The following is a 141,124-nucleotide window of genomic DNA, read 5'->3' as shown; positions in this document are numbered from 1 at the left end:
GATGGGGCGACTGGGGGATGGGCATGTGGTGGAGTGAGCAGCTGGATCTTACATGCAGTTGATGAGTCACCGACCTCTACCCCTGAAACTAATAATACACTGTGTGTTAATTAACTGAATTTAAATAAAAAGAAAAAAATAAAATGAAATTTGAGGTGACACGGAGGTCCAGCTTCTTAGGTGGCAGTGGCTAACCTGCCTGGGCAGCGGGGGCCTAGGGCACCCGGGTCAGGGAGCGGGATCCTGCTGGCCCCCGAGGGTTAGCCTGGTGGCCTCTGCGCTGGATACCACGGATACCACCAGGGTGGAGCCTCCTGGGCTTGGGGACCGAGGACCTTCCCCATGGGGGTTTGTCAGGAGTAAAGTCCCCCAACGTGGCTGCAGCAGTCTTGTCCCCGGGGGGGGGGGGGGGTGCTCAGGGAATGCCGGCTCTAAGTATGACGAGATTTGAGTTCCTTCCCATCCTGCCCCTCTCCAGTCCCATCTGAATGTGCTCCTGGTTGTCATTGTCCCTCCTGTAGTCCAGCACTGATTAGGAGGCGATGGGTGGGACCCCAAGTCCTAGGCTGTCATCGCAGCCTGCGGCCCACAGGGCTGGGTGGGAATGTGAGCCTTTGGCCATCAGGGACAGAGTATGTGGCTGTCTGTGGCCCAACCCTGTGGGCTAGAAGGTCAGCACTCAGGCCTGGGAGGGGAACCTGGGATGGGGCTGCGGGCAGTGGGGTGGGGCAGAATGAGGCCCCCCCATCACGCAGGCCGACTTGGAGCCTATCCGGTGTTATTCCAGCTGCCACTTCCTCCCTCTTAACCCTGATCTCCTCTTCTGTAAAATGGGCGACTTGCTTCTGATGTGGTGAGCACGGATGGGCCGTCCCCGAGGGGCTGCGTGTGCTTTGTGGCAGAGAGGCTCTAAGCACCCCCGCCATCGGAACATTTCCTTCAACCCCCCAAGCATCCTGTGAATCAGTCTCAGTGAGCAGATACGGGGACAGAATGAATTAAATGTAGGCCTGGGCTCCCACCCAGCCCGACCCCGTACAGGAATAAAAAATGTTGACCAAACGTCTCTTGCAGCTGTCCAGGTTTTCAGACTGCTGAGCTGGACATTTGGTTTCTAACCCGTATCAAAAATCCCACAGCAAACACACCAGCCTCGTACCCAGGGAGCTGGGTGTCAGGGAAGTGTTCTGCTCTGGAAAGTCCAATTTGGAGGCAAGAAAACTGGGACAAAGGTGACAGGGCTAGGAGTGAGGCTCAGCCTGGCCAGGGCTGCCGGGACCGCACGCACCCCGAGATGATGGAGGGGAGCGAGGCCCCCTCGAGCCAGCTCCCTTCGATTCCACTGGCCGCTTTATCCTGGATCCCAGAGCAGGAGCAGCAGCCACACTGGGTTTGGGGATCCCTCTTGAAATTAAACCTCAGGATGAGGGAAAAAGGAGAGAGAGGGAAAGCAGCAGACGCCGGGCGTCTGCGGGCTCTGCATTCCACACGCGCTGCGGCTCTGCGGCTACCTTTCCTGGAAGCAGCCTGGCCGGCGACTCTGGCACAGGTCCTGTGGGTGTCCCCCGCTGGAGTGGTGGCCTTGGCACAGGCCCTCCCTGGGAGGGTCTCCCTCTGTGGCTCTGGGAGAAGGAGTCTGCCACTGTCGAGGTGGTGAGTGTGCATGGAAGTGTGTGTATCCGTGTGAGTGTTCATGTCATGATGCACGTGTGTGAGTGCGTGTATGAGTGTGTGCGTGTGAGTATGTGCATTTGAGTGTATGTATGAGTGTGTGGCGTGAGTGTGAGTGTGTGAAGACTTCCCACAGCACGGATCCGGCTCTCCAACCCTTCAGTTCCCCTGCTCAACTGCATTCCAGTCCTCCTGCCTTCTGGTCCTTCCTGGGGTCCCCACCTCTCCTTTCCTGCGTTGGGCACACTGAGGGCCACCTGTTCTGTGCTGGGAAGGGGGTGGTAGAGAGAAGGTGCCTTTGGAGTGGAATCCTGGTGCTGCCACGTTCCAGCTGGGTGACCCCGGGCAGATTACTCCGATGCCTTGAGCACCGGGTGGAGACGTAATTCTGCCCTCAGGCTGTGGGAGGATTAGGGGAGAGAAGGCCCACAGCACAGGGAAGAGGAGGGCACTTAATGCTTGCTCCCTGCTCCTTCTGACCTGGAGAGCAGGAGCCGAGATGCTCATCTCCGGGCCCGGCTCCTGGCCCTCTGTGGCCGCTGGGAAACACATGAACAAATGAACTTAATTCATGGTCTGGAGGGGGTCTCTCTGGTGTCAGGGGTTCGGGGCAGGGAGCAGAGCAGGGCCGGGACTGGGCTTGAGTGTGGCTTCACCTCTGATTAGCAGGGGACCTTGAGGCCCATCTGTGGGGGTAACAGAGCTGGCCTCGCTATGACCAGGTAATGTGCTGTGCCCGGACTCACGCGAGGTAGACTGAGTGGATTCCCACCTAAGCCTCCTTTTCTGCCTTCGCCCCATTTCCTTTGTGTTTCCTCTACTTTCGGCAAAGCGGCCCAGGCTGAGAGGCCTTGGGAGGGACCCTCTGGGTCTTCCTGAAGTGCGACAAGTAGAGGTGGCACTTTGGCAAAGGCGGTGACCTGGTTTATGGTTCCACTGGCGAGGCCTCAGGGTGCTTCTCGAGGTCAGTCAGGCTTCCTCCACTGTTAGCAACGGATATTCCGACTGGCGTAAGCAGAGAAGGAATGTTCTGGAAGGATACCAGATAGCTTGCAGATGGGTGGCATAGCGGGAATGCTGCCTAGGCTCCCAAATCCAGGAAGAAAGCTCAGAGTGTCCCGGCTCGGGCCACCGGACCACCCTTGACTGGCAGCTGCACCGAGGCAGGAGCTCACCCGGAGGGCCGTTCCCCAAGTCAGAGCCTGCCAGGATCCTCACAAGCAAGGGCAGGTGAGTCACAGCGCCTGGTGCAGGACACTCCCTGACCCCTGGAAGGCAGGGCTGAGCCCTGGCCCTCCTTCCCGGCTGACATCTGGTTTCCTCAGGTCTGGGACCCATCATGGGAGAGAAGTCCAGTGTGCGCCCACAAGGCTGTCTTGGGTGTCACAACATGGCAAGTGTGTCATCTCCTGGGGACGCTGGCCTGTCAGGAGATGGAACCTCCTGGGCGTTGGGGGCTGAGGACAGCTCTGGCATCCTGGGGTCTGGCATCCTGAGGGAGTCTGTCCATCTGGCTGTGAGGCCTCCTCCAGGCACCTGAGCTCACCTTTCCAGGGCCAGACCCAGGAAGCCACCTGTCCTCCTCCCTCTGACTCGTTCTCCTCTTTTCTGGGCTGGGGGCCTGGGCTGCCATCTGTCCTGGCCTTTTCTATGTGTGCCCTCCGGCCGGGAGGCCAGCAGGGCCATCCCCAGTCATGTCCTTGTTTCACAGCTGCTCTCACAGGGCTGGTTTAGCGACAACGGCATTTATCTTGCAGCCGATACACTCTGCTCGCCTCCGTCCCAGCGGCTCCGTGGCCGTCCGGGGCTCTGGCAGGACAGTGGCGGCCCATTTCCTAACCCCGTGGAGCTGTGGTGTCGCTGACGTTATTTCGCAGGCATGCTGGGAGGGTGTGAGGGGAAACATCCGTGTGACTCCCATGCAGCTGGACCCCCATGAGCCCCAGGCCACCACTCGGGCCCACGGACAGCATGCCAGCACGCGTGAGACCCCACGAGTGTTAAGAAAGATGTTTACAAGGTTATATTGGGGTCACACACGGTCACGCAAGGGGAAGTCGGTCTGGCAGCACGGAGCTTCCTCAAATTCCTGCTCGAGCTGTTCTCTCTATAAACCCCCAACCTTCCCTCTGCAGGCACCTGCCCCTCAAGCTAAGCAATCTTTTTTTTTTTTCTTTTTTAGAGATTTTATTTATGTATTTGAGAGACAGAGCGTGAGTGGGGGGGCGGGCAGGCAGAGGGAGAGGGAGAAGCAGGCTCCCCGCTGAGCAGGGAGCGCAGCAGCGGGGCTCGATCCCAGGACCCCGGGATCATGACCTGAGCCAAAGGAGCGCTCCAGGCCCCCTGAAGCGAAGCAGTGTTACCTCCTTTTCTCTTCTCCCATTTGCATTTCCTCCAAAAGCGTCTGACCTGTACAAAGGATTCCTTTTCCTTGTTGGATGAGGATGGGGTTCTTGGGAGCATTCATGATTTCATTTGATTTCTTCTTTGTCACCCGGGTGAAGTTCCCCAGCGGTCCTTGGTCTCCTGTGGTGGCCGTGGAATCACCAGCATGTCCTGGTCCCCAGGTCAGGGGGCCCCTTCTTCCCCTGGAGGGCCTGCTGCAGAGACAGAAATTCGGGACTGCCCAGAAGGTGCTGGCTTTCAGAGCCCAGCGGTCCTCTGCGGTGAGATTCCCTTCTGGGGTCTCTGCCCAGACCCAGGGATTCATTACGGGGCTGGATCTTCTTGAGCCTGTACAGCCCAGTGGGAATCAGGGCTCATGATGTTGGAATTACAAGTTTCCAGCCCAGTTCATTTTGGAGAGTACCTTGATACCAAGTGGGACTGCGATCTCGTCATGTGTCTGTCTAGGGCCTTCACTGGCTCCCCAGCACTGTGAAGGCAAAGGCCTGGCTCTTTGGGACAGAATCCAGTGCCCTGGTGGTCTGGGCTGTGCTCACCTCTTGGCTGCTCCTGGCGGATTCTTGTCACGGGCTGCTTTCTGTCTGCACCAATCTTACAGTGCCTCCCTTCTCTCCTTGGGCTGGCTCTGACCCACACCCCTGGCTCGGCTTACCCTCCTCAGCCTCCTCTCTCTCTGCTCAGGAACAGGGGACAGGGGGTCCTCTTAGTGTCAAGGACACTTGTCCTTACTGGCCTGGCTCAGAATCACCTGCTTTCTTCCCTAGATTCCTCCTAGCAGAGTCTGAGCTCTATGAGGGCAGGGAGTGCTCTTGTCTTGTTACCCTGTGACCCCAGTACTTGGTATGTGGTGGGGACTCTTTTCAGCAAAGAGAGTCTCCGTCCCGGTTCACATAGCTTCACTAGATGTTCATCTTTTACACGATGCCCTCATTGGCTGTAAGTCAATTAAAAAAAAAAATAAACATTTTGTTTTCTTGGTTCAACACAAAATAGGCTTCGTTGAGTTTTTGAAATCCTGGTTTTGTCCGGTTTCTGTAAAAGTAAAGCTTCTCAGTCAAATTAATGATTTGTTCCTGAAAAAAGAATTCATAGCCAGTGATTAAATTAAATTCCCCCACCGAGTCCCCTAGCCCTGCCCCAGTCCCAGATGGGAATCCCTGCCCGACAGCAGTGCAGCCTGGAGAGCAGGGGGAGGAGCTCCTCATGCCTCTGCCTTTTCTGTTTTCACTTTCAGATGATTTAATGCTTTGATGGAGAGTGCTTTGAAAAGAACTCCTGCCCACCCCCCCCCAGCCCTTCAGCAGGTTAGTTTAGCTTAGTAATTAGCAATCACAATATGAGCTGGGATAATTATCCCCAAAAGTCAAAAGAAAAACACAGATGTTTTTAAAGCTGCACAGTTGAGATTTTGCTTTTCGATTGTAATAATTTAGCATGTGAAATGAATCAGATGCCGGCTTTTCCTGAGACTTAATTTCTAAGGTAAGTTAAGGAAAGCCCTGCTGTTTTTGAAAAGAATGGTCTTGGTTGGGGGGGGTGGGAGGTGGGCAGCTGGGGTTGGCGGGGGGACGCATATAAGCATGATAATTTTCAAAATTGAGAAGGAAGCAAGAGAAGCCAGATTGAATACATTAATGAGTTTTCTCCTCCTGGGATTTGAGTTAAAGCTTTCTCATAATTGAAAACTTGTGAGATGCTCCTCTGGGCCAGAATACAAAACTGTAGGTGTGCACCCGTGGCCTGGCATGGCGGCGATGTGCCCGCACGGAGGTCAAGAGTGAAATGGGTCTGGACAAAGGAATCCGTAGCCTCGGTCAGCTCTGAATGGGCCTGGGAGCTGCTCTCTCCGGGCTCTGGACCTTTCCCTTGATGGCCTCTCCCAAGTGCTCATCAGGATTTCTCCGTACTGGTGGGAAGGTATTTCCCAGAAGCATCCTCAGCAAAACAAGCCAACTCTGTTTTTGGAAACGGATAAATGGATTGGATCTTTGGGAAAATAGAGACGACACGGCCAAAGAGGGTGCCTGGTCTGGTGTTACACCAGGCCCTCCCTGTGGGCTCCATCCGTGCCGCTTTGTGGGGCCCTCAGGAAGTTTTACTCCCCCGAGGAAGCAGAACCAGGCACCAGCCTTGGGTCAAGGGCCTTGGGTTTGGGTTCCAGAGTTGTTACGGGCTCCGCTGTTTTTGGCAGGGTAGACCTTGTCCCCTTTCAGGGCCTTAGTTTCTTCAACTCTGAAATGGAGGTTTTTTCGATTGAGCAGTATTTTCTAAATTCTGTTCTGCAGAATTGTAGTTCTAAGATATGTTTAGAAAACAAAACAAAGCCAAAAGCAGAACAGAAGGGAAAAAAACCAAAACGAGCTGTGGAAGATGACGTCTCCTAGGCCAACGGTTCTCAACACCAACCCCTGCCCCAGGGTAGGGGGCATCTGGCAATGTCTGAGGCATTGTTTGGTTGCCATAAATTGGCCTGGGGATTGAGTAGGTGGAAGCCAGGGGTGCTGGGACATCCTGTATGCTCAGGACAGCCCCCACACCAGCTCCGGCAGCAAAGACTTCTCCAGCCCCAAAGCCCACAGTGCTAGAGGTGGAAAATGGCTGCCTCTTGGTCCCACAACCTATTTGAATATGAAAGACAAAGAGCAGCACTGAGATCCTTTTAACTTTTAAGCTGGAATTTCTGAAATTTATGTGCTGGCAGAATCCCTTAGGCTTGCCCACCTAGCAATGAGACGGATATGCCTCCGGACCCACCCTGGGAACTACTGACGTCGGTTTCCCTGGGCTCTGGCCATGTCGGACAGTACATCCAAGGAGCAGAACCCCCAAGAAGGAGGCAGGGGCTTCTTGTTACCCGTATCTGGGGTGGAGCATCGTTCAGAGGGTGTGCTCAGGAATTGCCTGGGACTTAAAGCTGGTCTCAGCGTAGGTTCTCTGAAGCAGAGCCTGAAATAGAGATGCTCGTTCAAGTGGGTTATTGGAAAAGAGCTCTCAGGAGAAGAATGAAGGAAACGGACGGGGCAGGGGAAGGAGCGAAGGCAGGGTGTGGTCTGTGCAGGAGACTTGCTTCCACCCGATCCCGCAGCTGTGGAGGGGAGCTCTGGCTCGGGAACCGCATCCCATGTTGGGGTCTGGAGTCAGGAGGCCGTTCTAGTGTTCACTCTGTGGAGTGCCTCCAACACTGGCCCTGGTCTAGGGGAGGGCATCGTCCCACAGGCAAAGGTCAGTTCTCTGGAGAAGCAGGGAGGCTGGGTGCCGTGACCAGCTACCCCTCGCCCCTTCCAAGGCTGACTGCACATGTGGGTGGAGTGAGGCCCAAACAGCACAGAGCCTGATGCGGGGTCGCCCAGACGTGCCAGGACCCTCAAAGCAGGGAGCCCTTCAGGCTGGAGGAAAAATAAGATCTGTGCTTAAACAGCCTGCCTCTGCCACTCGCCTCAAATTGGGGAGGGATAGGGAAGTTAATCACACTGGCACGCCACTAAGTCAAAATTCTCTTCCAAAACTCACAGTGATGGAGAGGGGTGTGTGGGTGGGGGGGGGGAATAGGGGGTGGGGGTCAGTGTTTTTCCTTCTTCTGTGAGTCAATATTGAGCTTTTGAAATTTCTCTTCCCTGGCATTCCAGCCGTCTCCAGGTTGCTGCTGTCCACGGGAGTGGGATGCTGGTGAGGAAGACAGCAGGAGAACCACCACCAGCCAGGCAGCCGCCTGGGAGCGGCTGCCTAGGCCAGGCCTGGAGCTAGAGGTGGTCTGAAAGGAGGAGCGTAGTGTTCCGAGTGGTCCGAGGCCAGACAGCTGCGAGGTGCCCAGGAACGGGGACTTCTGGCCTTCTCTTGGCGCGGCTGTTCACCCGGGCCATGTGCCCTCTGCAGAGTGGCAGGGACAGCGCTGGGGATGGAGCAAACAAGGGGCAAATATGCAAGATGCAATTTTATTTCATTAGCTTCCTATTTGAAAACACGTGGCTTCAAACCGATGCTAGTAGAAGACTCTGGCCCATATCCCCTATTCTTCCGAGGCATCATTTCCTGGGTGTTGGCTGCTGCCACCTCTCTCGGGAATCACAGCCTTAGGAAGGAAGAGGCTCCAGGGCCGGCCTGAGAAGCAGCCGCCCCTCGTGGGAGGACATCAAACTTGGCCTTACAGATCCCGTGGAATCTCGAACAGTGGTATCATAGCTCTTCATATGGGGTTACTTTCATTTTCGGAGCACTGATTTATTGTCGGGCACTTGGCCTGTTTTTTCCAGACTTTTCAATATTATACGTAACAACTCAATGACTACCTTTGTATATTCAGTTCTGCTGCTGTCTTGACTAATTCCCTTGGGAGACCATCTTAAAATATTTACTGGGCCAAATTTACCCACATCCTAAAGTCCCCTTGCACACGTGGCCAGACCGCCCTTCAGAAAAGCAGTGCCAATTTAAACGCCCGATGTCACTTTCGCCCAATGCCAAGGGCACGTTTCTTTGCTTCTTCACCAGGACCAGGTATTATCATTGTTAATCTAATAGAAAAATGACATCCTAGGGTTTTAATTTGCTTTTGTTTGTCTACAGGTGAGACCTACCCTTCTTTCCCTATGCTGCTTGATGGTTTCTGTCTCTTCCGTGAATTGCCGACTCCTGGTGCTGCCCACTTTTCTCCTGGTTGTCCTTCTCGTGAGCCTGTTTCTTGAGGATATCAGGCCTTTGTGGTGAATGTCCTACCTACTTTTCCTAGTTTGTGTTTGCCTTGTTTTCATTCTGCTGGACTCTCCCTTTGGATGTCTCTGGAAACCTTGACCCTCTAGGTAGAGATGGTTTGCCAGGAAGAAGCAACTGTTGAATGCTTAGGTTAAGGGATTATCTGCCTCACCCAACCCCCATCCAAAAAAAACCCCCCAAAACAAAAAGCCATGACAAAAATCCCTGAAGCTCAACTAAGGCCAGAGAGTTCAGTGGGGAAGAAGTTCAAGGGGTCAGAGCATATCCTGTTGTTCATTTCACAAATCATGCAATTGCCCAACTTAGAGCCACGTGGGGGCAACCCGTGGCAGCAAGATGCGTGTTTCCTCACACACATGGACAGCCCAGGATGTTTTCATTTTGGTGGGTGGCGTGTCAGGAAGTCCCACGGAGGCCTCTGGGGCTGAGTGACGAGGGTCCTATTCACGGAGTTGGCAAGATCTGGGACAGACCTGACTCGATGTGACTGTGAAGAGTCATTTGAAACGACCCCTCTGAGGTTTCTGGGTCTAAAGGACAGGCTCTAACACAGCCTGCAGGGTTTGGGGGACCATCCAGGGGGTGGCCAATGTGAAAATGATTCTCTGCATGGCGAGTGGATTGGAAAGGGCTCCCTTTCACCCCCTGAGTTATGACCCTGCAGTATGAGAAATGTTGATTCACGCCTACCCTCTGTGGGCGGTGGTTCCATTTCCTCTCCCCAGCTACACAGCACGACTGTTTTTTTTTTTTTTTTTTTTTTAAAGATTTTATTTATTTATTTGACAGAGAGAGATCACAAGTAGGCAGAGAGGCAGGCAGAGAGAGAGGAAGGGAAGCAGGCTTCCTGCTGAGCAGCGAGCCCGATGCGGGACTCGATCCCAGGACTCTGGGATCATGACCTGAGCCGAAGGCAGCGGCCCAACCCACTGAGCCACCCAGGCGCCCGACAGCACGACTGTTTTTCATGGCGCTGAACAGACTGTGGCTCCCACGTGCCCTGGGCTGATGGGGTTCTCTGAACAGAACTGTGGGTCGTGCACTTCACGGGGATCCCTGCCGGCTGCAAAGTCCCTTCGTCCACGGGGCCGCTGTGTAGCAGAACACCGCCCACCGGGAGCGTACACCCAGCAGAACCTGACTCTTCGCTGTTCTGGGGGTTGGGAGTCAGAGGACAGGGTGTCCTGGAGGTTGGTGAGAGCTGCCTTCCCGGCTCCTAGGTGCACCTTGTTGTTGTGTCTTTGCAGGGCCGAAGGGGAGCAGGAACGCCGTGGGGTCTCCTTCACAAGGGGGCTGTCCTGTCCCGGGGACTCCTCCCCCAGGACCTAATCAGCTCCTAAAGGCGCAGCTACTAGGATCATCCTTTGGAGCTAGAATTTCTACACGTGAATTTGGGGGGACCCAAATTTAGCCCACAGGGGGGACCCACCGAGTCCCCAGGTCGCTATCTCCCCTCCTAAGGAAATGGATAATCTAACAGGGGACCTTTGTCACGAGGCGGGGCCGGGTCACACGCTGGTCTGTGACAACAGCGGTGGCTGAGTCTGCTGAGCATTTTCTGGGGGCCAGGCCCTGTGCTCGGGGCTTCCCAGACAAAGACCCCACTTGCATGTGACTGTCTCAGAGACCCCTACTCAGACACCTGTGTACACACACACACACACACACACATTCTCATGCACACTCTCTCACACAAACACAACACACACAGACACACTCAGACAACCCACACAGTACATACCCACTCTTGCACAGACACAGACAACACTCACATACACTCATAGTCATTCACACACACACACACACACACACACACACACAGTGGCATCAGAGCCTGTTCTATGCCTGTGGACATGACCTGGAGAGCTGGGCTGGTTCTTGACCGTCCCGCATGAAGAAGAACAAACACAGGGGGTGAGCGGTGCAGCCCCCATGTCCGTGGGAGAGCCAGGAGCACGCTAGAGGTGTTGGTCTGGGAGAAGGGAAAACTCAGAGGGGTCGGTGGGGGCTCTTCAAATAGTCCATGATCTTCCCTGTGTAAAAGGGTTCTTGGTGAGGCCCAAAGATCCACAGAATGAGGATGGGGGTGGGGAGGGCGTCTTACAGGGGCGGATTCTGGCCTTAAAAGGAGCAGAATTATTTGTCACTTCAGTCTGGGGGAGCACCTATCCTGGGCCAGGCGGGGAGACAAAGTGGTGAAGAGGCAGATCGGGGACTACCTTCCTCAACTTCATGCTCTTCTGAAGAGGGCAGACTGAGCGGAGGAGTTATGGGGTATCTGTGAGGCCCGAGGGAGACGTGCAGGGCTCCAGAGGTGTGCTGTGGGCAGAGCTCCGCCAGCAGGAGTGAGCTCCCCGTCACAGGCTGTGGCCAAGCGCAAGCTGGGCAACCTGTTGTCAAGGATGCTGCTGGGGGCCATTGAGACCCAGACGAGGGTTTGAACTTGACGCTCTGCCAGATCGCACTTATCCAGGACTCCGAAACTGCCAGGGTTGTCTGTTTCACACTGGGGAGGTCTCACAGAAAAGAGATCAGGAAGAGGAAGTCGGCATAATTTTGTCACCTCCCCCACCCCTTGTCCCCTGTTCTCTTCAGGTGGCCAGCCCAGGTGACCATTGCCCGGCCGGAAGGAAGGAAGGAAGGACAGGGAGGAAAGAAGGAAGGAAGGAAAAGAGGGAGGGAGGTAAGGAAGGAAGAAAGAAAAAAGGGTGGCAGAAGGTCCAACATGCTTCAGCAGGTGACAGTTTCCCTCTGGAAGGGCCTAAGCTGCAGAGTAGAGAACGAAGGAATGTGGACCCTGGACTGGGAGGCAGGAAGACGGCTTTCAGGCTTCTGCTTTGTAACATATCGCTGTGTGCCTTTAGGCAAAGTCACTTGGCCTTTCTGGGCCTCTGCTATGATCTGAGAAAGTGGCACTGGCTGATTTTATGACCACACCAGCCCCGAAGGCCTGCAAGTAACCCTGTACTTACTGAGCCCAGGAGAGGCCCCTACAGAGGGGGGGTGGGCCGGCCCGCCCCACAGCAGCTGCGGGGCTGAGATCAAACATCCTAACAGGGGTGTTTCAGGAGTGATGCTATTTATTCCTTTCTGGGTTTCAGAACAAAACCCCAGAAGCAGAAACCACTTCTCGGCTCCCAGAGGTTTCTTTCCAAGGATGATTATTTGCTAACCAAAGACAGACGCATGAGAACTGGAGTTTTCTTTAAACTCTGCTCTGAAAAAGCCAGTGCCCAGCACACCATTTTTCTGCTGCAAATGTTGGACGGCAGTTTTAAATAGCTATCCTTAGGGCCTCACATTTCAATTGAGGGAAAATCCACTAACAGTCAAAAGCAAATGGGAAAATTAAGAGTTTCAGAAACTGTATTTCAAAATTGACCATGAACTTGCAACAAGTATTATGAAATGCCTCCGTGGTTCTCAGACCTCCCAATCCTTGGATTTAATGGATGCTGGTAACTCGCCAGCCAGTCAGCATGACCTTCGCAGAATTTCTCTAAAACTCGTGAGGAAGGTGGACTTCCGCCCTCTCAACCAGCCTTCCTCCCGGGGAATCCATGCAGGGCCCGTTTCATGGGGGTCAAAGGGCCCCGCCGTGCTTGGTTTAATGCCTGGCTGTACTGTTTTAAAAGTCTTAGTAATTTTATTTATTTATTTATTTATTTATTTATTTATTTATTTTTAAAATTTTATTTTTTATAAACATATATTTTTATCCCCAGGGGTACAGGTCTGTGAATCACCAAGTTTACACACTTCACAGCACTCACCATAGCACATACCCTCCCCATTGTCCATAACCCCACCCCCCCTCCCCCAAGCCCCCTCCCCCCATCAACCCTCAGTTTGTTTTGTGAGATTAAGAGTCACTTATGGTTTGTCTCCCTCCCAATCCCATCTTGTTTCATTTACTCTTCTCCTACCCCCTTAACCCCCCATGTTGCATCTCCTCTCCCTATCAGGGAGATCATATGATAGTTGTCTTTCTCCGATTGAAAAGTCTTAGTAATCTTTGAACAAGGGGCTCTGCATTTTCATTTTGAACTAGGCCCTGCAAATGCTTGAGAAAACTCAACCCTTTCCCTGGGCCATTACCGAACTGTGCTAATTTGTGGCCCGCATCCATTTAGCTTTCAGAACTAAATGTGCAACTTTTCTCTTATTAGCTCATGACGTAGCCAACTGACCTGTCCAGAATGTGTCAAACACAATGGAAGGATGGGTCCTTTGGTTTTGTGAAATAAAATCGGTCTGTTTCACATATAACTGTTCTCATACGTAATTCCAAATCCAATTGCCCAAACTTACACAGACTTGGTGGGGAACCTGTAAGACCGTAAGAAAGTGCTGATCTCCCAACCCTTGACTTAGATCATCTTGATCGGCGTGAGCAAACTACGGCTTGTGAGCCAAACCTGGCTTGCCGCCTGTTTTTGTCAATAAAGTTTTATTGAAACACAGCCACACACACAGCCACTTACATACTGCCTATGGCTGTTTTCATGCTACAATGGCAGAGTTGAGAATTTGCAAGTGTTGGTAGGTCCAGCAAAGTCTAAAATGTTTAACATCTGGCTCTTTACAGAAAAAGTTTGCCAACACCTCTCTAGCTATTAGAATTGCTAAGTTTCTAGAAGACACTCGCAAACTTTGAAAACATGGCTTTTAAGAATAATGTTGTACTCTTGGGATAGGAAATGATTACTTAGACATAAGCCATAAGTGAAAAAGATTTATCAGGTTGGTTACGTTAAAATAAAAACTTTGGCGTGACCAAAGCCACCATCAACAAAGTTAAAAACAATCAGCTAGCTGGGGAGAAAATGTTTCCAAAACTTTAAACAAATGCAATTCTGATTATTTGAAGAAATCCCGAAAAGCCAAGAAAAATAGAAAAAAAGCAGGCAAAAGATATGTATAGAAAATTCTAAGAGAACTAAAAATGACCAAGAAACATATTAAAAGATACTCTCATTTAGGGGCACCTGTGTGGCTCAGTGGGTTATGCATCCACCTCTGGATTTTGGCTCAGGTCATGATCTCAGGATCGTGAGATCAAGCCCTGTGTTGGGATCTGTGCTGAGCGTGGAGCCTGCTTAAGATTCTCTCTTTCCCTTTCCCCTCTCCACTGCTTGCATGCTCTCTGTCTCTTTAAAATAAATAAATAAAATAGAATAAAATAATAAAATTCACTACCTTGGGTAGTACAGTTAAAAAACAAGAGATACCCTGATTTAATAACTGAGAATATGCAAATTAAAACATGACTGTTTTTCACCCATAAGATAGGCAAACAGTGTTGAAATCTGACAGATTCACATAAACAAGAATGCTGGAAAATTGTGGCTCTGCACCCCACTGATTGAAGAATAAGTTGGTTCATCGGCTTCGGCATCCCTAAACCCTAGAGAAACTCGCAGTGACATGCCCAGAAAGGATGTGTGAGGGTGTTCGCTGCAGCATCATTTATACTGGGGGAAAATGAGCCAAAAGTAACATCTATGAAGAATGGACAAATTCTACTACTTTGTTTCCTCTCTTTGGCAATTCTTAGCCAGTTTTGTAGCGAAAGAGGCAACGTTTGCAGGACATGCCCCCTTCTCCTGTGATCCTTGCCTCTCAGTGGCTTCTTTACCAGAGCTGATCCACAGGTCATCCTGGACCTGGGTCTGTGGACAAGTGCCCTCCAGCTCTGCACATGTGGATGAACACAGAGGCCCTTCCACTAAGTGGCCAGAACGATCTGTCACTGAGTCTTTGTGGATGGTAGAGACCCAGAGTGCCCTCACCAGGCTCCTAGGTAAATTTGGCCTTATGTGATCAGAGCAACACAGTAGAATAGGAACGCATGGATGTTGTTACCCACAGCCTTGAGTTTAAATTCCTACTGCATCACTTACGGCCCATGTGGGCCTGAGCTCCAGAACTTACCCATCCTGATCTTTTATCACTCTTCTCTGAGAGGACATATGTCCTTGGTGGTTAAATGAGATGGCACCTGAGTGACTCATTTTGTTAAGTGTCTGCCTTTGGCTCAGATCGTGATCCTGGTGTTCTATATTTAAACTTCAAAACAGAAGTCAGCTCAAGATGAATTTTCTAGAAGCTCCTTTGCAAGACTGGGATCTTATAGCTGGTCTTTGTAGCCCCATTTGTCTTTTCACACTCAGAGAAACTCTAGGTTGGAGTCTGCAAAAGGGAAGACTCATAACAGAAAAGGTGCATCTGTTTGTGGGCGATGTCTCTAGAGGGACATAGGACACTCTTGATGGGCATGACCTCTGCAGAAGGGGACTGGCGACCCAGGGTGAGAGGGAGCCTCACCTTGTTGGCAAACACTTTCATGCTATGGAGTGACCCTCCTCATTTACAGGAGTTTATTGCTATTATTATTATTATTATTATTATATGTTGTATGCTGAACAAAAGAAAAGAACTTTGGGCCAAGATGGTGCAGTAAGATTCTGCTTCTAATACCCTGACAGCTTCACTTCTGCATGTTTGGAACTGAACAAAAATAGGGGTGCCTGGGTGGCTCAGTCAATTAAGCCTCTGTCTTCAGCTTAGGTCACGATCCCAGGGTCCTGGGATCGAGCCCTGTGGTAGGTTCCCTGCTCAGTGGGGAATCTGTTTCTCCTTCTCCCTCTGCCTCTCCCCAGGCTTGTGCTCTCTCTCTCACTCACTGTCTCTCTCTCTGTTTCAAATAAAGAAATACAATCTTTTTTTAAAGAAGAACTGAACAAAAATAAAAGAATAATATATCACAGCTTGTGGGGTGTAGCAAAGGCAGCAAGCGGAGGAAAACTTATAGCCTTAGCTACAAATTAGTTCAGTGTTCAACTCAAGTATCTAGAAAGAACTTTGGAGTAAACCTTTTTAAGGAAGAAGAGGATCACACACATAAGAACAGAGTTAACAAAATAGTTAACAAAATATTTAATTGTTATGCTTGAGAAATACATGAATAGGGTTTTGAACTTCATTACAATTTTTTACTGCCATAAATAATTTCTTCACTAAATGTGTCATACATGCTTTGTTAATAATTGTGTGGTTATTTGTTTAATATCTGTCTTCCCTGAGACACTATGTATTCCATGCTTGTCTATCCCCATAGTCTGACCCTGGATAGGTGTTCATTAAATATTTGCGACTTGGATTAGCAAGAGGAATTCCAACCCTGCCATTGATGGTGTCCCTGAGCAAGTTATTTTGATGACCCGAACTTCCTCTTCATGATCTGTCAAATGGGGAGAACAAAGCCCCCCTCACAGAGCTGTGGGAAGAAACAAATTATGTAATGTACTTGAACTTCCGGCGCCTTTGCCAGCACAAGGTGAATAGCCAATAAATGGAGGGAGGTATAATTATGAGTCAGAGAACTGGCTCAGTCATAGGAGTGTAATCAGCCTGCCCTACAGCCCCCAGCTCTCCGAAGGGCGTACTCTGCATTGCTGGAAAGGACCAAAGAGGCCGGCTTGAGTGGGAAGGGAAAATCTGGCAAAAGGGAATCCTGAGAAGGGGTCAACAAGATGACCAGTGCCTGGGACAGGCCTGGACCATGATGAGGAGGATGGTACACCCATCCCTGCCTGGCTCACTCTGAACTCTTTTTGCTAGAATTCTCTTCCCCCAGACTTTAGCATGGTTCTATTCTTCCAACATATGGGTCCTGACTTGATGTTGCCTCCTGCTCTGGCCATTTGCCTGTTTGCACTGAGATCCAGCCCCTTCCTTCCCCTGCCCTGCTATATATCACAGAGCCCTGGGGAAAATGAGTTTTCCATGCTTGCTTGCCCACTGGCTCATGGTTAGGTTCAGCTACTGGGAGGTGGTGGCAAGAGATTGGAAGGCAGGAGAAAAGGAGAAGCCAGAATGGTTCTAGCCTTTGTTCCTTGGTTCTGCTTCATGGACGATCTCCAGGGGCTGTTTTAGCTCCCTGCAGTCCAGCCCTTCCCAGCCTGGTGTCCACTCCCAGGCTCTGGGACATCCCTTCTCTTTGTCTCCACTGAGGTTGGTAGTAGCCGAGTTTTACTGCTCGTCTCTGGTTAGGCTCATCATCGTGTCTGTCCTTGCTGCCTACCCAACACCTTTGTAACTAGTTGTCCATAGTAAAATCCTTCTCTTGGGCTCTCTGATGGGGAATCTGCTTTCTCAATGGGCTTGCTGTTAAATATCTAGTGTTAAATACCTGGGATTCTGTGACTTTGCTTTGCAATTACTATTGTAATTCAGCCAACTTGGAAATAACCCAAAATTTTGAATTTCCTTGTCCAGAGTCATCAGACAGGTTAATAAAGGTCAGAAATCACTAATCCCTTAGAGTGCTCTGTTCTGCTCAAAGGCGGTCAGTCCTGGTAGGCCACTGCTCTCTATTAAGTGTTCAAGTGTGTGTATGTGTACTCATCAGGAAGAAATGGAACAGAGAGGCCATCTCCCAGATTCAACAATGGCCAGACAACACTGGCAGTGCACAATCCAACCCAAATACCAATAAACACATAATTACAGTGTCAGAGGTGAGCAGAACTCAGCTAAGTTGGTGGGAACCTACAGTTCTAGGCTGTCTCTAGGAAGATGGGGGAGGGCTCAAACCTCTGTGTTTTCAACTTCAAGGCTGCCTCATACTGAGCAGTCATTTCCATGTGGATGGGCCACAAACATTAGAGTTGTTTTGAAATATGCATCGGATACTTAATATGTAGACAGCTTCTCTCCAGGGCCACTCCCTCTGTCTCAGGGCCCCTCACTTCTGGTCTGGACCACGCCCAGCTTCCTGTAGGATCTCCTGGTGCCAAAATACCCCTCCTCTCACCCAACCGCCCTCCAAACCACCCTCCCCAATGTCATGAGAATGGCCTGTCCAAAAAGCTTAGAGGACTGAATCACTCACCACCTAATGCCCTTAGATAAGTCCCCATGGCTCGCAGGATAATTTCCTGGCTCCTTAGCCTTGGGCTCAAGGTGACTGACTGCTCTGCCCCCTCATGACGTCCTCAGTCAATCTTGTCGAACCCTCTTGCCATGGGCTCAAAGCATAACACTTCTCGTGGTCCCGCCCCTCCGTCTGCTCAGTTCCCCCTTGGTATCTTTGCTCAGGATCTTGCTCCCTCCTAGATGACCCTTTCCTTCCTTTTTCTTTGGATGCTAACTCATGCTTTGCCTCCCTCAATTTTAAAATAAAATATTTGGCGCCTAAAAGATATGAGGAATATCCTGCCAAGCTTAAGAAGCAAAGTATCCCCACACAGTCAAACCTCTGGACTTCCTGATCTCCACGTCTCTTCCTCCGGAACTTCCCCAGGTGACCACCATTTTGAACTCGGCGTTTTATTATTTTTTTAAAGATCCGTATACGTTTATGTACATAATGCGTCCCTAAGCCATACGTGCTGCTTAGAATGTTTTAAAACCTTACACAAAGGGTTATCATACTCTAGGTATTCTCCTACAACTGGCCATGTTTGCCTAATATCATGTTTTTGAGACGTTCCATGTTGTAGCCTTAGTTCATTAATTTTCAGTATTGTACGACACGTAGGGGTGTGTGTATGTATGTATGTATGTGTGTGTGTGTGTGTTTACATTGGCTCTCTTGTTGAGGGCATTTCGGTTGCTTTGATTGCTCTTTTTCCTCCCCTCCCTTCCCTTCCCCTTCCTTCTTTCCTTCCTTCCTTCACAAACCTGACTGCTGTGAACACTATCAACACATCTTCTTGTGAACATGGGCAAGAGGTTTTCAAGGGTATCATACAGAAATGGAATTACAAATCATAGGGCAAGTAAAATTTTTCAGTTTTACTAGGTATTGCCAAATAATTTGCCAAAATGATTGGAGTAGTTTATATGGCCCCCCAGAAGCACATAAAGAAAATCCCCTTCAGGGACGCTTGGGTGGCTCCGTCAGTTAAGCAGCTGCCTTCAGCTCAGGTCACGATCCCAGAGTCCTAGGATCGAGTCCCACATCAGGCTCCCTGCTCAGCAGGGAGTCTGCTTCTCTTTCTGCCTGCTGCTCCCCTTCTGTGCTTGCTTGCTCTCTCTCACTATCTGTCAAATAAATAAAATCTAAAAAAAAAAAAAAAGAAGAAGAAGAAAAGAAAATTCCCTTCAGTCTACACGGTTGCCTCAACTTCCTAATAACATATTTAAAAGATTTGGGGCAACAATTCTGCGTGAAATGGCATCCTGTTGTACTTTTGATTTGGTGCTCCTTGATTGTAGGTGGACCGTCTCGTTTCCCATTCTGTGAAATGCCCATTGGTAACTTCTGCTGGTATTTCCTTCATTCTTCTAATGATTTTTAAAACGACTTGAAAAAATTCCCCAATATATTTTGGATAATAATCTGGTTTTGGTTATATATGTAGCTAATATCTTTTCCGTACTTGCACTCTGTCTCTGTTTATGGGATCTTTGATTAACAGGAGTCTTTTCAGTTTTGTCAAATTATTACATGTTTCTTCTCTCAGTGTTTGTGCTTATGTCTTTCTCCCTCCGTATCAGCTGAGGCGAGGATCAGACTCCGTCCTGTGCGGCTAACCCAGGTCCCCAGTGTCGTTTATCTATCAATTGACCCTTCACTTTATGTCAACTCTTCCAGTTGAATAAGAGCAGTGATCTTAGACATCCTTGCGTCATTCATCATTTTAAAAGAAATGCTTTTCAATGCTATCAAGTATGATGCTTGTATAGATTTTTAATTTATTCTTAGTTAAATAAATTGCTATCTTTTTTGAGATTGTTAAGATTTTATCATAAATGTTCAATTTTGTTTGTTTGATGCCTTTTTCTGCTATTAATGGATGTCAATACAGTTCCTCTTTAATCTCTTCTTGTAATGAAATTATCAATAATTTGCTAATAATAAATGATCTTCACCTTCCTAGAATAAACCCAACTTGATGATGATACATGGTTATTTTATAGTCATGGATAGATTTGGATACCGCATGAAACTTGTGAACGATGTTAGCCAGGGGTTTTCTTTCTCATACTGTCCTTCCCTGGTTTTATTATCAAGGTTGTAGTCACCTCACAAAATGGTTCTCTTCTTCTATTTTCTGGAAGAGTTCACATAAGATCAGAAATAGAGGGGCGCCTGGGTGGCTCAGTCGGTTAAGCATCTGCCTTCGGCTCAGGTTATGATCCCAAGGTGCTGGGATGGAGTCCCTCCACGTTGGGCTCTCCATTCAGCGCAGAGCCTGCTTCTCCCTCTGACCCTCACCCCAGCTTGTTCTCTCCCTCTCAAATAAATAAATAAAATCTTAAAGGAAAAACCCACGGGGTGTTGTACATAAACAATGAATATTGGAACACTGCCTCAAAAACTGATGATGTATTTTATGGTGACTAACATAACACAATAAAAAAATAATAAAGAAAAAAAGAGATTGGAAACAGAACTTTGCCAGAATTTTCCTGTAAAGCAATCTGGGCCCAGCAAATAGGTTTTAAGTGAGTATTAATCTACTTTATTTAGTGGTCATAGAACTACTCAGATTTATGTAGATTGTCTATTTCTTTCAGATCACTTTTGGTGAGTTAATTCATGAAGACTTATGACAAATCTCAGGGGTCGTATTCTGTAGGAAGCCTTCTGTGATCACCCCTTGCCCATAGGGATTAAATTATTTTCTTGTTAGCTCCGACATAACACTGACATTCATTCATCCAAAAAATATTTATTGAGCACGTACTATATGTCTTCTTCTATATGCTGGGGAAACCACAGTGAACCAAGCAGGCAAAAATCCTTGTTTGCACAAAATTTACATCCTCGTAGAGGCAGACAAGCAATAAACACAACAAATGAATGAATTACGTGATATCCTGGAGAGAAAAACCCAAAACAAAAGGGCACCAAGGCAGGAAGGGCCACAAGTTGTAACACGATGTCAGAAATGCCATTGTGTGCACTTCCTTCATGTAAGAGACCTTTATTCATGGGTGCTGGTACTGGGATTACAGTAGAGGACTAAAACGACAAATTTAGTTCTTGCTTCTATATTTCTATTTTAGTGGGAGACAGGCAGTAAATAAGTAAAAAACAACTCAACATTATAGCTATTGATGGAAATCAGCAGGTGCGTTGATAGAGTAGGGGAAGCCTTTCTTGAATGGGGTGTTTAGGGAGGACCCTTTGAGGGGGTGGCCTTGAAGCTGGCATCTGATGGAGAGTGACAGGCAGTGGTGCCCAGAGCCCTCCTCAGATGGTCTGGTCACGTCCAGTCTCTTCCACTGGACTATGAGCTCCCCGAGGGACGATAGGAATTATTCGTGTGGGTATCCCCGACCTAGCATAGGGCTTGGCACGTGGTAGCTGCCCAACAAATGTGAGCTGAACTGTTAGGTATAGGAGATCTAAGGTAAACATTTGAAAACTTCTATAAACTGGCTAGAAGAATCCCTTTATAAAGGAAATAGCTATCCTCTATTCCACAAAGGCTAATAGTGCCTGCACTGGGTTACCATCCTAAGAGCACTTGCTTCCTTGTCTCAGGAAGCTTGGCAGGACCCATGGGCTGATTTGCACTCCGAGAAGAAGAATGCCCTTCTCTGAGATGCACCATCAAAACTGTGACAGCGGCTGGAATCAGCGGGACAGCTCCGTGTTTATTGGTTTGGTAGCAATGTCCCAGTGGCATTTTCCGCCAGTTGGCTTCGTGTGGCTGTCCTCAGATGGGTCAGAAGTGTGTTTACGTGCCTGGGCAATTCCATCATTTGGCTAATGCCTCGCGAGGGAAGTGGACATTTGGAGGAGTCAGGAAAACAAGCTTTTAAAATACGCAAATAATAACAATGCGTTGTTTCCATATTTACTTACGCTTTGTCAGCATGGGTTTCCGAGAATTTAGAACCTGCTCATTTCTCCCATGTGTTCTTCAGGAGGTCTTATCTCCACTGGGCATAACAGAACTCTCTTCTGCTAAAGCAAAAACTAAAAAGAAATCTCCAGCTGCTGTTAGTAAAGAAAGTCATAGACAGTTTAGGACAGAATATAAAGAAGTACAAATGTGCAGGATCAAACAGGTCCCTTCTCAAAACATGCCAGTTATCAACCGGCACTGTTTGGTCAAACCCAATCTTTGCACACCAGCCATTTCCTGATTCCTACAGCCCCTGGTGGCCACGCGGGTGCCCCGGTGCTGGGGTGAGAGCCCTGGTCAGCAGCACGTGGCCCATCTGGGATCCTCCTGCAGGAGGGACCGTTGCTGCCCACCTCGTGGTGGGCGACCATAGCCGTCTGCACTGGCCCCCCAGCATCTAGCACTCTCCTGGCTTGTCCGCTAGAGCAGCAAGTGAACCTATGACCTTGTTAGGTCATAGAAGAGGCCGTCTTCGTAAAAACTAAAAAGAGAGAATCTGGGACAGTTGCTTTTCTTACTTTTCCCCAGTTCCCTCTTTTTTACCTTGTAACCACCACCAACCAATCTCATGGCGAGACTTGCAACCCGCCTTTTCTTGTCCCTAAACTTAGCTGGAGTTTTTCTCCTTCAAGAGCTTTATAAACTAGGCCCTACGCATGAAAGTTAAGCAAAATCTGTCCTTCTAGGCAGAGTCAGGAAGTCCTCTTCACTTCCACACTGAGCCTGGCCATTGCTGTGTGCTCGGTATTTTACAAAACCGTCTTTGCTTCTCGGTCTTCTTCAGCAGGTGTTCTGGTTAGGGCTTGCCAGCTACTGTGACCCAGAAACTGAGGCCCAGCGAGTCTGATTCCTCATCCAGTCCTGCTCCCCCCTTCTTCATCTCCTACGGCCGTAGATACATGTCACCGTGTTGTTACTGCACTTGAAGTCCCCAATGAGCCCAGCGCTCTGGGCTTCCTGTCCCCGCTCCTCTGTGGCCCAGGACAGCTGCGGAGCTGCTGGCACGGTAGCAGATGGGACTGTGTGCTGTCATCACCCAGGACCACGGGAGGCCAGGGACCGGGTGTCCATTGTCTGTTACCAGCTGACATGGAGTAATCGGCGCTATGAATGGCTTTGAGCTCCTGTGTAAGAAAATGAAGGAGGAAAAAAATCTAAAATTGGAATGAGGGTCTCAAGTTTCTGTGGTTAGTTGGGAACAGAGCTGAGGGGAGAGGCCAGGCCCCCAACTCCGGGTTTAGGGTCCCTCCCGTGCGTCAGGACACCTCTTGGAGTTCCCTTCAAGCTGCCTTCTGCCATCTTGCTTTACTTTGCACGAAAAAGCAAAACCAAAAAGCGTTGGTCACATATATGCTTTCTTCATTTTGCTTTTGAAACTCAAAGGTAGAATTATTTAAAAAAATTTTTTTTACAGCCATCGATTTACAGAAGAGTGTTTAAAAAGTAATCACTGGTGAGATCATGACGTTCAGGGTGAAGAGAAAAACCCAGTGCCCCCTCAGAATTTGCTTTTACCTGCTGCTGGGAGACACCCCGGTGTGTGTGTTTGGGGGTGCGGGCTTTCTTCTTGCAGGAAAGCTCTCCACGCAGCCTCTGGAGGGTAACCCACTGGGCGCCCACCTGCCATAGAAGCCAGGCCCTCCCTGGGACATCCCGGACCCAAGCCCCAGTCTCTGGATGGTTTTCCCGCCACGCAGCCCCCGTCCCACGGCCCTGGGATCCGACATCCGTAACTGCAGGCGACCACGCCCCTCCTTCTCCTTTCCAGGCAACACTTTGTTTCGTTTTCTGAGATGGCAAATTGTGGGATTAAGCGGACTGCTGGTTTGGGAAGCAAAGGAAGGTTAAGAATATGTCAGAAACACTGAACCAAGTTTAAATGGTGCCGCCAACTTCAAAACCAAGCCATGGGTGCAGTGGGCGCTTCATAAACGTTTGTGCAGCGTATGAATGAAAATACCCAGTCCTTGAACCACGGGCAGGAAAAATGATCACACGACGGCTGAATTCAGAATTCTCTATTTGAGCTTGTTCTTGCTCTAAGAAAAGTGCATGTGCCAATGTTAATGTTTAATATCTAGGAACCTCCAAGTTTCAGCCCGAGGCTAACTAGAAATATCAGTGACTCTGGAGAGATTTGTTGAAGTGACAGCAGAAAAAGGATAGGAAGGGCTTCTGCCAGCCGGTTTGCAAGGAAATCTCAAGACGCTTCGTGAAATGCTATTAGTGATGTTATTTCAAAAGACTTTTTTCCTTATTTAATTTTTGGTGCCATTTTGTTTCCTTCTTTATCCTGTCGGGCCGCTGCTCGTGACTTCCTGCTCCCGTCACCCCTCGTTCCTGCCTATATTCTGGGTCTGCTTCAGTCCTCCAGGAGCTAAACCACACAGTGCGTCTCCGGCTGGGACCTGAAACCTGGGGGTGGGGTGAGGGTGCACCAGGGAGGTTGAAAGAGTCGAGAGCAAGAGAGACCAGAAAGCCACAGAGGGAAGGAGAATAGGAAGAGGCTCTTCCTACCCGCTCCACTCGCTCTCCCGCCCCACCACTTGGGTCACGGGGTCTCCCCCCCAGCAGCTTCAGTCCCGCTGGCGACGGGGCAGTAGCTGGGAGATCCGTCCTCGCCTGGCATCCGACGTGCTGGCCGTAGCCACGCACAGAGTCACACGACCTTTCCACACCCTAAGGCACTGGTGCACACTGCATTCCTGGGTGGCTGCCTCAGTTTCCCTGCTCAGCACTCCAGGTCTTAGCTCAGTCCTGAAACGTGTCCGGAGCTGCTGGAACCCTGACGGGTGACTTGGTATCACTTAGGTCCTTCCCACTGCCCCTGGCCAGCCTGGACAGAGCAGCCTCCTGCATCTCAGAGTTCTTTCCCAAAGTCCCTTTAACTGCCTTTCCGACCCCAGCAGGCTAGCCTCGAGTTCTGAGGTCCTGTGCATCTCAAAGCCTGGCCTGTTGTGTGTGCGTGTGTGTGTGTGCACGTGCGCACGTGTGCACGGTTCCCAACCAGTCTGGGGCTCGCATGGCACACCTGTAAAACCACAGCACCGCTCATAACCGGCTTCTCAGAGCTTCTGGGAGCTGTGAACAGCACTGGGTCAGTGTCTGCCTTGGAGGCCAAGCTCAGACCCCCAAAACCAGCCTGCCGCTCCTCTGCCCTCTGGCTCAGGCGATCTAGCTCTCAGCGGGCTCTCCTTGGGAGAGTGAGAATAGCCGTTCATGAACAGGGTTGGTGGCCGGTCCTCTGAGACGGAGGCTACAGCAGGTGTATCCCACATTTTATGCCCTGGCACAAGGCCTGGAACCCAGCGATGGGGCCTCTTCCTTTAATGACAAAAGGACCAGGTGCAAGTGGATGGAACTCCTTTGAGTGGACGGATACTAGAGGCCTAGGTGCTTCTGGAAACGTCTAGGGAGGAATTGTAGGGAGTCCAAGCCAGAATCCGAATTGGAAAGGGCTGTGCTACATTAATTACCCCACTTGGAGATGAGAGCTGTGCTTCCCAGGAAGCTTTTAACATCATGGTCCCAGCCGACTCGGGGCTGCACAGAGGGGAGCGGAGCTCGTCAATTATACATGGCCCAGACCTGCGGGGCGGAGGGATCAGCTCGGCCCTGAGTGGTCGGGAGTAGAGGCTGAGCCTCGGACCACGATCCACTGGGAGAGGGAATGGGAAGTGGCTCATCTCCAGGCTGCCTCTCCCCGCTTCGCCCCACCTTGGCTGTGCCTCCCCTCCCCTCGGGAGTGACTCAGAGTGAAGAAGAAATCATTTGAGTGGTTGAAGGTTAAAAGGGAAAATAACTGTTGGGAGATCTGTGCATAATAGGGCTGGTTAACGTGAGAGATTGGAGCGGGGAGAGCTGGTTTCTCCGGGTTTGCTGGGCCCCCCACCTGCATGGGCTGGACCCTGGGCTTGGATGTGCACAAGGCTTGTGCTGGAAAAGCCACAGAGTGTCTCCTCCATGCTGTCAGTTTGTGGACGAGGTTGCAGGGAAGGGGAATGTGACACCCCCCACCGCCACAGGTCACACGACGGGAGCGTGGAAGGGCAAAACATGTGGAAGAGAGAGGGTGCCCAGAGGGGCTGCTTGGGGAGAGCTGGGGGGGTTGGGTGGAGAGAGAAAACACTTGCTCCTCCACATTTCGTGGCATCGCAAACCTGGGGGCCTGAGCGGCTGCTGTTTGCTCCCTGCCAGCCAGACAGTTAAGAGCAGTGGAGCCCCCCAGACCTTGCCTCCCGTTCCCTTGACACCTCCCAGTCTGCCTTGAGGGTTTGGAGAAGGAAAGAGGCAGCAGAGAAGTGAGCAAGGAAGCAGACAGGTTGAGGGCAGCAGGGAGTGGAGTTGGGCAAGGGGATGGGATGGGACAGGCCTCAGCAGAGGGGGACAGGCAGCCTCAGCAAGGGGCAGACTCTGACTTGGCTGAACGATTTTCCCTCCCTGGGCTGTGCTGCCCCATCCAGACAATGAAGGGTGTCGGGCCCCCTGGCATCTCAGACTTGCCCTGGGCAGATATTCACGGACTCTGTCTTCTCTGGTGAGTTCCACGTGGTTCTTAGTCACCAATGCCAACCCACCCCTGCCCCTGGGAACTGGGGAGCTCAGTCCTGACCCTATTCCCAACCTTAAGTCCCCCACCCCCAAGAGGAGAAAAAGGGGCCCCACATCAGCTCTCTAGACCAGCGTCGGAAGGGTGATGTGTTTTCTGTCCACTCTGGGGATTGGTCTCAATTTTATGTATTTTTATTATTTTTAAAAGATTTTGTTTATTTGACAGGGATTGAGAGAGAGAGAACAAGCAGGGGAGTGACAGGCAGAGGGAGAAGCAGGTTCCCCACTGAACAGGGAGCACAACCAGGGCTCCATCCTAGGATCCCAGGATCATGACCTGAGCCAAAGGAGATGCTTAACCCACTGGGCCTCTCCTCTCCTCTCTGGCCCAGCCCTCTGCGCCTTGTTTGGGGGAGGGACAGAGCCCAGCAAAGAATCACTCAGCTCCCGAGACTGAGGACCCCCAGGACCCGCCCGGCCACCGTGGTCCTGAGGCGGCCTCTGCAGGGGTTTCCTCTTGGTCCTGCATGAGGCCAGGGTCCATGCCCTTGAGTGCCCCAACCATATCCCGCCAAGGCCACAGCCAAATCCCAGACACAGGAGCCCTGCCAGGTGAGGGGACAAGAAAGGCGGCTAGGGGCAGGTAGGTAAGAGGACTAGAGGAGGGTGCAGGCTGATGGCTGGTCAGCGCTAGAAGGAGCAGAGGCTTGGGGGCTGACCGTCGGGGAATATCCAGGGGTCACACAGGGACGGGGAACACTGGGGCAGCTGATCATTCCAGAGCCGGAGCAGCTCCGGCGGGCTGCTGAACACGCACGGTGAAGGTGGCGCCGCATGGGTGAAAAGGAGATGGGGAAAGAGCTCCGAAGCCCAGTGTGGGCTTTGCATCCAGTTCACCCTCCGAGGCTGCCTCTGGGGCTCCAAATCCTCATGCTCCGCGAGCTGAACAAGGAGTTTTCTCAGGCTCCTTCTGGAGGTTCTAACTGGGGCTGGCCAGCATCCACTGCCCTCCTCCAGCACGTGCTGACGGAGGAGGCTCCCTCTTGGACGCTGGCACGAGGGCTGGGAGGGCATGCCTCGCCCCACGAGCTCACTCCAGGGAAGAGGGAAGACCGTGCTCAGCTCAGGGGTGGGAGAAAGCCAGGCCCTCTAGCTAGGAGATCACACAGCCAAGCTCAAAATGAGGATAGATTTGGTGTCTGGCAAAAATACTGTCTTAAGGGGTAATTTTTTTCCTGTTATAAATCCATTAGGAAATTAAAAGTCTGGGCTGTGACTTTAAAATATGGAATGGAATTTTCTTTGGAGCCCCCAGGTATATATATATTTTTCTGTAAATGCAGAAATCGAATGACTCTAAATCTCCTCACTGGGGTGACGTTCCCAGAGCTGGCCACCATGCCGTCCCCATCCATGGACTTGCAGCCGGATCACGTTCTCAGAAACGTTGACGGAAAATCTGACAGCATTTGCCCTGGGCCGGAACTGATACCCGGGCTCATGAGTGTTACAGAAAACCTACTGTGTGCCAGGATCCACCACCTGCGGAGCCAGGGCCAGGGAGGAGGGGAGGGAAGGGTGGGCGGCCAGCAGATGGCTGAGGTGGGCTCACATCCCACAGCTCACAGTTGGTCTGGGAGATGGAGACCCTTTGACAAAGGTGCATGTCCAACATTCAAAGTTAGGTTCAACCAGGTCTAGTTAGTCTCTGATGAGGAGAGTTAATGTGCAACCAGGTTGAGTTAGTGTCTAACCAGGGAAGAGGGTGTATAATCAGGTCAAGCTAGTATAGGAAAAGGGCGAGTTAAGGTGTCATATGATGTAAATGTCACAATATTCCACCATCGAGGGACTGGACTTGTAGCAAAGCTGGGTCTTGGACAAACGTGAGGCCGGAGCTCCTAAGTGAAGTGGGATCTGCCCAGCCAAGCACCTTGCTCTGTGGTTTTTCCCTTGATGTCCGCACCCCTCCGGAGGCCCTGGGTGACAAGTGGGAGCACATGTGCCATCAGACAGTGGCCGGAAGAGTCAGAGAAAGCGCCCCGGAGGGGCCCGCGGACAGGGAGCTGAGAGCCCCCCAGAGCAGCTCAGACACCAGATGGAGCAGACATGGCCGTGTGGACAGGGGCTCATAATGATGATCTTAAATCAAGAAAACTATAGTTGTCACATTGGAAGACTCCAAGAAGCACGTAAAAGATGTATCACGGCTTTTGACCAAAGTGGTTGAAATTCTAAAAACTTATGTCCTGAGGATGAATATTGTTGACCTGGAAATTTTTTATTCAATTTCACACACATTTTCTAAGAATGCTGGGTGGGTGTGACTGTGTGGTATGTGTGGTGCATGTGAAGTTTGTGTCTGGTGTGCATGTAGTGTGTGTGATATGTGTGTGTGGTATGTGTGCACAGTGTGTGTATATGTTACATGTGTAGTACATATGAGATACGTGTGGTGTGTGTGATTTGTGAGGTGTGTGTGTGGTGTGTGTGTGGCATGCATGAAACGTGTGGGTGTGTGTGATATGTGTGTGGTGTAGTGTTGTGTGATATATGCATATGGTATGTGTGTGGTACGTATGAGATGTGTGTGGTATGTGAGGTGTGTGTGCTATGTGTGAGCTATGTATAGTGTATGATGTGTGCCTATGGTATGAGTGTGGTATATCATGTGTTTGTGTGGTGTGTGAGATGTGTGCAAAGTGTGTATATGGTATGTGTAGTATGTGTGGTGTGTGAGGTATGCACAGGGTGTGTGTGGTATGTGTGGTATATGTGTGATATGTGAGATGTGCATATGGTGTGTGTGTGGTGTCTGAGGTTTGTGGTATGTGTGTGATGTGTGAGGTGTTCATATGGTATGTGTGGTGTGTTTGTGGTGTGTGAGGTGTGTGTGGTGTGTGAGGTGTGCGTATGGTTTGTGTGGTGCGTGTGGTATGTGGTATGTATGTGGTATCTGAGGTGAATGGGGGTGTGTGAAGTGTGTGTTCTGTGTGTAGTGTTGGTGTGGCATCTGAGGTATGTGAGATGTGTGTGGGGGTATGAAGTGTTTGTGCTGTGTGAGGTGTGTATGTGGTGTGAGTGTGGTGTGTGTGTGGTTGCTGACCTCAGAGAAGGGACAAGGGCCCTGGAAACGGGAAAGGCAGAAGCAATTGAACCTGCTGTTTTGACTCTCCTCAGATCAGATAACAGTTTCCTCAAAATATTTTCACACAACTTGGTTGCATTTAAACCCTATCAACAAAGAGACAGCTCCTTGGCAAAGATCCCAACATGGCATTGGAGGTTTAAGAGCGTTAGAAGGAGCTTGTAGATGTGGTTCCCGAACAGAAAGATCTGTCATATAATCAATGAGGCATTAGGAGACTGAATTCTTGGTCCCAACTCTGCCCCTGACTAGCTGTGTGACCTTGTACAACAACCTCACTGGTTTTCATTTTCTGCAAAATCTGCAAGGTTTGGGGCTCTGAAGCCAAGTCCTCAACAGAATCGTCCAGAATGCTTTCTCCTAACATGCAGGGCGAAGTCACCAGGCAGATCTATGGATTCGGAGCCCTTGGGAACCAGATGCTTAGATTTTTCTAGCTCCTGAAACAAACAAGCCCCCAGGTCCCACTGGGTCAGCGCGATCATGTCTGTTCTTGGTCATGTCACCGTCTGCACACGTGCCCCACCAGCAACCCTCCAGCGGTGAGTCGGCCACTCTAACTCCTGTCTAGTGCCTCTGCCATTGTCACTGTCATCTTCAGGCTCACTGGGGCATCGTCTCCATCACGGTGAGCGGGAAGGGGGAGAGCCTGGAGGATCCGTGGAGTGTGGATCCCTCTCACAGGGCCTCAGTTCCAGCAGACGCGCGGCCCCCCTTCTGCGGGGAGCTGAGGAGCCAGGTCCGGTCATGAGCTGCAGGGGCCGACACAGCGGGTAGCACCCTAACATTCCTTCAGCATTCCTGACAGCAGCCGAGCTCCTGAGCGGTGGTCCCTTTGGCTCCCGCAGTCATCGGGACAGACCTCTCTGCAGCACGGGTCCAGTCCGCCTCCTGTCTCCTTTGCATCAGTGTCCCCCCGCCCCTCCCATCCCCAATGCCACATGCTCCCTGAAGCAATGCTACTGTATGCATCATTCTTGCTGTCCCCCAAAGCACCCCACTCACTGTTTTGCGAAGATTAGGTGCTCAAATGCTAACTGACTACATGACTTATAGACGTGATTTTTAACAAACCCGTTAGCCCTGGGCAGGGAAAGTGGGAGCCCTGGGATCTGCAGACCAGAATTCCATCCCATTCTCTCACTTATGAAATGGCAGTCCCTCCCCAAGCCCCGGTTTCAGTAAAATCGGCCCACAGCAGGACCAAGCTCGTAAAGCCGTGGCAAGGACACACGAGGGACTGCTCGTGACATGCTGAGCGCACTGTCTGGGTGAACAATGCCATTCGTCTTGGGTTCGTGCCATCTTGAGACGTGCTCAGCAGAGGTCACAGCCATAGGCAGCCGGGACCTGGACAGATTGGCTCCATTTGCAACGGCCTGGGAGTTTGCAAAAGGCCTGGAAGTTTGGCACCATGGAAAATAATACCTAGAATGTTCGATACTTTATCCGGGCAGTCCTGCTGACTCTTGAAGTCCAGGCGGTGTAATGTCACTATGTAATTCCTTACATTTATACAGTACTTTGTGGCACTCATCAGCTTTGACTTCTGTGGTCCTGATTCAGGGCTCTGCTAACTTCTCTGCAAAAGGCCAGATAATATGTAAAGAAATGAATGCGCCCACACTCCAGGAAAACCTTATTTCCAAGACAGGTAGCAGGCCAGATTGGGCTGCTCGGGGCTCCATGGCAGGTTCAAGCCCAGGCATCATTCTGGTATCATGGGACTCTTCTTGCTGGAGCTGACTGGACTGGAGGACCGTCATCCAAGACCAGGGACCAGTCCGATTATTTCCCTGGAGAGATGGGATGACACGGTGGACCCCCGAGGCTCAATCTCCTTGTTCGCCCATGTCCCAGCGCCTCACGGTGCCTGGCAGACAAACGGTGGGCACTTTAGAGAAATTTATGAAACAAAGTGATAGACCAAGCGACCTAGAGGCTAGTCCATGTGTGGTGGAAATTGCAAGATCACATATACTTACAGCAGATCCAAAAAAATAAAAAATAAAAAGAGAGAGAGAGAGAATGGGAGAGAGAGAAGAGAGAAGGGGAGGGCAGAGAGACTGCATGGTCCAGGGAAGTGAGGAAGAGAGAGAGAGAGAGAACATGATTCCTAACGACTTCCCAGCCTCACCTGAGTTCTGCTCACCCTTACGTCCACTCTCCCTCTGAGCTCTGTGTGGGTTTGTGCTCCAGACAAGGCACTGGTATGGCGAGGATTAGGACTCAGGCCTCTCGAGCTGTCCCGGGACATGGTCTACTAATCAACAGTTCCCAACCCCTTTTATCCACCAAAAGCTGTACTGAAAACCCGGGCTCCCCCAGGAGAGAAAAAGAAGCCGGGCTTCCTGAGAGAGCGTTGCTGAGTCCTGGGCGTCCGCATGCTCTGCTGGGCTCCTCGCCCCATGTCTCCCCTGCATTCACTTTCCCGTCCTTGGGGGTTGCCCCTTCTGCCTGGAGAACTCCTGGGGGTCAGAAAGCACCCCAGGCTGCCATGGGCTTGGTTTCCTCTGCATCTGTGAATGGAGTGCCTTGCACAGGCAGTACGTTAGCACACACGTGTGCCCGCACACACATACACACACGCACATGCACACATACCCCACCACCATCGTTTCCTGTTTTTCTCACTCTCGAGCCTATGCACTCCCGGGTCTCCTCTTCACACCCCTAACATCTTCAATGCAAGTCTTCTGGATAATTCCGCCATAGTCAGGCAACATTCCCAGTTCCCCTCATTTCCTCCTATTGTTTGAAGGGAAGGCGTTTGATGCTCTGTGTGTGTGTGTGTGTGTGTGTGTGCGCGCGCGTGTGTCTGAGGAAACGGCTGCAAGTTTCTCCGTTTGCAGGGTTATCGGTGACAGGAAGGCAATTTTAAATTCTAATTCCTGGGGAAGAAACAGGGACGGGAGGCAATCCTGTGTCTTCTCCTGCTGGTCATTTGTAACACACAGAGCACGTATTTGCCAAATGCCCACCGTACTCAGCCCTTTACTGGGCACCGAGAAATCCTCAAGAGACAAAGGAAACGAGACCTGGACCCACGTCCAGGGGGCAGCTGCCCGTTTGCAGGTGTCAGGGGAGAGGAAGGAAAAACAAGCAACATTTGTGAAGTCCTTGCAGTGTGTGTGGGACTGCCCCAGTGAGCCCCTTCCTCCACGCCGCCTGGACGGTGGGTTCCATCTTACAGATGAGGCCGTCAGAACGTGACGTAGTGGGGAAGCTCAGATCCGAGTCCAGGTCCGCCATGACTGGGTCACCCGACCAGGCTGACTTTGGAAATAAACAAAACCAGCAAAGGAAATAATCCCGCGCACTGGACAGGAGCTGGGAGAGAGGCAGCAGTGGGACCTGCGGGCACATGGAAGGAGTTAGCGTCGCCGAGAGAAAGGACAGCGCTTCCGGGCAGAGGAAGCCCCTGGGCGAGAAGTGTCTGGGTGGGAGCCACTCATCCCCACCCAGTGGCTTCCAAAAAGAGGTCCCAGCACAGGGGTGAGGGAGGCTGAGCAGATCCCAACTTGAATTGGGGGCCTTCTCTATGGCCTGAAGGGGTCCTTGACCCAATACACACGGCTCCCTCTCCCCAGCCCTCCCTACCCCGAGCCTCACCCTCCCTCCTTCCCCCTTCAGGCAAAGCTGGTAGAGTCTGTGTGATGCTGGGTCTCCCAGTGTCTGGAATGACCTTGTAGGTGAATCTGTCTCCCCAGGAGCAGAAAATTATGTCTTTTACAATGTGACAAAGGGAGAATTATCTCTCTCAAATATGTGGGGCCCTGAATAATATATCCCAATGGGAAAGGGCTGTTAAAAGGTCTCAGGTGGCTGGAATCCCAGCTTGGGCCACACACACTCAGATAGCGGGAGGCAGGGGGTAGCTCGTCTCCGTGGGCACCGCGCCCTGGTTCCACCAGCCCTGCATCAGGGCCTGCCTGGCCCAGGAATTTGGGGACCTGGGGTCCAGCTCAGGCTCCAACATGAACTGTGTGTGCAGGACCAGCTACCCTCTCCTGCCCTCTGTTTCCCTCTGGTTTAGCTGGGCCACGGGCGGGACAGTGGCTGCCCGTTAGAGTCACTGATGCTCCAGGCCCCGAGACTCGGACTCAGTTTGCTGGAGGTGGGGCCTGGTGTCGGCGCGTCTAAAAATCTCTGCCAGTAGATTCTAACACCCAGCCTGGGACTACAGGACCCTAGGAGTGTCCTCGGGTCTTACATGGGGTCATGGGTCTTAGCCTCTGAAAAGAGAAACCAACGTCTCTGAAAATCAGGATTGTTTTCATGTCTGACTGTCTGTTTCTTTATCTTGATGATAAAGATAATCAGATAATGGCTAATGTTTTCCTATAATTACAGAGTACCTGAGATAGAAGTGCAGGACAGAGAGTTATGCTGTCCCATGCAGTAGCCACTAGCCATGGGGGCCAATTTAAATTCAAACTGATAAAAATGAACTAAAATTAAAATTAAAAATTCTATTCCTCAAGTGTCCAATACCCCTATGTGACTGGTGACTGCTGCTTTGAACAGGGTGGGTTACGGATGTGTCTGTCATCACAGAAAGTTCTACTGGCCAGTGCCGATCGACAGACAAGACTGTGGTCCCACCTTGTCACTTTATTGATGGGGAAACTGAGGCCCACTGAGGCTCAGAGCTTCCTCATGGTCGCAGAGTTGAGTGAGGCGGGGGCCCTGGGATCCTGACGTTCAGGGCGGCCTCCTCCCCTTGAAGAGAATTGGGGAAAGCCTCAAGGCTTTTGAGACTGAATGTTTCCAGACCCACATCTTTTCTTTCTGACTCCCTGCCTCACCCACTACAATATAATGCTCAATGTCTGGTCCCCTCTGCCGACGCCTAGCACACACTGAGAGCTCACATGTTTGTTGACTGACTACATGAAGACCAGGAAGGTGGCCGGAACTGGGCAGGGAGCAGGCAGAGAAGGCGCTGCAGGTGGAGGATGAGCAGGAGGAAAGGAACGGCGGGAGCTGTAGGAGGCGAACCAGGACGGGAACCTCAAGTGCTTGATGCCACCAAGAGTCCCAGATAAGTGACCAAAGTGTAAGGGGACGCTGTGGGACAGTCCGTGGCAGGGAGCCTGAGGGCTGTGAGGCCAAATCTCTCGGCTTGGCTCGGGTGGGCCGTGTTTGCTCAGACAACCAGACAGTGCTGGGCTGCATTCTGGCCTTCAGGACCTGCTATGCCAGGGTGTGTCCCAGAGGACATCTGTGCCCTTGTCCTGAGCCCTGGCGGCCGGCAGCCCGCCCAGCAGCTGAATGACGCCCACTGGGCCGGGTGTGGGAAACCGCGCTCCCCTGCGGTTTCTTTCTCTGCAGAGCCGGGGGTCTCAGACAGCAGAGAGCACCGGCTCCTTCCGGAGCCCGGGCCCCTCGGTCAGCAGATTGGCATCCCTGGGGCAGCAGACTGGTGTCTGGGGCTACTTTGGAAGCTGCTGCCTTCGGGAGACTAGGAAGATAATTCTTCCTCTGTGGCTCCCAGCTCTTGGCCACAGGACGCCAGTGCTCTGAAGCGTCTTTTCAGGAGGGTGTTGATTTTATGAAATATGGATCAGAGCCGGGTCTGTTATCTGAAGAGACGCCTGGGCTGGGTTGCTCAGAAGTGACAGGCCCCTGGGGTACATGCTCTTCCTCAAGGCCCGGCCAGTCCTCCTCCCGGGACCCTATGTCTTCAGCCCTGTCCATCTTCAGGTGGAGATTAAAGTTCAAATAGAAGGCATTTAGAGGTCAATGCTGAAAGGTTCCTAAGAAACATTAGTTTTCTTTTTTACAAATTCTGCGTGGAACGTGTGACTATTAGGGTTTTGTAACTGGGGGCTGTGGTAGGGACAATTAGAACAGTCACTTAAAACATTCCGGTTGTCCCCCAGAGCCCTGACAGTGGCGTGCTGATGCCATTAGTGGAGAAGGCAGGGTTTCCGCTGGAAGGAGAGAGAAGGGACAACTTTGTGTGCTGAGCTCTGGTCTGCAAGGTGGCTCAGAAGATCTCGTGGTGGCAGGAAGTCGCCCTCACCCCTGTGACACTGTTGCGATGTTACAAAATGTGTCCACTCCCCTTCTGTCCCTAGAGGTAGGTGGGAAGGGGGGATCATGTTGCTCTCTGAGAAGCAAGCCCTCTCTGTCCTTAGGAACATAGCCCCAAGTGCTGGTGCGTGACAGAGGGACTAGGATTTGGACCCGGACTTCTGGCTCTAAATCCCACGGGGTTCTGCTCCAACATGCCGCGGAAGTCATTCTTTGGGAAGCCTTCCTCCTCTTTGAGACTGTTTTCCTATCTGGCAGCTGGGTTTGTTGGGATAGATGAATAGTGGGTCAACGTGGATTGTTGTCTCAAAGCTGGACGGGGGTCCCCAGGTGTGGAAAGGGGGTTGGGGAGCACCTAAGAGTCTGGTACTGGAGTCACACTGTCTGGCCACAAGGCCGGCTCTGAAAACCCTCTGTACTGGGGATGGTGGTGGTGGAAAATTGCTTAAGCTCCCCAAACCATAGCACCATAGAATCTGCAGAATGGGAATGATGGCATTCTCTTCTCTGGCCCTCCCTCTCTTTCTTTCTTTTCTTTTCTTTTTTTTTTTTTTTAAGATTTTATTTATTTATTTGACAGAGATCACAGGTAGGCAGAGAGGCAGGCAGAGAGAGAGAGGAGGAAGCAGGCTCCCCGCCGAGCAGAGAGCCCGATGCAGGGCTCAATCCCAGGACCCCGAGATCATGATCTGAGCTGAAGGCAGAGGCTTTACCCACTGAGCCACCCAGGCGCCCCCCTCCCTCTCTTTCTGATGGCTAAAATGGAGAAGGAGCATCTGTATATAGGATTTAGACCAGCGCCTGGCATGAGCAAATAGGGGGCATAATCCCCAAGCACTACTTGTCAGAATCTCCAGGAACTGAGTGGATTTGAAAACATGCCCCGAGATTTCTTCTAGAGAGACCGCAGGTATCTGGAGGGTACGGTGGCCCACCACGTTCTGTGTTTTGCCAATTGTACTTGATGAAATCTTAGCTGGAATGGTTGATTTTCAATTCCCCTGGGCCACAGGGTGCCCAGCTACCTGGTTAAACATGATTTCTGGGTGTGTCTGTGCCGTGTTTCTAGAAGAGATTAGCGTGTGAATCCGTAGACTGGGCAGAGCAGGTGACCCGCGCCGGGGCTGGCAGGCATCATCCCATCCACTGAGGAGCTGAATAGAACCAAGATGTGGAGAAAGGCTGCATTTTGTTTCTCTGCCTGACTGCTGAGCTGGGAAATTAATCTCCTGCCCTGGGACGAGGACATACGGCATTGGTATTCCTGGTTCTCGGGCCTTCGGACTTGGACTGGAATTTACGCCACTGGCTTCCCTGGGTCTCCAGAGGGCAGATGACAGATCGTGGGACTTCTCGGCCTCCATCACGAGCCAGATGCTCATAATAAATCACAGTCTCTCTCTTCTTGTATCTGTACCTCTACCTGCACCTGTTCCCAGCCTTTTACTCTGTCCTCCCCTGGTTTGTTTCTTCTTGCAACTGTCCCCAGCGTGCCACACGCTTACATGTTCCTCCACTTGCCGCCTGCAGTTGCCCTAGAATTACTCTCTCTGAGGGCAGGGTTCGGTCTTCTTCACTTACCCAGCTGTCACTTGAGGTCCTCGGTCTGTGCTGGTTTAGAGCAGGGGCTAACGAAGTATTTTTTAAATGAGTGAACGGCTACATTCACAGACGACAGAATGCTTCCTCATCAGTGAGTCCTTCCCCTGGTTTTCACCAGCCTCCCTGAGGCTGCTCTCAGCCAGCCCAATTCTGTAGAAGAGCGAGACAGAAACACAGGAAGTTGATCGGCTTCCCCAAGGTCGCTGGGTCCGGATGCTGGCAGGTGCAGCTAATGGCTGCCTCGTAGTTCAGGGCTCTATGCTTGACCCCACGCCGGTGTCCTGGTGGGAGGGCTTCCTGTCCACCAGCTTTGTAAATGGGCCGGAGCCAGTACTCAAGGAGCCGATGACCTGCTCTAACCCCATAGCCCAGGGTGCTAGCTGTCCCTCCCCCTGTCCAGGGCCGACCTTCCATTGCCTCTCGAATCTCCCTGGTCTAGCACAGCATCGATTGTGCAATGCGTTGGTTAACATATTACATTTGGGGGGTGTAATTATTTCAAAGGCAATTAGGTATTCGATATTTCTTATTCTGCCTGCCAGTAGGAATTAATAGAAAACCTTTCAATCAGGAACAACTGCAAAACAATTTCTGACCCCAAAGATAATCAATATCATCCGGCAGAGCATTCTTCGGTCTTCAGGAGGCTGTTCATGTTTGGTAGTTTTAAAACCAGAGGGGACTGTTCTATCTTTCAAAAGACACAGAAATCTATATGGCTTTTTCTTACTGCCCATCTCCATGTCAGCTCCAGGGTGCTGGGCAGAGTCCTCGAGGACTCTGGGTGGGACAGTGGGTTAATGTTCACGTGGTTGGGATCACTAGTTACCACTTTGCCCTGAGCCTCTGACCAGGTTTTCTGGGGTCTGTGGTGGGAGTATGAGACCTTGAACCTTGCCACTAGGTGGTGTGTCCTGCAAGTCCCCACAGAGCCCGTGGACCTGGTACCCTCTCAGGAGGCGAAGGGAGTTGAGGGAAACTGGAAGGGGAGATGAACCATGAGAGACTATGGACTCTGAAAAACAATCTGAGGGTTTTGAAGGGGCGGGGGGTGGGAGGTTGGGGGGGCCAGGTGGTGGGTATTAGAGAGGGCACGGATTGCATGGAGCACTGGGTGTGGTGCATAAACAATGAATTCTGTTACGCTGAAAAGAAATTAATAAAAAAAAAAAAGGAGTACCTCTGGAGCAGTTGGTGGGATCTTTACTCCCCTTTGCCGCTCAAGTTCAGTTCCAGGGCTGGCCCCTGCCTCGGTTTCCCTGCTGTCACAAGGACTGATGTTCTGCCTGCTTGGTAAGGTCCCTGATGTCCTATCCAGCTCTTGCTAGGCTCCTCTCCTCTCCGGGTGGGAGCTGTAGATAGGGACACTCAGAACAAAGGTTTGTTATTGGCTCCTGTTCTCTCTATCCCCTCACCCCACCATTTTTTCTGTGTTCTGCTCTCATCTGCAGGAATTATGAAGGGGACTCAAATGATGGCAATCAGTAGAACGGGACAATTTTTCATATGCTAATAGGAACAGCTGATCTCAGACCTCAATTTACATACAACAGGGTAAGGAACACTACAGGGCAATGAGGTCATGGGGGAAATGTAGAGAATGTTCTAGAACAAAGACATCCTTTGCATTGGATTCTTGGATATGAAGAGCCCATTTTCACTGGAACCAATGTAATATCTACACTTGGGAGCCTCTACCCTCTGAGAGAGGGTGACTGTCCCATGCCTTGGGTTCATTTGCAATGCTGGCCGCATAGGCTGCTGTCTTGGGGACACTGTGGGAGTTCTGAAAGCTGATGGAAACATTACCACACAAATCCTCTCAGGAAGGGAGAGGAGGGACCTCGGATCTTTGAAGGTTTGATGTCAGGGGCAAATGTCGAGAATGTCTCTATGACCAGCTGAACACGGGGGTGCTGGGAATCCAACCAATCGTTCCCAGTTTCAGTTTGTGAAACTGGGACTTGGGAGGGCTGCAGCTCAGCTGAGCCAGCACAGAAAGCCTTGGAGAAACAACCCAGCTGAGCAGAACCCAAAGGCGTCCTAGTGAATCTTTGGAAGAGAAAAATGTGAGGAAGGTACAAGGGACAGGGAGCGAATGTTCATCTCTAATGACAGACCCGAGTCCCCTCCTCCAGCGCCCCCCATCTGAATGCTCTGCTTCCAATTCCTCTGAAGAACCAGGTTCCTCCTGCCTGCCTGCCGCCATCTCATAGCAAACCCCCCCATCCACCGCCTTGTTACAGTTGGGGAAACTGAGGTTCAGAGCCGTAAGGTGACTCTGCCACGGTCATCCAGTCAGGGAATGGCCACAGCATGAGCTCAGGTACAGGTGATTCCACGGCCTTCCCCCGGCAGAGACGCCAAAGAGATCTTGGCAGGACTCCACCCAAGTCCCCGTGAGGGCCCGGAACATTCGGTGGTCCGTCTGGCAAACATTTAATGAGCATTCAGGGTATGGTACGTGGCCGCCTCAGGCTGCGTGCCTCCTCTGAGTAGCATGCATGGGACCAAATGTCCCAATTTTGTGATCTGTTCTATCCTCAGTAGTCCCCACACTGGTCCTTCCTGGGCTTCGGGCTTCTGAGCTCTCCCCTGTTGATCATTGGTGACGAGGATAAGGAAGGGATGGCTGGGAGGACGTGGTCCTGTTTCCAGTCAAGCGAGCTCTCCAATGACCACGTGTTGACAAATCAGGCGTGGTGCCATCTCCGAGGGCAGAGAGGGGACGGGCACTGTGCTTCTGGTGGGTGCCCTAATGTGTTGGATGTCTGATGTCCTTCCAGCCTGTGACACGCTCTCAGTGGCTGGATGGACAGACTGAACCATGGCGGTTTCCCATACCTAGTGAAGGTTCTTTGAAAGGGTGAGGGGTGGCCTGGATAGGAGGGTCCTCAATTCCTCCCAGACTCTAGTCTTGCCTGCTCCTGACTCCTGAAGACCCCTTCTGGAGAGCCCTTCAGAGTAACCTCACGCTTTTTGACCAGGCCACGTCTCTCTGTCTCACCGTCCATCTGTCCATCCATCCCTCCATCCATCCACCCATCTACCAGCACATTTTCTATCTGTTCTCCACTGGCCCCAGCTCTGGGCAGGCATAGACAAGACACTGTCCCAAAGAAGAAGAGGGGCTCACTCTTCTGTCTCTCTTGACAGCCTTTAGTTGTGGATTTTCCAAACCCGAGATTGGGAGCCACGAACCAATCATGAAAAGTGAATTCAAACCCAACTGGCTGTCTCAGGGGATCTAAAATCAGGCCAGAGACAAATGCTACCTTCAGCTGATTCTTGGAGGCCGTGAGACTGGTCAGCTGAGCAGTCATTACAACACAGTGGACAGCACTGTCCTTCTCTCTTCTTCCTGGAGCCTGGCATCACACAGCCGGCCATTAAAGGATAAAATCCAGACTGTCTGCTCACCTGGCAACTCTCCTCTCTGCATCCGTGCCCCTCCTGGAACTGGCCTCCCCAGTCTTTCACACAGTCTTCCCACTTGTTACTTCGGGTTTGCTTTTCTTTTTGCCCAGGAAGGAAGACAATCAGCATAATGGCTCCCTTGTGCTGAATGTGACACCAGAAAGAGGCCACCAGAGCCGCTTGCAAGCTCCCCTCTTTGCTCTCAGCCCGGTGTTTGGCCCAGCTCACCTCCTCTGCCCCCCAGCACAAACAGGTTTGGGGTGGGGAGACCATGTCTGCTCTGATCCCAGACAACCTGCAGCTTGGCCTCCTGTGGGCTGGCCGAGCAGGGCTCATGGCCCAATATCTCGGGCCCCGGATGCTCTTATTTAGGAGGGGGAGCGCCCCATATCTCAGAATCAAATAAGATAAGGAACTTGAAAAGCGCTTTGTACCCAGAGGAGGGCAGGAAGCTCTTCTAGGCCTGGAGGGGCCAAGCCTTGAAATCTTCGCGTCAGGAGGAAGCATCGGGTGAGGCCTCTGACCATCCCATCCTTCTTTAGTTTTCTTAAAATAAATAAAGGCTCATCACAAAAATCTTCTGCAAAATGAATCAAGAGGAAATATCTAGATCCAACTGCCCTGGAGGGAGAGCGGCCCGAGGGGCATCTTTCTGGGCACAACTTGTCCCTTGTCCCTAGAGCCCCGTGTGCAGTGTGCGGCGGGCCCACCTTTCCCCCTGAGGCTCTCCTGCATAAAAGGAAGGTCAGAAAGCAAGCGTGATTGGTGCAGACGTTCAGCAAACTTCCTCGAGCACCTACTGTGCTATCGCCTGCGCTCGGGGCTGGGGGTGTGACAGTGGATGAGGGGCCAGCGGTGGGCGGGGGGACTGGGCTGCAGGCTGGCACAGACCACCCCTCAGCAGCTGGGCCACCAAACGAGCCTTGTAACCTCTCTGAGCCTCGGTTTCCTGGTCTGCGAAATGGGACCAATGAAGAGTACATATTAAGAGGGTGATTATGAGGGCGAGAGGAGATGTGGAATGTGCGTAGAGCATTTAGACAGCAGTCAAGAAACGACAGATGCTGATGATGGGAATGACAGTGACCATGGTGAAGATGAAAACAAAGGTCCTCCCCTTGAGGAAATCTTAGGACACTCCAGAAGCACAGAGGGGGGCCCTGAATTTCACCAGGGGCCTGGGGAGCAGGCCCCCGGGGGAGGGGGCTCTTGGTTGTGTGACGGGAAGGGGACCGCCAGCCTGTCATTGCTGTAGTTGCCACAAACCTCAGATCTCAGGGGTTTGACACGTATGATTTATTCTTGTTCACACACAGGACTTGGATGTCCAGACTCAACATCTAGCTGTCCTCAGTCCCTGGGGCTGCTGTCACTCGGGGTCCACCAGCCCAGCAGCAAGTACATGGAGCTCCCACCGCTCTTCCAGGCTTCAGCCAGAAATGCTATCCTACTGCCTGTGCCTTGGCCAGAAACTCATCCTGTGCCCAGTCTAACTGCAAGGGGTGCTGGGAGACGCGGGGGAGCACGTGCACACTCAGTTAACAATGAATGTTTGGCGCCCAAAGGGTGGGGGTGGAGAGAGCCTCCCGGACTGGAGAGGCAATATATTCAAAGGCCCAGGGACCAGAGGGAGAGGGTGTCTGGGAAACTGTGAGCCCCTCAGAGGTGCTGCAGTAATGAGAACCAGAAAGGAAGGAGGGGTTGGGGGTGGGGTGGTGGTCAGGGTGGGATCGTGGGTCAGGCTAGAGAGGTCTGGCTGCAGAGATCAGAGGGCTGGAGACCTGAGCAGGAATCTGCACAAGGGGAGTAGAGGCCCGAGTCGGGAGGCAGGGTGACAGGGCGAGAGAGGAGGGGACCCGTCCTGGAGCTGTCAACAAGTGGAATCCAGAGACCAGCTAAAACTTGGGGTGAGGGGCAGGAGTCCGGGCAATTCCCTGGGCACTTGGGTGATTGCCATTCCCCGAGATGGGTATCAGGGAGGCAGCTTTGGGGGGAGATGAGGGGCTCAGTGGTGCATCTGCCCAGGATGCAGTGGGAGACATCATTCTAGGGTTTGGGAGAGAGACCGGGGCTCAAGAGTGGATGATGTACAGAACAGCGCTCCCCAGCAGAGCCCTGCTAGGCACCGCTCGGAGGGGGCTGAGCAGCCAGCCAGTCCTGCGAGAACGAGAACGAGAGAGAGGCTGACAGATGAAAAAGCACCATCTGTTATCTCCGCCGCTGAAGTTCTCATCAATTTCCAGTCTGCAAATTTCCAATGGGGGGGCACTGGCTGGAGGGAGGACAAAAAGTTGAGGTGCTAATTATGGCAAGGGGAAGTACACTCTTAAAGCAGGGGACAACTGGGGGGCGCAAGCCAGGCCCCCACGTCAGTATCCGGCTTTGTCATTGGTGAGGATTTAATTGACACATGATTAACCCCCCTGGCCTCTGGTCCTTGGGATGTGGACTGCAGCGTATGGTGAAGGGCTCCCTCCGCCTGTCCTCCTCCGCAAACAGGAGCTATTCACATAAGCATTATAAAAAGCCTCGTGCATTATTAAGTAGCCGAGGTACTTTCCTGTACCCTGAAGTCCTCTGCCGATTTCTTGCTTGCACTCCAGCATTTCAAAGGCTCCTTTCAAGTCAGCAGACACCCACCCTTTGGCCTCTAGGGCTGAAGTCCTGCAGCCGTGAATGGGGAGGCTGCTTCAGGATGGATCAGAGGTGGGTGTTTTACAACGCAATCAGTGCTTGCATTCGATTCTAGCCATTTTGCAGGTGGGTTAATGGAGGCGGAAAGGGCTTAAGCCATTTGCCTGGTTCACGTAGGAGAGGGAAGCTAGGGACGGAAGTGCTGCTCTGGCTTCTGTAAATCGTGGCTGCAGGTCCTCTGCGGAGGGAAGGAGGGAAGATAGAAGCCTTGCTAGAGGACTCCACCGGAATAATCCCGGCCAGAAGTGGGAAATACAGCCACACTTGTCTGAGCCTCTCTGCCCCGTAGAAAGGCCTGGGTGCCTTTTATGAAACAGAGGACTATTCAACAATAAATATTTCTCACACGGGGCCAGAGAAGTTACCCGGTTGGCTCCTGCCCAGCCTGGCTGAGTCAGCAGGAAATTAGCCAAGGTGTAGAAAGCCTTGTGTTCTGTAGTTTGGGGGTGTTGTTTTTAAAATAGCAGGCTGAAAAGCAGCAACAACTGAAAAACACATGTGAACGCCACCACTTCTGTGGGTCCCAGATCCCGGAGAAAAGGGGTCAGGACCCTGGGATGCCGGAAACGTGCTGTGGGTGGAAGGCTAGGGGCATGAGCGGGGCCAGCTAGGGACTTGGAAAGGTGTCCAAGATAGAGCTTCCTCAACCTCAGTTTCTTATCTGTGGAATGGGTTGAAGAATGTCTACTCCTCGGGGCTGGAGGGAGGCTGAGATTTTCTGCGAAGTAAGGAGGGTTTTAAGGGGCGGGCATTAGCCTGGGATTCACTCCTCCCGGTTCCACTTTTTAGCTGAGTCTAAACAAGGCCTGTCCCCTTTCAGAGGTCATGGCTTCACTTGTAAATGGTGCGTTAGTACTTCCCATAGGGATCTTACTATTTTTTTTTAAAGACGATGTATTCATTTACTAGAGAGAGAGAGAGTCCATGAGGCGGGAGGAGCAAACAGAGAGGGAGAAGCAGGCTTCCCGCTGAGCAGGGAGTCCAACGTGGGGCTCGATCCCAGGACCCCGAGATCATGACCTGAGCCGAGGGAGACGCTTAACACACTGAGCCAGCGAGGGATGGGGGCTCAAAGAGCTGGACCAACATGGAAGCCGGTAAATTGCGAAGCCCTAGGCGTAGTCACGGCAGTGGTTTTTGGTGCTGCCCGGATGGTAAGCTCTTTGCCCGGAGCAGGTCCTGACCAGGTGTGCAGCTGCAGGTGGGACCTTGCCGACCTGTGGGGGACTTTTACCCCAGACTGGGGACAGCTCCTCGGTTGGGGCTTCACAGAAAGGGATTGGTTCTGTCCGTGCCTTCACATAATTAACATTCCAAATGAGAATGATACAGTCATTTCTATAAATATTTGATTCCTCGAATCTTCAAGTTATCAGCTCAGTTCTCAGGCTGAAGTGAAAGAAGGAATAGTTGTTTTTACCGTGTCCCGAGCCAGGGAGGCAGCTCTGGGTCCCAGTCACAGCCTGAAAACGAACACCTCAGTTTGGTCGCCCAGATGTGGGATGTAAACATCCGTGTCAGTGTCCGTGGCTCGCGGGGAGAGGGAGAGCAGCGCCGCTCAGCTCCTTTGGGGGCAGACATTGAAGGCACTGGCTCCTCAGCCCTGCGCCCCTGAGAGACAGGAGGGAAGCCCCGTGCGAAGGCTGCTTCTAGATGAGCTCCCCATCTAGGACTCGTGGAGGCCCAGCCCCCTGGGGTTGGAAGAGGATGAGTCTAGGCTTCATGGCCAGTGCAGCCCCCCTGGTGGTCACCTATGGGGGGCAGGCAAGGACTAGGACTCAGGTGCGTGGCACCCCCTCCTCTTGGTGCAAAGACAGTGGGTCTTTCTGGCTCTGGAATGAGGGATATCAGGCCCGGAGGCCACTTGGCCCAAGAGAGGTTCCTTCTTGCTTCTTGACTTGGGTCCCGAGCTCCTCCCTCCCAGAATTCTCCCTTCCGAAGGGCCAACCGGAGGCCGGGTCCATCACATTTACTGTGGGGCAGCTGGTGGGGAGCAGGTAATAAAAGGAATAAACAAGAGACGGCGAATGGCTCAGAACATTGTAATCGTATCGTCGTCGTCTGAAAAGGCTTGCAGCCCTGGTTGGCTGTGCTGATGGTGTGTAAGTGTGTGAATCAGGAGCAGAGTGACTGGTGGTCCCTCAGGCTCCTGGAAGAGACCCCCGTCTGAGTGCTCCAGCCCTTCCACTGCTTACCTGCTAGGGTAGGACTCTTGGGTGACATCTGGCCCATTTCTGGGTTGGGGGCACCTCAAACAGAGCACTGATTCCAGGAGCAATGGGCCTTACTTTATCTCCTGCTCTGCCACTGGCAAAGCTGTGTCCCTTTGGCCAACTACATGAACCTTAGTGTTCTCACCTGTGAAATGGGGCAATATCCTCTTACCCTCACCCAGACTGTCACAGCTTAGCTAGTGTCTGGAAGTCATTGGCACAGAGCTAGATAGGTGGTGGTCCACGGACATCAAATAAATAAAATCTAAAAAAAAAAAAAAGAGGAAGAAGTAGGTGACAAAGCCACCTGTTGTCTCTTCTTTGATCTGGGAGGGGAGAGGTGGGACAGGAGGAAGAAGGCTTTCATTGGTCATTCAGTGAAGGTAGAGGGCCCCCGGGGCCTTTCCCAGGGCCAGCTTGCAGCTGAGGGGGGAAGTGTGAGCAACACTTGGGGTCTTGAGTCTTGAGGGGGTGGTGGGAGGACAATTTAGAGAAGAAGGTCAGGTGCCCAAGTAAGGGGGTACCATCGAGGTAGACTTAGAACCCAAGCTTTTTAAGGGGCTCTCGCAGCTGCTCTGGGCTGTCTTTCCTTACCCCCTAGCCCCTCCCCACCCCCAGACAGCACACCCACAGTCACAGATGGGGACACTGCGGGGTTGGAAGGTGACTCAGAGCTTCTCTGTCTGACCACAGGGGCTGTTAGGGATGCATGGATCTGGCGTTAAATACAGCTTACTGAGTTGCTTCTGCTTTGTGCTTACTAAGAAATATTTAAAAATTTATGCCAGTGAGGGGCGCATGGGTGGCTCAGCAGGTTAAGCATCTGCCTTGGGCTCAGGTCATGATCTCTGGGTCTGGGATGGAGCCCTGAATTGGGCTTCCTGCTCAGCAGGGAGTCTGCTTCTCCCATTCCCTCTGCCTCCCCTCCCCCCACCCTTGTTTGTGTGCACTTATGCCTCACTCTCTCCCTCCCTCTCAAATAAATAAATAAAATCTTAAAAAACAAAAAACTTACACCAGTAAGAAAGCCCACTGAGCCCTGTCCTTAACTCTGATACTTGCTAACCTCCTTGTTAACAAAGAGAAAAACCCATCAGTACCGGGCTGGGATTGAACCACTTTGTTTTCTTTTAATCATATTTCCCTTTTCCTGGGTGGCTCAGAGGTGAAGCGTCTGCCTTCAGCTCAGGTTATGATCCTAGGGTCCTGGGATGGAGCCCTGCATCGGCTCCCTACTCAGCAGGAAGTTTGCTTCTCTCTCTCCCACTCCCCCTGTTTGTGTTCTCTCTCTCACTCTCTCTGCGTCAAATAAATAAATAAAATCTTTTTAAAAATAAAGAAAAATAATTATATTTACTTTTTGATAATTTTGTATGGCAAATGATAGTGGCTTTTCCATTTATGAGTAAAAGAAATCATCCCTTTAAAAAATGCATTTTAAAAACTCTTTTTATTGTGGACATTTCCAAACTCAGACCAGAAACTGAGATGGGTGCCTGACGTCCCAGCTGCCGGCATCAATCATCGTTGGCCCGTGGCCAATGTCATTTCTCTATTCCCCCGACTCTCCCCTCACTTCATTATCAAAGCAACTCCCAACTTGGTCTGTATATGTTTCAGGATGAAAATTGCTTCTCAGGGAGTGTATTGAAAGAACGCAGTTAAGTAAATCATAGAACAGGGAGATCCAGATAAAGCGGAAGCTGACAGTGGTCGGAATACCCAGGGGTTGGGATCCTTGTTGGGCCAACTTCTTCCTGAGTGCATGAGACACCTGGCCCCCGTGGCCCCCAGACCCAGGCCAGGCCCTTTCTGACTGGGGGCTTCCAGAGTGCAGGGCTTCCCCGGACCCACTCAGGAAGTGTTTGCTGAAGAAATGGTGCCCAGGAGATACCAGATGGGTGGTCGACTGAATTTTAAATAACCCCCATCACCTTTGGCCCCAGTGTCCTGCCTGTGACTATGGAGGTCACATGGCCAAAACGACCTTGCAGATGTAGTCAAAGTTAGCCTTAAGATAGGGAGATTATCCAGCATCACTACCCTCCTGGATTCTCCGTGGATGCAGTGTAACCACAGGCACCCTTAAAAGAAAGCAGAAGAGAAAGGCAGGGGAGTCCAAGAGAGAGTAGTTACTGTTTTGAAGGGCACGGGATGCCCTGTGAGAAGACAAACAGGTGGCCCCAAGAGGAGAGAGAGAAGCCCCGCTGATACCCATCAAGGAAATGGGCACCTCCGTGACCACAAAGAAATGAATCCTGCCAACAACCTGAATGAGCTTGGAGGTGTTTTCTTTCTCAGGGCATGCGCACGAGAGCCCGGCCGCCCTGCGTCTTGGCTTCATTCTCACGAGACCCCTAGCAGGCAGCCCGCTCGACTCTGACCTCTAGAGCTTCGAGGCAATAGACGGATGTTGTCTTAAGCTGTTAAGTGTGGGTAATTTGTTCCACAGCAGAAGACTGATAACAGATAGTGAGCCCTTTCTGTCACTTCTCACGGATGCATCATCAAGATTTGAATGACTCTTTGGTGAGGCCACAGTCCCAAGAGATAATCCGGTTCTATCCTCTGTGCCAGAAGCAGGGATGTGAGGCCCAGAGAGGGGAAGAGGGCCCCCCACCCAGGGTCTCAGAGCAAACCAGGAGGGTCACCCGAAGCACAGGACCTGAGCCTGGGGACTTGCAGCCCATCTACCAAGTACCCTAGCGTACCACGCAAGGTTCGGCCAGGTTGGAGGGGAGGACCACCAACAGACTCACACCCTCCTAGCAACCCAGACCACCATAGCTGCAGCCACACCCTCTCTGGGCTCTGTGCAGGGCTTTGGCTTTGCGAAGACAACAGAAGTTTGTTTTCTCCCAGTGCCGGAGGCTAGAAAGTCGAAGATCAACGGGCCCGTCAGGTGGATTTCACATGGAGGACTCTTCTCGTGGCTTGTGGGTGGTTGCGTTCCCGCTGGGTGCTCACACGACCTCTTCTCTGCACTTGGAGAGGGAGAGCTCTCTCTCCCTTTTCTTATCAAGCCACCAACCCCATAGGATTAAAGCAACAGGAAAAGCAAGTCTAACTGGTCACTCCTGGAGGATGCTGGAGAACCAAGCCATGCTTTTGACAACGGTCACTGAAAGAATTATTGCCTTCTCTTTTATATTTTATATTGCCTTTATATTGCCTTCTCTTTGCTAACTGTTTATATTGCCTTCTCTTTGCTAACTGTACCACAAGCTGAAACAGTTACAGGCAAGGAAAACTTCACTTTTACAGAAGTATTCCATCCAGCCAATGAAGACAGAATCGTGGGTTTTGAATATTATAATTTTGGATTTAGAAGCATTGTTATTATTAACATCACAAGAAGAAAGACAACCACAAGTCATGTGCTCCTGGCCACCACCATCCGGCAAACCTTCTTGCCAAAAATATCTATCCTGAGTCTGACCAAGCCTGTATGATATCTTCTTTTATTTTTTTAAGATTTATTTATTTATTTGAGAGAGAGAGAGTGTGTGTATGTGCACAGGGGTGGGGGTGGGTGGGGAGAGGGAGTCTAGGGGGAGGGGCAGAGGGAGAGGGAGAGAGAGAATCCCCAGCAGGCCTGCCACTGAGCACAGAACCTGATGCAGGGTTTGATCTCATGACACTGAGATCATGAGCTGAGCTGAAATCAAGAGTTGGACGCTTAGGGCACCTGCGTGGCTTAGTCAGTTAAGCATCTACCTTTGGCTCAGGTCATGATCCCAGGGTCCTGGGATTGAGCTCCGTGTTGGGTTCCCTGCTCAGCGAGAAGCCTATTTCTTCCGCTCCCCTTGCTTGCTCTCTCTTTCTCCTTCTCTATCAAAATAAGTAAATAATATCTTTAAAAAACAAACAGTTGACAATCACCCAGGCACCCCTGTATCTTTTCCTCTTTACCCATTCATCCATTAGTGGTCACTTGGCTTGCTCCCATGTCTTGCCTCTTGTAAATACTGTTGCAATGAACATAGGGAGGGACCACACCTTTTCAAATTAGACTTTTCACTGGTTTTCAAATAAATACTCAGAAGTGGAATTGGTGGATTGCAGGGAAGCTCTATTTTTAATTCTTTGAGGAACCTCCATACTGTTTTCCACGGTGGCTACACCAATTTCCATTCCCACCGACAGTGCAAGAGGGTTCCCCCTTCTCCACATCCTCCCCAACCCTTGTTATTTCTGGTCATTTTGATACTAGCCATCCTGACAGGTGTGAGACAATATCTCTTTGTGTTTTCATTTGCCTTTCCCCAGTGATTAGGGATGTTGAGCATCTGGATGTCTTCTTTGAGAAATATATTTATCCAGAACTTTTGCCCATTTTTAAATCATATGGGCTTTTTCCTCTTTGCTATTGAGTTGTATGAGTTCTTCATATGTTTTGAATATGAATCCCTTATCAGATATATGATTTGCAAATATTCTCTTCCATTCAGTAGGTTGCCTTTCATTTTGTTGATGATTTCTCTCATTGTGCAGAAGCTTTTTAGTTTGACGTCGTCCCACTTGCTCATTTCTTATCTTTGGAGTCAGATCCAACAAGTCATCACCAAGACCAATGATCAGGAGCATACCATCTTTATTTTCTTCTGGGAATTCTGTGGTTTCAGGTCTTCCATTCAAGTCTGTAATCCATTTTGAGTTCATTTTTGGGTAGGGTGGAAGGTAGTGGTCTAGTTCCATCCTTTCACATGTGGCTGTGCAGTTTTCCCCACACCATTTACTAAAGTGACACGTTGGGTTCTAATGTAATCAGAGCAACTTCTAAGGAGCTGCCTTCTCTCTAGTTTCCACCCAAGACCATATATGCCCCAAGAAATGGCCACCGGTGTTTTTTGATGCTGGCATGACAGAGCCGCCATGTCTGTAGTCCATGGGAAGCCCCTTTGGGGAGCAGTGTGTGTATGGAGCCCATGGGTGTGCAAGAGCCAGGAGGGAAGGTGGGCCCGGAGAAGAAGCAGGACTACAACTGCATGGCCTTGGACCATGGCCTTGGACCCTGACTGGCCATGAGGACATGAGCCACCTTGCAGGTGGAATGGAGGCATCACAGCTACGTGACCATGGGGCTGGCCTGATCAGATTTGTGTGTTGGAAAGATCCTGGCTGCATATACCGAAAGAACCAGTTATTTGGAGGTCAAGGAGAGGAGGCAGGGAGAGTAGCTAGAGGCTATGGTAGGGGTCCCAAGGGAGAGATGAGATGGGTCCAAACTAGCAGTTCTCAAATTTCAAGGGGTGGAGGTTGGGGAGAGTATGTTAAATATACAGATTCCTAGATACCATGCCAGAAATGCAGATTTCTGGACCCCACTTAGACCGATGGAAATGGAGTATCTGGTATTGAAGCCCAGGAATCTGAATTTTTAAAAATATGTATTTAATTGAGAGGGAGAGACAGAAAGTGTGCGCACACGAGTAGTGGGGAGGGGCAGAGGGAGAGAATCTCAAGCAGACTCCCCACTGAGTGCAGAGCCTGATGCACGGCTTGATCCCACAGCCCATGAGATCATGACCCCCTCAGAAATCACGAGTTGTATTCTTCTTCTTCTTTTTTTTTTTTTTTTAATTTATTTGACAGACAGATCACAAGTAGGCAGAGAGGCAGGCAGAGAGAGAGAGGAGGAGGAGGCAGGCTCCCTGCTGAGCAGAGAGCCCGATGTGAGGCTCGATCCCAGGACCCTGGGATCATGACCTGAGCCGAAGGCAGAGGCTTTAACCACTGAGCCACCCAGGCGCCCCTCACGAGTTGTATTCTTAACTGACTGAGCCACCGATGTGCCCCAGGATTCTGAATTTTTAAAACCTCCCAGGCTTCTAAGGTGAGCCAGGCTCGGGAAGAGGAGGGTAGCTAATCGGAGGTAAAAGAGCTAAGGATGACATTGGGGCTTCTGCATCAGGCATCTGGGCAGGTTGTGGTAGGGACATTCACAGAAATGGCTGTTGCAGAGCTTGAAGCGGGTCTGGGCCGGACCCAGCAGGGAAGCTGGGCAGGGAGGGAGTGCAAATCACGATCAGCCGCTCAGAGCCTCCGCATGTGGGTGTCATTCCCATTATCCTCCCCAGCACTGCTTTGTAACATTTGACTGCATTAAATGCTCAGCCAGGAAAATGAAATTTATTTAGAAGGCTCAGGTATTTCACATCTAGGGCAGGCAATGCTGCTCTAAATTTACCAAGTCAACAGCTCATTTTTGCTGTTGGGTGGATTGTAGATCTTGTGACAGGAACAAGTGAACACGCTGCCAGCTATAAACTTTCACCTTATTGGCAAAATGTCTATTATGCAGCTAAAAACATCTAGCTAATAGGCGCTGCCTTTCAACAATTGGTAGCAACAGAGTCTCAGGCGGTGACAGCAATGACATTATGTCTCTTTCATCATGAGCACGTTCTTTGTATCTCTACTTACTGGCCCTACCTTCACTCCTGGCCCCAGATACTGCCGAATAAAGAGGCTCTTCCCGTGGTGCTATCGTCGTTCAAATCACCTGGGGTCCTCAACTGATTTTCCTTCCCAGGTTTCTGCCTATGCTTTTAGGATTTCCAGTCTTCATTGGTGGGGAAGACATCTGATTCTAGGAAGTAGTGAAAATCAGAGGAAGTTAAGTCTGGGGGGACAAGGCACTAACCAAGCCGGGAGATTCCAGCTGGGTTATTCACCAGACATTTTCTGGGTGTGTCTGCCAGGCCAGGCTCTGAGCGGGGGAGCTGGGAATGTTGACACTCACAAGACCTTGTTCCTGTCCTCCCAGGACTTACAGCCCTTCGGATCAGGCTTCTCAGGTGGGAACTCAGAGACAGAACTGTAATGCCTTCAGGTTGCGGAAGCATCTTAGGAGTAAGGGAGATGCCCCGGGGGGAACAGAGGGGCAGTCGGCAACTCTCAGGTGCATTCACAGGTTCCAATATTTGTTTCAAGCCAACCATGTTCTTCTCTTCATGCAGATTTCAGTGCAGAGCTGAAGTCTGCAGCTTTAAGGAACCACAATTTATTATTACCCTAAATCCGATAGAGGTTTTGGATCGGGTGTAGGAAATTTTCACAAGAACCTAAATTTCACATCGATTTGTGATGGATTAGCATACCAAAATTGGCGTAAAGTGCACTTAATGTCTGCATTACTGCAGAAGGGATCTGTCTAACCAGAGCATTTCTAAATTTATGAAATTGAAATGCACTTCAGGTTACCGAGCAGTCTAAATTTGTCAAAGTCACGGGGCTAGAGGCAGGTCGTGGCTGGTGGCAGAGTTCCGAAGCCAGGTCCACTGAAACACATTCGAAGGGCCTGTGCACTGGTCCCCCTGGGTCCCTCGCACCCAGGTGCAGCCCCTCCCCTCACAGGCAACTCCCAGCAGCCCTCCACGCCCATACAGTCAGTACCCTTGGAAACCACCTCAAATGTGGGAACAAGGTGAAATTGAATTGAAACTTCATCCCCATCTCTGCTCAAGTGCTAATTGAAAATGAAGGCATTAGCTGGTATCTAGGGCTTTAGGCATCTGATATGGGTCTTCTTTCAGGAGCTTTTGTATCCTAGTAGGAGGCACTGGGGAGACCCCACATGTTCCAGTCTCAGTGCTCTGACAGTGGGATGACCAGTGGCCAGCTTGCTGTTGTTGAGCCTAGAATGAGCGGGGCTCAAAGCCCTGCCTTGTCTCCTTTCCTCCTGAGTGGTCCACTGTCCCCACTTTCAAATTACTGGGCCAGTTCCCAGAACTGTGATTCGCATCCCTCCATCCCTGGACAAGGGACTTCCTACAGCAGTTCCTCTTGAATCCATAGTTCTGGAAAATACCAGGCTGCAGCTTTCAAGGTCTTTCCCCCTCCAGCTGGAGACACTGAAGGCCAGAGAAGGGTTCCAGATCTCACGGACAGCTGGTGGCAGGAGCAGAAGCTGGGTCTTCTGAGCCTCAGTATTTCCCAAGTGCTTACTTAGCACATCCCTGGTGCAGAGAGTGACCCAAGCTGTGTTCCCCCCTCTGCTTGGTTCTCACTTCACTTTCCCATCGGACGTGCCTTTCAGTAACTTGAATTCCTCGGCATTACCTCACACTAATGATAGAGGAGGAGACTGTGGTCCTTTTCCCATGTTGTTTGGTTTCTGAGCCTCTGTCTCCTTGCCTGAGAAAAGAGGAGAGGTGATATTAGCTCACGAGGCTGTTGTGAGGGTCACGCTATACAGCCTGGGAGCATGCTGAGCTGAGTGTTTTCACATGGTGGGGCTCCGTAGGTCCCCACCCCGAGGAGGGGATGGAGACTCAGTGGCTCCAACATTCACTCTGGTGTGTGGCACAGAGCAGGTGTTCGCGGGACGGCCACTGAATGAGTGAGGGAATGAACGAATGTGACTTGGTCACCGAGGCAGGTGACCATGGCCTTCCAGTTCCTGATGCCTCTGGGCTGTCTTGTACATACAGAGAGAGTCTTTATTTTAGAAATACCTATTCACCGATTCAGTTTATCAGTTAAAACAATTACTATGTGATTCTTACGCACAAAATTGTGATACAAAACTGTATCACAATAATGTAGATTTCTAATCACAGTGAATATTTTGGAGCTCTTACGACATCCCAAGAATTGTGCTTAGTGTTTTTCAAACATTTTGTCATGAATCTTCCTACATGCCCACCGAGGGAGTGTGTCAGTCAGCTACTGTCGTGGTAAGGCCGCGTAACATCCTCTGGCATTCAGCAGCTTACAATGAGTGTGTCCCTGCCCTTGTTCGTGTGTGTGTAGGTTGGCGGAGGCCATTCGGTGTCTGGCTGTAGGAGGGGTGAGTTCAGGTCTGCTCTATGTGTGTTTGTCTTGGAGCCATACTGGAAGAGACAGCAGCTTCTTGGGACATTTTCTCATTATGAGCCTCCAGAGCACAAGACAGCAAGCCCAGCCCCTTAACATGTTTCAATCTCCTTACTCAGTAACATTCTCTAAAATCTCATTGACTACAGCAAGTCATATGGCCGAGCCCAAAATCAAGGAATGGGGAAATACACTGCATGCTCTTTGAGACTGTGACAAGGGGATAGAAGTGTTAATACCCCCACGGGATCAGTTATGTGACTGACCACTAGTAGGTGCTATCATCAGTCCCAACGCCAGCACTGAAAGGAACATGCACTCAGCTAGTAAGTGTCAAGGTATGGTTTGAACCAGGGCAATTTAACTCCTGAATTATGGAGGGGTGTGCACATGAGGGAGGGGATATTTGTTTTCTAAAATGATCTTCATTTTTCCACCCATTAGCTGCCGGTGTCATGTTGGCACCAACCTCTCTCACACATCCGCTGTCTATCCATCCGCTCATTCACACACTTCTGGCATTTGGGTGCTCTCTCAACCCTCCAGAATAACAGGCAACGTGCAATTCTTGGGTAATTTTGTGAAATGAACGTTAAGGGCGAAAATTGCCCTCCAGTTAATCTCAGGCACGTGTATAAATACCTTTGGAAAGTCCCTGGTGGAATGCGTATCAAAGCGGTACCGTGATTTTATTTAAAAACAATTTGCTCCGTGTCAACCGTGATTTCTGACACCTGAATTTGAAAGTGATCCGGGTGGGCCCAGCGCCATCTCCATAACGGGGTCATGTGTTTAGTTGGAGGGAAGAGAGGAAGGATCAGAGGTATGTGTGGCCATGGAATAATGTTCCACACAGCCTTACAGGAGGGGATTTCCTCCTCCGTGTTTCCATAGAACCTTCCCTGTGTTTGTTTAAACCCATTGCACACTCTGGTCTGACAGCTGCCTGGCCCAGGGCCTCCCTGTACAACTAACCCTCTTTAACAGCACCCTGCACTGTGTCCCCCGATGCAATTACTTGAGTATATAAACTTCACTGAAAGGCACGCTTTTCTTGGGAGCTAATAAATAAGCCCCAAAGCCACAACGTGTATAAGACCTTGAAAAATGGCATCATCATCTATTGGGAATTGTGAACCCTGCAAAAAGCACCTCATTGTATTTTCAGAAAAAGGTTTTTGTTTAAAAAAATAATAACGAGCACAAGTCACCAAGCGGAGTCTATATGGAGAAACCAATGCCCTCGGAAATTCAGAGGCTGGTCTCTTGCATCAATCTTTCTTCGTAGATTTTATGTAAGGGGCATTTATTTTGCAGGAAAACAAGACACAGTTTTGAAGAACTCCCTTCTCATCCAGCTTCGCATCTGCAGTTATAATCCTCTGATTGTGACCTTTGCATTAGTTGCCATGGATGCTGATCGCAAGTTTACAACCTCAGGGCACGCTATGGTTTCTGGGGAGTGAGATGAAGCCTCGGGCAATATAGATCAGATTTTCAGAATCAGAGGAAAGTGGGGAAAGGCAGGCTCAGGAAGCCCCCTCGGCAGAGGGCCACCACTCTGCAGCACTTAGGAAACACTTTCAGCTTCACTTCTGGCTGCTCTAAGCACGAGGATGCTGGACCGTGGCCATGGGGACATGGGCAGGCAAAAGGCTGTGTGATTGAAGACAAAGATTTTTTTTTTTCTGTCCCTTGGACCCGTTTCCTGAGAGGCTGGGCTTGGTGCTCCAAGCGCCCCTTGAGCTGTTTTCCAAAATCCAGTGTCTTTTCTTTAACTGATGGTATCTTTGGTCAAGCGGCAGGGAGTGGACCACTGGTGCCATTTCCTTAGCCCCGGACAGCCCAGGCGGTTTTCTGGAGCGGGGGCCTCCGGGCCACTGCGGCAGGGCTCCGGGTCCCGCGGAAACAACCCCCCCCCCCCCCCCCCCCCGCAGAAGCAAACAGGCTGGGCCAAAGAGCCCGGCAGAGCCTTCGCGGGCTGCAAAAGCACAACAGAGGGCGCAGAACCCACCAGCGCCGTGGCCTTGCATATCAATGTATGGGCTGGCTGCAGACCGCCAAGTTCGCTAAAAATGTCTCTGGCAGAGCGTCACTGGCGGACTTTAGGGGTTTCGGTTTGCTTCCTATTTAGAATCACCGCAACGCGCAAACCTTGTTTACTTGGAAGGGGAGGGGGCGGGGACCAAACCCACCGCGCGGCGCACACGCCTTGATCTCACATTCCAGACTCGAGCTGATGTGTGTCAGCGCGACATGGGGCGGGGGGAGGGTTCTCTTCGGAGGTTTCATTCGCCATCTGCACGTCACTCCCAAACTTTTCCTCCCTGCGCTCGGGGAGTCAGGTTGACGCGCCCTGGATGCTGGGCTCGAGGCGCTGGGCTGGGCGCGCTCCCGCGGAGCCGGAGCCGCAGAGGCTCTGGGGTTGGACCCAGGCTTCTCAGGTACAAGTTGGGTGCCAGGCGCCGGGGTGGGGGCGGCGAGGAGCGGCGGGTGGAGGTCTGGCTCCGGGCTCCCGCGCCCCTCCGCGTTCCGGCCGGGCAGCGCGGGCGGCGGCGGGGCTGGGCGTAGGGAGTCCGGGTCGGCGGAGGCTGCGCGCAGCCTCACTCCCCGCGGCGCTCCCGGCGCGGAGGCGGCGGCGGCGGCCCAGGCAGACAATGAACTTGCGAGCGCGCCGAGCCGAGGCAGGTTTGAGCCCCGCGTCCCTCGGCGCAGCCCCCCGAGGCCCCCCGCGGTCAGCAGCGGGGGCGGCCCCTCGCCGCCGGTCCCGACCACCTCCGGGCGCCCGGTGCGCCGGGGACCCCACAGAAAGGGATGCCCGGCGGCGGCGCCGGGGCTCGAATGCCCCCTCTCTGGCTCGAGAGAATGCAGCCGGAGCGCGGGGACAGGGGACCAGGAGAAGGGGTGGTGGCGCTGCGGACAGCCGGACGCCGGCGGGGGGCGCACGCCGCGGGGCACGCGCGGGCGGGCTGCCCAGGGGAACAGCCCCAGGAGTCGGAATCGGGGCGTCCCCACGCCGCCCGGCTCTGGAAGCTGCAGGCGGAGGACGGACGGACAGACACACCAGTGCTTTCACCGTGTGAGCGCGCGCTGGGGGGGAGGTGAGGTGGGTCGGGAATTCCCCCAGGCAGATGCTTCGCTTCCCCGCGCACTTCGGGGAAGTTTCCAGGCGTAGCCCGGGCAGGTAAGCGGGCATCCGCTTCTGTCTCCCCGACTCCGGCTGGGAGCCGCCTGCCGACCTCCTGCTACAGTCCCGCGACCGCGTTGGGTGGCGGAGCCGGGGTGGGGGCGGCGCGGGCAGGCACCGACGCCTGTGGGACCCGGTTCCGGGAGGGGACACCGCGGGGGCGGGCGGGGGAGGAGACGGGGGCGCGGCCGGGCCCAGAGCGGCCTGAACTTTTGCTCCCCGCCCCCTCCTCCTTCCTCTCGGCCCTCCGCCCCTGCTCCCGCCCAGCTGCGGGCCGTGGCTCCGGAGGCGGCGGGACTCGCGAGTTGCCGGCGCTTCTCGGCGGTGGCGTCCCCCGCCGGCTGGGCGCGACGAGCGGAGCGCGGCAGGTCTGAGCGGCGCGGCGCGGCGGCGGCTGCGGGGAGCCGGGGAGGCAGCGGCCCCGGTGCGGGGGCGACGCTGGCGATCGTGCTGGAGCGCAAGGGGGTCGGGATGTGTGTGCGGGAGGCGAGGACGCGTGGCGCAATTGACCCTCTTGGAGTCCCCGGGGATGGCGGGATGGAGGCATCCGGGTGAAGGAAACCTCGCCTTTGGGTAATGAATGAAGAGCTGTGAAAGCGCCTTCCGACTCCTCCGGGCGAATGGATTGGCCAGCGTGCGCGCGCGTGTGTGCGTGTGTGTTTAGGATTCAGAGCCGCCTGGGTCCTGGGCGCGGCTCTGGGCCGCCCCGTCGCGGCCCTGGTGCCCACGTTGCCCGCCCGCCCCGCGCCCTGGCTCGGCCCTCCCGACTGGAGAGGCCCGCGGAGACACTGAAGGCTGGGCTCGGTTGCAGGCCGTTGGCGGCTGGACGTCTGCGCCTCGCGGAGGGAGGTTCGAGAAGCAGGCAGCAAGGCTGGGGCTGAGGCTGGCTCCTGGAGGGCAGGGGTCATTTTCCCGTTCCCGGCGTACCCTGGGTGAGCTAAGGGCACAGAGTTTGGGGAATGAAGTGGTATTCTCAGGAAGCCCCAGGACGCCCGGCGAAGGCATTTGGCGCGCCGTTCAGTGGAATTGAGCGGGGGGGGGGGGGGGGGGGGGCTGTGGTTCTAGGCTCCTCCGTTAGGCCCCCAGCCCCTCTTTCTTTATCAGCTGCGGTTGCTGTGAGGGCAGCCACCCAGCAACGGAGCAGAAAGCCACCTTGAGGGCATCTGCATCCCCTGCGGGGCCCGGGAGAAAGCTGAGGTCTGGAGATTGGCCCGAAGTTCCTCTAGGACCTTCCAACACGGCTCTCCATCCGAGCTTTCCTGGCCCCCCACCCCTTGCAGAATCAGGAATCCTTCCTTACAGAACATGGTACTTATTAATTTTACAAACTGTATATTGAATCAGGATGTTTTAATTGGTACCTAAATGTGTACCAGTCATAGATGATTTTGCTTAAAATATCATGTGAATAAAAATATCTTTATTAGGTAGTTGTTGTTGTTGTTTTTTATCAAGTAAGTTTTTCTCTACAATACTCGTGGAAGATTGGCAGGAAAATGTTCTTCTTGCTTCTTCCTGGTCTCCTTCTCAGTGTGTATTCGAGCCAGAAGTGGAGCTGCAGGTCTGGCCTTCCCTTCAAGTTCTAGCTCCCCAGGAGAACCTTCTCTAAGGGCCCTGGGAAGGAAATTCAACGCTGTCTGTCTTTTCAGATCATTGCGTGACTGCAGTGAGCTGGTCTGTGGCTGACGCAAGCAGCATTAATTCATCCAGGATGGGGGGTGGTGGGTAAGGGGAGCAGGTCTGTCCAGAGTGGGTTACACCCTAGGCCTTGCTTTTCTTTGATAACTAGAGCTTGTGACACCTGAACCGCGGTCTTGGCCGGGGATCCCAGCACTGTCACTCTGGCGTCTTTCTGGGCTGCTTTCTGTACCCTTCTCGCCTCTGTTGCTGCTGGCCCTGGCCAGGAGAAGAGAGGCTTTTGGTTTTCCAATGCCAGAAAGAGAGAAGATTAATCTCTGCATCTGGAAGAGGCAGTGTTTGCAGGAGAGGTTGGGAAGTGAATTGTGATTATTTGGTGTTGAGAGAAGAGCATTAAAAAAACTCGAAGTTAACCAGCTGGGCCACGGGAACCCCAGACCCTTTGAACCTGTGCTGTCAGAAGCTTTAGATTAGTACTGGGTTGTGATTAGACTGTGGCTGTCCAAGGCCATCTAGGGCCCAGCCAGAAATTGCCCTTGCAAGGGTAGGGGGAGGGAGGGAGGGGAGGGAAATTCTGGAGGTACCCTGAATAGGTGAACCCATGCCCCACATACAAGGGGCAACTTTGACTCAGGCTCAGCCCGTCAGAGAAAAACGGACTTGCAGGTCTTGTAAATTTTCAAGAGAATTCTCAAGCATAGATATTCAAGTGTGGGCTCCAATCCTGGAAGTGGAGTAAAAGGTTTGCGGGGTGCAGTGCCAGGAGGCTTGAAGCTTGACATCTGGCCCTGTGTCTGTATTAATGGGAGGAGTGTCCCGTGGTCAGGGCAATGGGACACATGATAGGACACATGGCTCACACCCCCAAGGGCTCAGGGACTAAGAATTGGCGAGTGCCCACATGCCTGCAGCCACGTGCCAGGCTCCTTCCCGTGCTTGTGGGTCGTGCACTCAGTCAGTAGCTACTTGATGAATTCCCTTCACGTGGAAGGAGACCCTGTGCTCCAACTTCTCTATAATTTCACTGACCAAACAGATCCTATGGTGGAGCATCTGGGGATGGTACAGTGATAAGACAGGCCTAGTCCCAGCCCTTGCAAGAGGGGAGCAGACAGAAATGCCTGTACCAGCTTGTCAGATGCTTGTCAAGTGCTGGAGGGGGTGGGTTGTTGGGGACGAGTCTTCTCTTAACAGATGTGGAAATTGAGGCTTAGAGTAGTTGGGTGACTTGCCCAAGGTCACACAGCCTGCAAGTAGAAAGTCCGCCTGGGTTGCTGATCCGCAGCCTCTGGGGCCTGCCCTCTTATCCCACCTGCTGTGCTGGAGCCTCTCGGAGGCTCCCAGGGGCACGTACAGTCCTTGTAGGCAGCTCTCACTTTTCCTGCCCTCTTGTTTGGACCCGGACCCGTTGCTGCTGGGGCCTCAGTAGGTCCAGGGGCAAAGATGCCGTTTGCAACCATGTGTCGGAGAGAGGAATTTTCTTAAATTCTCTAAGTGGAAACTGTGTTTAAAAGTAGCAGCTGGTACAGGAGTGTCACTTACGTGAGCAGCGGGCGCCTCTTCAGCCATGTGTCATTTAGAAGTGATGCTTTCAGTCATTGTTGAGAATAATGCCACTGGTCCTCCCTTCCGGTCTGTGTGCTGGGAGGCTCAGGAGTGATGTTCGCTGACTTCCATGAGTATTTTGTTCTGTTGTGTGAAGCAGGGGATTGTGTTCTCACTTAGCCGGCCAGGTGTTTGGGAGACGGAATGTTTTGACGTGCACGGTGTATTTCTTTATTGTTCTCAAGTGCTAAGGTCTGATTTCCTTCCTTTACAGTAGGGTCTGGGGAGAAGATGACCTGTGTTTTCACAGCATGAAACAAAGCCTAAAGGTGCCTATTACCTAGTTAGTGTATCCCATCTAGATAGCTGGGAAGAAGAGTAAAGGTTTTGTGTTGATTTGGGCCAATACAGATTTTTTTCTTTTTTTAACCTATGGGGGTTGGGGAGGGAGACATTGGTCACGACAGCTGTCATTTGCTGGGTCCTTACTGGTTCCCAGCTGGCCCTGTGCCAGGCAGGTCAGGCAGGTGTCCCCCTTTGTCTCAGTTAGAGGGCGGGGAGGCTGTCGGAGATCGCACAGACCAAGTTTTCAGGCATCCAGTTGTATGGGAGGAAGGATGAAAAAAATGATAGTGAGGAAGGTGGGAAAGGAGAGGGGGTGGAGACGAACAACTGTGGCTTCCCCAGAAGGGGAAGGCGGGTGTGAATCAGTACGCGGTTGAGTTACGGGGAGGTGGCTGTGGAAAGCAGGTTCTCGGTCTCGGCTTGTTTCAAAGGGGACGCGAGGGAACCTTGAGCCGCGTCGCTTTCATCCGAGACAGCCATGTGCAGCCTGGAGGCATGACCTCAGGTGTGGGCCCCGGGCCAGGTGCACAGGGCAGAGAGGCAGCACTCAGCCCCAAGGCAGCACCCAGTTACGGGGCGAGGCAGTGCTTACACAAGTCGGTTACGTAACGCTGCTGAGAGCGAGGCAGGACCTGGGTAGCGGCTCTGAGCTTGGCCTTCATGCCCTGGCCTGATGGCCGCCGTCCTGTGCGTACGTTGACACCTGCCAGGTGCTTGGAGCAGCGCCCAGCACGCAGGAGGCACTCAGAGACGTCGGCTCCTGGGGCGTTCTCAAGCTCCAGAGCTCAGAACCAGGCACAGAGAGTGTGTCCGTCTCCCTCAAGTTGCACGTACAGCTCTGCATGAGGACGGTAGAGCTGTCTCATTCTGGGGGGCGAGGCATGATTTCTAGCAAATTCTACCTCAGAGGGCTTCTCTGATGCCTCGTAAGGCCAGGCGCCCCGGGACAGCTAGATCCTATTTGGGTTTTCTTTGGCAGGTTGCTTCCCCTCCTGGGGCTGTTTCTTCATGTGTGTGAGGACGGGCCGGATAAACAGCTGCTTTCTGACCCTTTGAGCTCACACCGTGGGCAGGCCGCGGGTCCGTTCGGCTGTGCTCCCACTTGTCACAATGAAGCAGGGGTAGGTCGGGCGGGTGTCGCCAGAAACGTGCTGGGGTAGCTTGCTTTTCAGTGTTAACATCTTGAGCCCCGCTCTAAGCTTAAAAGAGTCCTGAGCAGGCTTGCCGGGGCCCCCTTGCTGGGGCAGGCGCTCTCCCCGACACCCGTATTACATTTCTAGAAGCCGTCCTGGTCCAGGCCTTTTGGGTCTCAGAAGAAACTGAGGTTGGCAGATCCTCAGAAGCAGAAGCAGGGTGTCATTATAATGGAAACTTGGACACTTTCCAGAATTGTGTTTGTGATGAAAATATTGAAGCAGGCAGCCTAGTCACCCAGGTGCCTGGAAAATACCCCAACGTGGGCAAATGATTAGATGCAGACCAGGCGCAATTATTTTCTCCTGCAAATGTGCTGGAACCTGGTTGTTCCACATTTTCTCTTGAAATGAAGTGTGCTCCGACCCATCCACTTGCTCCCTGCGGCAGGAATGTCAGTGGTGATCTGGGTGCAGGTAGGCATAGCCCCCAGGGGTAGTGGTTTGGTCTCTCCCAGGGCAACCCTGGGTCTCCCTTGTAGGGACCAAGAGCCTGGGCCTGTGGCAACTTTGCAGTGAGCTTGGGACCTGCATTCCAGACTCCGAGAGGTCTGGGAAGGTGGATTATTGTGTCCTCCCCTTGCTGAAAGGGGCTGGGTAGCTCTGTCTGCCCCCCGTGACACGTTCAGCCAGCTCCTTCATATTTGCAGTGAGCCAAGAGTTTGGTGCCTCCGCGCAGACGTTCTCTTAGCCTGGGTGTTGAATCCCTTGGAGACCCTTGGAGGGGGACAGTGCAAGTGGTGGGCAAGCCCTGGCACCACTCTGACCCAGTAGGGACCCAGCAAATGACAGGAGGAGTCCCTCCTCTGTTTCTTTGTTCCATTACTGTGACCCCAGGCAAGGGGCTTAACCTCCTTGTGCCTCAGTTTGTTCATCGATTAAAAGGGATTAATAATTTCTACGTTGTGTTGTGTTTTGAGTATTAGGAGTCGTACACCTTAGGGCTCAAGGAGTCTCCCCAAGTTGAGCCCCTCTTCCTGGCATGAAAGCATCCCCAGGTTGACAGCATATTACAGGAATTCTGAGACCTCTGGGGAGAGAGAGGGGAGAGGAGGAAGATGGGTGGAGTTAAAAACGTAGCATTTGTCTCTGAGTGAAGCAGATGTTGGAGAAGGTGGCCAAACTGGTGGGCAAATGGGCGACAGTCCTGAACTGGAGAGCACTGGGCACTTGGGCCAACGGCCCCCCTACCCCCTCGCCTCCCTAGGCACAGGCAGAGCTGGAAAAGTGCAGCTTTCCTCCTGCATGGGAAGCCAGTAGGTGCAGTGCCTCATCTGGGTGGGAGAAGGTGTGACTGGGCTCCTCACGTCTGGGTCTTCCTTCCACACTTCTGGGACAGTGTGGACACCACCAGGTGGAGACACCCAGGCGGAGAGCTCCCCACGTGGAAGGAAACCTCAGGAGGGGCCAAGAGTCCCTTGCTGCCAGCAAATAGTAAGTGCTGAACCCAGAGCCTGGCCCTTGGGGGGGGGGGGCATATGGGGCCCGTGAGGACAGGTGGGGGGCATTGAGGTTAGACATCAAGGCCTGTCAGCTCTGTGTTGTTTTCTGCAGTGTCTGGGACTGATTGCCACACTGAGATAAAGATTAGCCGTGGATTCCACGGCTGCGTCTAACTGGAATGTCGTTCACCCGGAGTGGAAGTGTGGGCTGACCAAGCGCCCGGCCACGAGAACCTTGTCTGCCTCCTCTTGGTACCCCCGTGGGGCCATGGCCCCAATCACCTTCAGGAAACCTTTGCCAGTAACACATCCTGTGTCTGCCTCCTCTCCCCTGTGTCCCTCTCTCCCCACAAGTGTTCCTCTCCTCCTCTGAGCTTCTGCATTCTACTCTGCTGAGCTCAGGCTTGAACTCATCCCACTAGTGTCCTGCCCCAGCCCGGTGAGCCTCTCAAGGGGGGTGTCTGGGAGGCCCCACCCCTAACTAGGCCCACGCAGAGTCGGGAGAGACTGCCGTTTCTTGAAGGGATGCCTCAATTTAAAAGGATTCTTTCAAAAGCCCATTTTTCCTGGACCGTGATGGACTTTACGTGGGCCCCTGGCTGTGCACCCAGAAGACATAAAAGAATCCCCCCAATTTGGTAGCAAGGTAACAGGAGTTAATGCTTGCCACTAAATTTTTGAAGGAGTCAAGGCCAAATGTAATAACCTTGGATTTCCTGGCATTAGGTTTTGGGCCATTAAACACTTTTGTGTGTGTGTGTTGAGAGTCTTGGGGAGAAGTTTTATGGAAATTCGGTTGGTGTTTCAGAAATATAAACAGGAACCATCTACTCAGGGAAGAAATGTGAGGGCTGCTAGTGTTTCTTATAGCTGGCATAAATAGCTTCTCTTTACGTTCCATGTGCCTTTGTTTGGAATGTAAATATTTGCATTAAAAATATAAAGTATATCCTGGCGCATATTTATTGGGACCATAATTTCCAAACCCCAGATCAGACTATTGCTCTACAGAGAATTATTTCCTCTGATTTGTGAACCTGTTTATATAAAAAGTCTTCCAAACATACGCACAGAAGGCCATATTTGCTTGTGCACATAAAGGATCTCCAGGATTTTAAGAGAGCAGGGTCACCCTGGGGAACCGGGACCCAGTGCTGGTGCTTCCCAGTGCCCATTTCAGATCATGCTGTCTGTTCTGCTGCCGCCACTCTGAGGATGGCCGAGTGTTGGCCCAGGTCCCATGAGATCGTCTGTGGCTGCTCTGTCCTCAGGTTCCCCGACATCCAGGTTGGGGGTGGCTGCAGTTGGCTCACTCTGGGTCCCATAACCGGACGCTGGATTTCAGAACTGCTGTTGCTTTAGGACGATGTGGAGAAGAATGGGAACTTGGTGTCCATTCTGTGGTCTGGTGGAGGAAGTAGGAAGTTCTCATTTCTGGTTCATGGTTGAACTCTGAAGAATGTTATCTTCTACTAGATTCTTGGGGACAGTTTGACTTTCTCATTTGACTGGGAAGACCAGCTGTGCTTTGTCAGAGTCTTGCTGGAGACGGACTGTTACCACTTAGCTGGTCTCTGCCCTCTTTTCCCGGGTGAGAGGGTGGGGGCTACGGTTGGGCTGGGCCAGGACCTTTGTTCCTGGTGTTGTGTGTGTGTGTGTGTTGGAGGGTGAGGGGAGTTGTTCTCCAAACCCTCTGTGGCAGCCCTGGATGGAAACCCTGTCTCCCAGAGTCTCAACATATGGAGAAGTAGAGGTCAGATGGCCTGTTAGCAACAGCCAGCTGGGCAATAGGCCAGCCCAAATCTAGGTTTGACCCCCACTATTCCATCGTCACGGGGTGGGGGATGGAGGAGACGGGGGCATAGGCATTCCTGGCCCCCGGTTCCCTGGTACCAGGGTCCGTTTGTGTCTGCTTCGCAGCCATCCAGGGTCTTTCCCTTGGGTGAGGTCCCCTCCTTCTTGGACACAGCACCTGTTACCTTAGCTCTGGACTTGGCTAAGGGAGCAGGAATCCTCTGTCTTGCCTTCCCCATCTCCATCTTGCAAGGGGCTTAGCGTCCTGACTATAGGAATGTCAGACATCCCTGTGGATGGGAACTTTTCCTTTATTGGGCTCCCTGGGTGCTGAGCCGCATGTGAGGGAGGAAGTGAGGGAGGGAGGTAGTCTGAGGGGAGAGGCATGCAGAGCTGGGATTCAAGCCCCCACACTGCCCCGATGGGCCATCCAGTTGGCTTCTTAACTTTGACTCGTCCATGAACATTCCTTATCCCTTTATCCCACTCCTTATTGTCCGGGCTTAGGAACAGCGAGCCCATAGGAAGGACCCCCCTCCTGTGTGTCTGGGTGTTCTTGTACGGTGGGAAACTCACGGTGGCCTTTTCTGCGGTCATCTTCAGCTTGACCCACCGTGATGCGACCCTCCCTGATCCTCTGTCGCGGTTCTTAATAAAGATCGTATGATCCTGGGATGGCCCTGTGCAGCCCCATCGTGGGCCAGTAATCCAAGGGCACTGTTCCGAAAGTCAGAGGAAATAGTTGCTTTTAGGACATGTTGAACTTGCCTCAGCACGTTATCAGTTGGGATAAATAAAAGAAGGGACGCTCTGATTAATGAGAGCGGGAGCAGCCTGACATTTGTGTCGTCTTAACTTTAGAAAGCTGTTTGTACTCACTGTAGCTGTCTCTGCGAGAAACGAGATGCGAGGGCTGGATGGGAGGCAAGGGTGGGCGCTGCACGCGGCCTCCTCCGAAGTGCCTTCCAGGCAGAGCAACCCAACCCCCCACCTGCCCACAGGTAGACTGTGGCAAACCCATGGATCCTTTACGTGGGACAAAATTTGGCTCTGAGAATAAAAATGCTGTACTAAAAGCTAGGTGAAATCTCGGTTGCCATTTGGGTGGTAGAAAGGAAATTTGCTCTTGGCCGTTAAAACTGAAACAAATTGGTAGAAAAAAAATGCAGGCCTGCCCACGTTTGAGTCAGCAGTGTTTTCGGTTTATGGAAGAAGGAGAGTTGCCCACTGAAAATCAGCTCTGTACCTTTTGGAGCAGCCGCGAAGCCGCAGAACTCTTTCGGGAGGGGGTGTGTGTGCACGTGCGTGTCGATGTGTGTGCACGCGCGCGCGTGTATATATTTATCTTACAAAGTTCTCATCTGATTTATTTTTAAAAATTACGCAACAGACTTTTCTGGTCCATTCAACCTATTCTTTTTTTAAATGGCTTTATTGAGATGTTGTTCGCATACCACACGTTTAAATTAAATCCACCCATTCAAAGTATATAATTCAGTAGTTTTGAGTATATTTACAGATATGTGCAAGCAGCGCCACATTTAGTTTCGGAACATTTCATCAACTCAGATGGAAAGCCTGGACCCGTTAGCTCTCAGCCCCCTCCGTGCTCAGGCTCAGCGCCCCGCCCCGCCCCGCAGCCCCGAGCAGGGAGGAATCTACTTTCTGTCTCCGTCAGTTTCTCTCTTCTGGACTTTTTATGACTGGAATTGTATAACGGGTGTTTTTTGTGGCTGGCTTCTTGCACTCAACATCGTTGACCCACGCGATGGTGTTTCCCTCCGTACTGCCGTCCTTTTGATGGCTGAATTGTATTTGTCCTTTTGATGGCCGAATTGTATTCCATTGTATGGATAGACCACATCCTACAGACATTTTTATGGACATTGTCTCCATCTTTGGCATCTTATGACTAATGCTGCTATGTTATATATAGCTCTCTGTATATTCACAGGAAGGTGTTTGTGTGGACACGCATCCGTTTCTAGGGTTATAGTTTATGAGTTATTTTTACTTGCTCTTTTTTTTTTAATTTGCTCTTACTAATAAGATTCCTTTACTTTTTTTTACTATTTTCCCTGGCTTTCATGAAGGCTTCGTTCTCAGGTGGGTTTCTGTTCCCCCTCTGAATTGTCTGAATTGTACAGCTTGGAAGGGCCTTCAGGGAATAGCCCCACTTTGCAGATGGGAAACTGAGGCCCCCAAGAGACTGCACAGGGTCAGGATCGAATCCTGGTTTTCAGAGTCTGTCCGCTTGCCCTGAGTGTTCTTCCTAAGCTCTTAGTAAAACCCCAGGGCATCCTCTTGCCTGGCTTGGGACGGATCCTTGGTGACCACCTTACCCGAGCCCGCTGTTGTGACCCCCGCGGACCTGACAGGGGCCGGAGAGTGGCTCATCCCCCCACAGCTGCCAAACCAGAACCACAGCTTCTGGTGCCAGTGCCTTCTCGTTCTTTTTCCCTGCGGCAACAGGAGGCCAACGCTTATCCGGGGAATAATTAAATTAGGAACCAATTCGGAGAATGAAATTTTATCTGATTTGGCTGAGCCCATAAACAAGGGGCTGTGGCTGTGACTTCAGGGTACATTATGAAGTTGTTTTTAAAAAGCATTACATTGGGCCAGAGCATTGACTGAACCGTGCGGGCCTGTGGGGGCACCTCCCAGGGCCCGAGGGTGGCCGGCGCAGCTGGGGTTTCATCCTGGAGTGTCTAGCCATGTTACCAGGCCAGGTTTTCATGTGCTTGATTCCAGGTGCCATTTTAGTTCTGATGCCGTAGGTGGAAGTGCATCAGGGCTGCGGAAAGTCCATCTGTCGAGATCCTCATGGACACATTTCATGTCGGTGTCACTGACACTGTCACGCACCTCTACCCTGTAGTGAGAAGTGAACTTTGCAGGCAGCTCATGGGCTCTAAAACAGGGTGCTGCATCAGAACCCCCTTTTTGAAAGCTTTCTGAAAGAAAGACAGTCTCTGGTCCTCCGTCAGGCCTTTGAGGGTGGACCCTGGGCATCTGTGCATGCGTGTGCCTGTGTGGGTGTATGTGTGGGCGACGAGGTAAGCTCGTTAGCTGAGAACCCCTGATGGGACTTAGCAGTGATTGTAATCATTCTTCTAAGGAGAATTTTGAGCTCTTCCGTGGCAAAGGGGTGGAAAGATAATCCACACCGTGATCCTCAGGAATGAGCCTTTTGGTCCTCAGTCTGTGTTGGGACTTGGGTAGTGACTGTCTTTGAGTTTCTTGACCAGATTTCCCAGATGTGACCACCTTACATTCTCCATCGCTCTGCTGCCTCTGCGGGATTGTAGGTCCGTTTTCCTTCCTTGTGAACTAACCCCCCCCCACCTCCACCGTGGCCCAGCCCGAGACCCCGTGGCCTCCCGCAGTGCTTAGCTTCCTTTCCATCTGGGCTAAAGGTTGTTTATCCCTCTGAGACAGGAAGTGTGTCTTACTCAAGGTTATCTCCCCAGGGCCTAGCCTCTAAGAAGGATGGTTGGATGGATGGTTGGATGGATGGACAGACACATGGGTGAAGGGAAGAAAGGCAGGAGGACATTGGATAATTGAAAACCTTGACCCATATCGTGGGGATGGCAAAGGTCTTATGGGTTCCCTCATTCGTTTTTCCTGACCTGCCCACAGCCCTTTTACAGCTGGGGAAGCCAAAACCCGTGGAGCTGAAGCAACTTGCCCCTGATCCCTCGTGCCGTTAGTGAATATTTGGGAGCCTGACAGTTCACCTTCTCCGGTTCTTCTGACTCAAGCTCTGTACCTCCTCTTTAGAGTCACTCTCCTGAGGAATTGATTTGTGCCTGACACTGTCCTAGGAGCTGGGAATACAGCAGGAGCTGGACAGATTGGGCCCATGTGCTCATGGAGCCTATATTCTCCTGGGGATAGACAGACAGTGGACAGGTTCACAAGTATCAGAGCACAGAGAGTAGGAAGTGCCCGCGAGGGACAGTGGCTGACTGGGAGATCAGGGAAGGCCTTTCCAAAGAGGGGACATTAGGTTGATCCTTGAATAAGAAAACCGGTCAGCTGAAGCGTCAGAAGGTTATCCCAGGCAGAGGGAGCAGCGAGTGCTAAGACGCCAGGTGGGGACCAGTTGATGGGACCGGAGAGCTGGTCGGAGGACCTGGTTTCTAGCACGCTTGGGTTGACATCCATTCTTTTGTGTTCCTCCAAATTACCATCTACAGTCCGACCTTCTCACTCACTGTGCATCTCGGGGTGAACACTTGTCCGATGCTGGCTGACCCCAGCTGCTAGAGAGTTTCAGAAACACGGCTAGCAGGAAACCGGGAGAAACCCCATCCTCCTTGTCCTCTCACTTAGGTTTTGGCTTGTGAGCAGAGGTTTTTTTTTTTTTTTTTTAAGATTTTATTTATTTATTTGATAGAACAAGAGACACAGGCAGGCAGAGCAGCCGAGGGAGAGGGAGAAGCAGACTCCCCACTGAGCAGGGAGCCTGATGTGGGGCTTGATCCCAGGACCCTGGGATCATGACCCAAGCTGAAGGCAGATGCTTAACTGAGCCACCCAGGCGCCCCAACAGAGGTTATTTTTATGTAAACATATGCTCGAGGCTTAGAGTGGGCAGCAGAAACCACAGTCATCTACACAAGATGAAAATAGTACCATGATATCCCCAAGGTGCCCGTGCGGCTGATGACTTGAATATGTGACAGCTCTAAGCAGCCCTCTTGTGGGGCGGTGGGGAGACCCTTTGGCGGGACAGTGGGGCAGAGCAAATTCCTGGGCTGGTGTGGCCCCTTCCTTGAGCGTTGCTTTCCTGCCTGGCCTTGACTGAGACCCAGCCCTCCCTCAGGACTTGACTTCCATCTTCCACTTTCAGATGGAGGCTCTGCTTCTCTTCCTGTGTTGCCCTCCTGAGGTCCCTTCCCATCACCTGTTGCAACTTTGTCCCTTGGGGGCCCTGCCATTCTTTGTCCCTTTCTTGCAATCCTCTCCCTCACCAGCCCAGGTCCTGCCATCACCCAGGTGCCCGTGAGCTCCATGAAAGGCCTCTTTGGTGCTCTGGCCCCAGATCTCCCACTTCCTCTCTTTCAGGATGCTCTGGGCCTCGAGCACACCCGGAGCCCTCCATGCAGCCTGTAGTCAGTCCCTGCTAGCGACAGGTGGATGACAGTCTTTCTTTTGTGGGAACCATGCCTGAGACCCCACGGGCCACCCTGATACATAGTAAGGCCTCAACAGACGATTTCTATCAATTATTTTCACAGACTTTACATCTCTCTCTGGTCCTCCCTGGACATCTTTAAGGGTGTCACGTTGCAAAGTTTTTCTATAAATGTTTACGAGTAGTTGTAGTGGACATCTAGCTGCATTTTATATTGTTTGTGATTAGTTTTTAAACTCTGGACAAAACCTAAATTTCCCTGAGTTTTAGTAAATGGAAAAATAACAGAAATGATTTTTTTCCCCTGAAGAGCTTGATTTAGAATCATTCCAGATGTGCACTCAGCGTCTCTTCCCAAGTCTGCATGGGGCTGTCCCGCCTGGAAACTGACTGTATTGACATGCTGAAAACTTGCCGAGAATCCCCCTCATCTTTTGGCATTCCTAGATGCTGCCTCATAACTTTATTGTAGCTTTTTATTTTGAAATAATTTTAGATTCACGAGAAGTTGCAAAAAATAACACTGAGTTCCTGTGTACCCTTGACCCAGCTTCCCGCAACGCTACTGTCTTGTGTAACCATGTCATCAAATCAGTGTTATCAAACCCAGGGGATCGACATTGGTAAAACACTGTCACTAAGCTGCAGATGAATTCTGCTGCCACTTACTTTTATTAAATGTAGGGATCCACTGCACTTGAGGATTTCATAAACTTCAGTGTTGTCATTCATCTTTTAGACCATCCTTGGATCTCTTCCAACTGGCCATCAATTAATAATAGTTTCCATCGGTCGGCTGATACCAGAAAACCCACGATGTGTGCATTTCACGTCTGCCATGTGCCCACACGGTGCTCTGTGGGACCATCACCCGCTGGGGTGCATGCCTGTAGGCAGGCTTAGTTCCCAGATCTGAGAGATTCTCAGCTCTAAGGGGCCCTAATAAACAGGGTGTGATAGAGCAAGGAATCAGGAAGCTTGAGTTCAGATAACGATAACCAGTCGTTGGGTGCTTGTGCTAGCCTTTGTCTACACTGTGTTTACTCTCAGCCGCCTTTGATATAGACATGCCTAACTCCCCCACTTACAGATGGAAAAACTGAGGCCTGAGAGGTTTACCCTGCCCACATGCTGGCAGCTGGTGAGAGGTAGAGTGGGACTCGAACCCAGCTGGTCTGACTTCAGAGGTTGCATGCTCTTACCTTACAGTGGGGCCTTCCTTGTTCAGACTTTGACACTTCTGGTCCCAGTTCTCACTGAGTGCTCTGTGTTTTGGGACTGCCTACTTGACCTCTCTGAACCTCTTTAAACTGAGGTTCAGTTATGAAGCATGAGGCATTTGGCTGAGAACTTCTGTCCTGTCCCTTCAATCCCTCCCTCCCTCCCTCCCTCCCTCCCTCCCTCCCTTCCTTCCATGTCTGTTCAGTTTCCGAGTCCAGTTAGTTTTACCAGTAAAAAACCAGGAGGTACTTTTAAGCTTGGGAAGATTCCCGCTGCCTAGTTTGGTTTGATGGGAGCCTCAATTCCGACTGAATTATGCTCTAGTGTATTTTAATTAAACCGTCTACAAGCCAATCTCTTAAAAATGCGAAATCCCCGCGCAGCGTGCTGTGTGTGAGCCCCGCACGCTCCGCTGTGGGTCAGAGTGATTCTCGTAATAACCAGCAGTGTGTGTGAGGCCGCTCACGGTCAGCCTCTCGGGCAGCATTAATTGTGAAGTGCCACCAGCACGAGATAACGGGGGCATTATCAGCAGATACGTAATTGATTTTGCATTCTCCACCAAGGAAGGTTAAAATGAAGCTTGTTTGTAAATGTGTTTAAACCTCGCCGCCCTGAGGATGGCTGTGGAAACTGCCAGAGCGGTGCCGTTGGTGGAGGCCTTCGTTTCCTTTGCAGGCTGTGGAAGGAGCCCACCGCTCAGCTAAGGCAGAGATTCTCCCATTTAAAGGGGCCAGGAGAGTGTAAGCTCTGGCTGCAAATTTCTCAGAAGGGGCCTCCCCTTGAGTGCCCGGTGGCTGGACTGTGGGATGAGTGTGTGATCGCATTCGTGTGATGAGTTAAAGGGCCCGTATTGTTTAAAGCGTCAAGCAAAGCTGGATGAGGAGCAGGGGCGGCCACAGATCGGAGTTATGACCAACGGGCTCCTGGAAGTGCCTTGGGACGACCTCACTGCTGGTGGGGACATCCAGGTGCCGATTCCCAGCACCCTGGGAAAGGTCCTTGCTCAGACCCACGATGAGCTTAAACCTGAGAGGTAAGGCCGTTTCTAGGTATTTGCTCTTTTGTGGTTACTTGAACCAGGGATAAGAGAAGCTCTCTGGCGTGATTTCTCTTTCCTTTAAATCCTCATTCCAGAACTCGTGAGAGATCTCTGCAAGCAGGCGTATAATTTGCAGGGCCCAGTGGCCCAGTGCGACATGAAACTGTGGGCGTGTTCCTTAAAGATTGCTGAGAATTTCAGAACGGAGACAGCAGAGCGTTAAACCCAGTGCAAGGCCCTCCTGAGCCTGGGACCTGGGGGATCACGTGGGTTGCAGCCCGGGGAGCTGGCTCTGGGTTTCTTGTAGGGTGTGCACTCTAGACCCACTCGACTTAGAGCCACTGCTTGTATGAACGGCCGGTTGTGAGCGGCTGGAGGGCCCGGTCGTGGCTGCATCACCTCCGTGGGCTCTGTGGGGTCTGGCGGGGTGCCCGACCCCTGTGTGTGCCTGGGAGGGACTTGCTGAGCTGGGCTGGTTCCCCGAGCGATTGCTCTGGTCTACGGGTGGGATCTCCTGTGGCTTTCCTGGGTTCCAAGTGTCCAAATCTGGAAACATCTACCGCTGTGCTTTTCAGAAGAGACAGGCACACGGAGCCAAAGTCCTCTAAGGAAACTTACCGTCAGCTTACGGAACGGAAAACCTCAATGTAAAGTCCTTCTAGATTGTGTGTGTGTGCATGTGTGTGTGTGTGTGTGAGTGTGTGTCTAAAACCAAGATCCTGCTAATTTTTCACCGCACAGTATAAAAGCCTGACAAACGGTGATTAGCCAGTGAGGCTTAATGGATAAAATGTCTTTGTGGCCCTGTGTCTCAGTCCCTAGAGGGGCCTATCCCCTTTTCATCTCTGGCTTCCACTGCTTGGGCCCTGCCCTCCCGGCTGTGGGGGAGGCCCCTGGAGAGAGTCCGGGCTTTCAGGGCCACCAGGACCAGTCACTCTGGTCGCTCCCCCGATATGTGAAGGGGGGGGCGGCCCGGTGCCCCTCAGCTAGGGAACTCCAGCACTCAGGGACGGAGTGTCGTCCCCGGCAGCACAGCAAGGGCTTGGAAGGGCCAGCTCTCCTTTGTGTGAAGTCTTTGTTCTCTCCCAGCACAGTCAGCTGGGACTCGCGCGCGCTCAGTGGGTGCCTTTTTCTCTTAGGAGCCAGTGGAGACACAGAAAGTAGCATCCGGGGGCTGGCTGCCAAAGAGAGCTCTAGCAAAGGGGAAGCCAGCCTTCGCAGGTTTTAAATTGGAACTGGGGCTCTGGGATGAGGGTTAAAGTGATTTTGTACTGGGAGGGAGCGTAGGGGTCGGTGCTGGGTTCAGAGTACGTAGGGGTAGCTGCAGGATAGCTGCCCAGGTCACTCTTTAGAGCCTTATCCTGGGGAGGTGCTGTGTGCTGGGTTTTCCTCCTTTTGTCCCAAGCTGTACAGAGGTCATTGGAGATGTGAGCTCAGAGCAGCCGGAGCTGTGCTGTCCTTTGTCATTACAAGGCCACGGGTCTGAGTGGGGCTGTGAGCTCAAGGAAAGATGAAGGAACCGTCTCTCCTGCCTCCTGGTTGGGGAGAGGTAGCAAAGCCAGGAATCCCGTCCTTCTGGAGCCACGGCTGCCCTGGTCCAGCCCGAGAACCTGTGTTGTGCCCGTGGCTCTGGGACCAGGTCCTCCCGCCCAAGGGAGCCCTTGGCCTGAGTATAACTTCTTCAGTCAGTAACAATAGCGCCTTCGTTTGCGAACAAAAACTGGTTTTCTTTCTTTTCCCTGTGAAGACATCCATGGTCGTTGTTTTTATTTTGAAAAGAAAAATAATTAGAGAAAAACCCACAATATTTTTATTACCTGGTGTGGGAGTCTGAGATCACTTCAACCATACTTCTGGGTTAAAGCTGTTGGGGAAGAAGATCCAGTGCACAAAGTAAAAAATGAGAGAGAGAGAGAGAGAGAGAGATGAAAAGATGACTGTGCTAGGATAGTCTTTCCCCTCTGCACACTCTATAACCTCCAAGGGGTGGGGACCTTGTTTGGCCCCACCTGGGGCCTCCGCCACACTTAGCACCACACTTGCTTAGTGGAACCTGTTAATGGATGAATGAACCAGAGACTGGGTTCCTGTTAGGCCTGTGAGCCAGCATTCTTGGACAGTGGCCTCAAATGGAAGGAAACTCTCAAGATACAAGAAAATCATACTGTCCTGTTGGAGACATCATGGTCAGTACTTCACAGAACTCAGTCAGTCTCCCTGTTGGCCCCAAGAGGTAGTCAACATGAGACTTGTTTCGTGGAGGGGCAGGCCAAGCACAGAGAGGTTCAGTAACTTGCCTGGGGTCAATCAGCTGGGAGGAGCTGGGCTGAGGGTTGGTTCTAGGACGTGCCGCATGGCTGGGCTGCAGGAGATGGGAGGGAGGGAGAGAAGTAACGTTCATGCCCAGCCAGATGCTGGGGACGCCTTGGTGTTCCCACTCCGTGAGCCCTAACCCACAGGACATGGGCAAGGATGTGGATGCTGGCTGCTGGGGAATCAGCGGCGGCTAGGACATGTCCGGGCCCTGCAGACTTGGAGCTCAGAGTCTAGTGGACAGACTAGACATAAACACGTAGTCAAATGGTCATTGAACTGCAGTGGTGATGAGCATGTCACAGGGGAGACCTTGGGGCGGAAGTGGTGCATGAGCGCGCTTGTTGATGTATTGGGTCTTCTAGCCCCGGGTACAGGGGGCGTCGGAGACTTCCAGGCCATGATGGGTGAAGCTGGAGGAGAGTGGGCAGAAGGAAGTTCGGGGCCCAGAGTGAGGCAGGGGAGGCCCCCAGCGGGCCCCTGGAGGGGCAGAGTCTGCAGTTGGCGAGTGTGAGGGCAGGGGGCACACAAACCCCAGTGAGGTGCTGGGACGTGTGGTTCTCTCTATAAGGTTCAGAGAGCATGGAGTCCTTGTCCCTGGAGAGAGCCGCCACTCCGGCCTTGCGTCCCTGCGGGCGGGGTGGCCCACGCTGCCCGGCGCCTCCTGCCGAGAGGGAAGCTGGGCTTCCTTCGGGGATCAGTTAGGTTTCCGGGGAACTCCTTGTCTTCTTGCTCCATTGGGAGATTTCTGAAATTCTCTGGACGTAACTTGCAGAGAGGAAAATTTCCAAGGCCAAGGTGAAGACTCAGTGTCTTCCCTCCCTGGGGGGTACTGGCCCCCGTAGCCATGAAGTGGGATGGGAGACTGGGGACCCAGTGGCGAGGTCCCTTCCCTGACGGTGCGGTGGGAAGGCTCGGGCCTGCTGTTGACGGTGCAGCCTCTGCCCCAGAAAGTCTTCTATGGAAAGAGGCTGAAAAAACATGTGAGCCAGCCCTTCCAAAGCCCGCACCTTGGACCTCACCCCTGCCGTGTGCCTGGCCGGGCCACCGAGCTGAGCAGGCACCCGGTGCGGCCAAGGAGGGCCCAGGGCTCGAGGCCTCCTGGCCACGTCCGCCCCGGAGGAGCCATTTAAGCCCCTGGAAACCCATCAGACCTGGCAACGGGAGGTCATTAGCCGTCTGACTGCGAGCTGGATCATAAAATAAACCCTAAGTGGTTACGAGCGCTGTTGACCCTTCTAAAATGCCAGCAGAACAGGCCTTGGTTTGGCGCCTCTGAAAGGAAGTGGAGTCCCTGTGATGGGAGCACAGTCCCCTTCCTCGGGGCGACAGGGCTGGAGTGCCTTGGGGCGTCCGCACCGTGTCTGGCTGCCTGTGGGCCCTTGGCTTCTCTCCTGGTTTTGTACGGGGCAGAGACTGAACACCACCCACCCTAACTTTCTTTCTCGATGAACTCTTTTTTCCTTGGAGTGTGATACCCACTAGCGAGAACCCCCCAGACGCATGTAGCTCTAGGGAGTTGCACGAACAGAACAGAACTCACCCGGGCACCCTTAGCCGAGGACAAGAATAAGAGCAGCGCCCCAAGCCCCGGCTCCATTCTGCTCCCTAACCAAGCCCCCAATGGGGGGATCCACCGTCCTGACCTCTGCAGCCTAGGCTGGTCTCTCCTCTTCTCGGGCTGGCCATGAACAGGGTCCTGCGGTGTGTTCTGCTCCTTTCTGAACTCTCGTGCACAACACAGTGTGTGATCTTCTTTCCGGGTGTGGCTCGAGCTGTCATTGGTTCTGTTTTGCAGCCGAGTCAGATTTACCCCCTAGACTGTGGGGAGACACTGCCCTTTCCGGTCTGGGGCTTTACATCTAGCTCTATGAGCTTTCTAGCACGTCTTCAGTGAGCCTCTGGACATGAGCTATGGGCCGTCTCCCTGGTGGTAGGATCGTGGGTCTTTGGGAACGACCATGCTCGGCCGTCGCAGACGCTGCCAGTTTTCCAGACGATCGTATGGAATACGACTCTCACCCAAGTGCGCACAAGTTTCCTGAAGGAAGGACCTGGAACAAGCATCCCATGAGACCGACTCCCCTATGCCCCCTGCCCCAAACAGGAAGGCCCTGGGACAGTAGCCGCTGGTCCTTCTGCGGGACTGTGTTGCCTGGAGGAATGGGAACCGGTAGTGAGAAGGTCTCTCTGATGCCTGCAGAGACACCCCTGTCCCTCCGGGGTGCTGCTTCCCACAGTCACATGCCACGGGAAGCCTGTCTTTGTACCTGAACTTGGGGATGGGGATTTGTTGGTCCCTGAAAAGAGCACAGAATCCAGCATTTTAGTTGTCACCCTTTGGGTATCTGCTTGCCTTGGGATAAAGCCTGGGAGGTCTGTTTCCTAAGGAGTGTGGGTGGGCGTGCTTTTATTTGCCCATCCATCCGGTCCCAGAACCCGCTGGTTCCGTGCAGGCCCTTCTTTTGTGCAGCTTGAACCAGCCGGACCTTCCCGTCCCATGTTCAGGGTGGGCAAGGACCTCGTCCTTTCCCCAAGGCTGCTGTTCGTGTGACCTGGGGTCCAAAGCAGGGGGTAGAGGCAGCTGGCATTTCCCAAGGGTCCCCGTGTGTTGACAAGAACTCTGAGCACGGGTGGGTCGGTCTCCTGTTGTGATTGAAAACTGAAGGGGAGAGGAGATATGGCAGGGTCCCCAAGGCACCGTCCCCGATGCAGAGCCCTGCTGGGGCCCTGGGTGAGTTCTGAGGGGTGTGCTCTGCCCTGGTTCCACCAGTTCCTGATTTACAACAGTGATGGCCGGATGTGGGAGACACTGAAGGAAGCAAACTCTGTGGCTGTTAGCTTGAGGCTTAAAAGTCCCCGGGGTATGGGGCACCTGGGTGGCTCAGTGGGTTAAAGCCTCTGCCTTCGGCTCAGGTCATGATCCCATGTGGGATCGAGCCCCACATCTGCCTCTCTGCTCAGTGGGGAGCCTGCTTCTCCCTCTCTCTCTGCCTGCCTCTCTGCCTACTTGTCATCTCTGTCTATCTTAAAAAAAAAAAAAGTCCCTTGGGGTGATTGCCTTCCTGCCTCCCCCTGTCCCCAGTAGATCTACCCAGTAGATCTGGGGCAGGGCTGGGCACCTGTGTTTTTATCTAGTGCCGTAGGTGAGTCTGAAGACCTGTTGTGGGAAACAGCGGCTTCCCAGTGCCTTTGCTGGGAGGCTGGGTAAGGAGTGGACTGAAGGAGGTCTGAAACAGTCCTCATTTTAAGGAGCTCAGGGTCCTGGACAGCCCTGTACAGTAGAAGTTTCTGTGATGATAGAGATATACTGTATCTGCTCTGCTCACATGGTTATACAGCCACACATGGCCAGTGGGCACAGAATAGGTGGCCAGTGTCACCAAGAAGCTGTTTTTAATTTTAATTAATTTAAATTTTAAAAGATATTCAGTTCAGTTATTGGAAAACCTTTTTAGGAATGTTTGGAGCAACTCGGGCATGTAACGCTCCTTTTTAACTGTACGTTTTATGAACTCTGAATACAGAGCAGGTCCTTCTGGGGAAAAGTTAGCATCCAAATTGAGATGTGCCTTAAGCGTAAAATACACACTGATTCTGAAGACTGGGTATGAGAAGTTCCGCAAGCAGTTGCGCTAATTGCTCTGACGGCGCGCACGTGCTGAAGCGGTAATGTTTCGGATCTGGCAGGTTGACTAAAATACGTGAGGATGAACTTCATCTGGAACACTGAAGCGTGGGCGTGTGGCTCCCATTCTCTTTCTGTAGGACACGCTGCTCTGAGGATTCTCTCTCCTCCTGGCTGGGAGCGGAGCCCGCGGCCAGGTCACGGGAGGAGGTGAGGGCTGCCCGCCGTCTCCTGCTGTTTTGCTCACCTGGAAGCGGGGTTTGTGGCTGATTACACACCCGGCCCTACACGTGGCCTCAAAGGTGCCTTTTCGAAGGAGGGGCGAGCCCTTGGTGCGCTGCCCGAGTGCCCCGCTCTTCCTGGGCTGCCTTTGGAAATGAGCATCGCTCTGATGCGTGCCCTGAAAGATAGTACTCCGGACACGGAGCCAGACAAGTGTGTCCCAGAAAGTGGAACGGATTTCATTTCGGCCTGGTCTTGGCGCCTGTGTTTCTGGAGGGGGGTGGGAGGCCCCTGGAGGAGCCCGGGCTGATGTGGCGGGCTGTGGTGCTCGGGGGAACACCGGTGTGCCGGCGGGCGCTGCGGCTCAGCAGCTCGTTCTCACCCCCGCACCCAGCCCGTCTGTCTTACTGCCTCCTTTGTGGGATTCTGGATGCCTCTGCACCTGGCCTGGGAGCCCCCCACACAGGGCTTGTGGGGTTCACTGTGGTGGCCCTAGCGCGACACTTGGGCCTGGTCCGCATAGGGGTTTCGTGGACTTTGTCGCATGGGTTAATTCGGAGCTTGTGTCTGAAGGTCTAGTAGGGCCCTTGGAAGTGGGGGATTGGCCTCCCTTAAGTGAGACCCCAGTGGGTGGGCGTGGGGGCCCTGACTTGGGAGTGGTTAGGAAACTCAGACCAATGTTGTGCCTTGTTCTAAAATTCTAAGTGCAGGGTTCCTTTTTTTTTTTTTTTTTTTTTTTCCTGTCTAAAAACTATTTCAACAGCACCATACCCATTACCCATTGAAGGGAGAAGCTTCCCACCTGTGCAGAGTTCTGTTTGTCCGCTGGTCCTTCCTCTACCGTTTGCTCCTGACAGCACCCTGGGCCACCTCGGCATTCTCTCGTTGCCCCAGGAAACAGGTGGGGCCTTTTGTCCAAAGTCGGAACGGTCCCGTGCTAGTGGGAAAGCAGAGGGAGAGAAACCTGGGGTTCTCTGAGGGGAGGATCAGGGACTGGTTCAGCAGGGACCAGCTGGCTGGCTGGGGAGCGCCTCAGGCTGGCCTTTGTCTCGGGTGTCCCTCAGTGGGCGCTTGTGGATGACATGAGTCCTGGGTCCTGGGTCCTCTGTCCTCTGCTTGGCTGTTTAAAGTCAGTGACTCAAGTTTCTACACCTGAAACCATGAACTTTCTGGGAAATACCTGCCCCCTTCAGTTGCTACCAGGCCATAGGCTCTGCTCTCTGCTGGTTCGAGGGCCTCCTCTGTACATGGACTTTGATGGTGACATCACAGTGGAGTTGGGGCAGCGGGTGACTTGCCAGGGCCCCTGGGCCCCTGACGGCAGCCTCCCGAGGACAAGACCCAGTGACTCGTGCCGTGTGACACCGTTCACACAGCCTCCTCCCCTTGTCATCCGTTCCAGCGGCTGATGGGGGTCCGAAAATAGCAGGGATAAACTTGAACTTCGCTAGACTCGTGTCTCTTGGCTGTATTGATGGTGTGTGTGGCATTGTTTTGTATGAGAGCCGAGCTTGTGGGATTCGGTTGACCCCACTTCTTCCTACATTTGGGAATTTTAAGGGATGTGGGAAATCAAATGGGATTTTGGCTTGTGGGAGTTTGCACCTTTGCTGGTTGAAACTCAGCCCCAGGCCTCCACAGGAGGGGCCTCTGGGGCATGGTGCTGGGTCCCAGATGTCTGTGTGGGGCACACAGATGTGTGCACACAGATGTCTGTGTGGGGACGGGCCGCCTCCCCATCTCTGAGAGGTGGAGTCCCCCCACCCCCCCAACTGGTCATGTCCCACTCCTGTCTGACTGCCGCTGAGCCCAGAGAGGGACTTGCTCCTACCTGTTTGGGTATTTCCTTCCTAGCTTGGATTATCTCTCTGCTATGCTTTCTTTGTGGGCTTGAGGCCCAGAATCAGACCTGCCACTCAAAGATAAAAATGATCCTGCTTTAATCACTTGAATTTGTGTTTTTTATTAAAACTTTACAGTTATTCACAAGGTCTTATTTTTTTTTTTTTTTTAAAGATCTGTTTCCTCTGTCTTTCTGGCCTTTTTTTTTTGTATTTAAGACTATGGCCATCAAGGCATTGATATGAAAGCAGAATTTTTTTTTATAAGAGTACAGCAATTCTGTTTCCACTGACTTAGAAGACATTAAAATGTATGTGTTTTGATCTTCTTTTCCTGGATTAGAATATGAAGGATCAGTTGTTGCAACAGACAGCAAAGCAAAGTAATTCATTCTGATGCATTTCAGAGAGCCAGCCTTCTAGAAGAGACCAGAAGGAGGCACGGAGCTGAGCGAGACAGAACAGAACAGACCAGAGACCTACCTGATGTGTCAGCGAAACCCGGACCCAAAGAGCAGGAATGCTAATAGGAATGGGAATAGTAGTAATGGGGACGGTGTGCATCATTGGAATGGCTGCCGTCCAGTCGAGGACTTAGCGGGGTGCCAGGCTCCTGGCTCAGCACCGTCCATGGAGTCTCTCAGTCCTCCCTTCACTTCAGTTAGACTAGACATTGTCATTATAATCTCTGGTTCCCAGATGGGGACCTGAGGTGGGCTTGGGGTCAGGCCTTGGAGCCAGAACGAGAACCCCAGCCAGCTGGATGGGCCGTGTGCTTGTGACCACCATCTGGCTCCTGAGCGGGGGACATGCGGAGCCACGCATCCGTGGAGCCTCTCGCTGCCACCCCTGGCTCTGCCTGTGGCCCCTGGAGCAGGTGAGGACAGGAGGCAGCAACTCCCGGAATCATCCAGATGCTCCTTTTTTGCTTCCATTATTCTAAGAACTCAGGCAAAGGTTCTGGGAGCTTGGACGTTCAGTATCTGGCTAATTGTTTCATTTTACGAGTTTAGATGCAACTTTTAAAGGAAATTTGAACACTTGGGTGCCTGAGTGGCTCAGTTGGTTAAGCGATGCCTTCAGCTTAGGTCATGATCTTGGAGTCCTGGGATCGAGTCCCGCATCTGGCTCCCTACTCAGCGGGGAGTCTGCTTCTCCCTCTGACTCTCCCCCTGTCTCATGCTCTCTCTCATGCTCTCTCTCTTTCAAATAAATAAATAAAACCTTAAAAAAAATGGAAAACATGACTCTACTTGGGGGAAATGATGTTACCATATATCTAATTTTGTCTCCCCAAATTTCTGACAGCCGAGGCTTCCAGTTCGGAGCTCAGCTGCCCAACACATAACATCCTCCCATGGCCCTCCTTGTCAGACTCGAAAGTCACCTTAGGTTTTAGGGCAGCCTGACCGACCTTTCCTTACGTGTGAGATGAGAGCTTCAAACCAGACGGTGTCACAGGTGTCTGGCGCTGTGCTGGTGGCTTCTGCGCCCGACGGGAGGGCAGGTCTTAGAAGGTCCGCACAGACATTGGCTCTGGTCTGCCTCCCTCCTCCCGGCCCAGCCCCGGTGACAGAGCAGCTGGGGCTGAACGAGATGCTGCCGTTTCCCTGATGTGAATGGAAATGACCGGCCAGAGAATATCCATAAAAGATAAGCATCTCAGAGCTTCATGCTACCTTTGAACAATGTTCCTAATTTCTTCTTTGAAATCTCCCAAGAGGATTTTAAAGAGGCTTGAAGTAGGCTGCTCGCAGGAGTCCTGGCACGATGGCAGGTCCTCGTGTGAGTGCGGAATATGGGGTTCGGAGGGCTGCCGTCGTGTCGCTGGGGCTGGGGGCCCGTGGGCCCAGCGACGCTCGGAAAAGGCCAGCCGGTGACTCTGGGATGTGCAAACAGCTCCTCTGCTCCAGCTGCAAAGCCCCTTTGTGGGGTGGCGGGCGGGGGGTGGGGGCAAATGGGGCAAGAGCAGGAGGCTGAAGCCGGGGTGTGTGCTAACGCAGGCTCTGGCCAGAAGGCCCTGGAGCACGGGGGGGGGGGGGGGGGGGGCGGGGGGAGCCGCCCTGAGGAGGGAGGTGACCCGAAGTCTAGGAAGGGTGCCGCCCTGTCCCAGCTGAAACGGGCCCGTCTCTTCTCCCGGTGGTGAAGTGAGCGCATTTGGCCGTCCCCAGCACCTCGGGGGTTTGTTCCCATCCTCCCGTTTAGCCTCGGGTTTTACGACGGCAGAAAGGGTGTGAAAACCTCAGAAACACTGAGTCAGCCACAGACGGTCCAGCCAGGTCCTAACTGTTTGTCCTCAGAAGGTGGAAGGTCATCCCAGTGCAGGAACATTTAGAAAAAAAGATCAGCCCCCATCCTGTGTGAAAGAGTCGTTTCTCCCAGGCGGCGTGGTGAGAGGAGGCGTGGGTGAGGCCTGGGAATGGAGGCAGAGGCCGGGACAGACATGGCTTGGCGGCCAGGGTGGGAGAGAGCCCCGGGTTCGAGCCCCAGGTCGTGTGAAGCGCCCCGGGTTCAACCCCCGTGCCCGTCCCTCTGCCGGAGCCAGTCCCCGCTCACAGGCCCTGCCTGCCCCAGCCCTGTCCCATGCCACCAAGAATCCTTTAACCCCGAGCTAGCTTCCCCCACCCGTAAAACTCAGTAAGTCCCCCAAATTCATGAAATGGAGGAATGCATTGAATTATAGAGGGGATTGGTATTTTCTCTCTTCTGAAGTAGAGAAGAGGGGAGAGGGGGAGGGGCCACAGAAGAAAAAAGGAAAGAAAGAAAGAAAGAAAGAAAGAAGGACAAAGAAAGGTAATCCAGATTTTTAGTCCACTCTCCGTACTTGACGTTTTTGAAACCTTTCCAAGCCCTTTACAGGAAGGGAATGAAAGCGATCCGGAGGGAGCAGGGGTCTTTCTTTCTTTCCTCTTGTTGTGAACGCAGTCCTGGGATTTGTGGCATTGTGCGAGAGATGGTGGCATCCAAGTGTGTGCAGAAATTTGCCTGAAAGGGGGTCGTAAGAACTGAAGATGGGTAAAAACGGAACGGAAAAAACAAACCTCTGGCTGCAGATAAGAATCATATAATTTACTAAGACATATCATTTTGTGTGTTCTTAAGCATGAAAGCTAATTTAGAAAAGCGAGGGTTGTACTTGACATTGGTGGGAATGAGACACAGTCACAGGCCCCAGTGGCCTTGGCTTCTGCTCCCGAGGAACCGGGGCAGTGGGGGCGGCTCTTGGAGGCGTTAGGAACCTGAGGCCGAGGGGGCCCGGGCCAGCCCACGGTGCTGTGGTGGAAGCCTGTGCCCGCTGCCGGCCCAACAGACACCAGGAAGTGGGTTGACATAAGGACTCATCCTAGAGAGGCAGAATTTCACCGTGCAGAAATTTGAGTTCTATTTTAAATACCACCACCCCCTGCATTTATTGGGAATTCTCTATTTGCGATGTGCTGTATTTTTATATGTGTTTCCTGCCTCCTGCCTCCCTTTCTCATATTCTTCCTTTAGGAAATAGTGGTACGAGTGAAGGAAGAGGCATTCTAGCTGCCGTGGAGAACCGGTACATGGTCAGGGTTGGGGCAGCCCAGGAAGCACACACAGATGGGAGCTGGGAGGGGTGGGATGGATGAGCATGGGGTCCGACTTGGTATGGGGTCGATGGGGGTCCTCGGCTGACATCTGAAGGGTGACCGGAGTTCATGAGCCAGTGGTGTTGGGGAAGGTGGTAGGTGGCCTGGGGAGCTGGGGGGTGGCAGTGGGATAAATGGTAGAGGGGTGGAGGGGGCACTCAGGGCCTCTGTTTCTCCCTTCGTCTTCCTATAGCATGGTGGGAGAGTGGGTGATGTCCCCCATTTACAGCCCAGTGGCCCAGAGCTCAGAGGTTAGGTGGCCTGCCCCAAGTCATCAGCTGGTGTGGTTATTTCAGGATCTGGTGGTGTCCCTGGGCTGCAGGTGCCACCAAGCCCCGTGCTCTGCTCAACCTCCCATGCATTCCTATGGACTTCAGGTCCAGTGCTCAGGCTTTGGTTCCTCAGCCTCTCCTGGGCTTTTGCAGGGATGAGGAAAGCATCACGTAGGCACTCGAGTTGTGTAGAAGAAAAATTCTTACTGACTGTGAGCAGCATCAAGGTCTGAACAACTGTGTGTTTTAGCCAAATATTTATTTTGCTGAAACAGAGACCAGAGCACTTCTTGATAGCGAGTCAGCCATAAGGACTTTGTTAAAGTCAATTTTTTTTCTAAGTTGAGACTTTTTTTTTTCCTCTCGCAGACAAGTCCTGACCTTTATAACGAGGCCTGAAGGCTTCCCAGATCTTTATGAAAAAGATTCCACTCTTCTCTGGGTCATTTGACGAGGTTGCTTTGTTTACAACCTTTGTTGTTGGGGTCCAGAGAACCGAGGGTCCAGAAGCGTCTTGCAGCCCGGCTGGCTGATTGCCTGCGCGGTGTAGCTCCCTCCTGTTTCCCTGTCCTGCTTTCCCTGCTTGCGGAGAAGAGGCCTCTCTCCCGGGCAAGCAACAGCCCCTGTTCGCCAGCCAGACGGGCAGGGAGGTGGCTTGCGAGAAACGGAGGTGTTCTAGGAGGACGTAACCTGTGCGACGACACTTCAAGTATTGAAACTTGGAGGGTTTTTAAAAAATAGAGTCCACTCAACACTTTGAGAGTGTCTCCGCTTCCTGGAGAAGAGAATTCCTCTTCCGTGGCTTGGCCGTATCCACGTTCCTTGTCTGGTGGGGGGGGGATACTCGTCCATAAATAACACCTGCTTGACCTGTTTCTTTTACTGAGTTGGGTCTGTGGATAGGAGAGTGGAAGGAGGTTACCTGAAACGGGGTCTGTTTTCTTCAACATCTAAAGGAGGCTTTGAAACCACTAACTTGTGACTTGCTTCCTTCTGGGGGTCTCTCTGTCCATCCGAAAAGTAGCGCTCGTCTCCGGGGGTCCTGGTGGCACTGGAGTCTTTGTCACCATGTCACCATGGGGAGGGCTCCTGTGCAGGCCTATTTCGGTCTCTTCGGACCTGGCCCATACGAAGCCTTTGCAGCTTTCCTCCTTCCTGCCTCGCAGCCAGACTTGGCTGGGTCTTCACACACAGTCTGGCATCCCTCCCCGCTGAGCCGGGATCCCCGCAGCAGTGGAGGGAGGGAGGGGAGGGGAAGCGAGGACGGTGGCTTGGTTGCTGCTCTCTGGGTGCTGGGTGCCAGCAGCCAGCATCCCGTGTGGATTATCCCCCGAGTGCCTGGGGCGGTGTGGTAGCCGCGGCCGGCGTCTCCATTCTCCAGGTGAGCAGACTGACGTCCAGAGGGGAGAGCAGTGTGCCCAGGGGCGCACAGCGACCAGATGGGCATGTGTGTATGCTCACATAGTTTTTCGTCTTTTTTCTCTGCCACTACATTCTTCTTTCCACGAGGCCCATGTGCCCATTCAATGCCTGTGTGCTCCTATGATGCTGGGTCCTGGGTCTTCATCGTCGAAGTCTCATTTGGCATCAGCAAACAGCACAAGGCAGTGTCCTCCAGGGTCCCCTTTTGCTGAGGGACCCCCTGGTGCGGGCAACTACATGTGCCTTTAGCACAACCTCGTCATCAAGGGAGATGGGAGGCAGCACAGTGCCCACCACAGAACAGGTGCCCCGTTCCTGTGGGTTCTCCTCCCCCTGCCCTATGGCAGTGCTTCTCAAACTCACCTCCAGGGCACCCTGAAGGCAGAAGACTGTTCCCAGTGGGGTGCCCCAGCTGGCGCCAAGCAGGGTGCAGACGGCAAGGCAAGCTGTGACTCTGGGCAGATTCTGTAGCACTTAGTGATAAATCTGAGCTTAACTTTACTTAAAAACAATGCTTTTTATGTTGGAAATGTTTACATATTTTGAACATGGAAGCTTCACATTGTCTTGTAGCTTCCTGCAGCCCTTGGCGCACCTGCCCACACCCCTGGGGGCCGGTGTACCCCCATATCCCTGGGGGGTTGGCCCACCTCTCCATATATCTGGGGGGCTGGTGAACCTCCCCACACCAGTGGGGTCCGTGCACCCAAGCTGGGGTTGGTGCTGGAGTGGTCCTTGCCTCTTGCCACAGCTAGTAAGGGCCAGGCCCGTGGGCCGACAGTGAATGTTCATCACCTGCAAACAACACCCTGGAGAAATCCATCTCACCTTGTTCTAAAACACTCCCTCGGACATGGTGATTCCATCAGATGGTTCACTCTTCTCATCAAAAAGAAATAAATTTCAAAGAAGTGTTTTCAGGAGGTTCTTTGTATTCAAGGGTTAACCAGATTCTTATTTTGCTTATCTTTGAAAATAAAACAATGTTTAAAACTGTTCAGATCAGCAAAGCCATCTGGTGGGGAGTACGCAGCTGCTCTCCATTCAATTGTGCCGCCTTTAATTTATTCATTGAAGGGTGCTGCTGTACATCTGCAAAAATCCTTATTTGCACTTGGTTTTGAACATGTGAGCTATGTGTCTATGCGAGACCTCCCTCTTCTTCGCCTGAACTGAAGGACATCTGGGTTGGCCCTCCCCTCTTCCTGAATTCCGGTCCGAGTCGGTGGGAGGGTGCTGGGGACTCAGCTGGGGCAGAGCCACCTGGCTCCTTTTGGCCCTGAGATGTCATCTCTGTGTCTTATACTTGGAGCTGCTGCTACTTTTCATTCACTTTGCTGTTTGTGTTAAGGGAACACTGTTGAGTGGCAGCTAGAACCTGGCAGGTGCTGGAACCCTTGAAAGTGTGCAAAAAGAAGAGTAATAGTATATCGCATAGCTGGGTTCCTAATTACTGCACCGTGCGCCGTGTCTGCTCTGGGAAGAAGAGGACGAGGGTCTGAGCTGTGCCGGGGTTTGCCTCCAGTCATGTGGCTGATTAAGGGGCTCAGCAAGTGCTCTGCCCAGGCCTACTGATCCCCAGGTCTGCTCTCTCTCTACTCTATGTCATCTGGAGGAGGAGGGATGGAGCATCACATTCTCCGGGCCGCAGTTTCCCCATCTGTGAAGTGGAAATGCTAACCGAGCTTTCTTCTTAGATTGCCATGATGTGTAAATAGGGTGATCCGAAAAGTTCCAGCCTGGTGTCTGGGCAAAAGGAAGCCCTACTAAGTTGGAGCTCATGTCACTTGTATTGTTGTCACTAAGTGGCTAAAGCTCTGTTCTGGGTATCTGCTGGGAGTTTGCTCCTTCACTCATTAACTTAAAAAAAAAAAAAAAAAAGACTTAGTGGGTACCCAGCCGGTGCCAGGCACAGTAGATACCGAAGCTTGTGTGGGAGCTCTGGTGCCTGCACTGATTGGAATTCGGGGCTGAGCATTCCTGACTCTGCCCTAAAGAGCTTACAGGGAGACAGGGTGGTGGGTAGGCTGGCCGATGGCTGCTCTTACAGAATCTGGTGGCCTCAATTTCTAAGCAGGTTTCTCCCAGAGCCGCTGTCTTACCTAATGGTGCGGTGTGGGAGAGAGGTCATGGGCTTTGCAGCCAAACAGGCCTGCAGTTGCATTTCGGTCCTGCCACTGGCTAGCCATGGTGGGGCTCGAGGTATGCGTTCACCCCAACTGTGCCCCAGTCTCCCCTGTGTAACACAGGGGTCGCAGTGCTGACCTCAGAAGATTACCATCAAGAAGGGAACCCACATCAGGGCACCTGGGTGGCTCAGTTGGTTGAGCGTCTGATCTTGATTTTGGCTCAGGTTGTGATCTCAGGGTTGTGAGTTCGAGCCCCGCATTGGGCTCCACGCTCAGTGCAGAGTCTGCTTGAGATTCTCTCCCTCTCCCTCTGCCTCTCCCCACCTACTCTTTCTGTCGCTTTCAAAAAAAAAAAAGAAAGGAAGGGACCTTACATGGTGCACTCATCCTCTGGGGTCCCTGAAAACTGTATTTTGGGTCTGCACAAAGGGTGATATTTAAGTTTGCATTTTGAATGCCTTAAGACAGACCAAACTTTGTTTCCTTGAAATTCTTTACCTTAGGCAACTGTCGTTGCTTTCTTGCCAAGGGGCATTAGGTGCTCAGGTTTCACAGCAGGTTGTGGAAGCTTGTCTCCAGTAGGTTCTACCTTAGTAGAAAACCGCTGTCAGTAGGTCTATAAGCCTGAGTGGGAAATCTAGTACCTAAATCTATTGTGGATTTGCATTACCCCTGGCAGTAAGAAAATGAACCATCGGAAATCGTTTTCCCCCCACAACTGGTTTCAGAAAAAGAAAATTGTTGGCCGAGTCACAAAGACCTTGCACATCTCGTACACACTGACGTCATTGTGTGATGGCAGCAGCACGAGCATCAGAGTCTCCTGTCCACCCTTCCCTTCTGAGAAAATCCCCTTGTGCTGCACGTAGCAGAAAGACAGGGGTGTCTGGCTGTGACCCTATCGGAAAGCCACCAGCTCAGAGAATATTAAAAAGATCCCATTCGGGACGCCTGGGTGGCTCAGTGGGTTAAGCCTCTGCCTTCGGCTCAGGTCATGATCCCAGGGTCCTGGGATCGAGCCCCACATCGGGTTCTCTGCTCAGCAGGGAGCCTGCTTCCTCCTCTTTCTCTGCCTGCCTCTCTGCCTGCTTGTGATCTCTCTCTCTCTGTTTGTGTCAAATAAATAAATAAAATCTTTAAAAAAAAAAAAAAAGATCCCATTCGTTCCCCTCCTCCCCCAGCCCTCAACTGGCAGAGATCCCATGGGTCTGCGTCCCTGTCGTGAGGCCGCCTCTCTGCTCTGCAAACCAGAGCTGGTTCTCCTGGGGTCTGCAGACTCTTGGGGCTGGGTGGGGGGTGGAGCATGGGGGGCTGGGGACAGCCCTTGAAATGGGATATGTGATTCTGAGTGTGGCCATGTTTCTGGAGATTTTGTTCTAGCCTTTGATGGAATGTTCCAGAAGTCCTGGGCTGTATTTCACGTGTTTGTTGCCTCAGCAAATGCAATCGGTGATTGATAAATATGTGCTTAAGGGTGTGGGCTAAGGAGAAAACGCTTTTGTGTCTTTTGAGCTGATTGTGTAGCTTTTTTTTTTTTTGCCTAGCGTAAAGGAGGTATGCCCCAGCTTCTTAGTGCTTGCTACAAGACCACCAGCTTCTTAGCAGCCGTAGAAGACATAAAAATGATGCCAGTGGGTCTGTATCCGGGAAATGGTCCCTTCAAATCCTACACCTGTGAGTGTCTGGGCTGAAAGAGGTCGTGCCGGCTCCAGGTTTTACCTACAAGGAAACAGGCCCAGACATACGGTGACTTGCCGTGGGTGACCAGCCAGGTTAGTGATCAGGACTGGGGGGAGAACATGCTGGGGAGCACCCGCTTGGGGCCCCATGTACTAGCTTGCTGCCTCATTGGGAAGGTGGCACTTTTGTGGCTATAAAATTTCAAAGCACAGAGTAGAGGTTCCAGTCTTTTCCCTTTGATGCGCAAGAACAAAAGGGGCTTCTGTCTGCTTCCCTGCCCTATGGGGCCCTTTCCATTCCTCCCTGCTGTCTTAGCTTCGGCGTTCTGTGAATGGACCAGCCCCCACCACCGTCCGCTGCCCCACACTTGGCACCAGGCCAGCCTCTGCAAACCTGGTCCCTATCCCGCCGCCCCCCCCCACCACTCCCTGTCCTCCCGTGGTGCCTGCCATACTTTGCAGCTGGAGCAGAGGAGCCTGCAGGATGAATAGGGTCTGAATTATAATGTCTGAATTGAGACCATTTAAGACTCGAGGCCGACAAGGGCGACAAGGTCACTGAAGGAGGTACCTGCTTTTCCCCACCATGGCCGCCTCCCGCACATCCAGGGCCCCCTGTCCTGTATCTCTGTGCAAATCTGTTCTTTAGGAGAGAGTTTCTGAAGGGACGGGAAGGGGCTGGGAGGAGCTTCCAGACTGTCTGAGGCCAGGCTAGGGTGATGGTGGGCAGGGCTCCCCGTTGATGAGGTGCGAGGCGGGGTGGGGGGAGACAGGGGTCAGGGTGCTGGCTCTTTACGAGGAGCTGCGTGTCCTTGGGGAAGTACAGAATCCCACTGGGCCTTGGTTTTTTTGGTCTGTGAAATGCCTGGAGGAGCAGGTACCCGCGGTTTGGATTCCCTGGAGTCCGTCCGGGTGGTGACCTGGGGCCTGACTGCCCACCGTCCTTCTTGCAGTGTTCCAGGTCTCTCATAGCTTGAAGGACTTCACAGTCAAAGTCCCCAGGAACCCTCCACCAGTTCCTTTCAGCTCTGATCTCCCATCCGTAAAGCCGTTAGCTGAGCCCAGCCCTTCAGACCTTTGGCAACAGGCCCATTTCTGGAAGACTGACCCTTCGTGGTAAGCACTGAACAGGTTATGGATGGAGGAGCCTCGTGAAGGGGCTGAGCTTTTCCCAAGTTGCATCTCCAGCTGTCTTAGACTCCCCAGGGCTCCCCATCTTGGTGTCCAGGGCACCCGAATAATCCCAGTCGGGTCTGCTTGTTAGCATCTCATTTCTGCTGTAAAACTGGGCTGTTCCCTCCTCCTTCTCTGTGCTGCCTCTTGCTGTCCCCTGCTTCTTTGCATTCATTGTTTCAGATTAGTTGCAGACAGGAAAATCGGACACCTGTGCCTAGCATTATGTATACATTGTAAGCAAGTCGGCCTGGAGCGAGGGCCTGAGAGCTTCTCCTAGAAGAATGCAAAGAACACCCGTCACATACTAGGTCGGCCAGGTGCCAGATGCCGGTTGAAGCTTTTTATATCTCCTATCTCATTTCCCCTTCACATCCATGCTAGGTGACACAGATGGTTTTGCTCCCATTTTACAGATGAGGGAATAAAGTCACAGGATGGTCAAGTCACTTGCCTGGGATCATAAAGCTGGCAGGGAGAGGAGTCGATGGAAATGCAGGTCTGCCTCACTCCAAAGCCTGTCAACACTTTGGATTGGTCAGAAAACATTTTTGCTACATCCTAACTTTCTACTGAGTTGGGAATCATCCGGCCTCTAAACCAGATGCAAGGGAGGCTGGCTGTATCCTGTGGAGATCTGATCACAGAGGAAATGCCTATTTCTTCCCTATTTCGTGGGACGTAAGACTAGTTACATACCATAAGGCATGGGAAATAGTTATTATTAACAACTATGTTGATAATGAATTTACAATACAGTCAAGGATGCTTTAAAAATAGTTTTTAAAAATTGCCCGTGTTCTCGCTGACACACATTTTGGGCACACCAGGAAGACCCTGCAGGTCGCACAGTTTGAAACCCCTGTTTTAGACAAAGCACGGATGAGGTGTCTCTGTCATCAGGAAAGGGGCAACCTGGCAAGGACATCCTAAGGATTAGGCTCTAGGAAGGGCTTTGCTCAAGGAAGCACTGAAGAAATCACAGCGGCCCCAGAGCGAGGCAGGGAAAGGTGTCTTTATCCGGAAGTGGGGAGAATGGGGTCAGTTGTTCAGATAACAAAGGAGAACAGCTGCGGTTGTCATAAACCCACATTTTGCCAGAAGGTGACCTGGTGCATGACATTTGGGCAGTTATGTCTTGTTCGAGAACAGCTGCCAGCTGGGTTTCCAGCACTGTTTGGCATATGTGCTTTTGGCATTAGCCAAGGGGTTCTATTAGGCAAAAGCATTGATTCAGTTGGGTCTGGGTCTTTGGATGAATTACTTTGGCCTGAATCACTCATGATTCACTTTGCTCATATAAACACACTTTTTGGAACTAAAAACGTAAAACTAGGGGCATCTGGGTGGCTCAGTGGGTTAAAGCCTCTGCCTTCGGCTCAGGTCATGATCCCAGGCTCCTGGGATCGAGCCCCGCATTGGGCTCTCTGCTCAGCAGGGAACCTGCTTCCTCCTCTCTCTCTGCCTGCCTCTCTGCCTACTTGTGATCTCTGTCTGTCAAATAAATAAATAAAATCTTAAAAAAAAAACAAAACTATACCGGTTTAACTAAGTAACACCTAGTGCTTATAACCTGTGGAAGAGTGTATTGGTTAGCTTCTATCACGTACCAAGCCCCCCACAAGTGCCGCCAAGCCACCATGTTCTTCCCATGGTGACGGCAGAGGTGCAGAGGGTGAGTGGGTACATGTGATGAGTCTCAAGGCCTGGGCTTGGGACTAGCATGTTGTCACTTCTGCCTCATTCCGTTGGCTGAAGCCAGTCTCCACACTCAAGCTAAGGGGCGGAGACTTGTATTCCACAGTCTCGTTGAAGGGGTTGCACAGTCATTCACTGAAGGCAGGCAGACTACAGGGCAGGTTGATAAAGGAACAATAATGCAATCTACTGTAAAGCAGTAATCAACTGCTCCTCACCAGATAATTCTTGTGGTCTAGGACTATGTCTATATAAAAAGAGCCAACATTAAAAAAAGAGATTTTATTTATTTGAGATAGAGCAAAAATGAGTGAAACAGAGAGCATGAGCCAGGGGTGGGGGTAGGGTAGAGGGAGAGGGAGAAGCAGCTTCTCCACTGAGCAGAGAGTCCAATGTGGGGCCTGATCCCAGGACCCTGGGATCATGACCTGAGACGAAGGCAGATGCTTGACCATCTGAGCCACCCAGGTGCCCCCAAAAGAGCTAAGATTTATTGAGCACTTACTATGGGCCACTCTTCTAAGCACTTTATATGAATTGATGCCTTAATGCTCGCAGCAGTGCTCTGGTGTAGGTCCTGCAAGCATTCCCCATTTACATGCAGGGAAACAGGATGGGAGGAATAGGACGATTTGCTCAATATCAAAGCCGCATCTCCCACCTCCGGCACCCAGGCTCCAGTTTTGTGTGTGATCTGTTACTGTCAGGGATTTCTTTTGAGAATCCAGAGGCCCAGATCACTTCGGGGACTTGCCTAAAGTCTCCAGGTGGACACCACTTTGGTGTCCTGGCCCACAGATCTGCTGACTGGCTTCCTTCCACTGGACTATAGCCAGTGAGGATCATTGAGGCTCGTTGTTTTATTCTGGTGATGGACTGCATTGTGATCAAAAGCATAAAACTCCAGCTATAAGGTTGAAACGGGTTATCTGTTGTTTGTACAGGACTCTCCAGGCTTGCTGTTTCTCACTCTCGGGGACAATCTTCTATCTTTGAGTTAAATATGAGACATGTTCCTTCTTATACTTGTTGATGAATGTTCCTTGAAGAAATGTATTTCCATATGCGAAGCCCAAAGAGAAATGTCAGCAGTTAGACATGCTAATCAGAAGAGAGCCTTGTGTTTTAGTAAAGGTCACTTAAGACCCATCAAATTTTTTTTCCCCTTAAAACATTCAAGTAAAATAATGTAATTAGCTATTTTTTTCCTTTCTCCTCCCCGAGGGCAGATGTAAATGGTCTACCTAAATGAAGCTATTTATTTAAATCCATCCAGATTTCTTTTGAAGTTTTGTACATCTTTCTTCTGCTGTATCAGCTCATAGCTACAATAATTTAATAAGTTTTTCCTAGGGTGAAATTGGATGCCCTTTATCGATCTTACACCGAGGGGGCATTCAATTACTTACTCTAAAGTGGTATTTCTGGGTCTCTCAATTACAATTTTGTTATAAATGGCTTGCTAATGATGCTTGGGGTGCATAGGTTAATAGGGGGCATCCTAGCCAGGGCTGGGTAATTGAACGCTTTCTATTTTGGGACCAGTCATCTGATCTCGCACAGGGGTCCGGGTTCCCACACTTGCTGTCTGCCTCTGTCGGGCACAGCGCTGAGCCGGGGCTGGGAAGCGAGCTCACTGAAATGTACACCTGAGTACTTTGGTTTAGTACCCGCATGGGCGTGCCAGGGGTCCTGACTCATCTGAGTCGACAGGCACCAAAGTGGGAACATTCCAGATAGGTAAAGCGCAAGGGATGTGTGCTGCTTGTCTTTTTTAAGGGAGAACTACCTGAGTGTTCGGTTCCCGCGGCACTGTTCTCAGGATGGTTTGCAGCGTTTGGGAAAGACCAGTTCAGGAGTATAACAGCAATCCCTTTTCCCTTCAACAGTCACATTAATTCGATTTTTCTTCACTGGATTATGTTGGTTAATAGTTATACGTCTTGTAAAGGTCCTTTTGAGAGAATACGTGGCGTGCATGCTTTTTTGTACTTGGACAAACGTCAGCCCGGGATCCTACCTTCCAGACCCTACAGGATCTGGCTTCTGGTTCCTAGCCCCCATCTGTCCCAAAGCCCAGGGTTCCATCCTCCTGGGGGTCCCCCTGGGGTTTACTCCCCAGCTTCTCTCCTTCACAGGGTCTTTACTTCTCCTGAGCCCTGCGTGGCTGGCTTCCTTCTCATCATTCAGATGTTACCCCCCCTCCCCCAACTACTGTTCTCTGGACATCCTGCTGCCGGACCCCCTTTCCTGTTGGGGTGCAAGTCTCACCTGGGGATGGAGGTCAGTGTACAGAGCAGTCCCTGACTACAAGAATGATCTGGGTCTAGTGCTGCATTAGAGAAGGCCTGTCGTCACGGTTTCCTTGTACTCTCCCTTTGTGTTTCCTTCACAACCTTCATCGGTGCCTGACATTGTCATGGTCATTGGCTCTTGCCCCGTAGCCCCTAACTCCTGGCAACATATAAGCTCCAGGTGGGGAAAAGCCCCTCTGCCCTGGTTTCTTCTGTACAACTCCCGTCCATTCAGCCAGGGCTTGGTCTGGAAGCCTCAAAACCCCAGGCCCTGCACTGACAGGGGCCACAGCCGTGTGTGGGATATGGTCATAGGATTTTTTTTTAAATGATTTTATTTATTTATTTGAGAGAGAGAGAGAGAGAGAGAGAGAGAGAGCATGAGAGGAGAGAGAGATCAGCGGGAGAAGCAGACTCCCCGCCGAGCAGGAAGTCCGATGTGGGACTCAATCCCAGGACTCTAGGATCATGACCTGAGCCGAAGGCAGTTGCTTAGCCAACTGAGCCACCCAGGCGCCCCCATAGGATTTATTTTTAATCGATATCGTCAAGGGGTCTTTTCATACTAGATACTGGTCATATGTTTCAGTAAAACTTGTAGGGTAATTATATATTGTTTCCCCATGACAACAAACTCCAACTCTCCAGACACCAGCTGAATTGCCCTTCAATTCAGTTTAGTTCTGATAGTAACTACCCAGAGCTTGCATAGACCCCACAAGTTAAGGGTTCAGACCCCCAGGATTACCCCACTTCAGATGCCGGTTACAAGCCTCGGGGTCCGAAGGCTACCCAGCTTCTGTCTGATCCAGCTGCCAATTCCAAGGTTCCCACAAGGCCCTCCTTAGGTCTGATAATTCCTTAGACCCATGCTGAGAACTCAGGAAAGTGCCTTATTTACTATTATCAGTTTGTTATAAAGGATACAACTATGGAAGAGCCAGAGGGAAGACACGCCTGGCGTAAGACCTGGGGGGAGGGGCACGGAGCCACTCTCCCGGCACGTCCACGAATTCACCAGCTAGAAAGCTCTCTGAATCCTGTCCTTTTGGGGGTTTTTATAGAGGTTCTGTTACATGACACTTCTTTGTAGATGCTGTAAAAACAGCATGATTAATATTATGATTAATAAATCAGCAATGATTAATAAATCATTGGCCTTGACAATTCCCTCACTGGCCTCCCTGGAGGTTGGGGAAGTGGGGCTCTAAGTTCCAACCTTCTGACTGTCTAATGGAGGCTTGGGCTTTCTGGCCACGAGCCCCATCCTGAAGCTATTGGGGGGGGGCTTTCCCACAAGAGTCATCTCATTAGCATAAATTCAGCTGTGGTTGAATGGGGCTTGTTATGAATAACAACAAGATGCTCCTCTCACTCCTTCACTGAGGAAATTCCAAGGGTTTTAGAAGCTATTTGCTGGGAACTGGGGACAAAGACCACATGTTCATTTTGTATTCTGTTCCTCTCTGTCGTCCGTCGGCTTTGGGTCTCCATGACCCAAACGCACCTCCAGCACTACCTGCCCCAGGCTTGCCCCTCAGAAGGGATCTGCCTAACAGAAGAACAAACAAGTGAATGAGTTGTCACCCCAGGTCTCAGCTCCCTGTTCTGTGTTAAGAAGTGAGACTGGAGTAGGTCTGGCTGGAGGGTGCAGCCTGCCCAGGGGTACGAATGTTTGGGCTCACCACATCCCAGAGCCTCCCCGTTGAGCCTGTCAGCTTCCCCGATGACCCAGTTAGTTGGCTTGTAAGAAGAAACCTTTGTTTTTGTTTAGGAATATTTTGCCCATTCTGTTGGGTCCAGATTTTGTACATTCTTGTCTTGGAGCTTCAAAGACTCTGTTTTTTTTTCTTTAAAAAAAAAAATCTAATTAGACTTTCTGCAGCCAGAGGCACAGAAGGGTGTGAACACACTCCCCACTGAGATCCTGGTTGGAGGCTCCTTTTAGCCCCGCTTGGCCTTGTCTTCAACATATAAAAAAATGTTTTCTTGGCTTAGCAATAGGATTTCCAAGTAGGGGATCTTGCCCTTTTGTTTCTTTGGTTTGGAAGAATTGTTTGTACCAAGTGATGGGTCAGAGGTGTTGAGCGAGTGGGAGGCAGGGATTTGAGCCTTGAGGTTCCTGTCACGTCCCTCCAACTTCTCTCAGAGATGAGCGGGCGGCAGAGCCCCGGGTGTTGGCCTGGTTCCAGAATAGTTTGCTCCCGCACACCCCCGCTCCTCTGCTCTTCCCAGAACTGCCTTGACCCCAATCTCGGCCTCCCTTAACTAGCATTTCTCAAGCTGGTTCCTTGTGACATTAGTGAGAATTCCATGGCCAATTATGTTTTGGAAATTTTGCATCTTCTAGTCTTGTCCTCTGGACTCCCAGGGCTCATTAGCATATTCAAGGCCCCCAAAAGTCCTGTTGTAAAGAAGTCTGATTGTGTTCAGCTTAACTTTTCCTTGAGTCATTTAAGCACAGAGCACATATCAACAAGATGCAGAACACTGACAGGGAGACGCTTTAGGAAGCGCTACTTGGCTTTTTCTTGGTCAGCGTATTTTGATAAAGCAGGGGCTTTTCTGTCCAAGAGAAGGGAAGGTTCGTGCTGGTGAGTGAGTCCTCATTGTTCAGCCTTCCAACCAATACGAGCAGGCTTTAATGCAGAGTTGGTTAATCCTACCTTCTCTGGGGACCAGTAGGATCGTTTGAGGGCTGTGTGTGTGTGCTAAGTTGGAGGTGAGTCTACGGCCTTTGGGTAACTCTCAAGCCCTAAGGAAAAATAATGGGATAGGATCTCCCATCTTTGATTCCACTTTGAACATCCTTGGCATTCACTGACAATTAAAAAACATAATTTTAATGGTCACTGATGATGCTGTTATGAATGTTGCCTACCTTTTAGGGGATGCAAATAACTATGGGCAGGCATTAAGCAAGCTCTTTATGTGTGTTAGCTAATTTAATACTGGCTTCAAGCTTGTAAGTGAGGTACTCTTGCCCTGATTTTACTGGGGAGGGAGGCAAAGCTCAGAGACGTTATATGGCCCCCTGGAGGTCCCACAGCTAGTTAGTGGTGGTCTGCCATTATTGGAAATGAAGTCTATTTTTTTGCTGTTTTTACAGCATCTACAAAGAAGTGTCATCGTTTGGGCAACAATACATTTTCTAACCACAGAATTCTGTTAATGGATTTTTAAGAATCATGTTTTCCCCAGGATGATGAAAGTGAAAAATGATTTCAGGGTCTGAGTGTTATGTTACTCAGGGGAATACAGCACATTGGGTTTAATTGCTTAATAACTTAAAGTCAAATGGTTTTTTTTTTTTTTTTTTAATATGATGCACTCTACTGAAGGAGAGAATCATTTCAGTGTTTCTAAATTTTCATTAACTTTTGCCTCCTAAACCGATAATAAAGGTTAGTTCTTGGTAACAGACTATGGGTGCTATTGGGAGAGAGGAAACATATTTTCTCTGCATACTCCTCTCCTCACTGGGCTGCTTCTTGGATATTTTGTGGATTTAAAAGCATGGATACTTAAGGTCATCTCTCAACTGAAAGTCACCTGACTGTGCACGCATCTGGGAACGACTACGAAGTCTTGAGATTCGGAGATCGGTACTTAGCTGTGGTGTGGCTGGGCATTAGAGGATCTAGGGGCTGTGCAAAAAATAAGGTGTTTGATGGGGAGCTCCAAAAGCTCTCCTTTTATCCCACGTGATTTTCTGTGACTTGCTCGTGACCCAGCAGAGTGACTGAAACCTAGGAGTGGAAAAGAGAGCTTCTCTCCTGGGAAAGTGATCCCAGGGTTATGGCTATCATCACCTCATGTAATAAAACCTCTTTTCTTTGTTGTTCAGGTAATCTGATATTTTAAAGATTTTGCTCCCCTCTGAGGAGGAAACATTTTAAAGGAGTGTGGGATGTAGAAGAAGAAATCTTCACGGGGCTCTCCAAGGATGGCGTGCCGACCTGTGCCTCACTGAGACCATGAGCCCTTCCGATCTCCTGAGTGTCTCTATGTCCTCCAGCGAGAAATCTTACACTTCATTTTGTGCCATGGGAAAAACCTGAAGGACAGGCAGACTCGCTCCCACACTTGGGGACTTTTCCAAGCTTGCAGGGCTGCTTACAGAACATGACAGTAGGAGAGCACGTCTTTCTGTTGTCTTTCGGAGTTGAACCAAAGAAGGCCCTTACTCTTTCTCCAGGGCTTTGGTGCCTGCTCATTTTCATATTCTATTTGTGTCTGTTGCTTGTGCCTTAAGACCATCTTATCTAATCAAAAGACATCCTTAAAGTTTTTCCAGCACTACTTACACGCATCCGGGCTCCCCAGGGGCTCGCCCATGGCTCTGGGGGCCAGCCGTCCAAGGGCATTACCATGAGGCACTGTATTAATTGCTGCATCCAGTTGTTGCCCAACAACGAGCACAAACAGCAGGTCGGCTGCGGAGGGGGCCCCCTTCACGGTCACCCGGAGTGCCCCGCCTGCAAAGGAGAGAACAAAATTGTGCTCCGTGTAGACGGTAAGCAGATGAACTTGCTTGCTGTCCTCGAGGTGAGGGCCGAGGGGAATGAGAGCTGGGGCAGGTTTCTGCGCTTCAAGAAGGGGAAGCGATGCAGCCTCGTGTTTGGATTGATGATCATGACCTTGGTGATGGCATCTTACATCCTTTCTGGAGCCCACCAAGAGCTTCTGATCTCCTCACCTTTCCATTACGGAGCCTTCCCCAGCAATCCCAGCTTGATGGATGGCGAGAACCCGAGTGACACGAAAGAACATCACCACCAGCCCTCTGTAAATAATATTTCATATGTGAAAGACTACCCAAGCATTAAATTAATTATTAACAGCATCACCGCCAGGATCGAGTTCACGACCAGGCAGCTCCCAGACAGAGAAGATCTCAAGAAGCAGGAATTGCACGTGAGTAGCCTTGTGCTAATCTGGATTGATTGAGGGATGGATTGATTTTTAAAAATAGATGCTTCCTTTTGCTGTCACCATCTTTGGGAAACACAGTGAAGAAAAATGACCAAAAAATTTCTGAGGTGTGCAATGAGGATAGTTTGACAGCCTCACAGTTGCGCGGGCGCTGGGAGAGGGCTGTGTGTTCACGATGTTTACACCAAGGAGGAAATTCGAGGTACTGGATGCAACGCTAGATACACCCAAGGGCCACCCCTTCTCAGAATTCCATTGCAGGGACTTGACTCGCTGCCATGGTGGTTCAGCTTGTTTCTGTAGATCACTATCATCCTATTTCTGTTGTGGCCTAATTAGCATTTTTGTCTCTAATGGTCATTTAAATACACAACTAGTGAAGAGATTCCAACTGTGAAATTTAATTAGATTGTGGTGCGTGCCGGCGTGTGCGTGTAGGCTGGATTTTGAGGAAGCTTTTATCTTGTCTCTCCAGATTTTAGTTTTATTTTGGGCTAAGGAAAAACACGGCCTTGGCCATGCACCACCTTTTGCTTTATTTCAGTGTTTCGTCCTTGTCAAATAATACGTCACATGTGAACACCGTAGCGGGGATCAGGGCATGACCGCGGCGTGGTGAGAACATGTTTTTGCTAACTTCCCGCCTTCGTCTGTCTCTCCCTCTTTTTCTCTTTCGTTGCAGATGTTTTCAGTAATCCCCAGTAAATTTCTTCCAAATAGCAAGAGCCCCTGTTGGTACGAGGAGTTCACGGGCCGCAACACCACCGACCCGTACCTGACCAACTCCTACGTGCTCTACTCCAAGCGCTTCCGCTCCACCTTCGACGCCCTGCGCAAGGCCTTCTGGGGCCACCTGTCACACGCCAGCGGGAAGCACTTCCGCCTCCGCTGCCTGCCGCGCTTCTACATCATCGGGCAGCCCAAGTGCGGCACCACTGACCTCTACGACCGCCTCCGGCTGCACCCGGAAGTCAAGTTCTCCGCCATCAAGGAGCCGCACTGGTGGACCCGGAAGCGCTTTGGTAAGCGCGACGGGCGGGGCCTGCGTGTGGGCGGGGTGAGCCTTCCTGGCCCCGCCTCCTGTCTCTGTCCTCAGTTTTTCGGCATTGCTTCGCCCATGTCGGTAGGCGGGGCCAGGCAGGATGCTCAGGGCCGCCAGGGAGGCAGGGCGGGCGATGAGGAAACACCCCGGCGAGAGGCAGAGAGCAGGCAGTTGGCTAGTTCCGGGCTCCTCGCACAAATACCCACGGGGCTGGATGCAACTCCCAGCCATCCAGAGAGCATTTATTGAGTGCCAACTGTGCAGGGCAACGGGAAGGTGCAGAATGGTGGCTGTTCCTGCCCTGAAGAGTTTTGGTACCCCCGCCAGTGGTGAGTGGTAAGTGCCAGATGCCAGGTGGGCGTTTTCCTGGGGCTGTCCCCACCCCAGCTCTGCTGTGTTGTCCCCAGGGCTCCCCACCCCAGAGGGACACTGCAGGAAGAAAGGTTGCCACACGGGGTGAGTTTCAAGCTTCTGGCTGGCTCCTTTGAGAGCTGTGAGTCTTTGGGCCTCATTTTTTGTCCGACCTGCTCTGTCCCTCTGCCTTAAGCTCAGAAGGAAAATCACATGGACATGATTCTGGGTGACCGTGGACATGCTCCCCACCTAGCCTGAGCCACCCCACAGCCCTCGGGTCACTGTTTCCTCTTCTTAACCTTTTCCCTTCTGCCAGGAGACGTTCGGTCACTTTGACAAATGCCAAAGCTGGGGCGGGACTCGAAGGCATGTTTCATGTAAAGGACTGGTTGCTTAGAAGGGAATTTTAAAAGTTTTCCTTCGTAGAGCCTAAGTTGAGACCAAGTCCTGCTTGTCTCCTGACAAATTGACTTAATCAATTTGATGTTTTGATGTTCTTCCTGGAGTGAACGAACAGAAGGGTAAATGTGTCTTTTGTGGTTTGGCAGAGGCAGCTGTGGGAGCCTTGGCGTCATGTAGCGTGCTCTCCCTGCACAGGTCACCATTTGCCCTAATGAGAACCAGCCTCCTACTGGCTGGGACGAGGGAAGCGCAGGGGCGTGGTTGTCGGATCCTTTACTCAGAGTCTCCTTGAACCTCTTGCTCTTGTGCCCATGGGACATTTTCTCTCCACTTTCCGTTAACCTTGGTAGCTGTGGTTTGGGGGCAGTGTGTTGCTAATAGAGTTGCACATGAAATTGACCCACTTTTAAGCCAAGGGGCAAATTTCAGCTGCATTGACCAATGGCAGAATAACTAGTGGGTTCAACCACGTGTCCCAGGATTCCGGGATGATTACCCTTGTTTGGATGGACAGACAAGCTGCTTGATCAAACAGGCCAGAGATAGAAGCTCAGATAAAAACTCTCTTTTCTGGGGAACTTGGAGGGCTAGTCAGTTAAGCATCTGCCTTCGACTCAGGTCATGATCCTGGGGTCCTAGGATCAAGCCCCGCATCAGGCTCCCCACTCAGCAAGGGAGGCTTCTTCTTCCTCTGCCCCTCCCCTGCTCATTTTCTCTCTCTCTCTCTCTCAAATAAATAAAATCTTAAAAAAAAATAATAATCCTCCCATTCCTGTTTGATACACTGTGTGCATTGCTGTTCAGCCACTGCCCCCCCCCCCCCCCCCGCCACCGAGTGCACCTGTCAGCCAGCCCCAAGCCTGGCCCTCCAAACAGATGCACTGATCGTTCTCTAACAGGTGTGCCATCCTGGAAGCTGCCACTTGCAGCTGAATGGTGGTCCCTTGAGTGAGCAGGTGAGAGGACAGCCAGTTTGCAAATATTCTCACTGCCAGCCCCTTCTGGCAGCTCACATGGGTAGAGCCTCGGCTGCTGCAGCTGGGCCCCTGGGGCCTTGACATCCCTCTCAGTCCCTCCCCAGGAGGCCACCCCCCAGCAGTGGCCACTTCGTCCTCAGTAACTCCTGCTTCTTGGTTCTCGTAGGGATTGTCCGCCTGAGAGATGGGCTTCGGGACCGCTACCCTGTGGAAGATTACCTGGACCTCTTTGACCTGGCCGCACACCAGATTCATCAAGGCCTGCAGGCCGGCTCTGCGAAGGAGGAGAGCAGGATGACTAGGATCCTTATCGGTATGGCTTCTGGGGGGGTCCCCAGAGGGGCCGCTCCGGCCTGGGGCCAGCTGTGCATTGTGATTTCTTGGAGAATCTGATGCAGATTGCATCGAATTTCCTAATGAGGGTCAGCTTCCCCCAACGACTCCTTCATCTCTGGGCGCTTTTCAAAGGGAACCATCTAGTACCTTCTCAGTGGGCCTTTAAAATGTCACAGAGCTGTGTACCCTGAGCAATGTCAGATATCATGAAATTGGGAGGCCAGATGCTGGGAGGGGGGGGCCCATTCCCACTGGGCGCCCTCTGCTCTGGGGCTGGCCCAGCTTTTGCTCTGGCCCGGGGGGACAGTTGCAGGATGCCTGCCCACTTCCTAACCTGGCCATCGCTCTTAACACTATGTACGTTTGCATTACTGACATAGTTTCTGTAAAGCAGAAATGTTTAGTGGACTTTTTTTAGTTCTGTGGAGGCTCCCTTGTACCTGAAATGGTTTTTTCTAAAAATTGACATTTTTTTTAAATTTAAGTTAAGCACACATGGCTTGGTTTCTTTTTATGATGTACTGAACTAAGTTTGGATGGGGGATCATAAGCACAGTTAACCAAGGAGTCATTGATTTACTGCTGTGGCTTTTGGAATCCTTGGCCCCAGGACCCTGGGAAGACAGAGGCCATCTCTCCAGAAACAGATATAGCCCTAATGCATTGTTGGTGACTAATTGCTGTTGAAAAAGCCGAGCCGTTGTCAGGTTAATGCCTTTAGACATTCACAATGAGGTGGCTTGATTAATAATCTTTCTTTTTTTTTCTTTTTTTGGTTCACAAGAACGTTTTATAAAAAACCTACCTATTTGTCTTGGGTTCAGCTTAGGAGAAGACATTTACCCACTTAGACCTTCTGAAAGAGTGAAGTCTGGCCACATATGTTCCTTAAATTTGTTACCTGAGACAGTGATCTGCTTTTTAATTTTCCTAAATCTATTATATTTTGATTCTCCAAATTTGATGACTCTGTTAGCAACCAAGAGGAATTGTAATCAACCATCTGAAAGATGGCTCTTTGCTTTTGACTCTTCCTGTCCTAGGAGAGAGGCTTACATGCCTAAGTCCTGATTTATTTATTGTTTTGTTTTTTTAAGGCAAAGAAATGAAGTTGTGAGAGCCGGATGAGGTCCCATACCACCCCGGCCCTGGTGTGAATTGGCTACTAGTTACTTTCTTGCACCCTTGGGTCCACACACCCCAGATCACAAGTCTAATTAATAGTTGACTGTTATATTCATATATTTGCGTCATGTGACTCCCACACCATATGCCTCTAGGAGAATCTTGTGTTCTTATGAAAGAGCTAAAAATATACATCTTAGGGCTAGGAAATTGAGCCCAAGATAATGAATGAAAAAGGAAAGCCTTAGTTTGGTTTTCTAATTTTACTTACTTCTAGATTTAAAAAGGAAAATTAGAGAAAAAATTTGCCACTCTGATATTTACCTAAAGCAGAGTTTGGGAAGTTTTATGTAGAGGAGAGGCGTGGGGAGAGCTGGCAGTTAGCCCCGCCCATGCCACCAGCCAGCTCTGGGCCATGTGACAAGAGTTGTCTACGTGTTCCTGAGTTCGGCCTGCACATCTGTGCAATGGGCTGGTTGAACCAGCTCCATTCTGGCTCCTCCCGGGCCCAGAATGTGATTCAGCTCTGCTTCCGCTTCCTCTGATGAGATCTTTGGGAGAGCAGAAGGACCTTTCTTCTTCTCAGCTCAGGGGTCAGAGAGAGCCTTTCCTCAGTGGTCTGGGCTGGATTCGAGGGGCCGGGTTCTTGGGGGTGGAGCTCTAGACACACTGAAAGTTCCCTGCCTCTGCTCTCATGGTGCCCCGCTCTGCCCGTCCATGTGCTCGCCTGGGGAGGTGGTTATGTACAGAGTTGCCTCTTCCCTCTAGATTGTAAGGTTGGAGAGGAGAGGGGAATGTCTGTCTTATTTCCCTCCTATCCCTAGTGCCAAGCACAGTGCCAGGCACCTAGTAGACACCAGATGAATGCTTTCTGGATGAATGGATGTGAAATGAACAGAGGATGAGTGGATAGATGGACGGACCGATGGATGGACTGGTGGATGGACAAATGTTTCTATGGTTGTAGAAGTAGTCCATTTATGATATTTGACAGAATTTTGTCAATTTCGTTTCAGATACTTCTCTTATTCTAATATTCTTGTATTCACTGTGAGTAGAATTTTCAAAGGACTTCTGATTGACTTGTCTCTTCTGTATCTTAAGGTATTATCTTTCAAAAAAGAGAAGGAAGGAAAGACCAGAACAGAAATGCTCACCTCGATGTGATTGCACGTCCAACAGAATAGACAGGGCCCAGCCAACTCCCTGCTTTATTGTGATGCACTCATCACTGATCAAAGACACTAGTCTTTTGGCTCAGATTTTCCCTGAATAAGTGACTTTGAGATGTATCAAATGCCCATGTAAAATGTCGGGAAATTGAATTTGTATATAATTGATCGATTTGCCTTTCTTTTTAAACCTCTGATGAGTCTTCTGAAAAAAAAAAAAAAAAAGTCAAGGAATTGGTTCAAGTATCTGAGTGAGAGATGTTGAAATGTGTGGATCTTGGTCGTATGACCACCCTCGACTGCGTATCACATTTCATCCTTCATTCATACAGACCACAATGAGAAAGTGCTGGACCCATTCCCTGTCCACTCAGTCAGCGTGGACTGAGCGCCAGCTGTGTGCAGGGCGATGGGGCGTGTGGGCATGTAGGACACAGCACCTCCAGACGGAGGTCCCATGAGCCTTCCTGCAAAATTTTCCTCTTGCTTGGTCTCAGAGCATGCCCGGGGCCAGCTGTGCATTGTGATCTCTTGGAGAATCTGATGCAGATTGCATTGAATTTCCTAATGAGGGTCAACTTCCCAATGACTCCTTCATCCCTGGTGCTTTTCAAAGGGAGCCATCTAGTACCTTCTCAGTGGGCCTTTAAAATGCCACAGAGCTGTGTACCCTGAGCAATGTCAAATATCATGAAATTGGGAGGCCAGATGCTGGGAGAGGGTTTTTTTTTTTTTTTTTAACATCTCCTGGAGAGGAACTGGGAGGAAACAGGTAAACAGGTGCTCACTGTTGCCCACATCACCTGGATTTCCAGACAGAGAGCTCTGGGTGGGAGCAGGGGAGGTCGCTGGGGCAGAGAGGCCTTGCCAGCCACCTCTTCCTGAAGTCCCATGTGCTCACGGTGGAGCCTGGTTTTGTCCCTCGCACAGGCTGCCCCGTGGGAGCCCCTCACGCAGCGCTGCTCATTCTCGGGGTTCTCTGCTTCCAGGGGAGGCCAGCGCTTCCACCATGTGGGACAACAACGCCTGGACCTTCTTCTACGACAACAGCACGGATGGGGAGCCACCCTTCCTGACCCAGGACTTCATCCACGCCTTTCAGCCCGACGCCAAGCTGATTGTCATGCTCAGGGACCCTGTAGAGAGGTGAGCACTTTGGGTTTCTTGTATTTGGGGCGAATAGGCAGTTTTGAAGGACAGCCTGCCTTCTCATCATGAACAAGATCTTCCTTTTTTTTTTTTTTTAAATAAACAAGCTTAACTTGCAATGTTACTGTTATTTCCTATGTAAATGTTATTGTTGGTGCGATCTCCACTGGCTCTAAACAAATTGAGGATCGTTTTCTTAGACCTTCTGACCGTGGTCTGTGCGCCTTCAGCCTTTGGCCGGTTTGACCTGGGAACGTTGGACCCTCCCTGGGGACTTTTAGGGCATGTGAAACCCCCTTGGAATTAGGGACGTCAGGGTTTGCGGAGGGGTTTGGCTCCCACTATTCCTCATGTCCCGACGTGGGCGAGGCCTTTAACCCTGTCAGTTCTGAGTGTTCCATCTCTAGCTTTCCTGGGAAGACCGAAAGGAGGAGAGATGACGGGCAGGGCTGCTTTGCTGTAAGAAAGGCACAGCTCGTGTGAGACTGGACAGCGTGGGGGTGGCCAGGCCGGCACTGGCAAAGCTTGAGCCATAATGAAGCCGGTGGGGATGGCGGAAGATGGGGGCTTCCAGGACCTGAAAATCACTTAGCGGGACGGTCTGTGTCGTACCGTCCCATCAGAGAGGGGAGCCCTCAGGCCACTCCAGGACCCTCAAGCAGGAGTCCCCACCCAAGATGAGCAGTCCAGCTCTGTTACAACACTACTCCTGCTTTGAAATCAAGTCTGTCTTTTGGGAGCATCTTGCTGGATCCGTTTCTTCCCTGTAGAGCCGCATAGACCTAAGGGTCACTCTCCCCAAGTGGGAGAGGCCACCGGGTATTGAAGCAGATCCGGCCCTCTGTGTCTCCCTTTTCTACCTACCTCTTGTTAGGGGGTGAATTGTGCCCTTCCTAAGGATGCGTTGAAGTTCTAGCCCCGCCCCTCGTATGGATGTGTGTGATCTTGTTTGAAAACAGGGTCTATGCCGATGGACTCAGGTCAAGATAAGGTCCTACCGGATTAGGGTGGCCCCAAAGCCGGGGGTTGGTGTCCTTGTGAGAAGAGGACATTCGGACGTAGGGAGAGAGTCATGTGATGATGGGGACAGGATTGGAGGGACATGTCTGCAGGCCAAGGAACGCCTAGGGTTGCCAGCTGGCACTGGGAGCTGGAGACAGGCCTGGAACAGACCCTCCTGCAGAACCCCCAGGAGGAACCCCCAACTGCCGACACCCGGATTTCAGACTTGCATTTTTCAGAAGTGCCAGAGACTAAATTCCTGCAGTTAGAGACCACAAGATTGTGATAGTGGCCCCAGGAACCTAAGGGACCCTGAATACCTTCCTTGGATGGGTACACATTTCCTTCCGCACTTCCTTGCCAATGGCAACAATGAGACATGTTGTGGGAATCTGAGGAAGTACTGGAAAGCTACAGAGAACTGTTATAAAAAGCACCTATAGGGCGCCTGGGTGGCTCAGTGGGTTAAAGCCTCTGCCTTCAGCTCAGGTCATGGTCCCAGGGTCCTGGGATCGAGGCCCGCATCGGGCTCTCTGCTCAGCAGGGAGCCTGCTTCCTCCTCTCTCTCTGACTGCCTCTCTGCCTACTTGTGATCTCTCTCTCTGTCAAATAAATAAATAAAATCTTTAAAAAAAAAAAAGCACCTATAGTCTCCCATCTGATAGCTGTTATTTATATTGGGTATGTTTTCTTCCAGACTGCTTACCTGTGCAGCTAAGTGCAGTGTGTGTGTGTGTGAGAGAGAGAGAGAGAGTGTGTGTGTGTGTGTGTGTGAGTGTGTGACACACGATAGTAAGCACATACAGTCTCACATGTCACTTCCTTTGTTTCACGCCGTTGCCCCCAGAAGGACAGGCCTTCACGTCCCCTCCCTGCTTGTTCTCCCTGAATTTCTCTCTCTGTCCCTTCAGTAGAGCTCTCAGAATGGCCCTTGCGGCTGTGAATGTGATCTGGTCAGAGGGGAGCTGGATTCTCGGCCCCATCTCCGTCCCGGCAGTGCTCTTGGTGCTACACCACAAGACACATCTATGTGCCCCAGATGGTTCCCCTCTGGTTCTGTCCCTCTCTCAGCCTCAGGAATCCATCTGGTCTGGTGCTGAGGCAGCCGCCGCCCTCGGCACAGCTCGCCTCATCCTACCTGCTCGTTCCAGCACTTTGGAGGCAGGAGTTTGGTCCTTCTGCTCACGGAGTGGGTTGGTCCCCCTCAGGCTAAGAACAGTTGACACAAACCAGTGGTGCTCTCGTGTAGACGTGATTATGTAACTGTCAGCCTTGAAAGGAAAGGCTCAGTGACTAAGTGACCCCTCGCCGCCCACTGAGGTGTTTTCACAGCTGCTCTGCCTCCCTCCCCCAGACAGCCCCCAGCTGCAGTTCACAAGGTTGGAACATTCTCTCAAGAGTGCGCTTTCTGCTCACTGAATGTCTTCCCGTCACATCTCCCTGGTTCCTCGTTCTGAGGAAGATCACTCTGCGCCTCAACCTCAGGGGGCCCAGAGAGTGAAAACTGTGACATTTTGTCACTCCCTGGGCGTAGACCAGTGGGAACCAGTCTCTGGGCTTTCTTGGTGTGTGTCAGTCCTGTTCTAGGCCGCGGGCATGGGGAGCTCACGGCTGGTTGCAAGACAGGAATGGCTGTGGTTGTTATGGTCTGTGGATCCAGCAGGAAGAAGAGGGAACGTGGCTCAGAAGAGGGAATGAGTTTCAGGTAGGGAAAAGTCATTTTGGAGGAGGTAAAGCCAGGCTGGGTTTTGAAGGATGAGTAAGAGTTTACCAAGTCAACAAAGAAGGAACGTGGTTGAGAGGAAGAAGCATTCTGAGCAGGGAGATCAGTGAGGACAAAGGTAAAGACCACGGGCTCTCTTGTTGGAGAGTGGAGTCAACTTCCCTACATGTGTCCCTCTCTCTCTGCAGTCCCGATTCTACCTCTGAGAACACAACCGCCATAGGCGAGCCTTTGAATGGGGAGGGCCATGGTGCCGCCCAGGTTCAGACAGTGAGCCAGAGGCAGGACCTACCCAACTTGCCTCTCAGACCCAGCCAAAAGCCTGCCTTCCTTTAGAAGGCTCAAGGGCCAAAAGATGTCACCAAGTAGTCACCCCTTTGTTTGCTTGCTTGCTTTCTGGGTCAAATACTCCATTTATTATAGAACCCGAAAGTGAAGATTTCTTGCCTTTCTCATCCTCAGTGGAGATGGTTCATCAATTCAGACATTTTTTTGAGCCCTGGCCATACACTGGGCACGGTGCTGGGTGCTGTGCACGCACGTATCCATGAAGGCCCACCCAGGGCTTACTCTCTGGGAACAGGTACTTCTACATAGAAGTGAGGCCCTCCCTCTCTCACAGTGGACGTGGTGCCAAGGAAGGGGTGGTGGGATGTCATGGTGGCAGTTGCCTCAGGAGGCTGAGCCGGTTGTTAGGGTGCCTGCTACGTTAGCCATCAACTGATATGTAGCAAATCGCCCCAAAACTTAGCAGCTTAAAACACTACTCACTCAGGATTGCACCATTTCTGTGGGTCAGAATCTGGCACAGTTTACCGTGTCCTCTCCTTCAGGATCTCTCCCAGGCCTGCAGTCAGGGCTTCCGCACGGTGGGGTCTCATCCAAAGGCTTGACTGGGGAAGGCTCTGCTTCCAAGCTCCCACGCTCTCAAGCTCACTGGCCAAATTCAGTTCCTCAATGGCTGTTGGAAGGAGGGCCTCCATTCTTTGCCAGCCGCTGGCTAGAGGCTGCCCTCGGTGCCTTGCTTCTGGGCCTCGCCAGCATAGCTGCTTGCTTCGTCAGAGCCAGCTGGGGAGCAACGGAAGTCACAGCTTTGTGTCATCTCACCACTGCAGTGTCAGCCTATGACCTTGACCATGTTCGGTTGATTTGAAGCACGTCATGAGGGCCAGGCCACACTCAAGGGGAGGAGACGGCGGGGTGTGCATGCCAAGGAACAGGGATGGTTGCCTACTACACCTGCTCCCCATTTCTCTGTCTGATCGTCCAGGAGCCTAGGCCCCAGTGGTGTGACCGGGAGCAGAGAGGCTGCGAGTGCGTCACCGTGTCGAGGCAGAACGTGCACAGTTGGCGGGGGGCGGGGGGCGTTCATGCACGCAATGTCTGTGTGGGTTACTGGCAGCAACAGCTGTTCCGTTGCTTTTTAAACATTGATTTTAAAAAGTATGCAACATAGGAACTTCTGTTTTGAAACCCGTGACTCATGGCCTATCTTGAATGTCTGGCTTATTAGCCATCCCAGCCGGAAAGGATGATAGACGCTCAATGTTTAGGTTTTTTGAAGAAACAAACACTTGGAACCCCTGTTCCCATTGGTCTAACTGGGTTACAGGCCATCAGCCCGTTTGGGTCGTTCCATGACCTCGCGCTTCTGCAGGGGAAGGTTACAGGGTTGCTTTCTGCCAGTGGGATTAGGCTAAACTGTTCTTTCCATCTACAAATTGGCGCGGGTCGGGGTGGAGTTTGTTTTTAGTTTCAGATTCACATTTAACCTTTTTTCTAGAATTGATCCAGCATAGGGGTTGTTAAAGTGTTGGGATTGCACACAGAATCAAATCAATCACTTTTAAGTTTCCAGAGAGAGATGTAAATGGTATGTTTGCTGTTCCCGCTTCGGGAGGAGAACAGAGGAAGAGTGGAAGGCCAGTTCTCGCGGCCAGAAGGGCCAGCCAAGTGTCACACTGCAAGTTTCTCTACGTCAGAGATAATGACAGCTTAAAAAGTGAAACATTTCTGGGCCAAATTGGCCTAGTTAATTAAAAAGCAGAATTTTTCTTCCTTTAATTCGACTCTAAAGTGGGAAAGACTGTTCTTTTCAACACATCTCCCGGTAGCTTCCCGTCTCCTCGTCTGTGAGTGGTTGACAGAGTTAGCCTCGTAATTCAGAGGCCACCGTCATTCACCGGGACAAATGGCTGGAAGGTGCTGACACAGTTCATTCAGGGGACACTTGGAGTGGGGTCACACGCCATCTGTTAAGGATTTTACTGTGTCTGTATTTTGGGTTTAAGTCTGTGCATCGTCTTACTGCCGGGGAGGGCAGTGACCAGCGCAGGATGCTGGGTGCTGCTCACGTTTTATGATGATGGTCAAATCGGGAAGGAGAACCGAGCTCAGTTAAGAACGAGAACTTGATTTTGACCTGGGCACCTTGAACCTTGACTCCTGGGGCATTGTTTTCTTCATCTGCTTGTAGAAACTGACTTTTTAACAATCTACTGGGCTGGGTCAGTAATTAATCTATGATGATGCACGTGGAAGGGAGGGAGTGAAGCACTTAATACAGTGTATCTGTTTGCACGCACTTGGTCATTCGGACAAAGTAACGAGCAATGCTAAGCCTTTGGACAGGAATCCTGGTTTCATGGATTTTACTCCATCTGCAAAGTGGGTGGTAGGACGTATGGATAATAAGTGGCAAACCAGGGTCACCTTGATAGAATCATAGCCTTGGGGGACCAGATGGTCCCAGCTCTGCCACTGACCTTGGGGCAGCTACTTGACCTCTCTGTGTCTCATTTCCTTCTTGGTGATATGGGGGGAAATCGTCCTGCTCTTAGGGTTGTAAGAGTCACTTAATATATGTAACGTATTTAAACAGGCTGGAAATGCAAAGCATTGTGTAATTGGTAGCTGTTACGACTAGGTCACAGTGGAGTAAATACTAACAGTGATGTGAGCGAGTGTGCATCTGCTCACTATACACAGTTATTGGACACCTTTGAAGGGCTGGCAGTGAGACCACCACTGGAGGGCAAAATCCTTGTCTGGCCTCCCAGAGCCCGTGTCTAATGGAAGGGGTGGGGACAGCCCTCATTAAGTGACCTTGGCATTAACTCCAGGCTGCCTCTGTGCTAAGCCTTGTTCAGGTATTGCCTCATTTGCACTTGGCAAGCCAGTGTGTGGGCGGTGGGGCTCGGTTGCCTACCTGCGGTCACCTGGTTAGTAGTGACCAGGCTGGGGTTGAGCCCCTGTCAGTTTGACTGAGGACTCGAGCTGTCTTCCCTATCAGAGGCTGGTCCTTGGGACGCAGAGGTGGAGACAGCTGTGTGTGTAGGAGGTTTATGGGGCCTGTCGTGGGACAAGCCGGGTGGGGGTGGGTGCCGACAGCGTGAAGGGGTGGGCCGTGGTGCAGTCGCACAGAGGTCTCCCTGATGCCATCAGGAGCCATGTGGCTGGGACCGCCCTTCTGAGATGGCGCCGCTGAGGCCTCTCCGGTGCAGCAGCCACTGTTTACCCTCTGCCCCGGGGAGGCCCGCATGGGGCAGGTCTTTCCCGCTGATGGCAGGCGCTGCATGGGATGGGACCATGAGCCAACAGCAGGATGACTCCCCACTTCGGCAAGGCTCTGTGAGCCATAAGGAGCCCCGTCTTCCTGGTTGGCTAAGCGTGGACTCCACACCGGCGAGATCAGGATACCCATCCAAAGGGCGACATCGAACTCAGATGATAGGAAGCCGCGCCCACCCAGGCTTCTGAGTTGCTGCAGACCTCTTACCCACGGCAGGAATTTCTCTCGTAGTTCAGCCTGTGCTGAAAATCTTCTCCGAAAGGCTCACCGTCTCTGCGTCCCTGGAAGCACTGATGTCATGTCGTGGACACTCCCTGCAGTGGGAGAGGGGAGCTGGCTCCCTGGCGTCCCGTGACGGGCTCTCTAGCACGTGTTTGTGCCAGGATTAGAGGGCTGGTTGTTCCCTAGCAGGGATGGATCAGTTAGTAACATCTGTGACCTTTTTTTTTTTTTTTTTAAGATTTTATTTATTCATTTGACAGAGAGATAGCGAGAGAGAGTGAGTGCAAACGGGGAGGGGCAGGTAGAGGGAGAGGGAAAAGCAAGATCCACAGGGGGCTCCATCCCAGGACCCTGGGATCGTGACCTGAGCCGAAGGCAGATGCTTAACTGACTGAGCCACCCAGGCGCCCAACATCCATGATCTTAAAGGGAAATTTGGAGAACTCTGGGCAAGGGCTCGAGTTGTGGTTGTGGGGCGGGGGGTGGAAGCCACGGAGCGTAGAGGTCATGAGGCCGCAGATCGATTCCACGCTCTGCCTCCCTCCTCCGGCTCTTGCTCTCACCTTTGTCTTTAAGACCCGGGAGGATGAAGGATCAGCGGCCATCTGCAGGAGACTAGAGTGTCTCTCAGTGGCCTGTTCCCTGGAAATTTGAGGCATTTTGCGTCTCAGAAGCTGTCTGTCTGGGTGTCATTGGCATGTCTTTAATGAGCCTTAAAAGTGGTGTGAGGTCATGCTCATAGGGCTGAACTGGGGGCCACCCCAGGGCCAGGGAGTCAGCCTCTGCCAACAGAGCGGGAAGGGTGAGCCGGCCAGGACAGTGCGGGGAAGGCTGCTCAGTCCACTCCCGGACTGCCAGGTCACTTCAGGAACCTTGGATTTGTGAGGTTGGCAAGTTAAAGCTGTTTGGAGGGGCATGGCCGTGCTCCGTGGTGGGGTCCCCCAGCCTGGGATCCAGGCCTGACTTGGCCGCTGCTTTAACCAGGGGTAGCCCAGCGATCCTGGGTGCTTCCTTTTCTTCCTTGCCAGAGACACCTGCTGTCAGGATCACCAGGAAACTGTGTGAAAGTGCTTTGTGAACCATGCCGGGCTCGTAGACCAAGGGGATTTCTGATCTCATCTCTGAGAGGTTCTACGCTTGGTTCCATGAACGTTGACCAAGGACCCATGACTGGATGCTCTAGAAGAAACAAAGGTGAACCCAGAACCCTACTCCTGCTCAAGGGGAAGGGATGACCCAGCCCCAACATGAGCCCCATGGGCTGGAGGTGCTGCGCCCACGTGGACACGTTAGGCCCAAGCCTGGATGTTCTTCTCTGGCAGAAAATGAGCCTCAGCGGTGTCACCCATGTGTACGGCTTCGGGTGACTCTCGACTTCTCCTCCAAGGGAGCCGGCCTGGTCAGTCCAGCTTGGTTGTTCCTCATGATAGGAAAGTCACAGCTTATGATTCAGTGAGACAGAAGGGCCTCCTTCCCGGCCACGTTAAATGGCCTTTATTTCCCTGTAGGAAAAATATACGTAACCATTATTGATGGCACCATATCAGAGGTCAGGAACTTATTGATTTGAATGTGGATGACGGCAAATGGAGAATGATGAAGGGACGCTCTGGGTTTCATTTTTGTAATCACCCTTCAGGTGGCTGCAGAAAGGCGGAGATGTCCCGGGGTCGGGGGCTGAAGCGGAGGACGAGAGCGTGCCCTTGTTTTGGGGGCTCCTGGCTGAGGAACTAGGGCCGTTCCCATGTGTGTCATTGAGAAGCTGGCTGGCGGGGTCTCTGGGTGCACAGCGACGTCTGGGCCAGGAGAGCCTGCGCTGAGCCTCGCCCCCCAGGAGCCATCAGCTGCTCCCCACCGCCCCCCACCTCGGGGTCTGCCCCCAGTCATTTCTCACAGCCCAGCTCTCCCAGATGTCTGGTGCGTGGAGCAGTAGCTGGGAGGGATGACACCGCGCGGGCTCTCTAGACACAGCTGATGCAGTCGAAACTTCCCTGTGCCTTGTGGGCCTGGGATCGCCGTGACCTCTCCTGTGAGCCTCCCTGGGCACTGGCAGGTTAAAACCGACAGCGACTTTCGGGGGGTGGTGCGGGTCTTCTGGAATTGGCTGGTGGGGCTTGTGCAGCTGTGTGTGTCTGCTAAAAATGACTGAATTGTTGGTGTGTGGATTACTTCTCCATTTTAAAATGGTACAAACAAAACCATGACAAAAGGAGAACAAACCAGCCTCCCTGAACTAGAGACATTGGAGCTGGAACCTGCCTGGGTCTCCTGGTCTCAGGGAGGCTGACCGACAAGCACGTCGTCATTGAAGAGCTAAAACCCTTAAAATCCAATGAGCTGTTGCTGCAGCCAAGGACTGTCCGCTTATGCAGGTGCCCAGAGGTCACTCCGGGAGCTCTGAGATTCTAGCAAATACCTGAACACCTGTTTGTCGCTGCTGTCATTTTCCGGATGCCCAGGGTGGTGCTCCATAACCACGTCGGCTTTCCCAGGGCAGCGAAGCTCATCGTGTTGATCCCGAGCATTTGTTTGTTTGCGGCTCTGTGACGCGTCGTGATTGCTTTTCTGTTTGCTGCCACTTACTAACTTTTTCTCAGCATTCCGAATCCCCGTGTACTTCTGACATTCAGAACATCAAAATAAAACCCCAAACCCTCTGGCTCCGGTGGCTCGCACCCTGCTCTCATCAGCTATTGGTTTGGCTCCATCCCTAAACTCTGAGGCCAGGGGCTGGGGCTGCGTAACCCTGCAAGGCTCCCTGGTCTCTCCCAAAGCCAGTCTTCTCCTCCAGAGACAGGGTGAGGACACTCAGCTTGTATCCAGGGGTGGGGGGGGGTGCGTGCAGGTCATGAACACAGAACGAGGATGTGCACGTAGTGCCCAGTTCAGGGCCTGGTGAGGGGCGGCCAGACCAGGGATGGAAGCCATGAGGATGGAGGCAGCTGAAGGCCACAGCTCTCATGCGAGCCTGGCCCACAAGACCAGCCCGCAGAGTAGGGGCTGCCCCCGTTGTTGTGGCGCTCGGTCCCCCCACCTCTGCTCACATAGGTTCGGAGTGACACCCTGTCAGTGTCGTTGAAGAAATGACTGCTGGCCTTGGTGTCACCGTCTCGATCTTAAATGGTGGAGCCTTCAGTTGTGGCCCCGATGGCCTCTCATCTGTCCCCCTGAGAGAGACGTGGTCCCTTCCAGAGGCACCAGGTTGAGGGAGCCCTCTCCCCCCACCGCACACACATTCTCCCCTACTCCCCCTCGCAGCGGTGCTGGCTCCCAGGACCCCCATACTGCCCAGGCAGGAGCTAAGCGCACCTCCACGAGGGCCAATTCCCTTAGTGGGGGCTGAACCCCACGCCTAGCAGCCTTTTCAAATAAGCCTAGCACAGAAGGCGTGGAATGTATTTGGACTTACATTGGGAATTGTTCTTGGAAACAGTCCTGGCCAAATGTAACACCCATCTGTTTGGAATGGTTGAGGAAGAAAACGAGGTGGTTCAGCAAAAGGGGGCTTGGCAGCCCCTAAGCCGCGGGAGGCTGGCTGGGCGGCAGGGTCAGCCGGCTCTCCCGCAGCCCCACCAGCCTTGACTGCCCCTGGGCCGGGGCCACTCACTTCACGCTGGACTGTCCCAGCTGGAGACTTTTTCCCTTGCCTCAAACCAGTTCCCGAACCTTCTACCCACTGGTCAGGTAGTCCTTCAGGAGCAGCGTTCAGGTCTGCTTCCCGCCCCAGACAGCCTTGTAGCCTTTGAAACCTATTCTTCCTTCTGAGTCTTGCTTCTTCGGATGGAACAGCTCCTCCCCACCCCCAATTCGGTACCTAGCACTGAAGCAGGCAAGCATCCTTTGGGGTCCCGACCAGCCAGGAGGAGCAGAGTGACACCCTTCCTCATTCTCCATGCCATACCTTGGTTAATGCATCCTGAGATTTGCATAAGTGTCCGGGCAGCTCTGTGGTGATTCATTACGAGCTTAGGTCAGCTTACACCTGCTGTGTGTTTTCCCCGTTGGCTTCTCCCCCTACGTTATCGTTCTACGGTTGACTTGAAAGACCAGAATGTGGATGTTGAGATTTATTTCTTGTTACCTGACTGTGCCTGCTCCAGCTTTTGGATCCTTTTTCTTGATACATTTGCTGCCCTTTACAGCATTTTTCTTAATGGCTTTAAACTATCCAAGTGGCTTTCAGTCATCCTTGGTCACTACCTGGTCCTTTCTCCCCCAAGAGTAGCTACAAGGAAATCATTGCTTTTAGTATTGCTTCTGTTCTTGTGAAGCATGAGTCTCATTCCTCAGGGGTGTAAACAGAGCTCCCCTGAGAGTGAGAGCTCGTGCTTTTCCTCTGCCTTCCTTCTTGCATCTCTGTGGGAAAGTGACCTGTGCCCCCATCCAGCTGCACGCTCAGGACTCTGCCAGGGTCTCAGGGCAGGAGAGGGGTGCTGGCAGAAATGACCCCTCCGTCTTCCTGGCAATGGGAGGTTAGGACCTGCATGCATTGCCTGGGCCTATTGCAACAAATTCCCATAAAGCTGGTGGCTTCAAGCAACCCAAGGCTAGCTGTCTAAAGGCCAGGTGTCAGCAGGGTAGTGTCCTTCTGGAGCTTCTGCGGAAGGGACTGTCCCAGGCCTGTGTCCAGCTGCTGCTGGTGGCTCACAGCCCTGGGTGGTCCCCAGCTTGTGGTATCACACCATCCTCTCCCTCCATCTTCATGTGGCCTTCTCCCTGGTATCTCTTTCTCCTTTGTCAGGACACTAGTCACTGGGTTTACAACACACCCTGTATCCACGATGGTCTCATCTCAGGATCTTCAACATAATCTTGTTTGCAAAGACCCTATTTCCAAATAAGATCCCATTCACAGGTACTGGGGATGTATTTTGGGGGATCTACAGAATCCACATAGGAGGGATGGCCATTCCTTGTGATGAATAAAGTCTCTGCTCAGATGTTTTTGGCAAAGTGGAGCGTGAAGGATGTCGGCTTATAGATATCCATCCTGGCACGCGTGTGGGCTCCAGGGAATCCTGAGCACATTCTGTGGGCAGATCTGGGGTTCCTGGAGAGTCTGAGGGACCAGGGCAGCCCCCCTCTGCTCTACTGAGAAAGTAAGCCTGGCCTGGTTGTGATAGGCTTTGACCCTGACTCCCAGAAGCGGGGGTCCTGAGTTCATTTCACCTCACCTCAAACATGAAAACCCGTAGTCCTCTCCCTCCCAGGGCTGGCCTGGCCTGGTTGGAACATCAGGCACGTTCCAGTCTGCGCCCTGCGATTACTTCCTGATCTCTAAAGAATTGTATGGAATCAGCAGATTCTTCATGAAGTTACTTGGTGTTTAAAATTGAGGCAGGTTTCAGGGTTCTTGTTTTATTCATGAGCCAAACGTCCACAAGAAACGTTATAACTACAGAATCAACTCTTCATATGGAAAGCTTGACCCAGTGGTTGAGTTTTTAGATAGCAATTTATGCGATAGAATTCTGGTTCCCCTAAAGAATGGGGGTAGTCCTGTAGGAGTCCTGGGGAAGAACTTTGGTCTTGGATTTCCTATTAAACGCAGATTTTGATGACAGTTTCAAAGGTGTCTGTACTTTTCCTGGACAGAGTTTCTTGGCCTAGGCTGTAATGTCAGTGGGACTGATATAAAAGGTGTGAGCCGGGAAGGGCATCCCGTCAGACTCACGGCCACGCGGCACATGTGGCAGGTACAACTGAATTGCTCTTTGAGGTCCGTGCAAATCTGATTTGGGCATTTACCCATCAGCCTTGAGGTTAAGACTATGACCGGCCTCCAGCAGTGGGTGCTGCGACGGACAGACAGGTGGCGTTGGGGGACACTGTAATGGATGGATGTAGTATCATCCTGCATGATGTGCTCGGATGGGCACGGAGCTGTGGGGCAGGAACTCACCAGTCACCGAGCATCACTAATGATGATCTGGAAGCAGGGCCTTTTGAAGAATTTAACCAAACAGGTGAAAGTCTGCGAAACTCCCATTCCGGGGTGTGTGTCGATTCTAGGCCATCTGTGGGCAGATCCCAGGCATCTCCAGACTTCTCACAGGTGTCCTCTGGGGACACTGGCTGTGGGTGGATTCTAAAGGGTCGTGTCAAAGGCCTCGTGCCAAATGGCCAAGGTGAGAAGCTCCGGTCCCCACGAAGCCACGCTTATTGTCGGTACATCTGCGTACCCTCCTGTCAGAGGGAGGGGCGCAGGAGGAACATTTGCAGCTGCCGTGGGGTCCTGTGGTTTCCGACCAGTGGGTGTGCTGCGTTCCAGGGTCAGGCCCTAGCGTGGGGAGTGGTGGGCAGGACAGATGTGTGGACAGATGTGTGCAGCTCAGACACTCGGTACAGAGGAAGAGGCACTGACTTGCCTCCACGGGCATGAGTGCATCCATGTTGGAGAAGTCGGGGGGTAGGAAGTATGGCATCCCAGGAGGGAGAACTTGAGTCCTTGGAGCTAGGGGGCCGCCCCGCGTCAGCCCCGCGTTCCCACAAGCAGGCCGAGGATGGTGTGTGAGGGGAGGGTGCGGCCGGGAGGTCCCGTCGGAGCAGGCATCGGAAAGGCACCAGGCAGAAATGAAGAAGGGATTTTTGAAAAACAAAAAGATGAAGAGCTTAGCCTCTTGGCAAGCAGAACAGGAAAAGGTGTGGGCATTCATAACCCAGTTCCGTTAAAGAAAGGAGTTACTGGGTGACGTGAGATCCCGGTTCTGTCTGGCTGCCGTGTCCCGTCTCGCCCGCTGCTGTGGGTGCTTGGAATCCTTTGAAGAGGCAACTGGAAAAGTGCCACCGTGGTAGGTCTGTGACCTGACTCCATCAGATGCAATCTGACGCCTTGTGTGTTTTCAGAAATATAAAATGTGTGGATATGTGCTTGAGTAGCACAAGAAACTTCCGGCAGGGTATTTCAGCAGCGATAACGAAGGTCCCCTTTGGGGAGCAGGACTCCCAGTTACGGCCGCTGGAGACACTGGGCAGGAGGACGTCCCACGGGGGCTGTGTTTATTATGCTGCTGTAACTCATCTCGTCTTGCTGGTTGTTCATGTGATGTAAGAAAAGAAAAACCCCCGTGCTTAAAAAAAATCTGTCTGTAATGCAGAGTCCAGTAAAGTATATTTGCAGAGGATGTACTGAAGGAAGGAAGGTTGGAAGGAAAGAGTGAGCGAGCGAGCGAGCAGACCCTTATCCTGCCACTTGGTCAAAGCTGGAAGGCGGGCTTTATTCCGGGCCAGGTGTGGGGGGTCGGCACACAGCGTGGGGACAGCTCAGGCACAACAGGGGAAAGTGGGGACTTATAGCCAAGGAGGAGGGGTCGGGGCTTTGGAAATTACTGAGGATGCATCAGGGTAAGAAGGTCAGTGCTTTGACCAACCCAACCTAGCAGGATTCTGGCTGAAGGTGGGCTGGGGGGACCAGACATCTCCTGAGTGTCAGTGGGGGTTCAGGAACCCACCACCCAGTGAGGGTGATCAGATATCAGAGCATGATCAGATATCAGAGGGCGGGGAATTTTGGCTAAACCAACCTCGCTGGATTCTTGCTGAAATTGGGCAATTCAGGAGTGGACGTGGTCATCTACAAGGTGAGACCTAGCTGGGAAGAGGTTTAGAGGAGCCCCAGGAAAGCTCGGTCAAGGAGCGGCACCGCCAGGTCCATAGGAAGACACGGCACGTCTGTGAGGAGGGATCCATGTGAACGGACCCGTGAACTTGGACAAGCAGGGTTACGGTGACTACATGCACGTGTGCGAGTGTTTTTATATTGTGTTAAAAAATAGGTCCCTAACAATCTAGAAAGATAACATCTCATAATTTTTTTTTTTTTTAATGTTTGGAACGTCTGTGGAATGGGCAGGAGTTTCACGAGGAACTGTAATGTAAAAGCGACAGATGCTCTCGTTGCTTCAGATGGAGGAGAGAGAGAACGGGAGGAGCATAACATTTCCAGGGCCTGTCTTCGCTCTCGTACAGTTTCTAAGCTCACTGGGACAGGCAAAGCAGGGCTGCACACTCAAGAGGCTGGAAAGAGGGCGCCTGGGTGTCTCCGTCCTTAAGCATCTGCCTTCAGCTCAGGTCGTGGTCCCAGGGTCCTGGGATCGAGCACTGCATCGGGCTCCCTGCTCAGCGGGAGGCCTGCTTCTCCCTCTCCCACTCCCCCTGCTTGTGTTCCCCTCTCTTGGTGTGTCTCTCTCTGTCAAATAAATATATAAAATCTTAAAAAAAAAAAAAAAAGAGGCTGGAAAGAATAAAGTACCAGTGGCTTATTTGGGGCCAGCATAGACGAGTCTGGGTCCAGGAGAGCCTGGGTGGCCCTGGCAGGGATGAGGAGGTGTGAGAGGGTACAGGAAGGTGGCCTATCTGCAAGGGAACAACGAGAAGTGGCAGGGTCCTGATGCACGCGATGAGGTCATGTGATTGCATGTTGATTGTCATTGTCACGCAAGGAGCGTGATTTCCCAGTCCTGGGCGGTAAAAATATCTCTTTATTTTATTCACAGGTTGTACTCTGACTATCTCTACTTCGCAAGTTCGAATAAATCTGCCGATGACTTCCATGAAAAAGTGACAGAAGCTCTGCAGCTGTTTGAAAATTGCATGCTCGATTATTCCTTGCGTGCCTGCGTCTACAACAACACGCTCAACAATGCCATGCCTGTGCGTATCCTGGAAGCCCCCCCCGGGAGCACAGGCGCCCCGGTGCTTATCATGCAGGCGGCATGGTGGCTGGGACGGGAGCACAGAGACACAGAGAAGTGTTTGAATGTGCAGATGCCTCTCCCCGTGCCTCTGAGCAGTGGCTAATGCACAGGCAAATACGCGGACGTAAAAACTGTAAAAGGGATGGGCCCTTCGAGCGGGCACCAGGTGTCCTTCTCTGCTGATCTCCCCAGTACAATACTCTCTCCTCCCTCTGCGGGAATGAGGGTGCATTTAGGAAGATTACCATATAGTGAGGCTCAGAAAATGCACTGTGCGATTAGGATTGGCGACACGGGGACCCGCTCTCAGATGGCCTGGAGCACATTCTCCAGTGGTGGATGGCTCTGGTGCTTTAAAATGTTGCCAGTTGGATTGACGCGCTCCTGCCGGAGTTTTTAGTTTGTCAGAGGAGCTGCACACAAGGGCACAGATCTGCACAGAATCTGGCCAGGGGTGTAGGGTAGAGGAGTGGCCTGTGGAGTCAGACGGTGCAGTTCCCAGCCTGGGTGTTTATTAGCTGTGTGACTCTGAACAGGTGTTTGAGCTTCTCTGAGACTCAGTGGCTTCCTCGTAAAACGGAGTAATACGGTTGCTTAACAGGAAAAGGACTTTGAATTTCTAGGGCAGCAAATCGTGGAAAGGCAAATAAACGTATGAGGGAGGTAATGGCTGGTAAGGGCAAGCTTTAGTGAGGTTTGTCATGTCAGATCCTTAGTGCTGTCTGAAGGCTGGCAGAGGTCCAGAGTTGTCTCCAGTGACAAACTTTGGTCCACCCTGGTGGAGAGGGGGGAAGGGCCCCCTTGCAAGTTAATGTACTGCTTGTAGGCCAACAGGGTGAAGGCAGAGAGTTCTTATATCTGTGTTTCTTAGTTGCCTTCAGCTCAAAATAATCCTGATACCAAAGTGGCATATTTCAGGCAGCGTATTCTGTTCCGCCATCCTTCACGCGCATTCGTCGTCTTGCTGGGTCTGGGCTGGCACCTGGGCTGGGACTGCAGCTGTGGCAGGACAGGTGTGTCGCCAGGTCCTGGGTGAGTGACATAGAGGCTGGGGTAGGAGCAGAGGCTATCGGGACACAGAGTATCAGGGGGGCTTCCCAGGAGAGGTAATGTTTGAGCTGAGGTCTAAAGGATGAGTCGTCCAGGGACATGGAGATAGATGTGCAGGAGAGGGGAGCAGGCTGTACAAAGGCCGAGGGGTGAGCTTGGAGGGTGTTTGCTGCAGCCGCCACAGTATGTGGTTGTGTGGATGGTGGGGTGATGGGAAAAGGGAAGCATGAGCCTGCATCCCCAGGAACCTGGTGAACCTTGGAAGTCTGGACACATCCTGAGGGAGAAGGTCCCCAGGGAGGGCCTAAGGCCAGGATTGCTGTAGCAGTTTTGCATTTGAGAAATATGCCCGGTGTCCTGGGTCCCCAGGGGTGGGAGGGGGATTGTCTCCCAGAGGCAGGGAGGCCAGGGTGGGGAGGGATGGGATTTTTGGAAGAGAATTGGTGGCGGAGGCAGGGTATGAAAAAATGGAGGTTTCTAGAAGCAATTAGGAGGGATAGTGGAAAAGATGTGTAGGTGGATTGGATGAACCGGTGAGATCAGAGGGGGAAACCGTGTGTTTTCTGGCTGAGGTGCCAAGTACAGTTTTTGCTTCAAAATGGCTCTGACCCTTAGCTGTTGCTTTTTAATCATGATTATTTATGACCGTAAGGGTCATCCATGCAGGGCCTGCTGGACAGAAGAGCCATTTTCTGGAGATATTTCCTAAAAATTCAAGGGTGTGGCATGAAATGGGGACTGGCCTCACTTACAGCTGAGGCTCGATTCGTCTCCAAAGGCATATCTTGGGTGCCCATCCCGTGCTTAGTACCGTGCCCGGTGCTGGAGGAAACCCGAGCCAGGGCACGGCCTGGAAGAGAGGGAGGGCACGAGGCAGGATGGGGCGAGCTGAGGTGACTTACCCAGCTAGCATGGTTCAGAGAGGTGCTCGAACCATCCTCTCCCAGAGCTGTGTAGCACGCTTGTCAAGAGACAGACTGGTTACTCAGAGTCCAGTCCTTTGGAACAAAGAGAGGCCCATGGGGGCTGCACGGCCTGGCAGCGGCAGAAGTGCAGGCCGGGAAGCGAAGCCCCAGCCCGGGTGGATTCTTGGTTTCATTATTGTATCGTAGAATGTCAAGTATGCGGAAGCAGGGAGGGAAAAACAACTCAAGAAACCATCAGGTGAGGGGCCGCCAGGAACTGTGTCTGTGACTGTCAGCGCGGATCCTAGTGAGGCATTAACGACGGGGCTGGAGAGGTTGGGAGAACGGGCCTCGGCAGGCCCAGCCGTCTTATCTGCCGTCGTCGCTGGCTTCAGTGCGGACCGATGGCCGGAAGACTTGGATTTTGTCACACGCATAGAGCTGCTGCCATTAACGCGTGTTCCCGCTCTTATTGTCTCTTTTACCCGCTGAGGTCTTGCTCTCCCACATCCCTGGCAGTGTGACTACTGGGCTCTGTCTTCAGGAGGTGATCCCGCAGACACTCTGAAAGGGAGGCCTCGGTGTGGGCTTTCCCTCCCGGCCTTGGATGAGGAAGCGCTTGCGCTGGCTGGCTTTGGAAGGGCAAGGCCAGGCAGGGCCGGGTGGGGCTCCTTCCTGGGGACGGGGCTCATTCCAGGGGCTCCATGTTGTGTGTCTCTCATGGAGTAGTGAACATCTGACCTAAACGTGGTGAAAAGAATGGACATCCGTGCCGCCGGGCACTCTGTGTCCCCCGGAGCTGGCCGGGCCTCCATCCCCTCGGCACCCTTGCCGGGGAGAACAGGACGGCGGGATCCAACCTTTGTTCACTCCCGACGCTGCACCAGGCACCCTCTTGAGCTCTCGTGGTACTCCATGTTCTACCCTCCACGCTGCCCTGAAATCTGTGCCCATTTTACAGATGAGGACACTGAGGCTCCCAGACACTGATGGAGAAAGGGAAGGCACTTAGAGCTGGTAACAGGCCTCATGTTCGTCCCAGGTCCTGTGGCCTTTCAGACTCATGGCGTTTCTACCTTAGCTGGTTAGCTCCCAAGGTCTAAACTGACCTTTTGCGCTTAGTCTCAGTTTTGCTGAGGATGACGAGGTGGTGGCTTAGCGGTCAGAGAGAGATGCCCAGGGACAGGATGGGTAGACAGGACAGGGGTGGCGGGCGTCACGGGTCGCAGACTGGCCTTACTCTTTAGCCCCTGGCCAGCTCCTGCAGGAAGGGCTGGTGGCTCCAGACATTGGTTTCTTCAGCAGCTCAGCTCCACCTCCCCCGCGAGGTCCGGGCTCCAGGCAGCCAGGGCCCATGTTGGTGACATAGCAGCATGTCTCCATTGGCTCGTGGGCCACCTGGCGTGCCGTGTGCACGTGACTATTTGCAGAATGAACGAGTGAACAAGCGAGGAGTTTTCGCCACTAGCGGATGGCAGATGGGCTGGGTGGGGCGTCCCACCTGAACCCCTGATGGGGAATGGAGAGGCTTGGCATAGTGCCTGTCTGGGAAGAGCCTGTATCCACCTCTCCTTGGCTCTGTCCCCATGTGAGGGAAAAGCCCTGGTGGCGGGGACCCTGGCACCAGCTCCTCCTGCTGGTGGGTGCTCCCAGCTGACCTCAGCAGACCCCTACCCCTCCCTGGGCTTCCCTTTCTCCATCAAGAGTTGGCTGGGCAGAGCACCTCCAAGCCTTTTCTTAGTTCTGAGATTTTGTCATTTTTAAAAAAAGATTTTATTTATTTATGTGTCAGAGAGAGAGCGAGCGCGCGTGCGAGAGAGCACAAGCTGGTGGAGAGGCAGGCAGAGGCAGAGAGAGAAGCAGGCTCCCCGCTGAGCAAGGAGTCCGATGTGGGACTCGATCCCAGGACCCTGGGATCAAGAACTAAGCCGAAGGCAGAGGCTTAACCAACTGAGCCACCCAGGCATTCCGAGATTTTGTCATTTTAAACCTGTCAGACACTTCTAAATACCCTTTTTATCTTCATTCCGTTTTGATTCTCTGGCCTCTGGGGGAAAAGGCGAAGAAGAACTCTGAGGGGGCCTGTCCTAGGTGTGTCTTAATGGCGTCCTGTTGTAGTGGTGATGCCGTGTGAACCAGAATGTGTCACTCGGGCGGCCAGGGCTTCCCTGGAGTGGCAAGGGGGCGGGGCGGCCCGAAGAGGGGCATGTCTAGGGGACCAGGGAACCTGCTGCTGCGGGAGCCAGCGCACCTCCCTTCCCCTGCAGAGCCACCTCCCCCGCCAGGGCCTTTGCCGCCTGTGAGGGAAGACTCCTCCCGGGAGCGGCTGTGCGGGCTCTGCCCCGATGGCCACAAGCAGGCTTGCCGAGAAATAGTCTGTCACATGTGGCCAGGTCAGGTGTGGGTTCCGGGTGATGCTACAGGGCCCCACCTTGTCGCAAACACCAGCTTCTTTCATTCTAGAAAGTTCTCAGGTCCCAAAGGTAGGTTCTCTGGAAGAGATGACCCTTGTGAGGCCGGTCCTCCCTGAGGGGGATTGGCCATGGGCCTGACAGAAAGTGGAAATGCTCTAGGAGGCCGACGACTCGAGAAGACCTGCTCATAATGGTTTGTCTGTGTTGGAGGCGACGCACACAGGATCTCTGAGGCTGGCACACACTCAGGTTCTCTCTGGCTTTGGCCCAGCTTGGGGTCTTTGTTACAGGCTGGCGCACAAGGAAGCGACATCCTGGGAGCTGGCGGTACCTAATGGGTTTTGGAGACAGCTTATCCCCTCTCACTGTTCTTCCTCTGCATCCTCCCACAGGATTGGAAAAATAACAAAGTGGGAGAAGAATAGTGGGAGAGGAATCGAGTCAGCCGGAGCCCGGCCGGCCTCGTGCAGCAGGGATGATGGAGGAGCCTGGGCCTTCAGCTTCGGGAGCCAAGGCCCAGAGGGGCCGGCTGGGGGCTGAGCACAAGCCAGACCAAGAGCTTGCCACGCTGGGACTGTGGGTGGGAGGGCAGGGCGTGGGGACAGTTTTCACTGGTGGCAGCTGAGGGCTGGGTGCTGGGAGACTAGATGGGAGCATCAGTGAGGAGGCCGTGACCGTGGGGCCTGATCGGGGCAGCTGGCGTGAGGCAAGGCAGAGGCCATGGAGGGAAACAGTTGGGAAGGTCGCCGAGGCAGAGCAGTAGACAGGAAGTGGAGCAGGGTCCGGAGGACTTGGGGAGGCGGGAGGAAGAAGGGGCGGCAGGGTGGAGGGGGAGAGGGCTGTTCCCTCCGCAACTGTGAAGGTCACGGGAGTGTGCCAAGACTGCTCTCCTTTCTGATGTAAGTCGGGGGTCCCCAAAACCACTTCTGGGGTTCAGTCCCAGGAAGGAATCACAGGCACACTGAAGACGGGGACTCGTGGTTACAGCAGGGAGGGGTACCCATTAAAACCCGTGCAGGGAAGAAGCACATGGTCTACACCAAGCATTCCAGCCAGGGAAGCCCAGCCAAGCCTCGATGGCCACACTGTGTCCTGGGGCACAGTCACCTACTATCTTTACTGTCCAGCCCCTACCACAGGTCAGACTGATCCTGTGTCGCCAAGAGCCCCTGTCGTCACTCATGCTGTTTACTGTCAGGTGGCCCGATGTCCCAGGCGAGCAAAGATACTTATCAGGCAGGATATCCTAGGTAACCCAGAGGTCACCTCCCAGGAGCCAAGGACAGGGGCCAGACTTCCCTCCGGGTAGGGTTAATTCTTCAGTGTGTGTGTAATCTTGCCAGGTAGGTGTGAGCAAAGGCACAGGCGCATGGGGACCCGGACATGTGACTGCCTAGAATAGGCTGTGTTTGGCCATCCACACAGCCACCTGGTCACGGGGTTTGGGTGGCCCCAGGTGCTCGGCCTTTCCCTCACCTGGCTTGTGCCTGAGGCGTTTTCATGGCCATCGTGTGTTCGGTGTAGGAGCAGGAGCGCCCTGTTACTGTGCAGAGAACGTTTGCCCGTTCTGTGTGCGGGCTCGGCCTCTTTCTTCCTCGGCCTTCCTTCCTTCCTTCACTCCAGAGTGTGCCCTGCTGCCAGCTACGGGGTCATCGTGAGGATTCCGTGTGGCCCTGAGCAGGAAGCATTTGTGTGGGGAACTCAGAACCCTGCGTGAGGACCCAAGAACTCTCGGGGTTCAAAATCCGTCCTTTGAAGGCAGCTGTTCACTTGGATAACTCTTGGCGTTGGCTCATACCCGTGCCTGAGTGCTGTGGGGAAAGCGAGGGGGGAAGGACCCTCTTGTAACGCCTGCCTCCTCCTTTGGTTCTAGGTGAGGCTCCAGGTCGGTCTGTATGCTGTGTACCTCCTGGACTGGCTCGCCGTCTTTAACAAAGAACAGTTTCTCATCCTCCGCCTGGAAGACCACGCGTCCAACGTCAAGTACACCATGCACAGGGTCTTCCAGTTCCTCAACCTCGGTAGGAATGTCATGCGGGAGAGCGTGGGGCTGGCACAGACCGTGCACCCCACGCGGCCGAGGTGCTCACTGAGTCACAGGCAGACTCCGTGCACCAGGCTGGGCCTAGCTAACTCAGTAGCTGTTTGCCAAGTGCAGGGCCTGCATCTGGGATAGAGAGGGGTCTCTCATCGGGGAGCTCTCAGTCCAGCAGAGGGAGACGGGAAAGCCACAGCTCAGATCATCGAGTAACTGGTAGAATGAAGCGGGGGAGGGGTAGCACCCTTGCTGTAGGTTCACACACGTGACTTGGGGTCCCAGCTGCTGAAGGATGGAATGGAAATATTCATGGAAGGCATGGTCTGTGAGCTGAGCCTTGAGGACAGGTCAGAGGTCAGTGTGTGGCTGGAACAGTCTTGCAGAGGCCACAAGGCTTGGAGGAGGGAATATACAGTTAATTGCATCGTCCCAGGTTTTTGGGAACCCCTGGAGTTGGGGCCGCGTAGTTGAGCAGCACGTCTAGGAAGGTTAGCTGCTCCTGGCCATGGTGATGGCCAGCAGGGTGGGAGTGTGGACACGGAGTGCTGCCTGTGTGGGTGGCCCCCGTGAACCACTTGTTGAGGATCTAGAGCAGAGCACACGTTCTTCCCCAGGACTTGCCCCGTGGCCCCATCTAATAATCTGGCCTGGGAATTCTGTTGTTGGAATATTTCTTGAAGTACGTTGGCCCACCACTGGTCTTGGAGCCCTTCTGTCGTGGGTGAGCTAGTGGCATGAGGGAGGTGATCACTTTTCCCTGTGACGGCCCAGAACCATTTTTCTTTGATTTGACCCCTGGTAGATCCTGCTGCATTGATGAGCTAGTCCCTGAGACAGGAAAGGCCTGTTCTGTTCCTTCTATTATGCACATCCCAAGGACACTAGAATAGGGTTTTCTGTGTAAAGGCTCAGGATTTTGGCCAAATCCGGGGGGCCTGAGCAGTGATCTGGTTGGTTAAGCCATGGAGAGGTCTGTGGTCTAGAGGACTGCGGCTAGAGGTGGCTTGTTCCCGGGCCTCTCTCCCTACCGGTCCGCTTGTGGCAGGTGGACCTCTTGCGGCTCCTGGGGTCTCTGGACACAGGTGGCCTCCTCCCGGCCCCCATGGCCACTGTACAGCATGATACACAAGGTGAAATATGGCGCAGCCACAGGCCCTTCGCATCAGCAGCCTGAAGCAGAAACGATACTGGCAGAACTCAGGCAGGCTGGTTAGCAGGAAAATCCAAGTACAGGGACCATGCCAGGTGGGCCAGACAGTTATCCAGGGACAGGCTGACGGCCACGAGAGCCAGCCCTTTGTGGCTCTGTGGCCATGAAAGCAGGAGGGGAGGCTCAGGTGAGGCTGCATCCCCCGGTTCCCGCCGCACGTCTGAGGGCAGGGGTGCAGCCTCCGGCCGGACAGTCCCTGCTTCTTCACGAGGGCCCTTCTACGTTCTGCCCTCAGCGGCTCTGGGATGGGTCCAGCCGGAGAGTTTTCATCCCCCAGCGCTTCAGGGGAGCCCCTGTCTCAGCACGAAGCAGGGCTGGGGGTTTTGCAGGGTTCCTTCCTGCCGTGCCTCCGGCCTCACGGGAGCGTTTCTATGTTCCAGGGCCCTTGGGGGAGAGACAGGAGACCCTGATGACAAAGAGCCCCGCGTCCAACGCGCGGCGTCCCGAGGACCGGAACCTGGGGCCCATGTGGCCGGTCACCCAGAGGATCCTGCAGGACTTCTACGGGCCCTTCAACACCAGGCTGGCCCAGGTGCTCGCCGACGAGGCGTTCGCCTGGAGGAAGACCTGAGGCCGAGCTCCCTCGGCGGGTTCCACTGCGCCACCATGGGAGCGTGTCTTTGGGGGCAGGCAGGGGGGTCCTTTCACTCACAGCCTGGAGAAAACCCTGGGATTCCTCTTCCCCTCCCTAGGCACGTGTGTAGTATAAGCATTTGTTGTGTGGGATAACCTGGCGACTGACCCGCACGGAGCTCCACCGTCCAAACCCACTGGAAACCCTGCCTGGGAAACCGTTCCCTCCTGCACCAGAGCGGCCAGGCTGTGGAGATGAGGCGGGCGGTGCCGGGCGAGGGGCCACGGGGGAGGCACGGCGGGGGACTGACTATGCTGGGAGCCCCATTGAGCACGCCGAATGTCATATCACCACGCCGGAGGTCATGTCACCAGGCCGGAGGCTGTGTCGCCATGCCAAAGGTCACATCACCATGCTGGAGGTCATGCCACCATGTCAAAGGTCACATCACCACGGTAGAGGTCACACTGCCACAGTAGAGATCATGCCACCACAGTAGAGGTCACACCGCAACAGTAGAGGTCATGTCCCCATGCTAGAAGTCACATCAGAGCAGTGCCAACATTTACACTTGGTTCAGTTGTGGACACTGTTCGGGTCAGTACCTTCATTTGGGCAGAGAATGGAGGCTCTTTCCTTTTTTTCCGTTTACTCCAAAGTCCACCTTTATTCTCTTCAGTTGTAAACCCTGTTCACTTGTTCACTTCACTTTTGTGAGAGAGAAAACAGTTGCTTTTTGGCAGCATATTTGCTTCTCGGACCATCTCCTTCTGTCCTTGTGTTACTGAGGTTAAACTAGAAAATGAATGTTTGAAACCACTTTCTGCATTTTGTCAGCCATAGCTCTCTTTTCTGCCTCTTTACAGGTCTCCTCTAGGGTTTATTCCGTTTATAATCAGATCACAAATTTAGTTTATAGTTGGGAAGTTTTCGCTGTTAATGCCAGACTGAGCGACTTCCAGGAATTGAACCCTTTGTGGGAAGTCTGGGTATCTTGGGCCTTCCACACGCACTCAAGGTCGCCGCCAGGCCTGGAGGGTGTTTCAAGTTTTAGTTCTGGCCACAGACACACTCTGTTGCTCTGTCTTCCCCCCCAGGAATGAGCTCATTATCCACATTCTCCACCACATGCGGCCAGAGGCCTTCACTATGTTCACAGACTACAGGATGCTCGTGTTCTGTTTCAGAAACACAGTGAGCTCTACATGGCCGAGCATAGTATGCTGGGATTCTTAATGGAACTTTCTGGGCCACTTGGCAGCTTGGTTACCAACGGATGCAGTAAAGGTCTCGTCATGTCTTGGAAGTGATGCGGAGAGATTGAAGAGGACCCTGGAGCCCACTTGGCACACAGCCCCAGGCGCGACCTCACTGAAGCTTTGGCCTGGTGTGTTTTCGAGGGAGGTCTCCTGCGAACCAGAGCTCTCTGGTCAAGGTCGTGCAATGCCAAAGTCCGAAAGTGCAGCTGCCTTCTTGTCCGGCCATGGCAGACACGTGGATTCGCTCTGCTCTCTAGCCCTGGCGCCTCCGTCTTCCTGCCACCAGGAGGCGGGATGCACGGGCCGTCCGCACTGGGTGGCCGAACTCCTCCTGCACCCAAAGGGGCCGTGTGTCCTCCAGACCCACTGTATGGGACAATCCCACACATGGAGCGGAGCCCGCGGGGGAATCTGGCCCGAGCCCAGCGGGGGCGGGGGGCTCTCATGGTAGCGTGCGTGCGTGCGTGTGTATTTATTTGCAGGAGGGGGTGTGCGAGTGCGTCTGCTGTGCGTGTGCGTGCGTGTCTTTCCTGGGTGGGCTCCCTTCCGGGTCTGTTAGCTGATGAGTCGCCTCCGCCCCAGACACAACCTTCTCGTGGATTCGTTTCTCTGCCGACGAACTTGTCTCGTCCAGTCCACGTTTTGCTCTCCCACTCCGGCCTCGACGACGACGACGACAGATTTTCCTACCCACTCCTATGCATGTGAACAACATGTAGTGTAATTCTGCTTCTTACAGAAGTATTACCGGAGGTATGATTTCCAATGTTATTTGGTTTATCCTGCAAATCTTTCTGTACGCGCAGGCCCAGCCCTTTGTGCCAATCCGTGCCATCCGGTTTCTCCCACGGGGCCTTTCTCGGGAGGCCATATCTGTCGCCTCTGCTTTCTCACGTCTGGGCCCGGTTCTCGGTGGCGGTCCTCGAGCCTGTCGTCCCAAACCAAAGTGAAAGGGAGCATTTCTCATGACCTGGTATTGAAGTGACTTTGTGTCCCCAAAGTTGCGTATTGGACCGTGTTCACTTGTAGCGGAAGGTATGTTAAGTGAGCCCAGTCACGCTGTACTTGTGTTCATATTTCACATTAAATGTGGATCCCTGTGACCGTCGCGGGAGTGCCTGACATTCCTCGCCCTCCTGATCGCCCGTGGCGGGTTCTCCATGGCATCTGCTGCGTACAAATGAGTCTCATTTGTACTCATTCGGGGTCTCACCTGCGGGCTCTGCACACTGGGTGAGGGCACCTCCTGTGTATGGTGACGTGAGAGAAGACTCCCCGCTGAGCAGCCTGCCGTGGGTGCGTTGAGGTGCCAGGGCCCGCCCCCAGATAAGCCTCATGTGGGCGTCAGCCTGTGCACGTGAAGATGGGGTGACCGACCCCAGGCACTGCTCCTCCCAGACGCTGCTTCCCTCATTCCTGGGGCCGGGCCCAGGGGCAGTTAGTTGGAGACTCCTGGTGTCATTGGCTGTGTGTCACTGTCACTAGACCCTCCAGGTCCTCTGGCTGCACTGGGCTGGAGGAGATGGGATGGTCTCCAGTTTGGGGTTCTGGAGGCCTGGGCTCTCCTGGGGCCAGTGTGGACCATGGCTTGGTCCCCTAGTTCTGAAAAGATCCTCTGGGGAGAGTCTCTCTCCCAGCACTTCCCCCGCAGAGTGGTGTGTTGTGTGAAGGGGGCCAGTGAGTCCAGACCTGGAAAGAGGAGGACCCCATCTCTTGATGAGGGAGCCAGGAACCACTTGGCTCTGCAGAGAAAATGGGCCTGATTTGAGAAAGGGGACGGGTGGCCAATGAGGGCAGGAGAGACAGGTGAGTCCAGAGGTTGGTTGAGTCCCTATCCCCCCGGGAGCCTTTCCAGAAACCCTCTCCTGTGTGGACACCCACCCCTACTCGGGAACCAGCTTGCAGGGAACCTACTGATGGAGACTGTATACATACATCTTTGTGTAAATCTCCCTTTGGAATGACCTCTTCCCAGAGGTCCCTGTTTGGGAACTGAAGCAAAGGCAGAGCTCTGGAGGAGTTTCTGGCCTCAGCGAGCAGGGAGGGAGAAGTCTCCGGCGTGGGCCGGCAGGTGTTTTCCTGTTGCTCCAGAAATCTCACCCCGTGGGTAGCTCTCCTGCCTGTGGGCGAGGCAGAGCCTGTTAAGACTCACAGGAAGAATCACCTTCTCAGAACCTTCTCGGGCCAGGCTCCTGCCAAGCAGCCAGGAGAGGGCAGGCCCACGGGCGGGGACACAGCAGGCGGAGCGGCAGTGGCCCTGGGGACCTGGGTTAGCCACTCTCCGTTGCTGGAGCACATTATGCCACACTTAGCCCCTTAAAACAACACACATTGGTTATCGGGGAGTGCTGGAGATCAGAAATCCACAGTCAGGTTCACAGGGCTGGGGCCAAGGTGTGGGCTTTGCTCCTTCTGAAGATGGTTGGGGTGGGGTCTGCTTCTCTGGCGTTTCCAGCCTCTGGAGGCCCCCCCCTTCCCATCGTTGGTGGCCACTGACCCTGTCCTCAGTGTAGCATCCTCAAATCTCTCTCTGACTCTAGTTTTGTGGTCATGTCACCCTTCTCTTGACTGTCCCCCTCTCTCCCCTCAGAAAGACTCTGGTGACTACTCTGGGCCTCCCCAGATGAGGCAGGATCTTCTCCCCATCTCCGGGGCACGTCTGTGAAGGCCTTCTGGCCACGTGAGGGGACTTATTTACAGGGATTAGGGTGCGGACACCTTTGGGGGGTGACTGTTCAGCTGCCCACAGGAGCGGGTCCAGCCAGCCAGTCGGGCCATCAAGGGAGTTGTGCCCCTGGCCTGTCCCTTGCAGCTGTCCTCTGGGAGGCCTAAAGAGATGTGAGTGGGCTGGCAGCTGCCCAGCAGAGCACCAAGCTTCATGACAGGTCCGTCTCAAGATGGTGGTGCGTCTTTCTGTCCAGCAGGGTCCTGCGGCTGGGGTGAGAGGGGCAGCAGGAGGCCACGCAGGGCCAAAGACACACTTTTTTCCCAAGGTCACATCGCAAGTCATTCTTCTGTGTGTTTCTTCAAGTGAGCCCAGGACGCCCTGGCCCCAGATAGAACTATTTCTCCCTCTCTGAGCAGAAGTGATTTCTGAGTGCTTGCAAGTTTTTTTTTTTTTTTTTCTTTACAGTTGCTTTCTCAGTTCCCTAGGAGACCACAGCAGCCACGTGGGCAGTTGTGAGTTTCTGAAGTTCAGCTGTTTCTGAGTTAGTCATACTTCAAGGGGAGCAGCTTCTGAAGGGTACAAAAATAGTTTGCATGGTTTCTGGTCCCTGAGAGAGCCCGGGGGGCCGTGACCTCTGTGGTTTCATGCTCCGGAGGCAGCCCAGGGAGGCTGACCTCGACACTCTCTCCTCGGCCATGCCTCCTGGTCCCACGCTGGACTCAAGTCCACGACCTCTACTTTGTCTCTGCTCCCAAAGCCCCCGCCAGGGCAGTCGGGACCCTGTCCCCAGCCTTCCTGCCCCGCCCCGCCCCCCGCCACCCTCCATCCGCTCCTCTGCTGACCTGCTCCAGTGCCAGGGCTCTGAGGGCTGTGTCTGCCCTGGGCTCTGCGGGCCATGCACATCGCACCCCCCCCCCCCCCCCCCCGCACCAGAGCTGCAAGCCAGGGCTGAATGCTGAGGTGGAACCTGCATCTCTTTACGTGGCTGGGGTGACACCTGGCCCTCCTGAGAGCAGCTGCATCCTCATGCCATGGGCCTCTGACAAGACTCAGGCCCGCCCTCACGCCCTTCACCATTGCACTTAGCGCTGGGCAAGGAGCCACTGGTCCATTCACTGCCGGACAGTGTTTGCTGGCCGCCCCGGGGGTGGGGCACAGAGGACAATATGAGCCCCACCCCCCACAGTGGGGGATTCCTTACTGGGGGCACAGCATGTGGAGAGCAGGGAGGCACTGGTGCTCCTGTGGCTTTCTGGCATGCACCCTCGCTCAGCCTGCTCTGAAAGGCCCCTTAAAGTAGGCTCTAGAAGCAGGGAGGTCTATTGGAGGCTGACTCCTGGGCCTCCCTGAGACGCATGGCTTTCCCAAGACCACATGGTGGCAGACAATGGGGACCCAGTGAAGCCAGGAAAGGCCGGGTCTGGGGTATCATGATGGGAAAGCATCCTGCTTCTCCCCAAGTCACCATTCCTCACCATTCTGCCACCAAAGTGATGGGCCGACTGGCACCCACCGGACTCTGCCTCCAAAGAGGGACAGTGTGGGATGGGGACAAGGAAATGAACGTAACTTTGTTCTGCCAACAGGTCTGGCCGCGGAGTCACCTGACCTCCTACCTACAGGCTGAGGGAGGCCTGGGGGCTGGCTCGAGGGGCCAGCAGAGTCATCGAAGTGGGCCGCCCACCCCCCGGGCTCAGCCCCGCACCAGTGTCTCACATCAGCTAGAAAGTGTGCACAGAGTCAAAATTTAATTTTTTAGCCAATGTTTCCTGAACATCTGGTCGGTGCAAGGCCCTGGGCCGGACGTGGGGGTGCGCTGCACTGGGGGCGGCTTGTTTGCTCATTTGCCGATTCCTTCACCCGTTCATTCACCGAGTGTTTTCGGGAGCTCTGCTGCGTGCCGGGCCCTGAAGGCTCCCAGGAGAGCAGACCCAGTCCCTGTCCGCGTGGACCCGGGATCTCGTGCCGCAGATCCATACGGACCAGAGCATCACCCACGCGATCCTGAACTGCAGCAGCCCCGGGGGGCCGCCTGCTCCTGCCGTGACCCCCTTCCCTCCCAAGGCCACTCCATTCCCTGTGGGGCCTCCCCCTCTGTGGCAGAGACCCAGCCTCCCCCAGATGGCACGGGCCCTGATGCCAACAGCTCTGAGCTCACGGGAACTGGCAAAATGGAAGAGATCACACAGGTTCCTGTTTAACAGTAGAAGAAACACATTTCCACAAAGATCTCCTGACTGGATTCTGCGTACAGTAATTCAGTATTACAATACCCCTGTTTTGGTAATACAGGTCCACTCGTGAGAAGGTGGAATTCCTCTGGGGGTGGGTAAACTTCCACTTAACGAGCTTCAAAGCAAATGCCCCATATTCCGTCCCCTGCGGAACATAAAGACCGTTCCTCGCTCATCTCCGGGCCCTGCCGTCCTCCTGAAGTGCTTGCCCTTGGGAGGCGCTACACTCCAGCCCCCAGAGCAGTCTCTTCCTGGTTCCGCCTCTGCTTTCTGACCTTGAAATATCGGGGGGCGGTGGGGAGTGTCCTACACTCAGTCCTCAGCCCTCTTAGCTAGCTTCACCCCGTCCATGGAACCAACAGCCATCTCTGCACGGATGACCCCCAGACCTCAGCCCTGTGCTCCGGACTGGGGCGAGTCTTGCTGGGTCACAGCATCTCCAAACTAACAGAGCAACCTGGTGACCCAGAGCCCTTGGGGTGTGACCCCGCCCCACTGGGCTGTCTCCCCACTGGGTCCCACCTCAGTCTCAATGGCCAACCCACGTAGACCAAATCTTCATGCTCCTGTCCAGTTGCTGCTGAGTCTCCCACTGACGCTGGAGCCCACCTGGCCTGCACTCCAGCTCTTACAATCTGTCCCGCACAGAAGGCTCTGCCCCTTGGCCACCTCCTTCAGGTCCTTCCTCGTGCCCATCCTTCCGGACCAGCTTGTCTAAACAGCCACTCCCTACCCCTCCCTGAGCCACTGTCTCTTGCTCCTCTCCTCTTGCCCACTTCCCAGAAGCCACTGTTCTGCTGCCTCTGCTCCCCAATCCTGACCACTCCTCGCCACCAGCCCTGTATGAATCATGGTTTCAGTTTCTGTATTTCATGATGCTTTGACTTCTTGAGAACTCGTTGAACCCCTGGAGCGTAGCTATGTCCTAGAGATGGCAAACAACTCCCTTCGACATGAGCCTCTGATGTGCAAAGCACCCAATCCAAGCTCCCTACTCCAGACCACCTCCTTTACGGGTCACCCTGGGGCCGGGTGCCAGACAACCAGGACAGCCCTTAGCCCAGAGTCCAGCCAAGTCATCAAACCGGCCGGTCCCAGCCCTGCATAGCCTGGCCACCCTCTGCACCCATTTCTTCCCTGGAAACCACGAGAGAGGCTCTTGGCTCCTGGCCCTCCCTGCTTGTCCCCCACGTGGCCCTGTGTGGCACGGCGTGCCCCTTCCTCTGGGGAGCTGTGAGTGAGAGCCTGTGTCTTCAGGGGCACTTGTCTCCTGGTCTGTGGGCCTCACACTGTCCGAATAATAATGAAACCCACATGAAAGGGCACCGGTGACATAGTTGGTTGCACATGGACTCTTGGTTTTGGCTCAGGTCACCATCTCAGGGTCCTGGGATTGAGCCAGAACCTGCTAGCTTCTCCCTCTCCCTCTGCCCCTCCCTGTGCTTGCTCTCTCAAGTAAATAAATCTTTTTTTAAAAACCACCTACGTGTAAAAAATCCCACCTCCAATGGTGGGACCCCCTCAAGCTCCCTGCCCGCCCCCATTGCAGCTCCTTCCCTGAAATCTGCAGCCAAAGCGACCTTTTACAACATCCCTCCAACCATGTCCCTCTCCGCCCGGAAACCCTCCTCAGGCTCCCAGCTTGCTTCCTAAAAAATGTGGGAGCCCTGCCAACACCCCGGGGGCCCTCCTTGACCCAGCCGGCTGACCGGCCCCTGAGCCCCCAGCCACCCCCACTCACCTGGCCGCCTTCCGGTCCGGCGCTGACCTCACTGCTACCCCTCAGGCACGCGAACCCTGCCCTGCCCCCACCCCCTCCCCCACCAAATGCCCTTTCTGTCCCCGGACCAGGGCTCGCCCTTCCGGGCCCTGGCAAGCCTGCGGACTTCACCTCCCGGACATGGGTGTTGGGAGGGGATGGGCTGGCCGGGCGGGTCCACATTCTGGCGGCATCTGTAACTGCAGATTAGACGGGCAAGTTGGATCCGTGGGAAATCCTACCGAACCATATAAACATTTTTAAATATTTTGTTTTTGCTTACCGTATGTAAGGTGTGTCGGGTTGTGTGTCTTTAGTAAAAGGGCCAGAGTCTCTCCTGCACGCGTAGTGTTGCAGATGGGAGCTCGGGCGGGGGCTTCCAGGAGACCCGCGGCGATGAATCAGTGCTGGTTTCCGGTTTGGGCTCCCCACGGGGCGCGGGACCTGGGAGGCGGCTGCCGGGCCGTCTGCGGGCAGAGTCCTTCCTCACTTCTGTGCTTGTTCTCAGATTAGCTCCCTCGTCTGTGCCAGGACTTCCTGCAAGCTTCCAGGCCGCTGTGCAGAGAGCAGCTTGTGTTTCCTTCTCGCTCGTGTTTAGTCCACAACAGGGGCTCCCCAGGGGGCCAGGTACTGGGGACCCTCGAAATCCTTTCGGGAGCTGCCCCTGTCCAAACCGGTGGCATGGTCCTACCAAGATGTCCTTTGCCCTCACGCGCTCCGTGTCCTTCTCGAATGTCCAAGTGACGCTGACTGGCGGCCCGGCCCGGCCCGGGGCTGCTGCTCGTGCACGCACAGAATTTACAAATCCGTCCGCGTGCCTGTCCAGGGCAGTGAACAGTGAGGGACGGAGACCGCGACCCCAGACTGTCTTGGGAATCTTCAGTAATTTTTAAGAGTATAAACGAGTCTTAATCTGACACAGTTTGAGAAGGGCTGCTTTTCCTGTTTAATGAAATAGTGTGTTTTTGAGGTCAGACCCGGATTCGGAAACAAACATGACCAGTTGATGTTAAACAAAACCTCCCCGAGAGCACTTTGCGGAAGGCCCAGGAGCCCTGAGCATCGGCCAGAATGGGGGTGGGGGGGGCGGACTCAGAGACAGACATCTGTCCACTGGGGAGGCGGGGTAGGTGGCGGTGGCCAGAGGAATCTGGGCACCAGCTGTTCACTGAGCATATGCTGAGCACCAGGCCCCGTGCCAAGGGCATCTTCCAGCGACCCCTGGGATCCTCACCTCCGCCCCAGAAGGGAGGTCATGTGGTCATCCTGGCCTACCATCATTTGGATGGGGGAACCGAGGTAGGAGAGGGGCCTAGTAAGGAGCCCCAGGGCCCCCAGCCACGAAGCAGCAGAGGTGGTCCTGGGTCTTGGTCTGCTGCTCTCCGGGACCTGGGTCCTCACCTGCCCACCTCGGTTCCAAGTCCCTGAACTTTGAGTTTCCAAAGATGTGGGTGGAGGGGGGTGGTCCCATGGCTCTCCTGAGTCTGGGCTGGGAGGCTGATGCAGGCACTGGGGTTGGGGTCAGGCCCTGGGGGCATCCTCAAGGTCATTTCCTTGTGGAAACAGTTGAATGGATCCACACGACAGCCCCCCTCCTCTCTACGTGCCTCCTGCCCCCTGGTGCCCACCTCTGGGGACACTGAGGCAGAGACTCAACCCTGGCCTCCTGCCCCATCTTCCTGCATTCCCTTCTGGGTCCTACATCTACCTGGACAGGGGCAAGTGAGCTGAGCGTGCTGCAGGCCTCCAGAGGAGCCCCTGACTTCTTAGAAGGGTGAGCAGGTTGGTCTGCCTGCTCCATGCACCCTGCCCACCTTGGTCTGAGGCTTTCTCCAAGCCCCAGAATCCTGGGCTGTCCCCACAGCCAGCTCCGAGGTTAGGCAGAGGCCCCCTGTGGCCGGCAGTAGCTCCTTCCGCTGTGAGTTCCAGTCATGACTGAGGAATGGGGAGCGGCTGCCTTCCTCCTCAGGGCTGACCTCCAGAGCTCCGAGGGGCAGCCAGACATCTCAAGTTAGGCCCCACCGTCACCATGGAGAACATTTGTTTACTCCTACCTCCAAATGAGATAATCTGGAGATCTGCCATTTTCTGTACTTTCAACATAATGGAATTCAGGAAAATTCCAAAGCCAAGCCAGCCCCCAATTCTAAAGACATAGAGACCTAGGCAGCCCGCATAGACTTCAGGATGTGGGCAAACTTCTCTGTCCAGCCTCTAATCTCCTCCTTCCCCTGAGAGCATATATCTCACCGATGCACATTTTCTCCTTCCCTGCCTTCACCCAGGGTGTTACTCTACCAGCAGTGACCCCCTCCTCACTGTTCAACTGAGACAGCATCTTACTCCACCCCAAGGACAAATTCAAGTGTCGCCTCCTCCTCCATGATGGCCTCCTGGATTCCACCCACCCTCCCACCTGCATGAAGAAGTCTCCCCGATACTAGTCCCTCTCCCACCTAGTGTGGCATTCATGGCTTTCTACCTGACTATGGTCATTTGTGTGTCCCCATTCCCATCCGAACAGCAAAGTCTGGGGACCCCCAGCCCCCATAACCAGCAGTGGAGTGAGGGAGGCAGCAGGTGCCTGGAGAGAAAACCGAACTGGGAGCTGGATGATACTGGGCAAGCTGCTAACTTCTCTGAGCCTCAGTTTCCCCAGCTGCTGACCAGGATCAGGGCCTGGAGGATTTCAGGAGGCCTTTCAAATCTGCTCATCTTTTTTTGCTTTTTAAAAACCTGCCACTCTCCCCACAGCACAACTTCCTTAGGCGTTTTGCAGAGGCGGTGTGTAGAAGGAGATGGAGAAAGGGTTGAGGGTGGGGGCCGGCAGCCGGTCTCCGACCTTCCAGGCTTCTGGGGACAGCTCACCTGGGGAGCAAGAGGCACTGAAATGCAGCCCCGCACTGCCCCCGTGTGGCCTGCATGGGCACTGCAGCCAGGAGGCCTGTTTCTACTAACCTTTGGCAGGACTGCCCTGGCATGTCCCTCCCCGATGTGGACCCCCCACTGTCGTCCCACTCACCCCTTAGTTAGGCCAAGGAGCTCCCGGGAACCCAGAGTAACCCCAGTAACAGGGCGTCCAGGGTTGGAAGGACTCAAGGTCTCAGTCCAGCCAATTAGGAAATTGTCCTGAAGGCAACTGATGTCAGAAAAAGGGGTGGTTCTGGGAGTCCCTGCCTGCTTCTTGGCTTCCAGACTTTTAGGCTTGATCATACCCAAAGTATCCACAGGGAAAGGGAGACTGGGAGAAGGCCAGTCTCAGAGCCAAAGTTCTTTGGAGGCAGGCCTGACTCCCCATCCAGTGCTCCCTCCACTCCATCTGGCAC

At 52.7% G+C, this 141,124-nt stretch overlaps 1 protein-coding gene across 2 annotated transcripts; it reads left to right on the top strand.

Annotated features, from left to right (window-relative positions):
• The first annotated feature begins 56,429 nt into the window (after positions 1–56,429).
• CHST15 (carbohydrate sulfotransferase 15) lies at positions 56,430–132,302 on the top strand. Of its 2 annotated transcripts, none has more exons than XM_047702517.1 (8): positions 56,430–56,584; positions 98,829–99,898; positions 100,599–100,938; positions 102,858–103,004; positions 106,314–106,470; positions 121,487–121,643; positions 127,930–128,077; positions 129,685–132,302. In XM_047702517.1, the coding sequence occupies exons 2-8, from the start codon at positions 99,353–99,355 to the stop codon at positions 129,873–129,875; spliced, it is 1,686 nt and encodes a 561-aa protein (XP_047558473.1). In that variant the 5' UTR covers positions 56,430–56,584; positions 98,829–99,352; the 3' UTR covers positions 129,876–132,302. The 2 variants fall into 2 exon arrangements, with proteins under 2 accessions (XP_047558473.1, XP_047558472.1); XM_047702516.1 differs by lacking the exon at positions 56,430–56,584 and adding an exon at positions 57,591–57,695.
• The last annotated feature ends 8,822 nt before the right edge of the window (positions 132,303–141,124 follow it).

This window comes from Lutra lutra, chromosome 14 (genome assembly GCF_902655055.1).
Source record: "Lutra lutra chromosome 14, mLutLut1.2, whole genome shotgun sequence".
NCBI classification, from domain to species: Eukaryota; Metazoa; Chordata; class Mammalia; order Carnivora; family Mustelidae; genus Lutra; species Lutra lutra.
The sequence above is the reverse complement of the archived record's forward strand: the minus strand, read 5'-3'. Positions and strand labels throughout refer to the sequence as shown.

Coding starts and splice junctions, on each gene's coding strand:
- CHST15 (XM_047702517.1), top strand. CDS start 99,353: ATGAGGCACTGTATTAATTGCTGCATCCAGTTGTTGCCCAACAACGAG. Junction 103,005..106,313: donor GATGACTAGGATCCTTATCG/GTATGGCTTCTG, acceptor CTCTGCTTCCAG/GGGAGGCCAGCGCTTCCACC. Junction 128,078..129,684: donor CTTCCAGTTCCTCAACCTCG/GTAGGAATGTCA, acceptor TCTATGTTCCAG/GGCCCTTGGGGGAGAGACAG.